The following is a 144179-nucleotide window of genomic DNA, read 5'->3' on the forward strand; positions in this document are numbered from 1 at the left end:
TACGGACCCCTTTGTTCTACTCATTCCATCAGTCTGCATCTCACAACACCTGCGACTGTCGCGGGTTCGATTCGGTCGCCCAACCGGCGCTTAGGAGTTATCATCACCGATCCCCTTCTCCCGACCGGCGACATAAGCATCATTGGCCTGATCGATGAGAAGAAGCAAGGTGATCACCAAGGTGGCCTCATCGGAGAAGCGCGGAGCCGACAAGAGCCGGGCACGAGCGAAGCAGGCCGTTCGCTCGGGAGGAGGAAAACCGGAGCAATGCTGCTCGAGGCAAGATCAACATCATAGCTGGCGGACTGACCAGTGGAGATTCCAACCGGACCCGGAAGTCACACGCTCGGCAGTTAGAAATCCATGCGGTGGGTTGTAGTCGGGAGCAGGCCAGTGGACCTGAGATCAGTTTCGGTCCCCATGATCTCGAAGGAGTCGAAGTGCCGCATGACGACACACTCATTATTCGAGCGATAATCACCAATTACACTATTTATTGTATATTCATTGACTCAGGCAGCTCGGTCAACATCATTTTCAAGAAGGCGTTCGACCAGCTCCAAATTGACAGAGGCGAACTGTTGCCAATGACGACCCCTCTATACGGGTTCACCGGCAATGAAGTCTTGTCGATCGGCTAGATCAAGATGGCCATCTCGCTCGGGGAGGAACCATTCCGGAGGACAAGGGCCACCAACTTCATCGTAGTAGATGCCCCCTCAGCCTACAATGTCATTTTGGGTCGTTCGACCCTCAATGAATTCTGAGTAGTCATTTCAACCTTCTACCAGAAGATTAAGTTCCCGGTAGAAGTCGAGTTGGAGAAGTAAAGGGGATCAGCTAGCTGCTCAGAGATGCTATGTCGAGATGGTCAAGATCGAGGCCAATACCGCTCAGAAGACACCTCGGATGGAGGTAAACATCATAACCAAGAAGCTCGCTACTTTAATTTATGAAGAAAAGGAGGAAGTAAATATACATTCGAGCCGAGTAGAGGCGACGACTTTCATAGCGTCTGACTTGGAGGCCGAACAGAAGGTCGAGTTGATCAGATGCCTTCAGCAAAATCATGACGTGTTCGCCTGGTCTACCCATGGCTGCCTGGCATTTCCCCGAACGTCGCATAGCATGAGCTCCACGTCCGACCGGACACTCGACTGGTGAAGTAAAGGAAGAGGGACTTCAGCGCCGAGCAAAACTTAATCATCCGGTCGGAGATTAAGAAACTGTTGGAGGCCGGCTATATACACGAGGTCCAATTTCCGAGTTGGCTCGTCAATGTGGTGCTGGTCTCCAAGTCGAGAAACAAGTGGAGGGTCTGCATCGACTTTCGGGATCTTAACAAGGCATGCCCGAAGGACGTCTATCCCTTGCATAGGATCGATCAGATGGTAGAATCCACGGGTGAGTACATGCTGATATATATGTTGGACGCCTATCAGGGGTATCATCAAGTGTCGCTCGCCCGTGAAGACCAAGAGAAAGTCAACTTTATCATCGTCGACGGCACGTACTGCTACAACGTAATGTTGTTCGGCTTGAAGAATGCGTAAGCCACCTACCAGTGGCTGATCTGTCACAACATGGAGGTATATGTCGATGACATATTAATTAAATCCTTCCGAACTGTCGATCTCTGTGCAGATATCAAGGAGACCTGCCAGACCTTTCGGACGTACGAAATAAAGTTAAATCCTTAGAAGTGTCTATTCGGCGCTAAAAGCGGGCGCTTCTTGGGGTATATCATCACCGAACGGGGCATTGAGGCAAACCCCAGCAAAGTAAAAACACTCCAAGATATGCCACCACCAAGAAACTTGAAGGAAGCGCAAAGCCTTACCGGGCGGATAATAGCATTGTCACGATTCATCTCCAAGTCGTCCGACCGGAGCCTTCCCTTCTTCAAAATTCTACGCCGAGCTACCAAGTTTTAGTGGGACAAGGAGTGTGATCGGGCTTTTGAGGAACTTAAAGTATATCTGAACTCACTACCTATACTAGTTAAGCCTACTACCGGTGAACCGCTTCGGATTTATTTGTCTTCAACCGAACACGCTGTCAGCTCGGCGTTGGATCAACAGAACGGCGAAGAATAGTCAGTGTACTTCTTGAGTCATATATTAAAGGATGTTGAATCTCGCTACACCGGTCTTGAGAAGCTAGCATTTGCATTGGTACTCACCGCTCGGAGGCTTCGTCCTTATTTCCTGACTCCCACTATCGTGGTGATGACCAACAACCCTTTGAGAAGAGTCATGCTTAACCCAGAGACATCCGACCAACTGATCAAATGGATAATGAAACTCAGTGAGTTTGATATCCAATATCATCTCCGAACGACCATCAAAGCGCAGGCCTTAGCCGACTTTGTCACGGAGGTGCAAAACCCTGAGCCCAACTCAGTATAGAAAATATATGTGGATAGGTCGTCCACACGGTAAGGTAGTGGGATCGGCATACTCCTTATCTCCCCACAAGAAGAGCGGGTGCATTTGTCCGTTCGGCTAGAGTACCGAGCAACTAACAATAAAGCCGAGTACGAGACTCTTATAGTCGGCTTACAAGCCGCTCGGCCCGTTGGCGCGGACAGAGTTCTTATCCACTCTGATTCTCAATTAGCCACTCAGTAGCTAGTCAGAGCATTCGAGATCAGTAACACGTGGCTCAAGTTGTGTGTTGAAGCCTTCGAAAAGCTGAAGGCAAGCTTTCAGGAGGTAATCATCCAGAAGATCCCCCGAGCGGAGAACCAAGAAGCGGACGAGCTGGCCAAATTAGCGAGCTCACTCTCGCCGATCGTCATTACTCAACCAATCGAGCAAGTATCCTTGGTGTTGCACGTCGATCAGATGGAGGGGCTCACTTTCCCCGACGATTGGAGAACGGCCATAATACAGTTTCTACGATCGGGAGCTACGCCTTCCGATCGGGAGAAAGCTCGCTTACTGAGAAGAAGGGTCGGCCGCTTCACCTTAGTCGGGGACCAGCTCTATAAGAAGGCCTTCTTCAGGCCATTGCTTAAATGTGTCGGATCCGAGGATGTCGACTATATACTACAAGAAGTACACCAAGACTCCTGTAGAGGGCATCCGAGTGGTCGGTCGCTAGCAAGGAAGATCCTACTAGCCGAGTACTTTTGGTCGACTCTACAGGAAGATGTCGCTCGGACAGTAGTGAACTGTCTATCCTGCCAGAAGTATCACCTCCTTTTCCACCGGCCGACCGAAGAGATGAAGGCCTCCACTGTGTCATGCCCGTTCGACCAATAGGGCATGGATATTATGGGACTCTTCCCCGTGGCGACTGGGCAGCGAAAGTTCTTACTCGTCGCGGTGGACTATTTTTCCAAGTGGATCGAAGCCGAGACGCTGGCCAAAATAACCGAGCAGATGGTCCAAAAGTTCATCTGGCAGCATATCATCTGTCGATTCAACATTCCGCGTCGACTCGTTTCAAATAATGGTAGACAGTTTGCCGGACGGAAAGTCAGAGAGTGGTGTGAGGAGTATGGCATCCAGCAGGCCTTCACCTCCGTAGCATACCCTCAGAGCAATGGGGAAGCTGAAGTCGCCAATCGGGAGATCTTGCAAATTTTATGAGTTTGGCTCGACCACATCGGAGGGAGCTGGGTGGACGATCTCCCCGGTGTGTTATGGGCAATCCGAATGAATCCTAAGGAAGGCACAGGTGAAACCCCATTCCACCTCGTATACGGCGGTGAGGCGGTCGCCCCGATCGAGGTGGGAGTCGAGTCTAATCGAATACAACACTATAACAAAGACAACGCCGAGCGGAGGCTTCTGGAGCTGGACTTGGTGGATGAGACGTGTGACAAAGCAGTCGTTCGGCTTATAACTTATAGGCAGAGGATGAGGCAGAACTATAATCGACGAGTCATCCCAAGGTCATTCCAGGTCGGCGACCTCGTGTGGAAGAAGGTGAAGCCGGTCGACGATGTCACTAAATTAGAAGCTCCATGGGTCGAACCATTCAAAGTCATGGAGAAGCTTCGCTCAGGCGCCTACTACCTAGAAGATGAAGACGGACGACAACTAGAACGTCCTTGGAGCGTGAACCACCTCCAGCCTTACCAAGCTGGATGAAAGGTACGCCAATGCAATCGAGATGTACTTTCCGTTCTTCCTGTGCCCTTTGATTGCAAGATTGAAATGAAAAATGAAAGGTACCCAAATAATCGTCGAGTGGCGACGTTAAACCCATGTCTCCATCGACGGTCGAGCGGCGACCTTAAACCCCGGTCTTCACCAAATCGTCGAGCGGCGATATTAAACTCATGTCTCCATCGACGGTTGAGCGGCGACCTTAATACTCGGTCTTTACCAAATCATCAAGCGACGACATTAAACCCATGTCTCCATCGACGGTCGAGCGGCGACCTTAAACCCTGGTCTTCACCAAATCGTCGAGTGGTGACGTTAAACCCATGTCTCTATCTACGGTCGAGCGGCGACCTTAAACTCCTACCTTAGAAGATCGTCTAGCGGTGACATTAAAACCCAGAGTCGAGCGGCGACAATAAACCCCGGAGATACAAGCCTAGCGAATATTTCAATAATAAAAGTACGATCATAACAGCTGATCGGATTGGTCAAAAGGATTTCATTGATAATTGGTCACTACTAAACGACAGGAGTACATTCAAAACTTTACAAAAAATATTCTCTACCGACCCCTCGCTCACTCGATATATTCGAAGGCCTCATCGGGAATAGACTCCAGGAGCTAGACGCGGTTCACGTCTTTATCAAATAGGGCCTCGGAGACATGGTCGTTCGCCTTCAATTGGTTGAGCGTCGTATCGATCGCCAACTCAAACTATCGGACGATCCGATCGGTCGCCTTCTCCAGAAATTGATTCGAGCGACGGTATTGTTGCTTCAGGACCGCGAAGCGACCCGGCTCGGCCTCCTGATAGGATGTCAATGCCGTCCAGGAGGCCCCCGGATCTTCTTCAAGGCACTTCACTCGATCCTGAAGCTCCGCCTCCTTGGCCGAGCGGCTCTCCCACTCGGCAACCAGGAAGTCCTCTGCCTTTTTCAGCTTCTCAGCCAACTGTCGAGCATCCTGATTTTTCTGCTCTAGGTCGGTGATGGCTCGTTGTTTCCTTTTGGTAGCCAGCTCGAGTTTGTGATCATAGGTCTTCAATTGTGCCTCAATCTGGCCCAACCTACTGGCCTGCTTGGCCGATTTTTGCTGCTCCACTGCAAGAAGTTGTTGGGCCTTTGCCAGCTCGGCCTACAAACGGGCGACCGGTGGCCCCTGGGAGGAGGCTTCTCCAAAAAGTTTGAACTTCTTCAACTCATCCTCCACTTGTGCCAGCCACTGTCACATGGCAATATTCTCTACCCAGTACTGCAAGCAAATATTAGTGTCGAGCGGAGGTAACTTATGAATTGATTGTTGAAAATACTAAACCCAGTGGACATCTCCATATGGCTATCAGCAAGCGCGCCCGGGGGTTTCATAGTCGTTTGGGTCCTCGCTTCTTCCCAGATGCGAGCGAGCCGACCACGAAAATAGACTTGGTGCTGGGGAGAGTTGGGTTGGTTGCCTGGTGCAAGAAAGTCCTCCGTCAGCAGGCGAAGAGTGGCAGTGACGGATCGTCGCCCGCTTGGTGCCAAGTGAGAAGAAGCGCTCGGTCCCGAAGTGTGGGCAGGTGGAACTAGATGGACAGCGGAGCGGGTTATCTTTTGCCTAGATGGTGGCAAGGAAGCGATCGGTTGCACGGTGAGTGGCTCTGGTAACTCAGCCACAAACGGAGTCTGATCGGAAGAGGTAGCCTCCACTGTTGCAGGAGCTTGGGATGGAGTGTCGCCCCCTGCAAAGGCTTGGACAGCCGAGGTAGCGGAACGGGAAGGTGCGTCTGTTCGGCGTCTCTTGCGGGAAAGCGGCACTTCATCGCCCGAGGACCCCAAACCCTCAGCAGGGATGACGGGTGGTGATGCTCGAACCGATCCTGGGTTGGTCGTCCCTCCCGCGCTGGGCGTCCGCTCGGCGGTCCCGTCTCCTGCAGTTGCTGTTTTCCTAGTTGTGCCCTCCTGTGAGTCGACAGGAGGCAGGCCGAGCCGTTCCATCTCCTTGGCCGCGGCTACTCCAATCTCGGCCTGCTTGGCCTTCATAATGACGGCTGCTTGGGCGCGTATCATGATGTCGACTGCAAAAGAAAAACAGAATCAGTTAGACTCAAAGGAAGAAGGTTGAGAAATTCCATACCTAGGCTGCTCGGGGAGCTTCGTTCGGATCGGACTTAGCCCGAACGCGTACATCACACCCTCTGGCAACAGCTTGTGAATGTCGAACTTCAGGCCGACCAGCATATTAGCAGCGTGGAGGTAATCCGGTCGGTCTTGTATCTCTTCAGATCAGGTTGAGTAGGGAGCCTGACTTGCCACTTGGTCCGGAAGCAGGGCCACTCGAGAAGTCTCGGGAAGAAGAAGTACTCCTTCCAGTACTCATTGGAGGTAGGCATTTTGTCGAAGAAGACTAGATCAATCTGAGATTGGAAAAGGTATGTGCCCAGCTCAGACTGCTTGGGATAGTAGAAGTAGTGGAAGACCTGAGGGGTCAGTGGAATGTTATGCACTCGGAACAACACTACCACGCCGCACAGCAGGCGGAAAGAGTTGGGGACGAGCTGGGCATGCGGGACGCGGAAGTAGTTGTAGACCTCGGTTATGAAGGGGTGGATGGGAAACCGAAGACCGGCTACGAACTGATCCTGAAAGAAACAAATTATGCCGATCGACGGGTCATTGGGCCGATCAGACGAGGAGGCTAAAATTATTTCATGGTCAGAGGGGATGTCGTAGATGTTTATGAGACTCGCGGCATCGCTCGCGTCGAACCGAGTCTCCATGGTAGTGTACCAGAGACCTGGAGCGGGGTCGGACGGCTGCGAGGAGCTCGCCATTGCCGGGGAATGAAAAGACAGAAGGTTCGATGGAGAAGATGATCGAGAAAAACCAAGTGGAAACGGGAAACAGGAAAGCTTTGGAAACTACGCACAAACGAAGATTGGGAAAGGTCGAAAGGCTTACAAAGAGAAAGGCCGCTAGAGGAAGCCGAGAGTCACCGGAATGCTGGAAGCAAGCAAAATTGTCGGAGCAAACTGTAGAAGAGTAGAAAGAGAACGCAGAGGAAGAAATTACGACGCTAAGGCTTTATAAAGATGGGCGTGGCCGACCGGAGTCGTCCGATCTAGGGCACGGGACTTAGAGCACACATCTGGCCGTTGAATTCGAACAGCCAAACGTCACATCAGCAGCTGTCACCTCGGACGTGCGGCGCCTGCGCTAGCGACACGTGGCGTCCTCCCACAGGGAAGTATTTAATGGGCGTGGGCGTGTGCTCGGCTTTAATAGAGGTGATTTGTGCGTATTCCGAGGAGATTTGGGCAGCGCTAGCATTGACCGACCGGCTCACGCCCCTCCGGGGGCGATGAGGAAAAGTCCAAGTGCAAAGGTTCGAAGCGTCGATCGGTCGAGAAAGACCAGTCCTACACGGGTCGATCGGGATCCAACCGGCTCAATGGCTGATCAACCAATTGGTCACCAGACTACTTGTCCAGTCAGTCGGACTTGCAGCCTCTTTCGACTAGACTTGAGGGGGAGGCACGTGATCCGACGGTAAGATAGGGCCCACCCGGCAGGAGGTCAAAGTGGTTAACATCTTGGGCAGGGGTCCGACCGGGCGAGATATCTTTCCGATCGGTAGGAGGAGTAGCGGGTCCGACACTTCGACAGCTCGATCGGACACCGAGCTTCCGACGCTCATGAAACTGAAGCAAGGAAAGACAAGGGTCGAACGTCCATCCCGCTCACCCGAGCAGTGGGCGCGGCCTCGGCCCGGCAGGCGAAGGAGCCTCAGCCTGACAAGGCGGAGTCGGACATCAAATCACTGGTCGAGCGGGCGTTCGGCCCGACCGTTGCATCGCCCGGACGGTCGACTGGCCGAGCAGCCCTCCCGCTCGACCCAATAACAACAAAGGGAGCAGTTGGTGATATCTTCCTGGGGATCAGTGTCATTGACAGGAGGCGTAGTCGGCGGTAGGGTCAGACAGAGAATCGTACGGTGGAAGTTTCCACTGTCACGTCAGGGATATACCCGGATTGTTAAGGTATGACGTCAGACATGCTTTTCTGACACATCCTTTCCAGGTATGCTTTGAGAAGCGTGCACACCTTGGGAAGCGTGTGTTAGATCGAAAAGAATTTAGATATCTCCATAATGGTATGATATTGTCCACTTTGGGCCTAAGCTTTCATGATTTTGCTCTTGGGCTCTACCCAAAATGTCTCATGCCAATGGAGATATCTTTTCTCTTATAAACTCATGATCTTTCTCATGTGTTTTCAATGTGGGACTATGTTTGCAACCTTGCAACCCCAACAATCCCCCCCTCAAACAAAGGACCACAAGCTTCCCACATCCGATCTTCGATCTTTTCTCTTATAAACCCATGATCTTTCTCATGTGTTTTCAATGTGGGACTATGTTTGCAACCTTGCAACCCCAACAATCCCCCCCCCCCCTCAAACAAAGGACCACAAGCTTCCCACATCCGATCTTCGACCCACCAGGTCTTCCTACCCCTCTGTCCACCCGACCTACTAGGACTTCCTGCCTGGTGTCTGGTTCTCTTGATCTAAACATAGGAGCCCCAACTTTCTTTGTTTGAGGTCAATATTGTCCCACATGGCTCAATCAGACTATAGCTCTTGTGCACAGTCGGCGGTTAAACCTTCTGGCAGTCCGGGCTCTGATACCAATTGTTGGATCGAAATGAATTTAGATATCTCCACAATGACATGATATTATCCACTTTGGGCCTAAGCCCTCATGGTTTTTCTCTTGGGCTCTACCCAAAATGTCTCATGTCAATGGAGATATCTTTTCTCTTATAAACTCATGATCTTTCCCATGTGTTTTCAATGTGGGACTATATTTGCAACCTTGCAACCCCAACAGCGTGCACGAACCTCTCGGAGAGCCCTATATAGGAAGCCCCAAAGCTTCATCGAGGGTATGCTTTTGATCACTGTAGCTACAGTTACGCTGTTCCTTTCTACTTCATTCTTCATTCGCTTGTCGGTGATTGACTTGAGCGTCGGAGGGCCATCGCCCGGGAACCCCTCCCTGGCTCGGCACTAACGACTTGTGGTTGCAGGCTTAGTTCGTCGGAGGTTCATGTCATCTTCGGTCGACATCTAGTCAATATGAGCGTCATCTACCCAGCGTCCGTCTACTCGCTCTCGAACAGGATAAAAGTCTATCAATAAATTTTGATTGAAATCCATTGATGGACTTGAAAAAGCTTTAAAAGATATTTTTTGAGCTTAAACTGAGCTGAGTTTCGATTTAGAACGTATAACATCCCATTCAACCATTTTGATACCTGCTCAAGTCAAAAGTTATTACTTCTAAAAGCAGACATTTGGCGTGTGTATATATTATATATAAAACTTATCGTAGGAATGTTGAACCAGACATGAACACCATAAATACCTTCACTGCACTACCCTCTTCCATTATATACTATTTTTTAAAAAATTTAAATCCCCTAGGTCCATCAATGGGTTCTGGTTAAAACTCATTGATGGATTTAAAGAGTTTCAATTGAAGCTATTATAACTCCTATAGATTTATGCAGTGCTCTGGAGTCCTCTATATATATATATATATAACTTATCGTAGGGATGTTGAACTAGACATGGACACCATAAATACCTTTACTACACTACCCTCTTCCATTATTATATACTATTTTTTAAAAATTTAAATCTCTTAGGTCCATCAATGAGTTCTAGTCAAAACTCATTGATGGATTTCAAGAGTTCCTATTGAAGCTATTATAACTCCTATAGATTTATGCAGTGCTTTGGAGTCTAAATATATCATTCTTTACTATTTTAAAAATAAACATCATAGTAATGCTAATATTTAAGTTGTGATGTTGATTTTTAAACACAAGTATCACTGTGATATTAATTTTTAACACTAATACCACGACGATGCTAGTGTGTTAAATTGTGGTATATTGATTTTTAAAAATTAGTATTATAATGATTATTGTATGTAAAAAAAGGTGAGAGAATAGAGGAAAATTTAATTTAAGAGGAAAGGAAATAGAGGAAAGTTGTTGTATGTATGGTGACAAAAGGTGAATATGCTCGTCTCCAGCGCTCCCGCCAACCCGTCCTAAGACTAACACAGAAGAAGTAAATCACGGACGGCTACTAGCCTTTGGAATAGCGACTCACACATAAGGGAAGTATTTATCTCGACTTTTGTCGAGATTTGAATCGCATACCTCATGGCGGTAATACTCATGTACTAGTCACTAGACTATCCCAAGAGGACAAAGTTGTTGTATGTATAACATAGATGAAAGAGGAAAGAGAAAGAAAATGTCAATAGCTAAAAATTATATTCTTAGAAGATATTTGATAAATCAAATAGGTAGGAATTTATTCGGATTCCTAAATAATATTTAGTCTAAATTCAATTAATTTTTATGCATGCTTCAAATGTAAATTTAATTTAATTTTAATATTATTTGTAAAAATTAATTATTTCGTACACTCATTATTCATGTTTTGAGTTAATTTTTTTATTATATTAAATGATGATTTTACCTACTCATAGAAATATTTTTAAAATTTTCTAAATATTATATTATTTTTTAAATCTTCTTTCAAAAAAATAAATTTTAATGATTAAAAATATTTTCAAAATCAATTTTTCAAAAACTTATTTTTTTTGATAATTAATTAGATTTTGGTTAGAATTAAAAATTTTGAGATTTTTTTTTACAATTATATGATTTTTTATGTTTTTTTATTTAAACAAGGGAATTTTAAAATTTAAAATTTTTTAAGATAAATTTTATAAAACCTTATTTGTCGATGAAGACCATTATATATTGAATACCTAAAAAAGTAAGTCAGATTTTTAGAACTCTAAATCTATTTTTAATCATTTAAATTCAAAAATAATTATTTTTGTTAAAAATATTATTTTCGGTTAAAATAAAAATTTGTTTGTCATAAAATTTTTTCTCCTAATTTAATTTTGTCTGACCACAAAAACAATTTTTAGCTTTTAACAAAACTTAAAAATTATTTTTGTTAAAATAGAAAATTAATTGTTAAAAATCATTGTTTTTGAAAAATACTTTTAATAACAATACAAATAATTGAAAATTCTATCTTAAACCTCTAGAAAAAGTCGTCACTATTTTTTTAATTGGTTTTTCAATTTTCCCTAACATGTTTTTTTATGTAATTAAATGGGGAGAATATCTGGGATTAAGTTAAGGGAGATGTATATTATATTATTTTTCCTAACATGTTCATGAATTGATTGCAATTTTTTTAATAATTACAAATTTATTCTATTTTATTGTTTTGTTATAATACTAACTTAACTTGAGTTGATGCACATTAAAAAGGGAGAGATTGTAAGTATCCCAGGTTGGTCTTGATATAATCAACCGAGTTAAGTCAGGCTCTATGGATTTGATATCTTGTGTCTAAGTGTGCAGAGATTTAGGAACACAAGAAGTTGAGCGGAAGACGCAGTTAGTGAGAAGGATGGCAAGGAATTGAGTCAACAGGCTTGGTGTATCAGAGGGATGGGGTGTTGCAGAAGAGTACATCGGTAGATGAGAAGGATACGTGCGACGTTTTCGAGGGATGAGAAGACGGGAAGGAAGACTGCTCGAGGAGAAGGTCGGAATTGGGTTTAGATGAGCTAAACTTTGGATGGTCGGAGAATCACTAAAGCAACCAAAGAAGTAGCCGGGCATGTGAACATGAAGTTGACTTTGTCCAGACACCCTGAGTCTAGGCGCTCGAATGAGGTCCAGGCGTCTGCATCAGCTCGGGCCAAGTTAGGCTCCTTTTCGAGCCATTACAGCGGGATCAACTTCAAAGTCCACATCAGCAGCCTCTAGGCACCTGACTGGCTCCAGATGCCTTGGTAACGATAAGAATCTTTTCAGAAAGTCGTTGTGAAGTATACCAAGGCGACCAGTTCAAGTGCTTGAACCGGGTCCAGGTGTCCAAAATTTGACACGTCAGCAAACGACTATTTTCGATCAGTGGGCTATAAATACTGCCCCGGTTCACATAGTTTTTACATAACACTCGTTAACAACGCTGTACTTTCATTTTTTTACTCTGCTTTATAAATCTACATTGTCAAACGTCTGTAAGAGACTACTCCGCCTTCACCGAAAGAGAAGTTTAGTAAGCTCTTATTTACCTTAGATTAACAATCTTCTCGATTGTAATCATGTAAAGTTCTTACCTCTTCTTTATTTAGTTTATGTTTTTATTTGTTCAACTAACGTGTATTCGTCTTTCTGAGTTCAAATAGAAAGATTTAGTTTTAAATTTAATTTGCAGGCTATTCACCCCCTCTAACCGGTCTACACGAGATTAACACTGACGACCTAGGGTTTACCCCACCATACGCCTAACACCTATATACCTGCATTTACATGTAACGACCACCCTTCTTACTACTACTACTACTCTCTAAAGGTGACTGTTACTTAACTACTAACTCTACTACAGGTGAGTAGCAACTTACCCTTCGTGTTCTTGGACTTACAATCGAAGAGGAAGGCTCTAGGGTTTCGGAGGAGGTGAAGATCTCGGCAACTTCTTTGCGTTTCCGAGCTCCCCTCGTCGAGGTGGTCACGCACGGGTGAAGACCGACCGGAAAAAGTCTTCGCCGGCCGTCGAAGGGAGGAAACCCTAGCTCGGCTTCGTCTTCGCCCGAGAGAGGAGAACGCCGACGCCGCGTGAGGGAAAGAAGAAAAGGGTTTTCGGGTTCGGTAAAACGAAAACCTAAGTTCTCTTTTAAAACTAGGGTTTCATTATCAACTATAACTTATATATATTTTGTTCCCTACTTGATTAACAAACGCTTGCAGAGCAGTTGGTTAGCTGCGTTTTGATCGGAACCCCTGGTCGCGGGTTCGAATCCTCAACCGAGCTTTTTATTCCCCTTTTATTTTAAATGTTCCTAACTACTGCTTAAATGTATTTCATTCCATATTCATTCACAAAATGTTTGCAGAATAGTTGGCTAGCTTGATTCGATCATGGTTGGGTTCAGCCGGAGGTCTCGGGTTCGAATCTCGGCTTGGATATTTTTTTTGTCAAAACTTCTTTCGTTTAGTAAAAATACCAAACGACCTCTAAAAATTTCTAAAAATCTCTAGAATATTTCTATAGCATTTTAAAACATTTTTAAATTATTTTTGGGACTCAAAATGAGAAAATTTGAGTTGTTACAATTCCCCATACTTTATAAAAAGTTCGTCCTCGAACTTAGAATAACTCTGGATATTTCTGTCTCATACTGTCCTCACGCTCCCAAGTGACTTCCTCATGCTTCTGGTTCTATCAGATGACCTTCACTAGTGGCACCTCTTTGTTTCTTAGTCTCTTGACTGCTCTGTCAACTATCTGTGTAGGTCTGCTCTCATAACTAAGATCCTCCTGGATCTGTACTGACTGAGGCTGAATCACTTGGCTAGGGTCATGGATGCACTTCTTTAGCATAGAGACATGAAATACATTGTGTATTACCGACATGTCCTGTGGTAAATCCAGCTTGTAAGCTACTTTCCCAATCCTTTCTGTGATCAAGTAGGGTCCTATATAGCGAGGACTTAATTTTCCCTTCTTGCCAAATCTCATCACTCCCTTCATAGGAGAAACCTTGAGAAAGACTGAATCCCCTACTTGGAATTCAAGTGGCCTACGGCGTGTGTCAGCATAACTCTTCTGTCTACTATGGGCAGTCTCAATTCTCTGTCTGATCTTCTAAATAGCCTGAGTAGTCTCATCTATCAGCTCTGTCTGAATGTCCAGTTCCAGTTCCATTTCTTTTCTTTCACCTGCTTCTTGCCAGCAAATGGGTGATATGCACTTCCTACCATACAACGCCTCATAAGGTGTCATCTTGATGGTGGCCTGATAGCTATTGTTGTAGGCAAACTCAGCTAAGCATATATACTTGCACCAACTTCCCTTGAAATCTAGTGCACAAGCTCTGAGCATATCTTCTAGAATCTGATTTACTCGCTCTGTCTTTCCATCAGTCTGAGGATGGAAGGTTGTGCTGAACTTGAGTTTGGTGCCTAGTGCATTCTGAACACACTCCCAAAAGTGAGAGGTGAAGCTCCCATCTCTATCAGACACAATAGATTTAGGAACTCCGTGAAGTCTGATCACCTCCTTAACGTACAGTTGTGCCAACTTCTCTATAGAGTGGGACACCTTGATGGCTAGAAAATGAGCAGACTTGGTCAATCTGTCCACTATCACCCATATCGCATCATATCCATTTGTGGTTCTTGGAAGACCTGTTATAAAGTCCATGGATATGTCTTCCCACTTCCACCCTGGTATTGGGAGAGGCTGTAGAACTCCTCCTGGTCTCTGGTGTTCTGCTTTGACCCTCTGACATGTCAGGCAGGTACTGACATATTTAGCTACATCTCTTTTGAGTCCAGGCCACCAGAACCTCTGTTTCACGTCTTGGTACATCTTGGTAGAACCAGGATGCATGGAGTAAGGTGTACTATGAGCTTCCTCTAAAATTTTCTTTCTCAGCTCTTTATCATTGGGGACACAAAGGTGGCTCCCCTGATAAAGAATTCCACAGTCTGATACTCGAAACTCCGAATTTTCTTCGTTCTATATCCCTTGCTTGATCTTATGGATATCTGGATCTTCACTTTGCTTTCTCTGTATATCCTCAAGTAAGGTAGACTCTAAGGTCAATGCAGAGAGTTGCCCATAAATAATTTCCATTCCAAAGTCTGACAACTCCTTCTGCAGTGGTAGGGCTAATGATGACAAAGACATCAGGGATGCACTGGATTTTCTGCTTAGTGCATCTTCCACTTTATTAGCTTTGCCTGGGTGGTAAAGGATTTCACGGTCATAGTCTTTGACCAACTCTAGCCACCTACGCTGTCTCATGTTTAAGTCTTTCTGAGTAAAGAAATACTTCAAACTCTGATGGTTTGTGAAGATTCTGCACTGAACTCCATACAAGTGGTGTCGCTAGAGTTTTAGTGCAAAGACCACAGCTACCAGCTCAAGATCATGAGTGGGGTAGTTCTTCTCGTAGTCTTTGAGTTGCCTGGAAGCATAAGCTATAACTTTTCCTTCTTGCATGAGTACAGCTCCTAGGCCCATCTTGGAAGCATCACTGTAGATGTCAAAACTCTTGTCACTTTCTGGGACTGTCAGAATGGGAGCACTGGTCAGTCTCTTCTTTAGCTCTTGGAAACTCTGCTCACATTTGTCTGACCATTCAAACTTCTTGTTCTTCCTAGTGAGGGCTGTCAGTTGAGAGGCTATCCTGGAAAAGTCCTCCATAAATTTTCTGTAGTATCCGGCTAAACCAAGGAAGCTTCTGATCTCCCTGGCGTTTTTGGGTCTACTCCAGTTGTTGACCGCTTCTATTTTGGCAGGGTCCACTTGAATGCATTCTTTAGAAATGATGTAGCCTAGAAACGCCACCTGCTCTAACCAGAACTCTCACTTTGAGAACTTAGCGTAAAGCTGCTTTTACTGAAGAGTCTGCAGTACTATCCTCAAGTGCGTGTCATGCTCCTCTGAGGTTCTGGAATAGACTAGAATGTCGTCGATGAACACAATGACAAACTTGTCGAGGTATTCTCTGAACACTTTGTTCATCAGGTCCATGAAGACTGCAGGTGCATTAGTCACACCAAAAGGCATGACTACAAACTCATAGTGTCTGTATCTGGTCCTGAAAGCTGTTTTGGGTATATCACTTTCCTTCACTTTCAACTGATGGTACCCAGAGCGCAGGTCTATCTTGGAGAACACTGTTGCCCCTCTCAATTGATCAAATAAGTCGTCGATTCTGGGCAGTGGGTACTTGTTCTTGATTGTCACCTGATTCAGAGCCCTATAATCTATGCACATCCGCATAGATCCGTCCTTCTTCTTGACGAACAACACTGGAGCTCCCCATGGTGAATGACTAGGGCGGATGAAGCCTTTGTCAAGCAACTCCTGAAGTTGTTCTTGTAACTCTTTCAGCTCTACTGGAGACATGCGGTATGGAGCTTTTGAAATTGGACCGGTACCAGGAACCAGTTCAATCTCAAACTCCACTTCTCTATTGGGAGGTAGTCCAGGTAGCTCTTCTGGGAATACCTCTAGATACTCACAGACTACCCGAACTTCCTCCTGCTTGGGTCCTTCTTGTTCTTCTGTACTCACAATGTGCGCAAGAAAACTAGCACACCCTTTAGCTAACATCTGGTGAGCTGTGAGAGAAGAGAGGAATTTCTGGGTCTTCCTCTTTGGTACTCCCGTGAACTCAAAGGATGGTTCACCTTATGGACTAAAGATCACTTTCCTTCTGCGGCAGCCCACTGAAGCACTGTAGGCGAGGACTACCAGATCTACACATAGCTCACTGTCTGAAATTCTGACTGGTACAGCCCGAAGCTACTGGTTGGATTCCATGACTTTCCCAGAAGGTAGGGTCGTCAGGAACTTGGAGTTCATACTTTCTGTAGGTACCTGTAATTCTTTGGCAAAGGGTACTGATACAAAAGAATGGATCGCCCCAGTATCAAATAGTGCAGTAGCTATATGCTGAAAAATAACTACTTGACCTGTTACGACCGTGGAGGCACTAGCAGCTTCTTCTTTAGTGAGGGAGAATACTCTGGCACTGGCTGGAACTGGTGGGGCTTCCAACCTTCCTTGACTGAGCTGAGGTCCTTCCAGAGTTGCAGGCATATAATGTAGCTGAGGTTTGCCTCCATATTGTATTGGCTGTGGCTGAGGAGCTTTAAACTTGTTAGGGCATTCTTTCGCCATGTGTCCTTCCTGACCACAGGAATAACATCCAGTCTTACCCAAAAGACAGGCTCCTGGATGTGTTCTCCCACATTTAGGACAGGGAGGGAACTTGGTCTGCTTATTTGTTGATCCTCCTTTCTGGTTACCTCCTGAGTTTCACTGCTTTCTCTTATTATCTTTGCCCTTCCAGTGCTGCTTATTTGCCTGAGGTTTCTGACTTCCAGCTGTCTTGTCTTCGATCTTGACTGGCTTATGCTGCGCTCGTTGTGCCCTGATGCTGTCCAGATAGTGCTCAGCAACTAATGCTCTGCTGACCAACTCTTCGCTAGTCTGGGGCTGGTGAGTTCCACTACTCACATTAAGTGCTATCAATGGCCTCAGCATCCTGAACATCAGTCTGACTCATTCCTTCTCCGTGCTTACTAGCTCTGGGCAAAGACGAGCTAGCCTATTAAATTTCTTTACTGCTTCTTCCACTGACAGGTCACCTTGTCTGAATTCTATGAACTCCTCATAATGCTTATTGGTGATCCGCTGGCGGAAGAATTCTTCATAAAACTCTGCTTCAAAGTCAGCCTGACCCATTTGATTGACTGCTCTCTTGCTTTTAACTCTCTCCCACCACATACGAGCATCTCTAGATAGACAGAATGAGGCACACTTGACCTTCTCGACTTCTGGCCAGTCAAGAAGCTCCATGGTGCTCTCCAATGTCTTGAACAAAGCCTGAGCATCCCAGGGCTCAGTCGTGCCTGAGAAACTTTCTGGCTTCAGCTTCAGCCACTGTATCAGGTATGTTTCTTGTCTTCTAGGTGCTGTGGGGACTTCCAGGGTGGCTGGTGGAACCTCAGTCACCACTGGAGTCTCCACCGTGATTGTTGGAGGAGTGGGAGGGACTGGCTGCTGATTCGCCATCAGATTAACGATCACTTGCTGCTGCTCTGCTACTTGTCTCTGGAGTTGAGCAACAACTTCAGAGAGATTTGGTTCAGCTGTTCTGAGCTCTTCGTTCTCCTGAGCTCGGTCCTCAGTACGAGCGGTACAGGGGCGTCCTCTTCTTGACATCTAATTATGCAAAGAAAAAGACTTGATATATTCTCTATCCTTTCTAAACAAACTTAGGTATATAGATAAAAGAGAAACAAAACTTCTATCTTACTAAAGCGCATATAAGCAAATACTCTATACTGCAAATAATAAAGAAAGCATAAAAGGAAAACTTAAATACTTTCTTACTTGAAGACGACAAGGCTGGTGCTGATGTATGATGCTGGAGAATGGGAACTTGGCTCTAATACCAACTGTAACGACCACCCTTCTTACTACTACTACTACTCTCTAAAGGTGACCGTTACTTAACTACTAACTCTACTGCAGGTGAGTAGCAACTTACCCTTCATGTTCTTGGACTTACAACCGAAGAGGAAGGCTCTAGGGCTTCGGAGGAGGTGAAGATCTCGGCGGCTTCTTTGCGTTTCCAAGCTCCCCTCGTCGAGGTGGTCACGCACGAGTGAAGACCAGCTGGAAAAAGCCTTCGCCGGCCGCCGAAGGGAGGAAACCCTAGCTCAGCTTCATCTTCGCCCGAGAGAGGAGAACGCCGACGCCGCGTGAGGGAAAGAAGAAAAGGGTTTTCGGGTTCGATAAAACGAAAACCTAAGTTCTCTTTTAAAACTAGGGTTTCATTATCAACTATAGCTTATATATATTTTGTTCCCTACTTGATTAACAAATGCTTGTAGAACAGTTGGTTAGCTACGTTTTGACTGGAACCCCTGGTCGCGGGTTCGAATTCTCAGCCGAGCCTTTTATTCCCCTTTTATTTTAAATGTTCCTAACTACTGCTTAAATATATTTCGTTCCATATTCATTCATAAAACGTTTGCAGAATAGTTGGCTAGCTGGATTCGATCATGGTTGGGTTCGGCTGGAGGTCTTGGGCTTGAATATCGGCTTAGACATTTTTTTGTCAAAACTTTTTTCGTTTAGTAAAAATACCAAACGACCTCCAAAAATTGCATAAAAATACTCTAAAAATTTCTAAAAATTTCTAAAAATCTCTAGAATATTTCTATAGCATTTTTAAATATTTTTAAATTATTTTTGAGACTCAAAATGAGGAAATTTAGGTTATTACATTACATCCCTCTATATACATGGAGTTGACACTAAGGGGATCGTTAAGGTGATAGATCTATCATTTTTTCATGCACACATTTCAATAAAAAAGATAAGATGTGAAAAGAGGAGAGAGCTAGAGTAATTAAGATTTGTGATTTCAAAATTTCCAATTATTTAATGGATATTTTAAATGTTGATTTGAATATATTATATTGAATATATCATAACAATATAGTCAGATGAATTTATTAGGTTAATCTTTTTGAAATTATTTTCATTACTTACTATATTATTTGATTTCTAATGAATTATTTGATAGAGTCATAGAGATTCTCTCTCTCTCTCTTTTAATAAATTTCAATTTATTCAATGTTAGTATGAATACTCATAATTTAGATCCTATATAGTCTCATGATTCTATATATCTAATCAAGATTATATGTGTTTTTGTTATATTGTTATTGTAAATTTATTTTAATTTTTCTGATCATAACAATACAGGAGAGATATGATGAGCTAGCACAGAGAAGTTAGAGTACTAGTGATGATGTTGGCAGATCTAAGCCATCTGTTAGTAATATGAGTTTATGGATCGAGACGACTAATGGACCGAAAGGGGGAAGAATATTTAGATTAGATTCTTTGAGCATAAGTTGTAGAGTCATTAGTACATCTTCTTCCACCCCACCAATAGTAAGGGTAGAAATAAATTAATTGAATGAAGAGGTTAGTCATTTGAAGGAGTAGTGCAAAGGGGCAATAAAGTGCAAGAGGTCCACGCACTACAAAGACAAAGGGATAAGAAATTCAATGAAGTTCATACAAAACACATATTAGAAATGAATGAGTTTCGCCAATAATGGATGTTAATCATTCCCCCTTCTCTATCTCCTCCCGATGATGCTTGTGATGGTGTTGATTTTTTCAATGATGATGATGGTGATGATTGTACTTGAAATTGTGTATGAATGTTATTTGACTATTACATTTGATACTCTTTACATTGATTTTCTTGGTTCTATATGGTTGCTTGATGATGCTTTGCTTTTGTTTATTACTACTATGTTTATTTGTTATTTAAGTTTTAGCTTATTGATCTTATTGAATAGTTAGTTCTATGATTAGTATAGATAACATAAATTTAATATTGATGATTGTAATAAAAGGTGGGATTTGCCATCTTAGCGGATCCACACGGTTGATCCTGTGGCCATCTGTGAGGAGGTAAATCAGAAAACTATAGTTGGCTACTACAAGGGAGGGTATTTTTCTCAGCTTTGCCGAGATTTGATTCCTTACCCATTATAGCAATATTTACCCTGCAGTAGTCAACTCAACTATACTTCGGGGGCAAATTTAATATTGATGATGATTGGATGGTTAGTTGTTGATGAAGTTAGATGTGTAAGTATAAAAACATGTTATCTAAGGAAAATGGTCTAAATATGCCAATGAAATATATATTTGGCCAAAATTTACAAATTCATCACTGATGCTCATCGTAAATTTTGTTGCAAAAAAAAAATAAAGTTTGTGATAAAGTTTGCAATGAAAATAAATTTAGCGCAACTTTTGTGACAATTTTATAACAAATTTTTTAGTTGAAAAATTTGCCATGAAATATGATTTTGTGACAAATTTAAGACGAAAATAAATTCCGTTACACATTTGTAATGAGTGAATTTTTGTCACAAATTTACAACGAATGACATTTTCATGGCAAAATTTGCCACGAATTATTTTTGTGGCTAAATTTATGATGATTGTTTTTCGGAAAAATTTGTGATAAAAAAGTGTCTTATTGCAAAATTTGTCACAAAATTGTATTCATCGCATTTTTGTGACAAAATTACTTTTGTCGCAAATTTTGTGACGGAATTGATTTTTGTTCTAAATTAGTCACTAATTTTGCAACAAATTTTGTGACAAATTTCTATTTTTTAGTCATAAAAATTTGTTACAAAATTCATCATAAAGTTTTTTTGCAGTGATTTTTTATAAAATATTTATCACAAATTTAATCGCAAATAAAGGTTTTTTATAATGGTTATCTCTGGTACATATAGACTCCGAAGCATTTCAATCACTTGTATCACTTAGAATAAGTCTGATTAAAGCTCTCTTGGTCTATCAATGGATTTTGACCAAAATCTATTGATAGACCTAGAGAATTTAGATTTTGAAAAGTTGGCATGTAATGGAAGAGAATAATAGAGTGAAGGTATTATGGTGTCCATGTCTATCTCCTTATGATAAATTATGTGTATGTGTCAAATGCCTATTTTTGGAGGATATAACTTTTGACTTAGCTATTAGAATAAGACGATCTACGCGCCAAATTGAAGCTCATTCAAATATCTGCATTTGTTATTGGGTAAAACCCATAATGGCCCATATTTCAAGCCTAAAAATATTATTTAAAATATTAACACCGTTGTGGTGCTAATTTTTAAAAATCAACACCATGGCTTAATACACTAGCACCGCTATGATGCTTGATTTCAAAAATCAACATTGATGTGGTCTTGTATTTAAAAAGCAGCACTATAACTTAAACATTAACATCGTTGTGGTGTTACTTTTTTTTTAAATAATAAAGAATGACATATTTGGACTTCGGAGCATTGCTGAAATCAATAGGAGTTAGAATGGATCTAATTGGATCTTTCTAGATCTATCAATAGATTTTGATTGAAACTCATTGATTAACCTAGGAAATTTAGATTTTTGAAAAGTTAACATGTAATGGAAGAAGACAGTGCAATGAAGGTGTTTGTCATGTCTGTATGGTTCTGACATCCTTACGATAAGTTATGTGTATATGTTAATTGTCTAACTTTCAAACCTTCTGATTATTGATGTTAATGACTTAAAGTTAATATCTCTGGAAATTAAACTTCAAAAACTTATAGCACTTGGAATGAGTTCAATCAGAGCTCTCTAAGTCTATCAATAAATTTTGATTGAAATCCATTGATGGACCTGAAAAAGCTTTAAACGATATTTTTTGAGCTTAAACTGAGCTGAGTTTCGATTTGGCACGTATAACGTCCCATTCAACCATTCTGATACCTACTCAAGTCAAAAGTTATTACTTCTAGAAGCAGACATTTGACGTGTGTGTATATTATATATAAAATTTATTGTAGGGATGTTGAACCAGACATGGACATCATAAATACATCATAAATACCTTCATTGCACTACCATCTTCCATTATATACTATTTTTTAAAAAATTTAAATTATATATATATATATAGGGCATCATAAATATCTTCACTGCATTACCCTCTTCCATTATATACTATTTTTAAAAAAAATTAAATCCCCTAGGTCCATCAATGAGTTCCAGTCAAAACTTATTGATGGATTTAGAGAGTTCCGATTGAAACTATTATAACTCCTATAGATTTATGCAGTGCTCTGGAGTCTTATATATATATATATAAACTTATCGTAGGGATGTTGAACCAGACATGGACATCATAAATACCTTCACTGCACTACCCTCTTCTATTATATATTATTTTTTAAAAAATTTAAATCCCCTAGGTCCATCAATGGGTTCCAGTCAAAACTCATTGATGGATTTAAAGAATTTTGATTGAAGCTATTATCACTCCTATAGATTCATGCAGTGCTCTGCAGTTATATATATATAATTTATCGTAGGGATGTTGAACTAGACATGAACACCATAAATACCTTCACTGCACTACCCTCTTCCATTATACTATTTTTTTAAAAAATTTAAATCCCCTAGGTCCATCATGAATTTAGAGAGTTCCAATTGAAGCTATTATAACTCCTATAGATTTATGTAGTGCTCTGGAGTCCAAATATATCATTCTTTACTATTTTAAAAATAAACATCATAGCAATACTAATGTTTAAGTTGTGATGTTGATTTTTAAACACAAATATCACTGTGATATTAATTTTTAACACTAACACCATGACAATGTTAGTGTATTAAATTGTGGTATTGATTTTTAAAAATTAATACTATAATGATTATTGTATGTAAAAAAAAGGTGAGAGAATAGAGAAAAATTTAATTTAAGAGAAAAGGAAATAGAGCAAAATTATTGCATGTATAACATAGATGAAAGAGGAAAGAGAAAGAACTGTCAACTTTCGCATAGGGGTAAAACGAAAAAAAAATAAACCTTTTAAATATTTTCAATTCTCGATGTGATTTCTGTGTATCTCAAATTTTGAGCAGGCCTTTAAGAAAATTGCCGTGTATTTAACATTATGATGAAAAAGAAAAGGCACTATTTTTGAAAAAAAGTACCATAAAAAGTGTTATTTGTCAAACATACCCATCTAAATTTACTAAACTTTTGCATTCTGACTTGGCTAAAAGGAATAGATTGATCCTTTTTTTTTAATCAATGTACTACCTAAATAAGCAAAAATTCGTCCCAATATTACTAGCTTTTAATTTCGGCAAACTAGTACATTTATCTCATCGTCATTGATGAATTTGTCTACTTTCTTTCTTTCTCCAATTTATACTATTATTCTCTTTCAGTATTTTTATTTTTATTTCTACTTCTACTTCATTTTCATGTATTCAAAATTATTAGGTTTCATTTATGAAAAAGTATTTTTTTTCTACCCCTTAAACCTTAAAAAGTGCTTAAAATATAGTTTTTAACCCTCCTAAGCTCACTCATTGTTTTCCTTTTTTAAACTTCTTTACTAACACGTAGCAATTTTAGCAAAATTATTACACGTACTGATATTGATCAAAAACTACTATATAAATTTAGACTAATCAAATTTCATAAGTAATTCATAAGCACTGCTCTGTGTTCTCTACACCCTTGTAAAATGCTTGTGTTTGAACCCTTTGTCCTTTGCACATTATAGGAGATAGATTGACTTCAAATCTGTCATTCACATATAATAGATACTAAGTCATAAAGACATCAGATACCAAGACATCAGAGTCTCCTTTCAACAGATTTTTATCGCCTACGGGAACATCATAACTGAAATAGAGACATATAGCAAGCCCCTAATTACATCACTTAAGCTGAAAACAAACCTTTCTAGCATCAAATTTGCTAACCCTGGAACAAAGGCATGTTAAGTCATGACTAAAGCTAAGCCCTGCAGTTCTGTCTTGCAAGGTTGCATTTAATCGATCAACATCAAATCATGCCTGGTAACCAATATGAACGACACTTCGGTGCGCTGATTCAATAATCACCCTCGTGTCAAGTCGATATCAATGTGAGCATTCCTCATAGTCAAGTGCCTCGGTCCAGGCCAACCCCCTAACATTGGAGAAGGTGAAAGGTTTGGACTGGGAAGAGCTGCGAATGGTGCAGTTTGCTCATCCCCAACCTGGAGCTCACCTTCAGGATTTGTTTCATTGCTAATTTTTGCTTTGTTCTTTGCTTTAGATCCTGTGTAAATAAAGCTCCCAATGATTACCTGTGAGAAATTGTACACCATAGGTGAGAACAGGAACAAGTGAGTGAAAATGAGAAGCTAGAAACTGATATACAAGGAACCAACTACGGAAGACAAACTGCTTGGCATCCAGGTTGATAAACAGTACCAAGTAGTATTCAGGAACTAAAGGGAAGAACAACCTGTACGGGCGTAGCAGCTATAAGAACTCCTGCAACACCACCACCAATTATCCGACCGTCAGGACTAGAAAGGCAGACACTCAGTCCTCCACTTCTGCTCCGTGATCCACCATTGTCAGTCTTCATATAAGAACCGGATAAACAAAGTATTTCAAAACGGCCCTGACCAAGTTCAAACAAATAAGTTTTTTCTTTGACTGAAAAAATCACACTAGAATACCATGATCAATGACATAGTCGGAAAGATCTCGTTCGAGTGATCAGAGACATGCTAGAAGTTGTATAATTCAATTGTATAACAATTTAACAAATGTAGGCAAATAGAATTCTGAACCTCATAAGTCACTGTGCCACCAGAAGTTGCAGATTGTCTAAGGGTCACAGTGGATACAACTCCATTTGCCGAGAGGATGCAGACAACCCTTGGTCCTTGTTGTGAAAATGACATTATCTTTGTGGCAATGTCCTGGAAAGTGTATTATATATTAGTATATATATATATGTTATTGGCATGCAGCAATTCCAGTGCAAACAATATTGGTCAAGTTGGTTAAAACAGGATATACATGCTAAAACATTCCCCTAAGTAAGATTCAACATAGTTCAGTTTATCCATTTGTGAGAAAAAATCAAAACAGACTTAAATATTTAACTTTGAAATAGCTGAGATGAGACTTGACCGAAACCATCTTAGTTCAATTTCAAACTAAACAAAATTTTCAATTTAGTTGCGGTTTGGTTTGATTTGAAACTTTATATTGAAAAATAAATATTATATTAAAACTATAGTAATTAACATACTAATTTTATTTTTATCCATACATATATATTTTTAAAAAATTAAGCACTCAATTTGATTTCAATGGTTTGTTCAAACCCAAACCTAAACTGATAATGTTACTTTTTGAAGACAAAAAACAAAACTTTTGCTCGAGCCAAGAAGTTTTCAAAGTGCCTTAACATTTAACATAAGTTGGCACTAAGCAGACTAGCAATGCCACAGTAGCGTGTGCTTAAGTTGACAGGGAAAAGTTTCAATCTAACATCAAGTAATTAGATTTATATATTGAAAACAATATGTTAACCATGCAATCTCCAATGCTTGATTTGATTTAAGTAAATTCAACAAATTATTTTCTTATTAGTTCCACAAGGGGAATTTCTTTAGTCATACAATTTGTAGATACAAAATTGTGATTCAGTGCTAGTCTTTAAACCTCAAGGTGTGTTATTGGGTTCAAGAACATACTGTGCCTAATGCCAACATGTATAGCTAAAAAAAAAAATGATAATCCCAGTTAGCCTCATTGACTATCTCTGGAGGTGACCGGCCCGGTCCCATGGAAGTTTCCCACCGGCCACCAGGGTAAATCGGGAAGCGCACGCGACGGACAATCCAGAAGCCCAACATCCTTTGATTACGCCTCCCAGTTGGAGAAAAAATTCCTACAAATACGCCATAGCTGGGGTTCGAACCGCGGGTACCTGGGTGACAACCTGGATATCCCCCCTGTATAGCTCAAGTGTCATATGGTGATGGTTAGAGCTGTGAATTTATCATTGATTGAGAGTTCTCTTGCGCAAGGTGTACACAATCGAACCAATTTTCTATTTTTATTGTACTTTAGCTCTCATACTATATGGACTTAAATTCTTCACCTAAATTTGGACTTGCGTCACCACTTTAATTCCTCTTATATTTCTTTATATGTTTGTGATATTCTACTAAGATAAATAAAGATTCCACTCAATAGCATTACAATGGATGTTATTTCACATTCTATAGGTACCTATTTTGGATCTACCCGTGTGTAGTTTAAGCCGGTGAATTATAGCAAGTGGAGCTAGAGTAGTGTCCCACCTCATCAAAGGGTATTAGAGACAATTAAAATCGCAACAAGAGGAATCAAAGTTGATGTTGTCAAATCTTGGAGTATCGCATCATGATGGTAGTAGAACAATTAACATGAGGGTTTACGAGGATAGCTGAACGCCGCCAATGACGAACCAATAATGGCTGGTCCCAAGCCCCAATAAAGGAGGAGAATTACATTAGGCTATCAACCAGCGTTAAAACTGACAAATATTCAATGAATGAATCCATTAAACTATTGTGCTAATACTAGGTTGTTCCCCGGAAGGAACGCGTTGCAGGGCCCGACTGTAACGTCTCGGCAAGGACTGCTATATCTCCAAAACTCAAGTGTAGTGCTAAATATACAAGAATTCGCGTTACAGAGTCCGACTATAATGTATCGACAAGAACCGATACATCTCCATGAGAACTTGGGTATAGTGTTAAATAGACAACCATAGGTTGAATAAGAACAAATATGATAGGAAAACTAATAATCTAAAATTTAGAACATGGAACATAGGAACTCTTACTGGTAAATCAATGAAAGTAGTAGATACGATGACTAGGAGAAGAATTAGTATTTTGTGTGTACAAGAGACAAAATGGGTTGTTAAGAAGGCAAAACTGATAGAGAACTCGGATTTTAAGTTATGGTATACAGAAAAGAGTAAGCAACAAAATGAAATGGGTATTGTTGTAGATAGTTCGTTAAAGGATGAAGTTATACGTGTAGTTAGAAAAGGAGATATAATTATAACCCTTAAGATAATAGTGGCGAAAGAAACTATGAATATAATTAACGTATATGCATCGCAAGTAGGATTAGATGAAGTTACCAAATCAAGATTTTGGGACGACTTGGATGAAATATTGCAAAACATTCCGCAAAATGAAATGATTTTAATAAGAGGTAGTCTACATGGGCATGTCAGAGTGAAAAATAAGGAATATGAGAGGGTACATAGGGGTTATGGGTTTTGGAACGAGAAATGAAGAAGGGAAAACTATATTAGATTTTGCGTATGCGCGATATCATACAACCTTATATTAGTTAAAACATTTTTTAAGAAAAGAAAAGAACACTTAGTCATATTTAAACATTGGAATAATAAATCGCAAATTAACTTTCTTATGGTTAGGAAGAAAGATAGAAAGATTTGTAAAAATTGCAAGGTCATCTCGGGAGAAAGTTTAACTACCCAACATAGGTTAATAGTGTTGGATATACGCCTCAAACATAGTATCAATGGAAAGAAAATATATACAACTTCTAGAATTAAGTGGTGGAAGTTAAAGGAGGGAAAAAAATATATTTAAGGAGAAGGTAGGAGTACAATATACGGTGCTTTTAATACGATATGGGATAAGATGGTATCAAAGTTGAAAATAGTAGTTAAGAGTGTACTCGATGACTTAAAGGGGCATGCATCACTAAGTAAGGCATCTTGGTGGTGGAATGAGAAAGTATAAGAGAAAGTGAAGGAAAAACGAATAACTTATAAGGAATTATATATTTGTAAGAACGAGGAAAACTTAAAAAAAATATACAATACCCAAGAAAGAAGCTAAGAGAATAATGAATGAAGTAAAAAATGAAACTTTTGAATGATTATATCAAAAATTGGATACAAAAGAAGGAGAAAGAGATATTTATAGAATAGTTAAGTGAGAGAAAAGAAGACAAAAGATCTTATCCAAATAAAATATATTAAAGATGAATGTAATAGGGTACTAGTAAATAATGGAGAAATAAAAGAGTGGTAGAAGAGGTATTTTCATCAACTTTTTAATGAAGATTTAGATGACCAATTTAACTTAGGTAATTTAAGTAGATCAAATGAGCATAGAAATTTAAATTTTTATCGTATAATTCAAACTTTAAAAGTAGAACAAGCTTTATATGGGATACACAATGAAAAAGCCGTTGGACCAGATAATATTTCGATAGAGGTATGGAAGTGTCTGGAAAAATAAGATATTGAATAACTTATAAAATTATTTAACATGATATTGAAAATGAAAAACATGTCTGATCAATTGAGGATAAGTGCTCTAGTTGTCTTATATAATAACAAGGGAGACATACAAAATTGTGCAAACTATAGGGGTATTAAACTAATGAGTCATACCATGAAACTTTGAAAAAAAATAATAAAAAAAATTAAGGTGACCATGGTGATCGAAAATCAATTTGGATTCATATCTGGAAGGTCGACAATAGAAATTATACATCTTCTTAGACAATTAATTAAAAAATATCGGGAGTAAAAACAAGATCTACACATGATATTCATTCACTTAGAAAAAGCTTATGATAGAGTTCAAGAGAAATTATATGGAGAATTCTAGAAAAGAGAGGTGTTAATGTAACATATATTGCAGTAATTAAGGATATTCGAGGATGTAATGAGTAGAATAAAGACTTCAGGCGGAGTAATTGAAGTATTTCTAATAAAAATAGGGTTACATCAAGGATCAACTCTAAGTTCCTATCTTTTTATACTAATTATGGACGAACTACACATTCAAGATACAGTATTGTGGCGCATGTTGTTTATGATATTGTTTTGATAGATAAAACAGTAAATGCTAAACTAAAATTTTGGGAGGAAACACTAGAAGGGAAAGAGTTTAGGCTTAGTAGAATAAAAATATAATATATGAAATTTAAGTTTACCAATATTAGACATAATGAGGCAATGTTAAGATAGGAGATGACAAGTTACCCAGAACCTAAACATTTAGACGTTTAGGATCATTTTTGCAAAATGATAGAGGGATTAAGAGAGATGTCTTACATAGAATATAAGCATAATGATTAAAATAGAGGAGAGTGTCGAGTGTTTTATGTGATCGTAAAGTACATCTAAAACTTAAATGAAAATTCTACAAAACTACAGTTAGACCTGCTATGTTATATGGAGCTGAATATTGGGAAGAGACATGTTTAAGATGATATGACCATGTACTTAGACGACCAATAAATACTCCAGTTAGACGACGTGAAACTAAGACAAACACGCATATCAAACGAGGAAGACAAAAAAAAGACTTGGTTAGAAATAATAAAACAAGATAAAACATATTTAAATATAGATGATATAATAGGAGATAAAGCTCAACGGCGTAAAAGGATCCATATAGCCAACCCCACCTAGTGGGATAATGCTTGGTTGTTGTTGTTATGTTTACGAGGATAACGGAAACTTTAATGAGCATCAGAGAGTTTGATATTCAGAAGTTAACCATGTGATTTAGTTTCTCTTTTTGGTCATTTACAATATAAAATTTGTTAATACAACAAACTCAGCAAGGCACTACCATCATCAAAGAGAGTGATTGAGCAAACACAGTTAGTACCATTTTTTACTTTGTGGATAGTAAGCCTCTTACAACACAAGGCATTATGTCAAGATTAGAAGCATGCTACATTGCAAGCAATTTCATTAAATGATTATATTTCAAAATATTGAAAAAAACTAGGTGGTGAAGTAGGCCAAGAGGTGCAAAACTATTTGAAAGTATCACCTAGTTCACCAAGAAATAAGATACCAAACGGAGTCATATTGCTATAAAGGAACCAAGGAGTCCACATCTACTTCGAAAAAGTCTAAATGAGCTTCAACCAGCAAGGAGTTACAACTTCTCAATTCTTATTTTTAAAAAAAAAAAAATGTGCTTCACAATGACTAGCAGAATTCTTTCTACAAGAGAAGACTGTGTTTTCAGATACCTCAGTAGCATTTCGATCCGAAAAAGACGGGGGGAAATCAGATTACATTAAATTGTGAGGATAACACTGACATGTGGAGAGAGATACTATATATAGGTAGTTTTTTGAATAAACAAGACCAGGAAACTACGTACCTCTCCGACTGCAATAGTTATGACATGTGGAGTGAAGCCCATGCCTGCTGAAGCAACAACCCATTCACCTGTTGCAGGCCAGTTTCAGAATTTAATTTCCCAGTTTGCGAGCAACACGACGACAGTTCTTATACAATCAGGAAAAAAAAAAGCAGTGTGTTGTTGTTGTTGTTTCTCCTCAAACAAAACCTATTTTGTATTAAAAAAATCACAGCCGCCTGTAGAATGTCTCTTATAACTTGCATTTCTGCAATTGCGATTCTCACAGCTTTCAATGCAATTCATTGTCGTAGAAGTTGCAAATTTCAGAGATCAAGTCAAGAAACACACTGATTTTCAGAAAGTTATAAGACACTCACCAAGAGATGCTAACATTTGCTTCCTCCCTGAGCCAGGCGGCCGTCCTCTCCCGCGCTTCTGGGAAGGAGCGCCGGAACCCGAAGCTGACCCGGACCCGATCACGGAGCCGGAGGGAGCAGAGGTGGAAATAGGCGAAAGCGCCAAAGCTACACTCCCTTCCGGGCCATACTTTCTAGGCCGTCCTCTCTTCCTCTTCACCGGCTCCACCTGGCTCACACCTTCGCCAAGTCCACCGCCACCATGAGACGAGGCACCGGGCGGAGACTCCACCTGAAATGCCATCGAACCAACGCCAGAAAGAGGAACGGTAAGACTGGTGCCGAAGTTCGGTATGGACCGGACCCCGGGCTGTGCCGTCAAGTGCAATTCAGGCTGCGAGCTACCGATGGAGCCAGGAATTCCTCGATGAGATATGAAGTATGAGGCCGCGCCGGGAAACGCCATGGCATCTCTCCCATCCATACATGAACAACAAGAAGAGCGCGTCTCGACAGAGAAAGGGTCTCACCGAGCACAACAGATGTCGAAGTCTTCTGGTTTGATCGACCTAGCAATGAAGGCGAGCCCTGAAGTCGAAGCCCAGTTCAACTAACTAAGAGAATGGAGAAAGATGGGGGCAAAGTAAGAAAAACCTCACCTTTATCAAAACTTGTCCTCTATCGGCGGTCCTTTATACTGGTTTAGCGCAGGAAAGGCAAGAGGGGAGAATAGAGAGTGCCGACCAAGGTATACTCTCCGCAAGGGGTTTGATAGGCACGTCAGAGGAGAAAATGGCGTATCAAGATCCCAACGCTAGCTTCAAAATCCTGCCTTCGCCTTCGCCTTCGCCTTCTCCAGTCTCTCTCTCAAACGCCTCTCTGTCTGCAAACGTCCAACGGTGACAAAGTTGAATTTGGTAAAGCTCGGCTCTGCTCAGACGCAGAGCAAATAAACAACAAATCCGATAAAGATCCCAACCCCAGCTTCAAAATCCTGCCTTCGCCTCCTCCAGTCTCTCTCTTAAACTGCTCTCTGTCTGCAAACGTCCAACGGTGACAAAATTGAATTTGGCAAAGCTCGGCTAAGCTCAGCCGCATAGGAAGTAAACAACAAATCCGATAAAGTCCGGTAAAGCACGGAGGAGTAGGAGGAGGAAGCAGCACCCGCGGCAGCCAATGTTGTTCTATTTCTTGATTAAGATTCAAGAGCAGAGCATTGAGACCGCTGAGAGCGGAGACACAGTCCTACTGTGGATACCGTGATGATTGGATAATTACAAAATCTTTTTCCTCACATAATAAATAAATGAAAAGGAAAAAAAAAACAACAACATTATATGCGATATTATCCGAAGAAAAGAGTGATTGGTGTTCGTCATCTTTGTTGTCCTCTCCAAGACAGCTGACTCCCACCACGCGGGACCCGCAAACTCATCATTCCTAGGTGGACAACTGTAGACCCGCGTCGTGGGCCCCGCGCATAGTGCTACTCTCTCTGACCTCATTTCTATGCGAACCAGTGCTGGGAAACCGATATGCGAGACGACCTTGACGCTCCGATACCCATTCCCGTGAGAATGGAAGACTACGATCGCGTGCTCAGGGAGACGCATGCGGCCGCGAGTCAGGGACCACGCGAGACAGCGCGTGAGCCCCCCACCCGTGACCGTGAGACCCTCGCCCAAGTCAGACGGTGCGGCTGCAAGAGCAATCCTTTTTCGAAACCACTACCTGACTTACTCCGCACCGCCACCCACGGGTCAAACGGTCGGGCCCACAAGGACCCGCAAATATTCGCCACTCCACTACGGGTTGAAAACGAGAGTAGCGTGCGGGTGCGTACCGAAGGAAAAAAATTAAAAAAATAAAAATCCTACCCTGGCTCGACAGACCAGCTGACAGAACAGCTAGAATGCGACGGGGAGCTCCCGAACCGTCCGATCAGAAACGAACGGACCATGAAAACGAATGGGACTGGGCAGGCAAGTGGGCGTGTCCCAGGCTTTTGCAGCGTCCGGTGACGAGCAATCAATCCTTCACTCACTCCTGGCTTCGGTCCCACCACCCTCGTGTGGGTCCTCATTAGCTTCACCATTCATAGTAAACAACAGTAATCACAGAGAAGACACTAAGCTTGATTGCGAAGTCATCTTTCAACAGAGTTTATAAAGCCTAAGAAACGAACGAACACAACAACACATTTAAACAGAAATACACGACCACTACAGCCTGCAGGTCTCTTTGCCAGTTTACAACTAGTTAATTTGGTAACTGATATGAACAAGGTTTAGGCGCGACAGTTACCATAATCTACCCTCGTGTCAAGTCGATATCAATGTGAGCATTCCTTAGATCGAATTGCCTCGATCCAGGCCACCCACCTATGATTGGAGACGTAAGGTTTGGATTGGGAAGAGCAGCCAACGGTGTAGCTTGCTCGTCCTCGGGCTGAAGCTCAGCTTCAGGATTTGTTTCATTGCTAGCTTTTGCTTTGTTCTTCGCTTTAGATCCTGTGTAAATGAAGCTTCCTACAATTACCTGTGGAGTGGAAAAGTATACATCAACAGAAATGATTTTTCTCTGTGCAATTTAATTGTTTGATACACTTGAAGCAGATCTAACAATGTCATGGACCAACTGGACAGAAACGTGAACAAACCAGTACGAAAAAAATGCACATGAACAAACCACTTATATTTATGGATTATACTATTCAAGAACTCAAGAAAAACCTGTACGGGGGTGGCAGCTTTGAGCACTCCTGCTACCCCACCACCAATTACCCGACCGTCGGGGCTAGAAAGCGAGATGCTCAATCCTCCAGTTCTGCTCCGCGAATCACCGTTGTTGGTTATCATGTATGAACCAGATAAACCAAGAATTTCAAATTGGCCCTGTCCGAGTTTAAACACACAAGATATTTCTTATGAAGAAAAAAATCTCAGTAAAATGCAAATATCAAATCGTCTGATTGGGGTAGTGGAAACTCATGAATATGCAGAATAGAAAGACAATTTTAAAAAAAAAAATAACAAAAGCAATTTCGTAAGATATCAACAGATTGGCAATCAATCATGGTTGTTAACTAAAGTAAAAATGAGAACTAAATGATATATCCTCAGGTTTGAAATGATAATTTGTGATGACAAATCATTATGAAATTTGGTATGATAGATTTTATCCAGTTCTTTAGTACTAAACTTCAACACATGGTAAATTCAAAGAAAAAGTGATCCTCTTTCTTTAGCATGTTAATAGATTTGTACCAACTTCCATAACTTCCTATGGCCGGCATTAGTTTGTTAACAGAATTAATTAATTAATATAATTGATGAATGAGACCGGTTCAAGAGAAAGCTTCTCAAATGGAGAAACAAAAATCTTCTATTACAAAGTGGATATTACATCAACTCTACCATCCTTTAGTAGCACAAAGCGATTGTGCTGTTCCGACAAGAAGTCATTCGAGCATTGCCAATTGTAGCAAAAGATAATTACGCTCACCCCAGATCTGTCCCTAGGTTATGTGAAGGGAGGAAAATATCAGCTTATAGCCGAGCATTGTGTCAAGTACCATATGAAGGTGGTGTTAATAATATAGGTGATATGTCAGATGTCTTGAAATCAAATTATCAAAACACACCTTCATTGTGCTGGTAGGATTTTCCCTAGAAATTTGACCATTTCTACTTTCAACCAAAAATAAATATTAGAATACTTCTTATCAACAAAAAAAAAAGGAAAAAGATATGTCAAATATGGTAACCAAAAATCCTGTAAGAAGAATAGGGTAGGTTCTGAACCTCATAAGTGACTGTGCCACCCGAATTTGCAGATTGCCGAAGGGTCACAGTAGAGACAACACCATTTGCTGAAAGGATGCAAACAGCCCTTGGTCCCTGCTGTGAGAATGACATTATCTTTGTGGCAACATCCTGCATAGTGGATATCATGTATGTATTAGATACTATCGGCCCAAGAAGGAAAAAGAAGCACAGAAGAATCTACTAGGCGCACAAATATGATATGCCACAAGACTTGTTGGTTAAACAAAGAACCCATCATGTTTGATATGATTCGAATAAATTCAACGAATAAGAATAACCTGTGAACAAAGGACTGTAATTCAATGCTAGTTTTTGAATCTCAAAAGGATGAGCTCTCCAAAAGAACGACTCAGCTATTAGTATGATAACTTTACAGCATCAGAATAGGCCTAATTACTTATCCTCAATCTTTTGAATAAAGAGAAAAAAAATGGCATACCTCACCAACTGCGATCGTTATGATATGTGGAGTAAAACCCATTCCAGCTGAACCAGTAACCCATTCTCCTGTTGCAATCAAATTTAAGAATTTAACTACTACATTGTAGATAAGAAAAAGATGTCCCACAAGAATGAACTCAGCAAAGAATACATCGACATATATGTGACAAATGCATAGAGGTGACAAACGTGACTTTCATATTTTAGACCATTAAGATATTAGTGTTGACAGTTCTTATACCAATTAAATAAACACACTCGTGTTCTCAATTTGCAACCTGTATTTTATATACTATTCCATAAAAAAAACTATTTAGTGGTACAACAAGTTTAGATCTTAATACATATAATTCATTGTTGTATAGGCTTCAGACTTCAAAGAGGAAGGCCAAGTTTAGATCTTTAACCCACCAAGTGATGCTAGCAGTTGCTTCCTCCCGGTGCCCGGCGGCCGCCCCCTCCCCCGCTTCTGCGTAGGAGCGCCAGAATCTGAAGCCGACCCGATCACGGAGCCAGCGGGGGCAGAGGAGGAAATAGGGGAGAGCGCTAAAGCTACACTTCCATTTGGCCCATACTTTCTAGGACGTCCTCTCTTTCTCTTCACGGGCTCCGTCTGGTTCACACCTTCACCAAGTACATCGCCTCCGTGGGACGAGAGCGCATGTGGGGACTCCACCTGAAACGCCAATGAACCAATGCCGGAAGGAGGGACGGCCAGACCGGTGCCAAGGTTCGGTATGGAACGGACCCCGGGCTGTGCTGTCAGGTGCAATCCAGACTGCGAGCCGGCGATAAAGCCAGGGATTCCTCTGTGAGCTACGTAGTATGAGCCCGCGCCGGACATCGCCATGGCATCTCTCCCATCCATATATGAACTGGGAAAAGGAGATGGAAAGGGGGAAAAAAGAAATCTAACAAGAACACCACCAAAGTCGAAATCTTCACGTTTTAATGGATCGAATCTAGCTCGACAAACTGAGAGGGATGGAGAAAAGCCGGGTTTAAACTCATTTCGTCCTCGTCCAGGATCCCAAAAGAACAATAAAAATCTCACCTTTATCAAAACCTACCCTTCTATCTGCCCTCTTTAAAACAAGAGAGCAGGCAAGAAGGGTACAAACAGAACCGAGGAGAAAAGAGATGGCGATTTAAAGATTCCAAAATTTGCTTCTTTAGGGCGAGTGGCGATAGCCGACCTAGGTATCCTCTTCTTTCTGAGAGGCGTAATTAAGATCGCAACGGAGCCCTCACAAATCCCTACCTTTCCCTCTCCGTGTCCCTCACTCTTTCTTTCCAACTGTTCGCCGTCTGCAAACGTCCAAGGGTGGATGAAAGAATTGAAATTGTGACGCGCAGTAGGAAACGACGGCAGAGGCCAGCTAAGCCATAAAGGTCAGGCAAAGAAAAGCAGAAAACCGATTAACTCCGACAAGGCAAGAAGAAGAAAAGCCACTGTTTTTACTTCTTCTTCTACGAAGGCGCGATCCGGAAAGACCGGTACAGGGAAGCGGCGGTGCGGCCACCACACCACAACGTGAGACCGGATCCGATGCAGAGAGGAGGTGTGGCAGCAGTGCAATGGGCTGGCAATCGTGCGTGGCTCAGCTTTTGCAGGGCAAACGCGGTGGGGAAGAAACGCTTCGGAATTCGTGCCCCGTTGCCAGCCAGCTTCCCTAGCGGTCACGGACGACGACGAAGTCCACATCGTTCACCCGCTTTTGTATACGTCCCCACCACCATTTGTCGTACTCCATATGGCATCAGTGTGATTTCAGTCATTCATGGACGTCTCATTTTAATTTTTAATTTCACACGAACGAAAAATCGTATATTATTGCTCGAGGAAGCATCGGGATGAATTAACTAACGGAGGAATATTTTTTTCATTGGAATTATCTAAGAATATCACTGCCAATAAAAAAAAACTTCAGTAGAATTAGCTCAGTCATAATTAATTGGCATAGTTATATCTTAATACCAACTGTTAAAAAAATCAAATAAAATTATTCAATTATTCTGTACCGTATGATTCTCATTATTATTTTTCATCTAAATTTTAAATTAATCAGATTAGATGACAAGATAATTATATTGTAAAAGATATTTAAGTAATTACTTCCTCTCCGAGAGAAGAAGTTCACATTCATGTGACATTACTTTGTCAGACTTTCACCTATTGTAGAAAATTTTCCAGTCCTATTTTTCGTAGGAGTCTGGGTCATGTCTCAATCTCAATATGGTTGATCATCTTCTCGGATCAACTACTGATTATCACCTTGGTAAGCTATTACCTCACTAATTAGTTAATCAGACATGAGTCCCTCCCTTGCTGGATTCCTCCTTTTGCTCCTCAACTTACGGGGTGTTAGCAACCATTTTCAGTTATTGTTCCCCTCCGAGGATAGGTTTTTACTGTTGTTGCTAGGAGAGTACTAAACAGTAGTAAATTGCACCAAAATAGCAAGCATGCAATAAACAGGTAAATAAAAGAGTAGGATTCAGAGAATTGATATCTTCCGGTTGAAGCGTCGGCGTGCCGACTGTCTTTAGAGAATTTATTGCCGCTCACGGTGCAAAGGCTCTCCGACAAAATTCTCCCAAGATCCGACAACCACTCGCGTCGTCCGTAGGTGCACTCCAAGACAAACGTCGCACTCGGACTCAACCTCAGATCGCGGAAACCAAGCCTCAGGACAAGGAAAAACTCTCAGAAAAGAAGAAGACAGTGCACGCATACACAGAGAGGGAAGGAGAGAAAGCAGGCTGCTTGAGAGTGTTTAGTGAAAATACCTTCCGGTTGCAATGAAAGCAGACCACTAATTCAAATTATTTTGGTCGAAAAACAGAGACTTGTCCTGAGACTTGGTTGCAATGAGTTTTTAGTGAAAATACCTTCCGGTTTGAATTTTCATCTAAGTACACCAATCTTATTCACATAGGTTTGAAGCGAACTCAGTCTTGAATTTAAACCTTTTATATGTGAAAATCAATTGGTAACAACTTATCACGAGCGACGATTGAATCCTTCTGGGTTAGTGCATTACGGTCATGCCACCGAATCTTATTTCATAAGTGCTAAGGAGAGTTGCCTAGACCCCCCCCCCCCCACACACACACACTGCGGCCACATAGTTACAATTACATAGGTGAGTTCTCCAAGGATGTACTGCGAGCATCCTGTCATTAAGACCTTGAACTCATTAAGAGCTCCTAAGCTCATCCTTACTAGCAGTCAAGCATTTATCCAAGGAAGAGACTATGAGATTACATCTCAATCAATTTGATGTGTACGGTTCACCCTTATAACTTGTTTATACCACATTGAACCTACTTCTTGGGATCTCCAATCAGATAGGTTGGGTTGCCGCTATAGGTGAAACCAGGATAGGCCTCAGTCCCATTCCCTTACTGGATCTCTTGATTTTCTCAGAATCAAGTCCTTTAGTGAGTGGATCAGCAATATTGTCTTTTGAACTTACAAAGTCCAATGACACCACTCCAAGAGACACTAGCTCACGAATAGACTTAATCTTATTCGTACATGTCTCTTCTGTTTCTTGTTATACTTTGAGCTTCTAATCTGAGCTATTGTTGTTTGATTATCACAGTGTACTGAAATAGAAGGTATTGGCTTCATCATCAAGGGAATTTAAGAAAGAAGACCCTTAAGCCAATCAGCTTCAGTTACTGTGGTATCTAAAGCACACAATTCTGCCTCAGATGTAGAACGGGTTATAATCGTCTGTTTAACAGACCTCCAAGCAACTGCACCGCCTCCAAGTGTAAAGACATAACCAGTAACGTCTTTACACTCAGCAATGTCAGCTATCCAACTAGCATCATTATATTCCTCCAGGACTACAGGGAATCTCTCATACCACAAGCCCAAGGATATAGTATCTTTTAGGTATCTGAGTACTCTGTCTAATGCATCCCAATGCGTTCTATCTGGACAGCTGGTAAACCTGCTCAATTTCGTTATAGCAAAAGAAATATCAGGTCTAGAATAATTTGCTAAATACATTAGACTACCTATGATTTGTGAGTATCTTAATTAAGACACTGTCACACCACTCTTATTCTTGTGGAGAGTTTTTGAAGGATCATAGGGTGTGACGACAGATTTAACTTGGTTTTAGCCATATTTCTCTAATACTCTCTCAACATAGAGTGACTGAGAAATTGCTATTCCATCAGTTGAACGAGTCAACTTCAGCCCTAAAATCATGTCAGCACAACTCATATCCTTCATATCAAACTTACCACTTAAGAGGGTCTTAGTCTCATTAATAATAGAAAGGTTATAACCAAAAAGTAGATTATCATCTACATATAAACATAAGATAATACAATTATCACCTTTCATTTTAGCATACACACATTTATCAGAGTCATTCATTTCAAAGCCAAACGATAGCATAGCTCTATCAAATTTTTCGTGCCACTGTTTTGGGGCTTGCTTCAAACCATAAAGAGATTTGACTAACCTACAGACTTTATTCTCATTTCCAGATACTACATGTCCCTCAGGCTAATCCATATATATATCTTCTTCAAGATCTCTATTAAGGAATGTCGTTTTGACATCTATTTGATGGACCTTAAGATGATATATGGATGTCAATGCTATTAACACTCGGATTGTAGTAATTCTGGTAACAGGAAAATAAGTGTCAAAATAGTCAATCCCTTCTTTCTGTTTGAATCCCTTAGCAACTAGGCGGGCTTTGAATTTATCTACTGACCCATCAGGTTTTAGTTTTCTCTTAAACACTCATTTACATCCTATAGTGGTACACCCAGGAGGTAAATCTACCAACTCCCAAGTGACATTAGAGATAATAGAGTCCATTTCACTTTTAATGGCCTCTTTCCAGTGTTTAGCTTCAGGAGAAGCCATAGCATCTTTATATGTCACAGGGTCACCTTCTATATTATAGGTGATAAAATCCTGGCCTAAATCCGTAGACACATGTTGCCTCTTGCTCCTTCTCGGTTCTGTATACTCACTAGATTCATCTAGTCTAGAGTGATTTGAGGAAGGTGTACCTACTACGAATAATGGAACCTCTACGACAGCAGGATTATCTCTAGTAGGAATACCAGATATAGACTGAGGTGTTCTCGTCTTCATAGGAAATATATCCTCAAAAAATATAGCATCGCGAAGTTCTACAATAGTATTTGCATCTATTCCAAAATTTTCAGATTTAATAATCAGAAACCTATATGCAATACTATTTTCAGCATAACCCAAGAAGATACCATCTACAGTCTTTGGACCAAGTTTTTTCCTTCTGTGTTCAGGTACAGTACCTTTGCAAGGCACCCCCCACACTTTAAGGTATTTCAAACTTGTCCTCCGACCTTTCCAAAGCTCATATGAGTTTTTATCCCTAGACCTCATAGGAACTCTATTTAACACATGACATGCAGTATATAGAGCCTCCCCCCACATGAAGTTGGGTAACCCAGAACTGCCTAACATGGAATTAATCATATCTTCAAGGGTTCGATTTTTTCATTCTGCTATACCGTTGGATTGAGGACTATATGGAGCAGTTACCTCGTGAATTATACCTGCATCTTGACAAAATTTTTGAAACAGGTTCGAGGTAAACTCTCCACCCCTATCAGACCTTAACCTCTTAATAGATTTATTTGTTTGATTCTCAGCTTTAGATTTAAAAATCATAAATTTATCTAAATCTCCATCCTTAGTTTTTAGCAAATAAACATAACAATAACGAGAGTGATCATTAATGAAGACAATGAAATACCGTTTATGATCTCACGTTATTACACCGTTAAACTCACAACAGTCAGTATGAATCAATTCTAAAATATCAGAATTTCTATCAACTGATTTGAAAGGTTTACGGGGTTGTTTATATTGCACACAAACTTCACATTTTTTCTTATCATTTATAGCATGCTTAGGAATCATGTCTAGATTCATCATCCTTTTTACGGTATTAAAATTGACATATCCTAATCTGTCATGTCATATATCATAAGACTCAATGTTATATGAACAACCAATATCAGTAGATTTATTTAAAGTAGTATTTTCTATATTGTGTTTAAATAAACCTTCATTAATGTAACCTTTTCCAATAAATGTTCCTAAATGTAATATTACAACTTTATTACATTTAAAGTTCAACTCATAACTAGCGTGGACTAACTTTGACCCGCTAATCAAATTCCGATGGACCGCTAAAACATGATGCACCTCATGCAGTGACAGGACTTTTCCAGAGGTGAACCTCAGGTCAACTTGTCCTATCCCAAACACCCTAGCTGCAGAATGGTTCCCCATAGTCACGGAAGTGCCTTCAATTACCTGATAAGTAAGGAAGGCAGAGCGATCAGCACAACAGTACACATTAGCACCTGTATCAACTAACCATTCATTAGGTTGATAGATCAAGTTTAGTTCGGGTTTGAAGGTAACAAACCTATCGCTGGTGCCGTCACTAGCAGTCACAACATTTGCTTGTGCCTTGGTGTTGGACATATTGCTCTGGTTTTTCTTCTTGTCCTCTTGCTTAGGGCAGAATTTGGCATAATGTCCAACTTGTTCACATGCCCAGCACGGCTTGGTTCCATTTTTCTTTTGAACCTTTGGTTTGGGTTTCATCTTGTTCTTCATTTTCTGATTTTTGAATTTTTTTTCTTATCAGATGAGACTACTACGTTTGCCTTTGGAATAAAATCCATAGGCATTCTTTTATCATCATCTGGATGTTGCTTCCGATGTTCTTCTTCGATATTTAAGGCAATCATTAAATCTTCTAGAGAGATTTTACCTCTCCTATATTTAAGAGTCATGCCAAAATCTTCCCAACTCGGAGGTAATTTTTCGATGATAGACAAGACCTGAAATTTTTTGGATAATGGCATATCTCCTTCAGCAAGACCATGAATTTGAACTTGGAATTCATGTGTCTGCTCAACCACAGATTTGCCTTCAACCATTTTGAAGTTCAGGAATTTTGCCACAGTATACTTTTCTAAACCAGAATCTTCGGAGTTGTATTTTTTATCCAAAGATTTCCACAGTTCTTTAGCCGAAGCCGTTGAATAGTATACATCAAATAGTGCGTCTGAGAGGGCGGACAAGATCCTCTCATGGCAGAGATAATCTCTTTGCTTAAACCTCTGTAAAGCAGCACTATAGGCAGGTTCCTCTTCATCAGGTGAAGGACGAGGATCTGTTTCTATAACAGAGAATAGCCCTAGCGTAGTAAGCCAAAATTTCATCCGTTATTGCCAACGTCTGAAGTTTTGCCTGAAAAATTTCTCAGGTCTAGCGCTAGCCTCATCAGACCCCGTTACCCTATCATTCATCATGTCTATTGATGCTTACAATAAATTCTCTAAAATTGTTGTTGCTAGGAGAGTACTAAACAGTAGTAAATTGCACCAAAATAGCAAGCATGCAATAAACAGGTAAATAAAAGAGTAAGATTCAGAAATTGGTATCTTCCTATTGAAGCGTCGGCGTGCCGACTGTCTTTAGAGAATTTATTGCTGTCCACGGTGCAGAGGCTCTCCGGCAAAATTCTCCCAAGATCCGACAACCACTGGCGTCATTCGTAGGTGCACTTCAAGACGAACGTCGCACTCGGACTCAACCTCAGATCGCGGAAACCAAGCCTCAGGACAAGGAAAAACTCTCGGAAAAGAAGAAGATAGTGCACACATACACAGAGAGGGAAGGAGAGAAAGCAGACTGCTTGAGAGTGTTTGAACTACGAATAGAGGTAGTGTATTTATTCACCCTGAAGCACTGCTTCGCCAGGGAACCAAAGTGTGCGCCGATTCGAAGTGCGTCGCTTCCTCACGCGCGGGATATACTGCTTCGCCAGCGAACCAAAGCGCTGGTTCGAAGTGCATCACTTCCTCACCCGCCTCGCCAAGTGCGTAGGTGGTTCACGCGGGACAGAACCAAACCAAACTAAGGACTGGCAAAAACAAACTAGGCCGCCTGCAAGCGTAAGGCCCACGAGCTGGGGATTTGCACCCCCCCTGCGCGCGTTGCGCCCGGTTTATGGATTTCCGGCTCGAACCCCCCGAAACCACCTGATTTGGGCTCGGCCCGCGCATGCGTGTAGGTCCCTTTAACTTTGCTAAGCAAGGATGGAAGGGATCCATATATAAGGTCTTCCAACCTTCTTAGTTTACCAATGTGGGACTAAATGCATTCACATATGCATTACCATAACAACTAAAATCAAGAAAAATACTTTAAATTAAACACAAAACTCAACATTTACGCGGTCCATGAATAAACAGTAAGGTGAGTGTTTTTTTTTATAAAATCTTAAAATAAAATAAAATATCGTTTTTGATCTTAAAAATCATCGCTCTTAATTCTGGCAGGATCTTCTGGTCCCGCCTACCTTGGTCCGCTCCTGGACGAAGGATAGTGATAGACGGGATTTAATAGTCCCCACCTATTTAGTAGGTGGAGGCCATTTAAATAGATGGGGGCCATTGAATACACCTATCAATATATTGAATCAGGACCTTGATCCGTATTTTACGGACTAGAGGATCTTTACTCCTCTTAATTTGTAAATAGAAATTATATATAATAATTTTTCTTGAGCTATCGAATTAATTATAGGGATGTAAATGAACCAAACGATTCGCGAACTATTCGGAACTCGATTCGGTAAAAAGATCGTTCGTTTATCTTATCGAGCCGAGCTTGAACTCAAGGATATTCAGCTCGTGGGCTCCCGAACATGTTATTTTATAGGCTCGAGATTGAGCTCGTTTAAAGGGCTCGAGCTCGGCTCGTTTAAAGGGCTCGAGAACATGTTTGTTTATAGGCTCATGAACTTGGGCTCGAGCTCGACTCGATTAAAAGGCTCGCAAATATGTTCAATGATATGTTGAGTTTGGAAGTTTAATGTAGTAGTTTGGGATGTTGAATGATGTATTGAGTTTATATTATTTTAGTTGTTTGGGTTGTTGAATATTTATTCAAATGAGTTTTTGAGTTCGCTTAACAAGCCTGCAAAACAAACTCTAAAACGAGCCAAAAAACGAGTTCTAAAAAGAGTCCGAAAATAAACTCAAGCTTGCTTAACGAGTTAGACTTGTTAATTATAATAATCGATCTAATAACGAGCCGAGTTCGAGCTGTTCGTGAACTTGGTAATTCTAAAACAAGACGAGCTCGAGCCTTATGATAAAAGTTCGATTCGAGTCTGAGCCAAGCTCAAGCCTAAATATAACTTAAACGAGCTGAGCTTGAGCTTAATACTATTCGACTCGATTCGGCTCGTTTACATCCCTATCTATGCCCTACAGCCCTTTTTTTTTAAATTATATTTTCCCATTTCAAAATCTCCCTAACCAAATCAATCATAAGCCAAATTCAAATGGATTCTGATACCAATTTGCTTTTGCAAAAGTAAATTCTTTAGGCATCTCTGAAGATGTGATCCTAATGTGAATTTTTGTCCCGGGGAGAGTTTAAACCTCTATGTCGCACTGATTTGGTAAGAGAGAAGAAATGTTTTTCAAAAGTGATATAGCAAAAGTTGATATTATTATCATCATCACCTTGTAAGATAGATAAGTAAATTATGAATAATATTTTATCCTAATATAATCATCCTTTATATAAGAAAAGTCAGACACTCTACTAAATATTTTATACTCTGTATCAACTCGAGAAGTTCGGATTCTCTGTTCCTAAATATTTTTATCACCGTGTCCTCTTATCGATCGGATGAATTAGATTACATGTCAAGAATGTCTTGCATATCACGAGGATACTACACACATCTTAAAGATACCATGATACCTTGAGATGTAATCTGATCTGTCCGATCGATAAGGGACACGAGAACAGAAAAATTTAAGGACAGAATATCCAAACTGGAACTCGAGAGGGCATCCATCATGCTCTTGGAGGTTCTACCAATTGGATTCCATTTAACTCATGCTACTCAATTATAATTTTTAACCAAGTTAACTGAAATGTTTGATAGTTTTATGTTAATATATAATGATTGTATGTCTTATAAAACTATATAAAAAGATATTTATATGAGATCGTGTGAGAAGGAGAGCCTTCTCGTAACAATAAAATTATTACCGCACTATTTGATGGTTACGAATTCGAATAGTAAAAACAGGCCCTTTCCTAAAACCCTGCATTAACAAAAGTTCATGTACTAAAATACCGTTTATATGAGACGGCATGAGGCACTAAGAAACATAGGTGAATAACACAATAAAAAAAAAAGAAATAAAGCAAAATAGAATAATAAATACAATAAAAAAAATGAGGCAGAAACAAAAGAAATTTAATTTTTTTTATGCTTTAAAATTTCTACCTATAAACCTATAAGATTAGTCAACCCATAATAACTCTCTTCTCAAAAACTTTTCACAAAACTGGTCAAATATAGAGCTTGAAGACTTTAACCTAAAAAAAGAAGTAAAAAAAATAAAAATTAGCAATAAAGATCACATAATTAATAAAATGATTATTAAAGTTAACTAATAAAATGTCAAACCACAGTGTCAACAAGTTTATCTAGTGGATCTAAACATTAAAGTTCATCAAGAAGGATGATTGAAAGTTCTTCAAGGGATTTTAGAAAGTGTATAGGTGAATCCACTTGGATAGGATAGCCAAGAAATCTACTGATAAATTTATCATCTACTAATACATAACATGAGATAAGAAATGAGTCAGAGAAGCATGTGTGAGCACTCTCAAGGGGAAGCAGCTTTTCAAATGCTTGACCAATTTGTAGGGCAGTTTGTGGGAAAGGGATGCGTTGGTGGAACCACCACAAAACCCCTCTCCTTGAATTGGATAAGCATGAGCCAAAAGCATTCATGGTGAAAAATTGACCAGAGAGGGGGGACAAACTTGCTGTGAGATTCTAGTGCTTCCATGTGATGCTTCATCCTTCTTGGAAATTGGCTTGGGCCATTCAAAGTCAGCTTGCTGATCCTGCTAATGGCAAACAATTTTACTTGTTTGAACATTAAATGACCTTCAAATCACATGATTATATTCAAACCTTGGAATAACGTAAATTCTATTGTAAATCTTTCCCTTATAATGAGATTATATAAATATATAAAAAAAGATAAGAACAATTTATTGTGTTTCAATTTAAATCTTCAGTGAAGGAAAGAAACTAAGCTTATATTTACTATTCACACTTTATACAAAAGATATCTTTATGTTTGTATCTCCATAAAAGTATAAATAAAAAGAACCCTTTCCAATAAGAAAATACTCCTCTTTGTAAGTATCTTGGTCTCTTGCAACCTCCAAACACACTCCATTTTTGAGAAAGTGTCTTAGTTTTCACAACCTTTAAGCACATCCATAGACATCTTTTAAGCTTTGGGATACTCCATCAGTGAAAATTCCTAGTTATGAAATTTCAACTATCACTATAGTGAAATTATGAGAGATCATCTTTTAAATTTAAAAATTAGAGTTTATTTGACACTGGGTCATACTTAAACCTGTTGTACTTATTATGTTGAAGAACTCAATAAATCTATGTTGGAATTTCAATGTATAATTTGCATAATACTCGTTTAGGTCAAAGCACTTAATGCAATTAGGTCTTGCTCAGATTGTGACTTTTTAAAGAGATAGAAAATATAAAAGCAAAAAAGATAGAAACAAGTGGAGAGAAGAGAATACAAAATTTCTCTGACTGTAAGCAAGACATAGAATTCAATGATTACACGTGCACTTTCAAATACTGATCATGCTTAATAGGGAAGCCTAGACATGAGTATAAGCAAGTGATGCACACTCACAATACTTATCTTCCTCAACTGCTCTATCATGGCCAACAATTAATGGCCAAGTTGCTATGAAGCCTAGACATGAGTGTCTGGGAAGTGATATGTGGCCATTAAGGTTTAATTATCAAGTTGATTTTGAATGAGCATGCAGCATATTTGTTGCTCATTTTACCAGATAGTTATGATTAGACAATTGCAAACTAATACCAACGCTATTGTCTAATTATTCATGTTAATTTATGATATTGAGATCGAGATCAACGTACCAACACTTTGCTCCTTGATAATAATAGCTTTCAAACTTTAGTACATGGCTTCTGGCTGCAAGTGTATGGCTTGTACAATGAGCTGATACAAGAGACTTTAACATTCTGAAGGCAAATAAACTTTGTTATAGTAAGGTTGAACTCCTTTCTATTATTTCTTCAAGCATGAAAACAAACATATATGAATGAACTCCTTTGCTTTTGTACTGCAGACACCGCAGCATTAAAATAGTGGTATCAACAGATTGTAAATGAATATCCGCATAACTGTTTACTAGCATCTTTTATAGCCCTTGAATCGGTTTGTTAAATGAAGATAGTGACCACTTTCTATCATATATTTGATTACATCATTTGCTTGAGAAACCTTCCCAGAGTTTCTTAATCTTCCAACTAAACTGCTATACACTGAGAAGTTCGGAGTGCAACCGCTTCTATTCATATCCTTCACCATTGTGCAAGCTTCATCAAACTTGCCTGTGATGCAAAGCCCACGGATAATGGCATTGTACGTATAAACATTTGGTAGTTGCCCTCTGGCTAACATATCTTGGAATATTTCATATCCCTTATCAAACTCTCCTGCTATTACATAGCTCGTTATCATGACGGTATAACAAACTACATCTGGATCACACCCCTTCTTAACCATCTCATCATAAAAGTACCTGCAGGCTTCAATGTTCCCAGCACGACTAAGCCCATCGATCAGAGTGGTAAAATGAAGGACACTAGGATTGCAACCAATTTCATCCATATAGTTCAAAAGTTCGAGTGCAGAAAGTGGTTTGTTACTTCTCCCGAGCACATGGAGCATGAGATTATATGTGTGGAGGTCAGGAGCAAACCCATTTTTCCCCATATCATCAAGCAATCTGTGGAATTGATCCAACTTACCTAACATGTATTTAGCTCGCAAAACGACATTAAAGGTTAAAACATCAGGAGAGTACCCGTCCAGCAGCATCTTTTGATGAACCCACTCCACCAACCTATACTGATTCATGGTAAGAAGAGAATAAAGAATTGCATTGAAGGAATGTTTGAAAGGTCGGTAGTTGAAATTTTTGGATTTTATGAACCTTTCAACCACAGTCCTGGCCATCCCAGCCTCTCCACAAGAGCAAATTAATATGTTAAACGTGCATGCAGTGATTGGCAAGCCCTTATCTGTCATCTCATCTGCTAGTCTGCACATTGCTTTCAACTCCTTAGCCTCTGAAAATACTTTCATTATAAGATTATAGCTATTGGAATTGTGCTTATGGCCTGCCTGCTGACCTGACCAAACAAAGAACTTATAAGCCAACTTTGCACACCGCAAACTGTTGGCATTGTTAAGCATCACGAGAATACGGAGAAGGACTTCTCTGATCAAAGAATTGGATACTTTCAGTTGCAGCTGATCTAGGGCTGATGAGACACTGAAGCCCGGTCCATCCTGTTGTAGTATTTCAAATACTCTATCAGCTTCATGTTTTATCTCCTCCACGGATTTCTTCCGGCGATTGGAATGAGCATACTGCTGACTCTGACCATCATCATTGTCATCATCTTCCTTGAGTGTGCCACCAGGTGAGAAATCAATAAAGGTCTCTTCAGGAAGGCGCACAAAATCCTGTATATCTTCATTGTCTACCCCCAAACCCACTTTTTCAAACTTATTTTCCTCGGAATACATTTTTGCTTCGGCATCCCCAGAGGAGGAACCTTGTTCATCTCCACAAACCCCATCACGATGCCGAAGATGGAATTTTTCATCGCCGATGTTTAAAAGTTCTTCCTTTTTTCTCTGTCCACGGTAACAATACCCCCTTGAATGCCACGCACAAGGATAGGAACCCGGAAAGATCGTTCCTGATCTCCAAGCAAAATAAAGCATGGATCTCATGGCAAAACCTGGTGAAACTCATGTTTCCGCGGATTTGTAATCACCAGAAGTTTGATACAAGAATAGTGAATCCGATAACACAAACTCAGAACGCTTAGCGAGCCAGCCCAACAAGATGCAGATATCCATAAACCAAGCAAACAGAGAAAAGGAACTTTTTGACTTACTACTTGAGGTCAGACGAGAACGATCCTAGGGTTTCCGAAGGGTGGGGGAGATCAGATTGAAGAGCGCAGCTACAGTCAATGTTTCTTGAGCGGAAGGGACATCGTATATATACTTTGGGAGTTAGGGTTTCAAGAACAACAAGTTAATGGTCTCTTCCAATCGAGCTAAACCCAATCCGACTCAAACACTAATGCTCCAAAGCACGGATAAGGAAGGGGAAGAAAAGAGAAGAGAAAGGAGAAGAAATTCCTTCTTTTAAGTGTTTGTTTATTTTGATAGAGGAAGATGAATATATATAATGTAATTTTATAAATAAAAATAATATATATATCATTTTTTTATTTATATAGTATAATTTTATGAATTAAAAAGGGTACTTGTGTCATTTTTTTAAGTATATAATGATCTAATTTTATAAATGAAAAGAGATACATATGTTATTTTTTTCATCCGATTTTGAGGTGATCAATTTTGACTTCAAAATCATCCGTTGATAGATTGCGTTTCTTTTCCATTTAAAAATTTTAATGAAGTAAAACGACAGAAACTTTTCCACTACGGAAACTTTTCTTTAGTTTTAGTTTCCGCTCTCCCAAGTAAACTGACGATAAGATTATTTTTTATTATTTATATTTGCTCCATATCCCATTCAACGATAATAATCCAATCGTATCTTACTAAACAAGATCAGCTATAGCTCGACTGACGAAGTTAATTTATACTATACTGTTGTTGTCAATAACCCTAGGTCAATTTTTAACATATATGAAATATTCTGTTAATTATCTCAATCCTTTTTTGTATGTATTCTTTTAAACCGTGAGTCACCCCGAAGGACCTCTCCTACTATAAAATTATTTTATATTTAAATAAATTTCATTATTAGTGTTAACTATTTTTTTTCTTCCTTCTTCTCCTTTATATGCATTGGTCATCTAAGTATAATCGATATTTCCCCTCAATAGATACCACCATAATTTTCTTTTTAATATTTTCATATATTATCATGTGAATCTAGATATATTTATACATCCATCTTAATATTCTTATATATCTCTATAATTCTCATTTTTTATTCATATGTTAAGTCATAATTCAACATTCCACTTTACATAACATAATTAATTCAATTATTATTTTATAAAATTTTCCTATAAATTTTAAAAATATTTTATGATTAATTTCAATCATATCTCCTAATTTCTCTATTCTTTTAAAAAATAATCCTAAATATTTAAAATTCTCATCTTAATAATTAAATTCATACTTGATATCTAAAAAATAATATACTAAATTAAATTTGATCTTATCTGAATGAGGGGAGCTGGAAAGCCAGGGATAGGGTGACTACTGACAGGATGAAGACCTCAATCTTGTAAAACAAAACCAAACTAGGGAAAGGATCCCTAACATTGACCCTTCGATGCTCAAGTTAGAATTAGGAAGAGAGAATGAGTAATCCATAAATTGCTAAATATTGTCTTTCCTCATACCTAGCGTACCCTTTTATATCGTTCTTTATGATCGTTCATTTACCCTTATTTAATGATATTAATTCCCAGAGGAAGGTTTTTTCGTCTTAACTTCCGTGCATTAATGATAGATGGAGTGTTTTTTTTTTTGTTTTAGTTTCTTTATATTTAATGATAGATGGAGTGTTCTCTTTTGTTTTCTAGTCCCCTTTTGTGTAATGTCATTCCTTGCGCCGGACGGGCTATCTGAGCGGCTCGTCTTCCTGTCGACAGTGTTATTCCTTGTATCGGACGGGCGGTTCGAGCGGCTCATTTTCCTGCCGACCGAAACAACCGGCTACGGGTTTGTCCTTTCATCTGACCAGAACATGTCATTTGTCTGACCGGCGGGGTGATCCGCTTGGGATAACCAGACAACTACCTTTGGCCGAGGCTCTTTCCATAAGCCCCGGTGTTGATCGCCTTGACTTTGATCGACACCGTATCAACTGACCCGTGACAGGTGGGCTCTCCCTTATCGCCGCATCACAAGTCTCCCCCTCAAGTCTAGTCGAAGAAGGCTACAGGTCCGACTATCTGGACAACTGGCTTCCTCGGCGATTTCTACGTCCGATCGGAGTGTTCGGTCCCTAGTATCTGATCGGCGCATCAACCAACTCCGCTCGATCGTTGTCTAACCATGACAAATGGGCGATCGGTTCGGTAACCCATTCTCTATGCAGAGCTGGACGATGAGCGGTAATACTTTGAGAATTCTCCAAATGTGCTTCTTTGAGCGAGCACGATCGTCGCCGATGTCATCCATATTTCTCAAAGCTCGTGCAAATCCTTGCCAATTATGACCGAGCACACGACCATCATTTTTAGTTAAGTTCATTAAATGTTGTCTGATAACTGCATGCCGCGTGTCCCTCTTTCTGTCGCCGCACGCTTGACAAGACAGACAGATATCCTCTGCTAACGTGACTAGCGCCTTTTTGAATTCCACGGTCAGATCTTCTTTTAGGTTTTTAAAACCTTGGATCGGACGGTTGAGAGTGACCGGCCATGAGGTTTATAAGCCTCGCGTGTGCCGTCATCTTCTCCACTTCGTGCTTTCGTCTTCAAGCTTTGCCGCTGTAGCATTCCGCTTCTTCGCCGATGGTCTCCCAGTAAGCTTCGTTGATCGATTTTGTGTGATCTTCCTTGTAAGGTTCTTCGATCAATTTGGTTTAGTGTTCGTTTATTGTTCATCTTCGATCTTGTTCTTTCGTTCTCTCGATGGCAAACTCATCTCAACCTCTCGTCGTCGCGGACGGACTCTGGTACATCTCCATTGAGTCTAGGTTCGACGCCGGCGATGCGGAGAGTTTGAGGGCTACATATGAAATTCCGCCTAACTATCAAATTGGTTTTCCCTCTGCCTTTAACCGCCCGAGCGAACCGTCGCTCGATTTCGTAACATTTTTTAGGGACCAATTTACCTCCAGTCTGTGGTTTTCGATCCATCCTTTGTTTTATGCTATTTGTAAATATTTCCGTATTTCTCTCCACCAACTAATGTTGAACTCCTTTCGGCTGCTGGGTGGGGTCATCGTTCTGTTCTGCTTGCACGACATTCCCCTCACTCCTCGGCTCTTTCACTCCTCGGCCGTTAGAGATTAATGTTGGAGGCGTGGTTGAGTTGGAGAGCCACGGTTTGCAATCGATTGGCTCACAAGAAGACCCGCTCGGAGAGAGCGAGGGAGCGCCAACCCTAGTGAGCAAAGGAATAGCCAGCTGAGGCCCAGCGATGGAGCGGTTGGTGCATCGAATCCTCCCTCCGCATGGTTGTCTATGATTCCGGTTGAGGGGCGTCGAACTCGGCCTCTTCTAGGGAACCACTAATAAGTCGCAAGAGGTGCCAGGCGGAGACTACATCGCAATCCGCTTCCTCCATAGTCCATGGTACAAACCCCCACTAGAACTAGCCTGCGTCTTCCTTCCGTCGAGCGGATTGAAATCTCGACGCCAGCTCCCACCACGACGACCATTCCCCCTACATTATCTGATCGGACACCATCCTTATCTGATCTACCACAGGGAACTATTTGCGCGCGGCCAGTTGCTTTCATGCTGCCAAAGATTCAAAAGTTTGGCATCCGGTAGGCGTCAACGTCTCAGCCGTCTGGTAGAGGGACCTTAGCCCAATCAACCCCGAGCGGCCGACGCCATATAACGGCGGTTATCTATATTCCGACTAAGGAATGGCGTGAGTCAGAAGGTGCTGACTCCCGAGCCCTCAAGCACTAGATAATCATTCAGGGGCTGCTTGCACAGATATGGGCTGACACCTGAGCTCGTGCAACGGTCATACCTCCGGGGGCGCTTGCCGGCAGTCATACCTAGATGTCCACTGGGGTAAGTTTTTGTATGTTCTTAATTTATCTCCGATCGACTCTTATAATTTCCTGGTTCCTTGCAGTATTGGGTAAAGAGCTTAGTCATGTGTCAAAGGCTTGCTTTTTTGGAGCAGGAAGTTAAGCAGCTGAGAGCGCCGAGTGACCAATCATCTGCTTCTTAGGCACATCTGGAGCAGATGAATGCTAAGATGGCTCAACTAAGAGCCGATCTGGCTAAGAGTGCCAACCAACTGGAGGCAGAGAAGGGAAAAAATGCCGAGCAGGACACCCAATTAGCTTAACTTAATAAACAGGCCAGCACCTTTGAATCCAAAATCTGTTCGGCCAACACTAGGAAACTCCGGGCTATTGAAGATCTGGAGATCAAAAATAAAGAGTTTCGGGTGTTGGCCCAGAACTTCAAGGAAGCTGAGGCTACCCTGAAGGCAAAGCGAGATGGACGGTCAGCCGAGCAGACTATTGCAAAAGTTGAGCTTGCTGCAAAAGATGAGGAGCTGGCAGCACTAAGGGCAGAGTTGGATGTTTCTCGAACGATGTTAGAGACTTATCAGGAGGCCAAGTCAAGTAGGTTTGAGCTTATAAAGTGATCCTACATCCGCTCGGATGCTTTCAATGACAAGGTCGCTGATCGGACACTTTGTCTGTTCGACCTTGCGATCGACGGGACGCTTAGCCAACTCAAGGAAGACGGTATCTCCCCACCGCTCTGACAAGCAAGGTTATTAGTCGGGACAAACTAACTGAGTCACTGTCTGACGATGCTTTGGATTATCTTGAGTAATCTTGCTTGAGCGAATGATTTTTGTATTGCCCTTCATGCATGTTTGTAATTCTTATGCAAGTGTTAATGAATGATCGCTCGTCCGATGATCTTTGTCTGTTCTCCCCCTCATTGCCATTTGACATCTTTTCGGTTTAACTTGCATTTTAGTTGTTCATGTGTTGTTGCGCAAACCTGAGCGAAGCTGCGAGTTGTTTACACTTTAAGTGTGACTTTATGACCCTCCGATCGAACACCGTATTTTGAAAACTTGGAGATTTTGAGTAGTGTGGGTTCCCAGTCGGTCGTTTTTAGTCTATATTGTTCTTCGTCTGGCTTGAGTTTAAAATCAACGCTCAATCGCTTATCGAGACAAGGGTTTAAAGTCGTCGCTCGACCGTTGATGAAGACAAGGGTTTAAGGTCGCCGCTCGATCATTGATGGAGACAAGGGTTTAAGGTCATCGCTCGACCGCTGATGGAGACAGGGGTTTTAGGTCACCGCTCGGCCGCTGATGGAGATAGGGGTTTAAGGTCGCCGCTCAACCGTTGATGGTGATAGGGGTTTAAGATCGTCGCTCGACTGTTGATGGAGACAGGGGTTTAAGGTCGTCGCTCGATCGCTGATGGAGACAGGGGTTTAAGGTCGCCATTCGACTGTTGATGGAGACGAGGGTTTAAGGTTGTCGTTCGACCGTTGATGGAGATGGGGGTTTAAGGTTGCCGCTCGACCATTGATGGAGACAGGGGTTTAAGGTCGCCACTCGACCACTTGATGGAGACGGGGGTTTAAGGTCGCCGCTCGACCGTTGATGGAGACAATGGTCTAAGGTCGCCGCTCGACCGTTGATGGAGACAATGGTCTAAGGTCGCCGCTCGACCGCTGATGGAGATATGGACTTATAGTCGCCGCTCGACTTTTAACTTGGCCTGGTCGGCCCAAGAGTCTGGAAAAGTTTTGGTTTTTATTCATGTCGACCCTGCATCCAGAAGGCATATACACATACATTTATATTTGCGCATGCATCTCTCACCCGGGCGTATAGGATTGGAGATGATTTGCGCTCCACGGCCGCTCGAGTCATCTCCCGTTTTTGTCTTCCAAGTAATAGGCCCTCGAGCGAAGTTTCTGTACAACCTTGTAAGGTCCCACCCATGGTGCCTCAAGTTTGGTGATGTTGTCGACTGACTTGATTTTCTTCCACACCAGATGACCGACCTGGAAGGACTTCGAGATCACCCTCCTGTTGTAGTTCTACCGCATCCACTGTCGATAAGTCATTAGCCGAAGGGCCGCTTTATCTTGCGCTTCATCCACCAAGTCGAGCTCCATTAACTTTCGCTCGCCATTTCCCTCGTCGTAAAGTCGCACCCGGTCGGATTCTACTCCAACCTCTACAGGAACCACCGCTTATCTTTCGTACACTAGCTGGAATGGTGTTACGCAGTCGCCTCCTCTGGAGTCGTGCGAAGCGCCCACAAGACACTTAAGAGCTCGTCGACCCAGTTACCTCTTGCGCGGTCGAGCCGAGATCGTAAGCCTTTGAGGATCTCTCAGTTTGTGACCTCCGCTTGGCCGTTGCTCTGGAGGTAGGCGATTGAGGTGAAGACCTGCTGGATGCCATAGCCTTTGCACCACTTCCTGAGCTTCTGACCCGCGAACTGCCTCCCCTTATCTGAGACGAGCCAACAGGGGATGCCGAACTGACAGAGGATTTTCTGCCATATGAACTTGATGATCATCTGCTCACTTATCTTTGCCAGGGGTTCAACCTCCACCCATTTTAAAAAGTAGTTCACAGCAACGAGCAGGAACCTTCACCGACCCGTCGTCATGGGAAATGATCCCACTATGTCCATGCCTCATTGGTCGAATGGGCAAGATATAGTGGATGACTTCATCTCTTCGGTCGGTCGGTGCGAAAGATTGTGATACTTTTGGCAGGACAGACATGTGGTTGTCATCCGAGTGACATCCTCTTGGAGAGTTGGCTAGAAGTATCCGACCAGGAGAATCTTTCGAGCTAGCGAACGACCACCTGGATGGTTTCCACAGGAGCTTTGGTGTACTTCTTGCAAGATGTACGCTGCATCCTCTGGTCCAACGCACTTGAGCAAGGGCCTAGAGAAGACTCTTTTATACAACTGATCTCCGACCAAGGTGAACCGTCCGATCCTCTTCTTTAATAGACGCACCGTCTCCTAGTTGGCCAACGTACTACTCGATCGGAAAATTTCGATTAACGGTGTTCTCCAATCGCTCGGAAAGACAACTCCCTCCATCCGGTCAATATGTGCCACCAAAAAACCTATTCGATCGACTGCTGATCACGATCGGTGATAATGAACTAGCTAACTTAGCCAGTTCATTTGCTGCTTGATTGTCCGATCGAGGAATCTTATGTACAATGACTTTTTGAACATTTATCTTTAGCTTCTCGAAGGCTTCTGCATATAACTTGAGTCGGGGGCTGCTAATCTCGAACGTCCTCGCCAGTTGCTGGGTGACCAACTGTGAATGAGGACTTTTGTGGCTCTGACATGCCAAGCTGCTTGCAAGCCGACTATCACAACTTCATACTCAGCCTCATTGTTGGTGACGCGATAATCCAACTGAACATAAAGTTACATTCGGTCTTCCCTTGGGGAAATGAGCAGGATACCAATCCCGCTGCCTTGTCGAGTGGAAAAGCCATCGACATATATTCTCCAAGTTGCTTCTAGCTCTTCGTTCTGGATTTTTGTGATAAAATCAGCCAAGGCCTGAGCTTTTATCGTCATTCGGGGCTGATATTGGATATCAAACTCACTTAGTTCAGTTGTTCACTTGATCAGCCGGCCGGATGCTTCTAGGTTGAGGAGGACTCTTTCCAAGGTAGTGTTGGTCATCATGATGATTGGATGAGAGAGGAAGTACGGGCAGAGTCTCCGAGCGATTAGTACCAAATTGTAACCTAACTTTTCTAGACCAATGTAGCAGGATTCGACGTCTTTCAATATATAACTTAAAAAATACACGGGTTGTTGCTCTTGTCAATTTTTCTTAACTAATGTCGAGTTGGCCGTATTCTCAGTGGACGACAGATAGATCCAGAGCGGCTTTCCTGTGCTCGGCTTAGCTAATATAGGCAAGGAGTTGAGATAATCTTTAAGCTCTTCGAATACCCGGTCGCACTTCACATCCCACTGGAATTTTATCATCCGATGCAACACCTCGAAAATGGTAGGCTCCGGTCAGATGATTTGAATATGAATCTGGATAGAGCGGTAATATGCCCGATTAGCCGTTGGGCTTCCTTCAAGTTGCGTGGTGGTGATATATCTCATAGAGCCTTGACCTTGCTCGGATTCGCCTTGATCCCCCACTCGGTGACGATGTATCCCAAGAATCAGTCGCTCTTGGCACCGAACAGACACTTGTTCGGGTTCAGCTTTATTCCATAAGCTCTCAGAATTTGGCAGGTCTCCTTGATGTCTATGCAAAAATCAATAGCTCTTGGAGATTTTATTAATATGTTGTCGACATATACCTCTATGTTATGGTCGATCTGTTGCCGAAACACCTTGTTCATGAGCTTCTGATAGGTTTCACCGACGTTCTTTAGTCCGAACGACATGACAATATAGTAGAATGTTCCGTCAGTCGTGATAAAGCTGACTTTTTTTTTTATCTTCTCGGGCAAGCGGCACTTGGTGATAACCTTGATATGCGTTGAGCATGCAGATCAGCTAGCAGCCTGCTGTAGAATCCACCTTCTGGTCTATCCGAGACCGTGGATAGAAATCTTTCGGGCATGCTTTATTCAAGTCGCGAAAGTCTATGCAAACTCTCCATTTGTTGCTCGGCTTGAGGACCAATACGATGTTAGCAAATCAGCTAGGAAATTGTACCTCCCGTATTGGTCGGCCTTCAGCAATTTCTCTATCTCTGCTCGGATGATGAAGTTTTGTTCCATGCTGAAGTCCCTTTTCTTTTGTTTTATTGGACGAGCGTCCGGTCGGACATGTAGCTCGTGCTGAGCCACACTTGACGAAATGTTGGAAAGCTCATATGTCGCCCAAGCGAACACATCATGATTTTGTCTGAGGTAGGCTACCAACTCCGCCTTTTTCTCGCTCTCTAGATCACCAACTATGAAGGTAGTTGCTTTCGGGCAATTAGGGTGGATATGAACTTCTTCCTTTTCTTTGTAAACCAGCGCGCGCGCGGGGGGGGGGGGGTTTCAATGATGGTGTTTACCTCCCAACGCAGGTTTTTCCGAGCGGCTCTCGCTTCAGACTTGACCATCTCGACGTAGCATCGCCGAGAGGCTAACTGGTCTCCTTTGACTTCTCATATCTTACTGTCCACTGGAAATTTGATCTTCCGATAATAGGTGGACACCACCGCTTGTAACTCATTGAGTACCGATATACCCAAAATGACGTTGTAGGCCGAGGGTGCATCTACCACTATAAAATTTATGGTCCTTGTCCACTTCAGGGGTTCTTCTCCCAGTGAGATGGCCAACTTGATCTGGTCGATCGACAACACTTTGTTGCCCGTGAAGCCATAGAGTGGAGTCGTCATTGGCAGCAGTTCACTACGGTCAATTTGCAATTAATCAAATGTCTTCCTGTATATGATATTTACCGAGCTCCCTATATCAATAAAAGTTCGATAGACTATGTAATTGGCAATTACCGCTTGGATGATTAATGCATCATTGTAGGGGACCTCCACTAGGGATATAAACGAGCCGAACCGAGCCGAACAGTATTAGGCTCGAGCTCGGCTCGTTTAAGTTATATTCGAGCTCGGCTCGAGCTCGAATCGAGCTTTTATCACAAGGCTCGAGCTCGGCTCGTTTTAGAATTATCAAGCTTGCGAACAGTTCGAGCTCGGCTTGTTATTAGCTAGATTATCAAAGTTAACGAGACTAACTCATTAAGCGAGCTCGGGCTCGTTTTCGGGCTCGTTTAGAGCTTGTTTTTTGGCTCATTTTAAAGCTCATTTTAAGACTCGTTTTAGAGCTCGTTTTTTGGCTCAATTTAAGGCTCATTTTTTTTTGCTCGCGGGCCTATAAATGAACATGTTCACGAGCTCACGAGATAAATATCTTTAAGCTCGAGCTCGGCTCGATAAAACTCTCGAGCTCAGAATCGAGCTCGAGCTCGGCTCGATAAGATAAACGAACGAACTCGAACGAGCTTTTTACCGAATCGAGCTCCGAATAGCTCGCGAACCGTTTGGTTCATTTACATTCCTAACCTCCACTCCCTCCAAATCCTTAGGACCGAAGCTAATCTCAGGTCCCTCAGCTTTCTCCTTGTTGCAGCCAACAACGTGGATCTCGAGCCGCCGCACATGCAACTTGCTCGGTTTGAATCTCTACTGGTCGGCCCGGCAACGATCATTCCTATCTCCCCTCGAGTGGCATTACTCCGGTTCTCTTCTTTCTTTGTTGACAATATAGTCCGTTCTGAAGATACTCAAGCAGGGATTCAACCCCTTTATAATTGGTGGTGACGTGGCTCAGTCGTCCTTTCCTCCCTCCTTCGTTCTACAGATCAACTTCGGTGATGCCGGTCTGGAAGTGGTAATCAACAACGATATCCACACGGAACCGACCTACTAGCTGCCAACTTGTAGCAGTCCTTGGTGTTGTGCGTTGTTGGCTGGTGGAAGGTGCAAAACATCGGTGCCCACCTCTTGCGTTTTGGACGAGCAACCGCCACCTACTGTATGACATGAGGCCTAGTTTCCTGGCGTGAAGGGGCTCCTGACCGAGGTCCTTTAGGTGGTTGATGACTACTCAGTTGACGTCGCTCGGATGTGTTAGATCGTAAGCGTTCGATAGAAGGGGGGGTGAATATTGATTAAAAAATTATCGAGAATACGCAGCGAAAAGAGTAAAGTAAAAAAAGATGACACAAGTAATTTTTTACTTGGTTCAGAGCTTGTGTCGACTCCTACTCCAAGGCCCGCACATAAGGGTGCTTTCGATGGGCAATCACTAGCAATTTGAAATTATTTACAACTTAAAGTACACGAAAGCTAATAAAAAAATAATATTGACAATAAAAAGGAAGAATGAAAAAAGCAGAGCGTTGTCAGACTGTTTTCGCAGCGTCGCAGGAGCACCAGAGAGCGAATCGTGAGTTGTTGTTGGAGCTTCAGCCTTGACCCTCCTTATATAGGAGGTTCATGTTGGTGCAAGCTGCACTAGAATCAAACCTGAGTTTTGATGTTGTCAAAGGTTCAAGTTAAGTCTTGTTATTATCTAACAAGTTGACTGAGTGTGCAGGATGTTTACTCAACCGGGAAAGTCCTAGCTGGAGGCTAGGCGGAGAAATCTTACCAGGTTGTGGAACCCAGGTGCAAGTCCAAGTGGGTCGAGGCTTGGCAGAGTGATCGAGAGGTCTGGAGGACCGAAGATTGAAGGAAAAGTCCTGGGGAGCCGATCAAGGCTGAGTGAAAAGTCCAAACTAGATCTGGAGGATCAAAGTTTGGCAGATAGGTTGAGGTAAACAAACTGGAGGAGCGACAGTGAGGTCGGGTTCCCGAAGGGAACAACCTTAGGTTGCTGATCCAACTGAAGAAACCGGGAAGGTTTCCAAGTTGAGATCAAGAACAGTTCTACTGTTCTTTTATTTCTCATTATTATATTATTGTGCTAATATCTATGTTGCAGGTTGTTTTGGTCTAACACTGTCTTGCAGGTTAAGTTGGATCGGTCGACCGAAAAAGAGGATCGGTCGACTGAACCAAGTAAGATCAGCACATAAGTCAGTCTAGATCAGAACTGAGCCAGAATCGGATCATAGCTTGATCGGTTCGACCGAACCGTAAGATCGGTCGACTGAACCTGATGACTCAGCAAAGCCAGCTCGTCAGCACCGATCAGCAAGGAAAGGAAAGAAGGGCTGATCGGTCGACCAAACCCATGGATCGGTCGACCGATCCAATCAACTTTAATGGTCCAATAAATGAAGATCACGACAGATTCTGACGAACAAGGAAAAGGCTTGTTCGGTCGACCGAAAAAAGGGTTCGGTCGACCGAACCAGTAAATGCAAAAGATCGAGCCAGCTTCGGACTTCAGCCAGAAGAAAGGGAGCGGGTTCGGTCGATCGAACAGAGAGATTGGTCGACCGAACGTTCAGTATAGCTATAAAAGGTGCTCAAAGTCAGAAGCTTGGGAACAACTTTTTTGATCAAAATTCCTGCTCTGCAATCGTCTCGTCTTCATCTGTGCAGCAAGCTACATCATCCGGAAGTGCCGACCTAAGCTACATCTTCATTTTATTTGTCGGTAAATTTTATTTTAAGCTTGTATTTGTAATTCATTTAAGAAAGATAGTAGGGTATTACTATCTTGCTCCATTGTATGATCTGCTTCTTTCCGAAGAATTTCGGAAAGAAGAGTTATAGTGGTTTGCTCACTGGTGCGGTCAAGGACCGCGAGCCTTCTAGTAGGAGTCGAGCTAGGCTCCGAACAAAGTAAACAATCTGTCTCTTTTTACTTTCTGCTGTGCATGACTTTGATATAAAAGAAAAGAATAGTTTTAAAAAGCGCGATATTCACCCCCTCTCTCTATCGCTCCAAACGATCTATCAATTGGTATCAGAGCGGGTTAGCTCTGAAATTTCTTAACCGATTTTCAAAGTATTTTTTAAAACTCTTTCTTTTCTGTTATAAATATTTTTTTATTCTATTTTCTTTTCAACCACTACTAATCCCAAGACGAGAGTCTTGGAAATATTTTTCTTAATTTTTTCCTTGCAAGGATGTTGAACTCATATCAAGAAGGCTATAGTACGGTCCGACCTCCACTATTCAAAGGAGAGAATTTCAATTACTGGAAGAATAGGATGGAGTGCTACTTAAAGTCCGACATTGAGCTCTGGTTCACAGTTTTGAAAGGCTATACTCCCCCAATGAAGGACGGAACAACCCTAGAACCAGAAGAATGGACTCCTCAGATGATCAAGAAGGCACAACTGAACTACAAAGCAATCAATACCATTCAGTGCGGGCTCACGATGGAGGAGTTGAATAGAGTTGGTCCCTATGACAACGCCAAAGAATTATGGGGCTCGCTAGTCAAACTACACGAAGGAACGGACGACTCAAAGGTAAACAAACAAGATCTACTTTTAAACAATTTGTTAAATATAAAAATGTTTCCTGGAGAGACGACCTCGCAACTACACGCTCGACTGAAGGATATCCTCAATGGTCTTCACCTGATAGGACACAATCTCGAAAATCGCGACACAATAAGATACGCTCTGAACGCCTTTCTGAGGAATGCTTTGTGGGCATCAATTGTAGATGCTTACAAAGTTTCTAAGGATCTTTCAATTCTTAAGTTAGACGAGTTATTCTGTGAATTAAAACTATACGAGCAATCTAACATGAGCCATGGCGAGAAAGGTGTTGCTTTGTATGCAGGGCCAAGCAAGGAGACAAAATCAAAAACGAAGATCGAGTTAGAAAGTGAGTCAGACTCTGAGTCAACTAATGAAGAAGAATTAGTCAACATGGTTCGAAGACTGTTGACTAAGAAGAAGTTTAGAAGAAGCACTAAAAAGACTCCACCGAACCAGATCCAAAACAAATCAGAAATGATTTGTTATGGATGCAACAAGAAGGGGCATTTTAAAAATGAATGCCCAAATCGGAAAGAAGAAAGACCCAAATCGACAAGACGGAAGAAGGCTCTTCAAGCGACATGGGACGAAACCTCTTCCGACGAATCCGATGCGGAACAAACTCCAAGTCACTCGAGCCATCTTGCATTTATGGCAAGAAATGAAGATTCCAACTCCAAGTCCGAAGAAGAATACGAGTCCGAGATCGACCTCGATTCCGAGAGAAGCCCCGGATCGGAAGATCCAAATATGGTAACGATCTATTCCAAGTCTAATTTGCTTAAAGTAGTTAAATATTTGTTTAAAAAATTAGCAAAATCGGAAAAACAAAATGACTTGTTACTTAAGGAAATAGACCACCTTAAGCAACAAGTTAACTTGAGTGACTCGACTAACCAAGTTCAAGTCGGAACTTCGACTCAAGTTGAAAAACTTGAGGAAGAAAATTCTGATTTGAAAGGTCAAGTCGAGCGACTCAAGAAAACTTTTGAAAGGTTCGAAATGAGATCCAAGTGTCTAAATATGGTACTTGGATCGCAACGAGCCGTGTACAACAAATCGGGGCTTGGCTATAAACCGAACAAAACAAACAAATCATACATGTCTCTAATCAGTCAAAATGTTAGAAGTCAAGTCCAAGCATGGGTTCAAACAAAACACTTAACTAAACCAATTAAACCAAACCACTACTTGGTCCCTAAGAGTCAAATCCATTACTTAGATAGACCTTATCTAAGCTATGACTCAAGGGGAGCAATTAGAAAAACAATCCAACCAACTTGATTAAACCAAACTCAATACTTAGGCTTAGGATTATTTTTCTTCTTAGAATGATTAGATGAAAAAGGTTTACCAAACCCTACAACATAGCACCGGAATGGATTGGGATGATAGTACGTCAAGGAAACTTTGTCGAAGACATGTCTAGGCTGAATATGGAATTCTACCTGGTGCACTAGACTTAGTGGATCTGACCGAAGCTACCCCAGTCAAACATGGGCTAGTTAGATCAAAATTTAGTATTAAGTTTTTTGAGTGGGAACAATTTGGAAAGCCTTCAGCAAGTGGTCTAATGATATTCAAGTAGGTCGTACGCCTCGCCACTGAACTGAAAGCTTATCCTTAGGACGAATGCTTGATTAACCCAAAGCTAAGTTTGAATCTAACATGAGTTCAATAATCTCTTTCAATAAATTTAAAATTAATTAAAATCTAATTCAAATCTAATTCGAACTTAAAAATTATTTTAAAAAAATTATTTTAAATACTTAATTAAAAACTTAAAAATTATTTCAAAAACTTAATTAAAATTATTTTAAAAACTTAATTAAAATTATTTTAAATACTTAATTAAAATTTAAAAACTTAAAAATTATTTTAAAAACTTAATTAAAAATTATTTTAAAAACTTAATTAAAATTATTTTAAATACTTAATTAAAAAAATTTTTAAAAACTTAAAAATTATTTTTAAAACTTAATTAAAATTATTTAAAAAAACTTAATTATTTTAAAAACTAAATTAAAATTATTTTAAAAACTTAAAAATTATTTTAAAAACTTAATTAAAATTATTTTTAAAGCTTAAAAGTTATTTTAAAAACTTAATTAAAATTAATTAAAAACCTAAAAATTATTTTAAAAACTTAATTAAAATTATTTTAAAAACTTAAAAGTTATTTTAAAAACATAATTAAAATTATTTTAAAAACTTAAAAATTATTTTAAAAACTTAATTAAAAATTATTTTAAAAACTTAATTAAAATTATTTTAAATACTTAATTAAAAATTTTGTAAAAAACTTAAAAATTATTTTTAAAACTTAATTAAAATTATTTTAAAAATTATTTCAAAAAACTTAATTATTTTAAAAACTTAATTAAAATTATTTTAAAAACTTAAAAATTATTTTAAAAACTTAATTAAATTATTTTTAAAACTTAAAAGTTATTTTAAAAACTTAATTAAAATTAATTAAAAACTTAAAAATTATTTTAAAAACTTAAAATTTATTTTTAAAACTTAATTAAAATTATTAAAAAAACTTAAAAGTTATTTTAAAAACTTAATTAAAATTATTTTAGAAACTTAACAATTATTTTAAAAACTTAATTAAAATTATTTTTAAAACTTAATTAAAATTATTTTAAATACTTAATTTATTTTTTTAAAAAAACTTAAAAATTATTTTAAAAACTTAATTAAAATTATTTTAAAAACTTAAAAATTATTTTAAAAAACTTAATTAAAATTATTTTTAAAAACTTAAAAATTATTTTAAATACTTACAAATTATTTTAAAAAACTTAAAAATTATTTTAAAAACTTAATTAAAATTATTTTAAAAACTTAAAAATTATTTTAAAAAACTTAATTAAAATTATTTTTAAAACTTAATTAAAATTATTTTAAATACTTAATTAAAATTATTTTAAAAACTTAAAAGTTATTTTAAAAACTTAATTAAAATCACTTTAAAAAACTTAAAAATTATTTTAAAAAACTTAAAGTTATTTTAAAAACTTAAAAATTATTTTAAAACTTAATTAAAATTATTTTAAAACTTAATTAAAATTATTTTAAAACTTAATTAAAATTATTTAAAAAATAATAATTTTAAAATCATTAAACAAAAAATCTTAATTAAATTTATTTTAAAAACTTAATTAAAACTTAATTAAAATTATTTTAAAATTTAATTAAAATTATTTAAAACTTAATTTAAATTATTTTAAAACTTAATTAAAATTATCTTAAAACTTAATTATTTTAACACTTATTAAAAATTTATTCTAAATTATTCAACTTTATTAAAAATAAAATAAAAAAATAAAAAAAATTAAAAGTTTCATCGACCGAACAAATGGTTCGGTCGACCGAACGCTTTCAATCTCACTTTAAGACTAATTCAATTATTTGGTCAACCGAATAGGTTTATCGGTCGACCAAACACATTAAGTCTCATCCGTTCAACTACTCTCCACCTACCCTATATCTGTGTCAAAATAAAAATATCGGTCGACCGAACAGTTTTATCGATCGATCGAACGTCTGCTCACCGGTAGAAATTTAAGGGATCGATCGACCGAACCCCTTATCGGTCAACCGATCAACCTCTATAAATACAGGTTTCGACTGACCGAAAACCTCATCCCCCAAACTTCTCTTCTTTCTTTCTTTCCTATATATGGAGCTTTTTTCGCCGATTTCAGTTCATCTAGCAGTCCAATAATGCCTCGGTAACGATTTCTTTATTTTAAATCTTTTATAATATTTATGCACAATTATTTATTACTATTCTTTTATAGTGAAAAAAGTAGAGCTATTGCACAACGAGAGGCTAGCTCTCTTAATCCCAGCCAAGATCCTAGGTTCTCTTCCGAAGAATTGCGTCAATCTTTTCCTAATAAAAAATTTAAGGTTATAGGTACTCGTTGTTGTTTGGATCTCCAATTCTACCAAACCTTTTGTCCTGAGGCCATAGAGATCAATCAACACTATCAACTTGATAGCATCATCTTTTGTAGACATGCATACAATCCCATTCTTTGTTTGGAATTTTACCACAACTTGTGCGAGCTTGACCCCATCACTATAGGACTAGGGTCGCCACTAGAGAAATGCTCTTTGATCTGGATATGTTTCTTAGGTTTTTACGAATACGACCCTCAGTTAATCGTATCTTTTTCAGTGCTTCTATTCCAAATCCATTACCTGCTCCATTTACTCATCTTACTCTTGATATTATGTATGTTGACTTCTTTGAGGGACCACGTCCTAAAAAGATGTCTACTGTACCACTTAGTCCAAGAGACAATGCTTTTTATAAGATGATTGTCTCCTGCATTCATCCCTTGTCATCTAGAGATCAGGGTGTTTTACGACCGATCCATCTTTTTCTGATGTATGCCTTACGACATAGACTAGAGTTTGACTTAGGATACTGGGTGTTTCGATCCATTATCTATTATTCGGGGTATAGCACCTCGAATAAAGTTCATATGATCCAGTGTCATATTCTTACTGCCTATATTGCTTCTCTAGGTGTGGGTGTTCATCGGGGTGAGTTGATTGAGTTGTCAGATTTTGATCTTGTCGAGGTTAGGCAATTGTCCTTGGCTGGGATTAAGACGAGCGCCGAAGGGCTTGTGTACAAACGAACTCATCCACACTACATCCCACCGGCTGTCGATGACCCTATTGATGAGGATGATCCGATTCCGGTTACTGCGCCTCCTCCTGTGGTTATTGATCTTGGATTTGCCATGACACCCTTCTTTGATTTTCCTCAAAGCAGTTCACATGCTCCTCCTCCTCCAACTAGTGACTTCTTTACCCGTCTGCGAGATGATATTTTTAGTCGCTTTGACTCCTTGGAAACAAAAATGGATGATCAGTACAGCTCTCTTCAGGGACAAATTGTCGATTTTCGTCAAGAAATGATAGAGCGTATTGATGCTTTAGAGAAGGAGCAGCGGAGGATGTTTGATTATTATCGAGATGATGAGGATGAGTGATTCTGGGGATCTGTTGTTTGTAACTTATTAACTTGAATTATGACTATGTTTAATCTTGAGGAATTTCTAGTTAATCATGTTTTTTTTTCTAAATTTTGTAGAATAGGCTTCTTTGATTTTGAAAATTACTACTTAGTTTATTTTTCAAATTTATTTTTGTAAAAATTCCTATTTCAAATTTTTGTTTCAAAATTCTTTGAAATTATTTTTCATTTTCTGGAATAGCCTAGATCTTACCGTAGAATTGCATGATCCTATAGTTCTAGAAGCCAGCATCTCACAAGCACAGTAGGATCCCTTATTTGTAAACTTAGAATGGGTGAGATGCTTAGGACCTAGCCCTAGATTTCAGATGCTACTGTCAGTGCATCGCTATAAATCTGGGCTTTAAACAACATATATTGATCAATTTGAGTTAACTAGCTAGTAAAAACCTAGTTAGTACTAAATACTCAAATTGACCAACCTGAGTCAAATTGCTATTATCTTGTGATAGATAGCGTTGGACAAGGGTTGGACATTTCATCATAAGGACAATTTTTCCTTAGTTTTTCTATATCCATGCTTGGACTTTAGGAATTTATCAATTTTAGGAGGAGTTTCAAAACAAGATTTTTGTAACCTTATATTATTTTTACTTAGTCATCACATTATTTTCAAAATATTATTTTTCAAATATTCATTCTTTTCTAAATATTTTTTTCAAAATATATTTTAAAATTCATTCTTTTCAAAATATTTTTTTAAAAAATCATTATTTTCAAAATATATTTTTTTAAATTCATTCTTTTAACCTCATGTTTTTCAAAATTCAAAAGCTTTTTATGTTTTTCAATATTCATTCTTTTTCAAAATGTTTTTCGAATTTCAAAGTATATTTTTCATAATGTTTATTCTTTTCAAAATATAAAATTTCAAATGTTTTAATTTTCAAAGAATCTTTCAAATTTTATTCTTTTCAACAAATACTTTTTAGAATTTCCAAAATATTTCTTGACTTAGTATATTTTTAGTAATGTTTTTCCAAATATTAGTAAATTCTTTGGTAAGTCTATTCAAAATTTACTAGATTTTTTGTTCTGCCCCTATTTTTGATGTGTGTCAAAGGGGGAGAGATAGTGAATTCAGGGGGAGTTAGTTAATTCAAGGGAAAATTAAAAGTTAAAACTGCTTGTGTATTTACTTGTTGCATATTTTTAACTTAACTTTGAACCTTGGTTGCCAAACATCAAAAAGGGGGAGATTGTTGGTGCAAGCTGCACCATAATCAAACCTGAGTTTTGATGTTGTCAAAGGTTCAAGTTAAGTCTTGTTATGATCTAGCAAGTTGACTGAGTGTGCAGGATGTTTACTCAACCGGGAAAGTCCTAGCTGGAGGCTAGGCGGAGAAATCTTAGCAGGTCGTGGAACCCAGGTGCAAGTCCAAGTGGGTCGAGGCTTGGCAGAGTGATCGAGAGGTCTGGAGGACCGAAGATCGAAGGAAAAGTCCTGGGGAGCCGATCAAGGCTGAGTGAAAAGTCCAAACTAGATCTGGAGGATCAAAATTTGGCAGGTAGGTTGAGGTAAACAAACTGGAGGAGCGACAGTGAGGTCGGGTACCCGAAGGGCACAACCTTAGGTCGTTGATCCAATTAAAGAAACCGGAAAGGTTTCCAAGTTGAGATCAAGAATAGTTCTACTGTTCTTTTATTTCTCATTATTATACTATTGTGCTAATATCTGTGTTGCAGGTTGTTTTGGTCTAACATCCGTGTTGCAGGTTATTTTAGTCTAACACTATCTTGCAGGTTAAGTTGGATCGGTCGACCAAAAAAGAGGATCGGTCGACCGAACCAAGTAAGATCAACACATAAGTCAGTCCAGATCAGAACTGAGCCAGAATCAGATCATAGCCTGATCGGTCCACCGAACCGTAAGATCGGTCGACCGAATCGGATGACTCAGCAAAGCCAGCTCGTCAGCACCGATCAGCAAGGAAAGGAAAGAAGGGCTGATCGGTCGACCAAACCCATGGATCGGTCAACCGATCCAATCAACTTTAATGGTCCAATAAATGAAGATCACGGCAGATTCTGACGAACAAGGAAAAAGCTTGTTCAGTCGACCGAAAAAGGGTTCGGTCGACCGAACCAATAAATGCAAAAGATCGAGCCAGCTTCGGACTTCAGCCAAGAAGGAAGGGAGCAGGTTCGGTCGACCGAACAGAGAGATCGGTCGACCGAACGTTCAGTATAACAATAAAAGGTGCTCAAAGTTAGAAGCTCGGGAACAACTTTTCTGATCAAAATTCCTGCTCTGCAATCGTCTCGTCTTCATCTGTGCAACAAGTTACATCATCCGGAAGTGCCGACCTAAGTTATATCTTCATTTTATTTGTCAGTAAATTTTATTTTAAGCTTGTATTTGTAATTCATTTAAGCAAGATAGTAGGATATTACTATCTTGCTCCATTGTACGATCTGATTCTTTTCGAAGAATTTCGGAAAGAAGAGTTATAGTGGTTTGCTCACCGGTGCGGTCAAGGACCGCGAGCCTTCGAGTAGGAGTCGAGCTAGGCTCCGAACGAAGTAAACAATCTGTCTCTTTTTACTTTCCGCTGTGCACAACTTTGATATAAAAGAAAAGAATAGTTTTAAAAAGTGCGATATTCACCCCCCTCTATCGCTCCAAACGATCTATCAGTTCGGGGCGCCTAGAACCTCTAGGGCGCCCTGAATATGACGTAGCCGAGTCAACCAGGGCGCTCCGCGTGGCGAGATGACGTTGTGGATAAAAGTTCACCTCCGGGCGCCCGGACTTCCGAGTGCTTGGAACCATCCCGGGCGCCCGGACCATCATTTTCCAGCAGATTCCTTCCTGCAAGAAAATATTAGTCCGGAGGTAAATATAAGATATATCCTGCAACACAGAGTATTAGCACATTTTAAAATTAAACAAAATATTATTTAGATTCCGTTTCTCCGAGACCAGAATCTAGTCAGGATTTCGACTTAGAGTTCCGAAATAGTTCTAAGTCGGATCAGCGCCTAACTTCCCTTCCCGGGAACGCGTTCTCACAGTCACTCCCCTCCAGTAACTTACCTTCACTTACCTGCCAGACGTCCGGTCAGCCCTTCGACCCGTCTGGGCTTCGTACCAGCTATCCAGTCAGCTCGTCGATCTAGTTGGACTTTGTGTCAAATGTCCGGTCAGCCCGTCGACCCGTTTGGACTTCGTGACAACTATCCGGTCGACCCGTCGACCTAGCTGGGCTTCGTGCCAGACATCAGGTTAGCCCGTTGACCTGTCTAGGCTTCTCTTGCACATTCGATCAGAGTGTTAAATAACAATGAAACTAACTTAACCTATTTTATCATTCATCAAAACTTGAGTTAGACCGTTAGTGCTAACCGCACAAACAGGATGCTCCTAAGTTCCCTTCCCGGGAACGCGTCCTCACAGTCACTCCCCTCCAGTAACTTACCTTCACTTACCTGCCAGACGTCCGGTCAGCCCTTCGACCAGTCTGGGCTTCGTGCCAGCTATCCGGTCAGCCCGTCAATCTAGCTGGACTTCGTGCCAAATGTCCGGTCTAGCTGGGCTTCGTGCCAGACATCAGGTCAACCCGTTGACCTGTCTAGGCTTCTCCTGCAAATTCGATCAGAGTGTTAGATAACAAAGAAACTAACTTAACCTATTTTATCATTTATCAAAATTTGAGTTAGACCGTTAGTGCTAACCGCACCAACAGGATGCTCCAGCGGGCTCGACGGTTGTCTCCTTCTTCTTTGCCGCCTGAGCTTCTTCCACATTAATGTATTTGTTGGCCTTCTTTTGGAGATGACCAAAATCCTTCGGCGGTCGTCGAATGAGCGATCAAAAGAACTCTCCCTCGATGAGTCCTTTGGTGAAAGCATTCACCAACACATTTGAGGAGACTACTGGAATGTCCATCGCCACCTAATTGAAGCGCTGGATATAAGCCCTTAGGGTCTCTCGGGGCTCTTGCTTCAGCGAGAATAGATTCATGCTCGTCTTCTGGTGGCGGCGACTACTAGCAAAGTGATGTAGGAATGCCGCTTAGAAGTACTTGAAGCTATGGATCGAGTTGTTCGGCAACCGTTTGAACCATCGTTACGCCGATCTAAATAGAGTGGTAAGGAAGACTCGGCATTTCACCCCGTTCGTGTACTGGTGAAGGGTGACCGCGTTGTCAAACTTGGCCAAATGGTCGTTAGGATCGGTTGCTCCATTGTATTCCCCGATCGTCAACGGGGTGTAATGCTTTGGTAGAGGGTCATTTAGGATCCCCTCCTAAAATTGTTCATTGACCCATTCAGGTGATTTATCTTCCCTTTGCGCTTTTCCTTTTCGTGCGTCCTGCACTGATGCCTCATCCTAAGAAGATCCTCGGTCTTTATCCGCTCGACCCCTTTCTTCTGGGAGAGGCCACGATGACGCTTGGTTGAAGGGGACTGGTGTATTATGGGCATCCCCATAAGAGTTGATCGGTCTCCTATTTGGTTCCCGAGCGAAAAGTTGATTCGCTCGATCTCCTCTTTCAACCTGTCGACCTGTTGCAGAGGCAGTAGGCTCATGCGTTGGTTGATCAGCCAATGCCTATTGCTGTTGCTCCAATATCTTTGTCACTCGAGCTTGTATTAGTGCATCGAGATTCTTTTGTGTAAGCGTCACTGTTGTGAGTCGTCCAACGTCTTCCATCTTCTTATCCGGATGCAGGCTATTTTTCCACAGACTGCGCCAAAATGATCCTGTCTGAATGAGGGAAGTTGGAAAGTCGGGGATGGGGTGACTACTGACGGGATGAAGACCTCAATCTTGCAAAACAAAACCAAACTAGGGAAGGAGTCTCTGACGTTGGCCCTTCGACGCTAAAGTTAGAATCAGGAAGAGAGAATGAGTAATCCAGAAACAGCTAAATCTTGTCTTTCCTCATACCTGGCGTACCCTTTTATACATTTCTTTGTGATCATTCATTTACCCTTATTTAATGATATTAATTGCCAGATGAAGGCTTCTTCGTCTTGACTTTCGTGCATTAATGATAGATGAGTGTTCTTCTTGGTCTTAGTTTCTTCATATTTAATAATAGACAGAGTGTTCTTTTTTATTTTCTCATCCTCTCCTGTATAATGTCATTCCTTGGGTCGGACGGACGGTCCGAGCGGCTCGTTTTCCTGTCGACTGAAACAACCAACTACGGATTTGTCCTTTCGTCCGAGTGACCCATGCCATTCGTCTGACCGACCAAGTGATCAGCTCGGGATAATCAGACAACCATCTTTGGCCGAGACTCTTTCCGTAAGACTCGACGTTGATCACCTTGACTTTGACTGACACCGTATCAACTGACCCGTAACAGATGGACTCTTCCTTATTGCCGCATCAAAATTCATATTAAATATTGAGTTATTTCAAAATAAAATTTAATCACAAATATAATTTGTTAACTATATATATATATATATATATATATACTTCAAACAAATTTATAATTAACCAAATTAAAATCTGACTTTGTGAAATACACAAGATTAAAATTAATCTGAAACATGTTTGATAACATAATCTTATGAAACCTTCTCATATCCTTCATGCAAATGTCTAACAAATCTACGCTCTTTGCACTACAAAGCTTTATAAATCTTCTTCTCGCCTAGTTCTCCAAAAAGTAGAGATGAATGGATCAAATTTGAATCGAATTCTATATCCTTTATTCTCATGTCCATCGAGTATAAAATCTCTGATGGATATACCCATACCCATTAAATGATCAAATATCTTCTATAGTTATAATTTTTCTTTTTTTCTATTTAACTATTATTATTCAAAAAAATATATTAAAATTAACAATCTATTAAAATATATATATATATATAATTTAAAAAATAGATTAAACATCTATATAATCTCCTCCTAATATAAAAAAATAATAAATTAATTTTAAAATTTTTTTTAATATATATATATATATATATATATATATATATATATTATTTAATCAGATATTCTGATCGAGTATCAGGTATTGATAGTCCCTCCATACCCTCCTCCATTCGGGTCGGATATCGAATCCTCCAACGGATTATCCCTATCCAAAAGTTCATTTTCTCATCTCGCAACAATTTTTAGTGCAACAACAAAAGTTAAGAGTAAACAAACAATTTTCTCATCTCGCAAATCATGACTCTGCAAACTACTAAAGGCGATCAGTATTAACACAGTTCTGGTGAGGACGATTAGAACCAAGAATTATGCTCCATCAAAATCTATGAACTAATTTAATGACTCGCCCAGAAGATGAGCATCAGAACAGAGGATGATTCACCGTCTTCTGGGTATCTTTGGCGTGTGGATCCTTGAGACGTTCCGTCGTGCACAGCAACCGATGAAGTACACAAATGACTAAGCCACACAAAGGGTAAACAAAGCGTAGTATCAGTTTGATATCAATGCAATAGGCATCAGATGTAACATAAAGACATCAGCCTAGAGAAGGGCAAAATCAAAAGGCCAGAAATATCAAATGGACCTTTTTTTAAAAAAAAATAAATTAATTAAATTCACACCCCTTAATGATTATACCGAAAATATCTCTTTGATACAGTGCTATTGTAACAGCTACGAATAACTGTTACAACATTAAGAAACTAAGAAATAGCTGCTATAAAGTGTTTAGAATGAATTTATGATTTATGATTATAAGGTTGTAGCAACTCATAATTATTTTGACAACCGTTTTAAAGTAATTTTAATAAAATTTAAATAATTTTAATCAAATTGATAGATAATATTTTGATATAATAGTGTTTAGAGACCCTAAACTCTAAACCTTAAATTTACCCTTCTACACATTCTAATAGCTATTAGGTAACTTTTACATAATGTAAATCCTAAATCATAAATCCTAAATTCACGCTAAACATGTTGTAGCAGTTATTGGGTAATTTCTACCTAATGTAAACCAAAAATCTTAAGCAGTTACCTAGTAGCTTCTATACGCTATAGTAACTACTCAGTAACTTGTACAACAACGCTAAGTCCAGAGATATTTTTAGGATAACATTGAAGAGACACTTTTTTTTTTTAAGAAACGCCCTTTTGATGATTTATAAAATTTGGGACGCCCTTTTGATTTTTGCCCCAAGGCGAAAGCACTGAAACCAATTTAAAATTTTAGAATGGAACTTCACAAACTTACCAGCACAACAAACAGAATCACATTAAAAATTGCAACAATTCTCCACTCCATCTTCATGTATTGTGCAACTCCAGCCCTACATTGAAGCACAAGAAATTATGCTATCGTACTGGAAACTAAACAAAAGGAAAAAAAAATCTCTGGGGAATGTTTAGAGAACTAGCTTGCAAGAGTCGCAGTCATAACACTTGATACTTCGTGCATTTTTATACAGTTTGCAGTCCTTGTTCTTGCTCACAGGATGATAGCTAAGGTCGTAGTAGGAAGCATTTACTGCAGGATATCCACACCTGAAAATAAGAGGAAGCATCTGTGGTTGCGCAAAGAAAATAAAATAGGTGCTACGCTAGAGGGAGGTAAAAACAGCTGCAAATTCAGGGTAAAATCTGAAGATTGTTATAAAATAAATTTCAACTTTTCCTTTTAAAAAGGAGCCAAATTTGTAGCCTAATTCACATATAGAAAAGAAAATGCCACTGCAATAGAAGTGACAACATAAACTAGCCGTGTTATAGTTATAATTTTAGTTTGCAATTAAAGAAAATGTCCATGTGTATCTTCATCATCATCATTCCGAAGATGCGTTTGCCCCAATTATTTGGGGTCAGTTTTTTCTATTACATTGACCATGTTTTCTTTAATTTTATGCTTACCAAAAATAAATTTCCTATCGACTGGTAAAAATATTTTTAAACTTCCACAAGGGAGTAAAAGGAAGTATAATGTTAAGAATATTTAATCAGAGTTTTACAATTTCTAATACGCCTGCCTTTGACCACTTGAAATCTTCCCCTCAGTGTTCCAAAACGGTCTGTTGAGTGTCTTATAGACAGAAGAGTTGGAATATGCATTGAAAATATGTATGATCGTTTAAGGATTATCATATCAATAAGCATCAAGAATTTGTTTAAGAACCAGAATGCAGTAAAAAAACAAATAAAAGTGGATAATCTTACTCTGATGGTGGCCTACAGCACCCGGCCTCTATAGGGGTTAATTCTGCTAGTTTATATTCCTTGAGAGTCTGGCAAATGTTAAGATGGGTGAGAAAACCTCCTGGAGTTAAACTTTTCTAAGACCAGAATGAGACGAACCTTGAATCTTTTTGGCAAACTGTTGCACTCCTCAGATTTGACCAGGCAACTTCTTAAATGCCTCCAGTGTTTGCTATCATTGAGCTTTAAATACCATTTTTATTCAACAGATAGTGGACAGCCAAACGACATACATGCCAATTCATGAAAAGTAAGAGTTACCTGCTTTAAGAACCAAGGACTGTAATCTTGAAGATGGTACTCCTTGTACCTACACAGTCATTTAATATGAAATGACTAGTGCAATATGTGATCCATTTAACTGAGATGGAAATTAGAAAGCTCCCTGAGTTTATAATCTCTATAAATTGGAGAAAAAAAACCTATTTCGCGTTATATGTAGGATTCATGATAAAATTCTAAATGTAGAATACCAATTTGTATAAACCCACCAAACATACACTAATAACTCTAACACCTCTTACAATAACAAAGATACTAGTTGAACCAAAAATGAATCTTTCTAAATTCAATATTAGAAACTACTGCAAAATACTTAGATGTCATTCATAGTCAGTGGATGTCATTATTTCTCCCTTCTCTTTTATTTCTTTTTTTTGACATTGCATTCTTTGTTCATTTTGACTTAAGCAGAAAAGATTAAGCTAATATTAACAGAGAACAAGTTTTCTTACCTCAGTCCATTTACAGCATGACCTGAACCGCTATTTGTTATGATAAACCTAAACATTTTATTAAATTAAACATCAGGATCCAGTTTTAAATGGAAAAAGAATGACTAAACCAAAGAAGTAAAGAAGATGAATAACAACAACCGAGTTTAATGTTTCTTTTTGCCAAGTTCCATATTCCACTATCTAATCGAGTAAGAATCTGTTGAAGCCACTAGACTTCCTATTATGCAATGAAAACTCATACTAACATGGTTCTTGAATGCTACAAGCAATAATCAAATTGAAGTGTCGTGCATACCAAAACATCAATGTTTTTACACTGAAAGTTCTGTGGTTAGCATTAACTGAAAGTGCTATAGCAGTATTGTACACTGGGATTTACAAGGTTTTGTTAAAAATTCGGAATTTGTATAAACCAGAAGATCTTCTCAAAATTTCAAGTGAAGCCCCATAAGGAACTAAAAGCTTTAGATCCTTTTTGCTAAATTATTTAGGTGTAAATAATAGTAAATACATTACAACTTGTAAAAAAAATATGCTTAGACAAGTTTAAAGCTTTCACTGAGTGATGCCTATGCCTTTTTGTGATGTGCATTGAGTTTGAAAGAGAGAAAATTGAAACTTTGGCCTTTAAACCAAATTGCTCAATCCATTTGACAGGCATGCAGATGATAACAATGCAAATGAAGTGGGCATATCACAGAATGTACAAACATATAACTAGAAAAGCATAGACGGAACATGCCTAACAGAAATAGAATACCATTGTACATTAGATATAAGGAGCTTCAACGAGTAACCTAAGCCACTTATTTTAGAAAAGAAAACTTTTTTCATATTTATACCAGTGTAAAAGATGTTACTATCACAAAAACATTGCAGCACATAGCTCTCATTTTTATTTATCAGTTTCTGGATTGGACAGACTTCATAACTTAATTAATCCATGTTACTGATACCAATACCACATATAATCCTCAAAACAATGAAAGAAATTTCTTGGACTATGTTATAAAATGGCAATTACTCCGAAGGCATGCTACCAACAAAAGGACTATTATATAAAATTGATTTTAGCTTCCAGATGTGAATAGAGAGGGAAAAACATTAGTTCAATTTTCATTAACAATTTCTTTTGATTTACAAAATCAATGACTACTTCCCAAAGTAGAAATTCAGTGACTGAAAGGGTAAGAATAATACCTTCCTTTACAATAAATCATGGAAATCCTTTGATTCATCAAGAAGTAGGAATAGTTGCTTATCGTAACTGAGATAATAAATTGAATAGTTAATATAATACTTACGCAAGAACAGTGGAAACCATGATCGCAATCAAAATCAAGCACAACATGACAAGATACTAAAATTTCAATGTCAAGGTCCAACATAGAGCATAATGGGAAGAGAGATAAACAATTGATCAATTGGACAACTTGTAGCCAACCCAAAGGATACCACCCAGAGAAACACCACAACATTCTTCCAAGCTCCCAGGAAACCAATAAATGATCTACAAAATGCATAAGATCAACATTAATATTGAAAGTATGATACGATATCACATCTTAAAAATGGGACAACCAGACCAGTTCAAAAATGGAAGGTGACTCACATTAAAAGAATCGATGCACCAAGACCCATGACAGGAAGGGTCAACGACCTTCGGCATTGATCATGATGGACGCCCATCCATATTCCAAAGAAAATTACTCCTATTCCTAATATCTGAAACACAGGAATAATCGAAAACCATCTCATTCCTCATTATTGACATCTAGAGGGAAGAAGATCCCTCTGCTAACCTATTTAATTTTCCAATATGTTTGTATTTAAACAAATTATGATTTTGAGTAGACGAGGAACAAGCAAGAGATTCTAGAAGGAAAATACAGTTTTTTTTTAACCAAACCCTAGAGTTCATAACTAAAACGAGAAAAAGAAGAGGAGCGATTTTGTTGAAACAAGAAGCACAATCTTTCAACCAGCAGAAGAAACCTAATCTTCCTTCCTAGATCATTGGGCATTCAAAAAACTAAGTAGATATGCGAAAGTAAAGCTAATTTTCAACCATGGTGAGGCAGAACAATCGCGCATAATGCGAAGCTATACTCGTGACTGGGGAGACAAAGGGGCGTAGAACATGCAGCTGAGGTGCTTACCATCGTGAAAAAGTTGATCCACCTGATGACAAAGGTGCTGGTGCTTGTGCTCATGTTTCCCAACCGCACCTGGCCCTTCTCCCGTTGGTGAAGGTGCTCTTGACTTAGTATCCTGGAGACGAAGCAGGGACGAAGAAGAGAGAAGGGGCACAGGATTGCAGACACAGACGGTCGGAGAGAAGAAGCCTAGAGGTCTCCAGTGAGGGGACAATGAGGGCGGCGGTGGATTTAAGGCTGGGCAAAGCTAATACTAACAGTGAGATGCTGCAGTGAGGCCTGACAAAAGTTCGAGGCTGTGTTCCGTTTAAAATCAACCTTTACAATAAATAAAACTAAATTCAGAGGTTATGGAGTTATTTTATTTAGAGTTTTTAATTTTTATTAAAAAGAAAAAAAGAAGAAGTTTGTATTCGTTTATTAACATATTTAAAAATTTATTAGATATATAAATATTATATTTTTATATCAAAAGATTATGAGAACCCTCATAAGAGTATCGTTTTGTTTTATTTCTCCTTCTCGGTTCCGTAGAAAGTCCGGTTTGCGTCTACTTAATTGATAGTCGCCAGTGGGGTCCATTTAAGTGGACGATGCTCGTGAGGTGGATGGGTTGGCAGACAAAGTTCTGGGGGACGACGTCGGGGACACGAAGCATCGTTGAGACTTGATAGAAGAAATAGTGACAGCGGAGTGTACGAATCCATGGGAGTGTGACGAATCTGGACGCAGAAAGCCAGGGGCGAACAAAGAAAGGTAACGAGGAGTCTTCTCCCCGTTGCCCTAATCCTTTCCCCCCTCTTCTCTTGTTCTCATCCTTTGCCTGCCGCCGGCCATCCCTTCAGCTCCGTCGAGGGTAACGCATCCTTGTTTCCAGCTCCTTTTCCGTCCTCCCTCTCTCTCAACGCCTTCTTTTCTGATTTCTATCCTCGCTCACCGCCCGCTGCGGAGCCCCTGTCTCTCATTCTATGCTTGTGCGCTGGTAACGATTCTGATGTTTTATGATTGTGAAATTGCATATGTATTTTTGGTGATAAATAAGCTGCTTAATAACCGTGGGAAGATTATAGGGTTCGGAATTATAGGTGCAATGTTGGACTAAAAGGTAAGGAATTCGATGAGACTTATTACGGACGCATTTAGGTGTCTTAGGTTGTTTAATCTTGCAATGGACGTATTTGCGAAGGAGGTTTTTTTTCCTGATCTGATTGACTTTTGACACTGCATGCGGAAATTTTATATCTGCAACTCCAAACTGATGATAATTAGTTGATTATTAACTCAATATTTTTGTAACATGATGTCGATTTGGTACCAGATATTTCCTTTGCAAAGAAAATATCCATTCTTTGAATTGTATCTTCCTCTAAGTGCATACATGGTTTAGAATTTTTAGGTCAATCCAATTTAAAGATTCTTTTTGTATAACTATTATTCTCTGGAAAAAAAATGCATATGCCTTTTCTACTCATTGCAAATTTGCATTTTGAATCATGTTCCTGTGGTACTTCTTTCCTATGTTACTTGAACTCGTGTGAGTATCCCCCATGGGTGTGGATTTAGGTGTATGACATGATTGTTTAGATTTTTATTGTACACATGATCCATAGAGTTGGCAAAAGGAATTGCGCTGGCCCTTAGTGCCCCTGCCAACCCATCCCATGGCCAACACGGAGGAGATAAATCAAGGGTGACTACTAGCCCTTGAAATAGTAACTGACGCATGAGGGAGATATTTACCTCAATTATGTCGATATTCGAATCCCAGACCTCAAGTTGGTAGCACTTCATGTGCTAGCCACTAGACCGTTCCGAGAACCACATAGTATCCATCGAGGGAGTACATGAAAAGTGCAAGTCAGATACATGCTCTTTATTATCATTAAGTTAGGAAGAGTATTTCAGAATATCAGAATCACTAACAATAGATGATGTGGTGGATATGGAAACTCACACGTGACGTGGCTCGGTCAAAGGTCTTGGTCAAAAGTCAAGCATAGGTGGAGGTCAAAGCAGATCCCTCCCGACTTGGTTCACCAGTCTCCTTTGTTTCGACCAACCCGAATCCTCTAGTTCAGGCAATTCGATTACTCCTATTCGATCTATAAACCTCTTCGACTTGACCCCTCCGAGGTGATCCACTAGACTCCTCTGTTTCGGTCAACCCAACTACTCCTACTCAGCCTACAAACCTCTCGGACCTGAATCCTCCGAGGCAGTCCACCAGACTCCTCTGATTCAGTTAACCTGACTCCTTCGACTCGGTCTAACATCTCCGACTCGACTCCTCCGAGGTGGTTCACCAGACTCCTCTAATTCGGTTAACTTGACTCGTTCGACTTGGTCTACTAACCTCTCCAACTCAACTCCTTTGAGGTGGTACACCAGACTCCTCTAATTCGGTTAACCCGACTCTTTCGACTTGTTCAACATGACTACTTCGACTTAATTTATAAAATTGCATTAGCTCGGTGAGCAGAGTCCTTCAGCTCAATCACCCTTGATTGGGACACATACCCTATGTGGCTGACCAGACTGTTTTTTTCGAAGAACGTGGGTAATGTGGCTGTTACTCCCGGAGGACATGGGCAACATAGCCGTTTCTTTCGGAAAATGTGGGTAACGTATGGGCACAACCACAATGCTATATAAAGTCGCCCGCAGGTGTGCGCAGATAATCAGCAAAACGTTTTCCACCTCTACTTTTCTCCTGCTTGAGCCTTGTGCTAACTTGAGTGTAGTAGTCACACCGAGTCCAACTTCGACACCCATTCCAATCTCTTGCTGAGTGTTTGTAGAAATTTCGTGAGACCTCCTCGCCATCGCGTCACTCACAACCCTCTCCACGACAGTTGCTCTTCGTTGACTGATCAGATCGTGATCTCAGATAAGAATAATAGACATTGAACCATTGCTGGAATTTGGTTTGAGTTTGTTTTAGGGAAGAAGAGTCCACAAATCTGGATTTGATGAATTAATCACAGAATAAGAAAAACAAGTAACTGCACTAATTGAATGCTTTTCCAAAAGGAAAAAGTATAAATCAATAACAATAATCTTGAAATTGATATAAATGATCAACATCAGTCTCAACCCATCAATCCAGAATTTCTATCATACAATATACTTGACTTCATATTGATTAAAATGTAAGCCACAAAGGTAAACCACAGTAAATATAAATTTCCAATAGTCATTTCAAGAGATACAATGTTAAAAACGCCTATTAGTTACAGAATGAATAATCAGAGAATAAGTACATTGTCAGTCATTTTAAAATATAAGATGAATAACAACCCATCAACACAGAACTTGTAGCATACAATATACTTCAATCCATATTGGTTGGAACCTAAAACAATAGGTAAACCACGCCACAAGAAATATAGAAAACCAACAAGTCGGTATGCATTAATGCAAAGAAAATAATAGCACAGACCATCAAATAGTAAAATTTGGCATAAAGAGTACCTCAAAGCACATTTCCCTTTCTACCCCTTGGCCCAATTCGATGTAGTTTCTAAGTACCACTCACCTGCAAATATATGGCAAAAGATAATGGAAGTAGCGATAGGTGCTGAAAAGGATTATAGCTATATGATATATGCATGAGTGATAAGATGATAAGAAAAACAGCAAGCACAACATTCTTAGTATGCCATTAGTTGGTCATCAGGTCATGAGCATAATGAAACTAACTTTAAGGGTGACACCAAAGGTCCAATTGTGCATGGGTACAACTACCTACTGACTGGGCCACTCTTAGGGGGTGTTTGGTTAGAGGTTATAGTTGATAACCTTGGTAGGTTATCTACAAAAATTTTGTTTGGTTTAGATAATGAGCGATTTCCGCCATGTTAACAATTTGGGAATACAATTCGGAATCAGAAAACTTCGGAAGCCTATGGTTTTTCACGATTCCGAAGTTATCAATTTTTTTTTCCCAAAATTAACCTTCGCAATCACAAACATAACATTTTCCCCCGCAACCACATCACCGACGTTTTGGCAACCTTCCTGCGAGACATGGCCTCCCGGAGTTCATCTTCTAGACCACTGACACCTATGGACTCATGGCTTCTCTCCACATTGCAACATCACGACTTTGACGAGGGATAAATTGGCAGGGTTCGCATTGGGCCTAGCAGAGGGCAACCGTCTCTTCTTGTGAGTGGTCCGGCCGGGCCTGGTGGAAGGGGGCATCGAGGCACTGCTTGAGGGTTGGTCGAGGAAACTAAAGGGCAGAGCTTGTTGATGAGGTGGTGCCATCAAGGGAAGGTTCTGTGCCACTGGGCCACCGGCGTGTTCCTGACGCACTGTGGCTGGAACTCGGTGACGGAGAGCGTGGCTCGTGGCATTCTGGTGATCTGCTCGTTGTGTTCGTAGACCAATACACCAACTGCTAGTATGCTTGCCAACATTGGGGATTCGGCATGGAGATCGAGGAGGAAGTAAGGAGGCAACAAGTGAGGAAGGTTGTCTGGGAAGCACTGAAAGGTAGGGGTGATCGCGGATCGGGTTGGTTCGATTATTAGGATAAAAAATTATCCGGCCCTACTAGATTAGATAATACAATATCAGGACCTACGTCCGGTCTATATCCGGTGGTTATTATGTATCAAATATCTAACGGGTTGTAAGTTATTTGGATATCCGATCCTATATCCAATAAAATATAAATTATAAATATAAAACAACAAAAAATAAAATATTTTTAAAATGATAATAGACATTATTCATTACACATTGTAGCAGCTGCTCGCTAGTAGCTACTGCAACGTGTAGCAACTTATCGGCAGTAACTACTACAACGTGTAACAACTTATCGACAGTAGTTGCTACAAGTAGGGGTGATCGCGGATCGGATTGGTTCGGTTATTGGGATAAAAAACTATCCGATCCTATTAGATCGAATAATGCAATATCAGGACCCTACATCCGGCCTGATATCCGGCGGATTTTTTTTCGGTTCGGTTCAGATCGGTATAAGCGGGTTGGTCGATTTGGCGAGGGGGGATGAGGAAGAAGGCGATGGATCAGAATGGAAGGAGAAGGCACGACGAGCCACGACAAAAGATTGAATTTCAGTTAAAGGGTAAATTCGTAAATGTCAAGCTAGGTTCTTGCATAACCTAAGTTGAACCAAACAATATTAAGATTATGTTTTATTCCCCGTAACCTTAGTTATGTGATTACCCGATAATCACATAACCAAGGTCATGCCCAATAACTTGAACCAAACACACTCTTAAGATACTTTATATATATATATATATATATATATAGAGAGAGAGAGAGAGAGAGAGAGAGAGATGATAGCCTGCACATTATTGTTTTGCACACTCATGAGCAATCCTCACGGCGCTCGGATGCACTCGCGGGTGCCCTGATTCACTTTTGAGAATCGGGACTGTGAATCAGGGCGCTCGGACTTGTGAAGGTCGCCAATGAGTGTGTAGGGTAAGGGTGTGCATGCTATATATATAATATTTTAAATTAATTTAATCTAAAATATTAAAATAACTAATAATAAATATAGAAATAAACATAAAATATTATATATAATTATATAGGTTTTTTTTTTTGGAATTTTTCAAAATTTAAAATGAATGTTTAGATATTTTATGAGGATAAATAGGTTAGGCTTTAGAAAAGTCTGGATGGGAGTTGATTAAATATAAAACCTAAGTTTTGATTTCTCTTGTTTCTCTTAAACCTTTGTACTTGGTGCATGATTTATGTTATAATTGTGGTCGTATATATTGCTTATCTTGACTCTACTATTGATTGATTCCTGAGATTGATACTTATTTTGTTTGCTCTTATGTTTTGTCCATTGGATATCCATGCAATCTCATTATTCTTCATGTTTGATTGTTATATACATATGATACTAACATACCATAGTGTAAGATGTTGAGTATCCTACTAGATCCTTTGTTGGTGCTTTGAGCTTGTGCTTATGGTTAGAACAATCATATCATAGTATAGGATGATGGGTAGTTCTTCCTTGACTTCTATAGATCTTTGATCTTAATGCATGATTTTCTTTTATTTATGTTGCTTAGGTAGCAATTATTGCTTATCTTGACTTCATTCTTATTTGTCCTTGAGTTTGATATTTACATGCTTAAACTTAAATGTGTTCTACTTGATATCTGTTGGTGTAGATTGTACTAATAATCAAACTCAGATTTTTGATGTATGGCAAAGGTTAAAGTTAGCTTATGTTGTAATCTAATTCTTTTACCAAGTGTGCAAGATATGAACTTGATGGGTCATAGGATTGAAACACCAAGCTGAAGTCTAGCTAGGTTGATAGCTGGCATGAACTCTAGATTGGTTAAGATTTGGCAAGAGGAAGGCCAATTGGGTTTACAACTCACTAAAGTCCAGATTGGTTGAGATCTGGCAAGAAGTCTTGGTAGGTCAAGAGACCTGGTCTGTGATTGGTAAGTGGAGGTAAGCAGCTGGAGGAGAGATCCGGTAAGGGCGCGTTTTTGGTTGAGGGAATAGTAGACGTCAATACGACCTAAGATTTTAGTAAAACTCAAAGTTAGAATCGGACAGTTACTCATTTTCATATTATTGCTTGTTATGTTAACTTTATGATATAGGAAAGCAAAAGGCTGAAAAAAGGGTTCCAAGTGCCCGGACTTGGTCCAAGCACCCGAAGGTCCGGGCGTCCAGCGGTGGTACAAGTGCTCGGGTAAGGAGGCGAAGCTGAGGTGGTGCACATTGGTTGGTCGACACATGACGGGTCCATGCGCTCGAACTTGTCAGGGTGCCCAAAGATGGATGAAACTCTCAAAGATAAGAGTTTCGCTGAGGAATTGCCACGTCAGCAATCCAAGCGCCCGGGGGTGATTCAGGCGCCCGAAGTTGGCTATAAAAGAAGCTTTGAACAACAACCTCGGAACATCATTCACTCCGACTTTCATACTCGTGTGCTGCTTCGAGAAGATTCAGACGACACCGAAAGGCTACTCCGACAATCGACACTCAATTGTTCCTCTACTTCCTTTTTGTTGTAGTAACATTTACTTTATAGTTCTTGTCCTCAAATTCTATAAATCTTTGCGAACTGATAGTGATTGTCCCACAAAAATACTCATCAAATGCGGACTTTAGAGTAGGAATCATCGAAGACTCCAAACCGAGTAAAAATTATTTATGTTTTTTTGTTCTTTTTCCCTTCTCTTTTTCGCAGCGTTTGTTTTAATTCATAATTGAAAAAGCGACGAATGCTACCCCAATCCCTCCCCCCTCCTCCTCTAGCGTCTTTTTAATCCTAGTCTCGTTGTTATCCATGTTACTTAGTATCATGTGTACCTGTTATTTTTATATACATTATATATATCCTGTCGATTATATCTCCCACATGTGGTAGGGTGAGTACCCCCATTTGTGGTAGAGCGAGTCATTAGCGATTATTGGTATATTCTATCGGTCATTATCTTCCATTCATGGTTGAGAGAGAGTTGTCAGCGACCATTGTTATATCCGGTTGACTATTGTCTCCCCTTCGTTGTTGAGAGAGTCGTCACCGACACCATTGTTATATCCCGTCGATCATTACCTCCCATTCGTGATTGAGAAGTTATGGTATATTCTGTCGATCATTGTCTCTCATTCGTTGTTGAGAGAGTCGTTAGCGATCATGATACATTTGATTGCCCACAAGATTGTACGTGGTAGCGAGTTCACTTGCAGTCCATAGCTAGATAGATGCGTATATACATTGTCCGTCTACGAGATTGTACGTGGTAGCGAGTTCGCCAGCAAACAGTGGTCACCTATATGTCCTGTCTGCCCACGAGATTGTACGAGGTAGCGAGTTCGCCCATAGAAGTGACTATTATATGCCGATTTTGTATTTGTTCATGCAAGTTTTAGATGTATTATATGTACTCCCGATTTATTATTATATCTAGTTGACCAGGTTAATAGAGAGTTAAATTATTGTTTATGTTTTTGTTAGCAGATGATCATATTGGTGCTCTTACTTTTGTAGTAAATATTATTACCTGAGAATATTTCTTTTATCTCCTTATACGTAGTATCATGCACTATCCGTTTTATACTCATTAAGTATTTTATACTCACTACCCCATACTTTTCTTTGACTTCTTGGTTAATAGATAGAGGATAGGTTATTTCAACTATCCTAGTGTCGCTTAGAGAAGTACTTGTCTGTCGCACTCGACTTTGAGTTATCGAGTTTCATTTTTATGTTGTTGTGATTCAATTGCTTTTCATTGTGTATCGACTCTTTGTGTTTTGGTGGAATTGTAATAATCTTTATCTTGTTTAGTTTTATTATGTTCACATGTTCATGCATGCATACACGTACTATCATTTAAAAAAAAAACTTAGTGATTTTTATATCGCATTAGTGTTTGTGTTGACTTTAAATGATTTAGTATCAGTTATTTTTTATATTATTACTAGGGGTACCGTCCGGTTTGACGGATAAATATACCCTCGGAGTGTGATAGCCTTACCTCCCATAGCATAACCATTAGATTTTAATTTGCTCGTTCCCGTGTCTGACAGACTATAACAGCATGGGACCATATATATATAGCTGAAGCTTCAAATAATCATTTGTAACACCATGCCAATAAGTATATTATTGTGACTATAACGAACTTGCTCAAAATTGGCCATTCAATATCATAGCAGAAAAGTTAATTTGAGTAAACTTGAAGGTGTAAGGGGTAGAGGGAGCAGAAAGTAAAGTTTAGTTAATGAAATAAGAAGTGTTTTGATTGCTCTACATATTATTGGTGATATATTTGGTTTGGCATGATGATTGTTGGTAGACTAAATTGACTATGGGGTGGTTTTGTTAAGGACTTTGTTTAGCCACAACTTCTAGGAAACTTTTTGTTTGTTATGATGGAGAAAGCAATTAACAGGATATCCATATGTTGCAATATATGTTCAAGAAAAATGGAGCTGGATGGAAGAAAGAAATAACTGGATAGGGCTATAACTGGAACACAAGAAATCATTGAAGACAAATGGGAGGAGAGATTAGTTACACAGCCATCAACCTAGGGTTTTACTCTAAATGAGTTGAACAAGATCAGTTTAAACATTGTGTTTAGTTATTGAAGGATATAATAGTCTGCTTGGCATCAGATATTACTTGCTGTGATCTAAATATCTAATTGCAATGGTCTTCTAAGTACACATGTTGAATTGTTCAATGTATTATTGTTTTTATCTTGAATAATTGTTAATCGTGAATTTGTTTGTTATTATGCATGTCACAATTATTATCTCTGTTTGCAAATTAAATTATCTTTACTTTGTCAACTTAAACACTTTATTTAGAGTTTTATATCTGCATTCATGTAAACCCATGAATATTCCTCTGTAAGCTGCACCGTCCTGTCTGCTGGATATTTTATATTTATACTGTAATTGTGATTCTGCTCATGAAACTTAGTCCAACATCCATTTTGTTTCTAGTTTCTAGAGCTACTGAGGATGGAAGACACCAAATCTGTTGGTAAAAGACGGGAGGAAATGGAAACTGACGTCTTGGTGAAGAAATTTAAGGAGTTAAATATGATCCAACTTCAGTTTCTTTGGTCTGTCGATCCTGGCGTTTGGCTTATTCAGATGCATTCATATGGAACACCCTTGATCTAGGGTTTTTGAAATCCAACTTTATCCAGATGAGTGCATTGCCTTTATTTGGGTGGATGCGAGGTCTGATCGGAGGTTGAATGGCGCATTTAAAATTGTAAAATTCTGGAAAAAATGCATCTAATTTTCAAATTTCTCAAAGAATTTATTTATTTTTCATTTTACCACTAGTGTTATATTTAAATTGTAGTAAAAAGATGATTATAATCATCCTAAGTGTCCTAAGTGTCTTTCACAGCCCATCTTTAAATTGTGTGGGCAGGTTCCTCTCTTCTGATGTCAATTCTTGAGATTGCTCTATGTTTTTGGTTGGAAGCTTTTCAAAATATCTACGTTGCTAGCTACTTGCTGTTGTAATAAAACAATATTACCAACCGTGTGCTTTTATCTCGTATGGGTCACACGAAGTCCTCCATTCAACAACAGAACACAATTCTTCTCGCGTCGTTATTTGAACTCTTTAGATTTTATTTTTCCATGTTTTGTGGTTCGAATAAATTTTTAGCAAAAAAGTAGCTGCGATCACTGGCAGTTTATAATCAATCCTTCCTGAGAAAAATTAAGATCAAATGAGAAAGGAACTCGTAGATATCTTCGCTGGCAGATCTAGGTCGAGTTTTTTTAGGGAAAACTCAGCCACACACACACACAAAGAACATTGGAAAATCAGAATTCTGAAACGAACAGCAGAAAGTTGCAAATTCAAAAAGAGGAGAAATCAGAGGAGGGCGACTCACAGATCAATCGCTTCCAAGAATCGACTTTGGTAAATGAGTTGATCAGACAGGAGGGAAGGGGGGCTTGAGATGGGGTTCCTCCACGTCGTATTGATTGGGGGCGCTGGTGAGCATGAGAGGGCGGTCCTTGGACTCCTCGGGCTCGTCGGGCTCGTCGCCGTCGTCGTCCTCGAAGGTGCTAAGGGTGATGCAAGAGCAGCTCTCGAGGGAGGCGAAGAAGGCGGACACCACGCTCGCTCCCACCCAGCCAGCCACCCCTTCCACGCCCCCGTACGACGTCATCGCCTGCTCCGAGTTGCCGTCCGTCGCCATCTGATCGCGGATATCGAGGCGTCTCCGCTTCGATTTGGCGACGGGAAGTGAAGAAAAGGAAGAGAAGGCCGAGAATAGCAGCAAAAACGTTGAAAAGGGAGAAAACTGAAAAGTGGCAGCGAATACCGCAAAAGTAGCCTCTTGCAAATGAGGACGATATCTAAATCAGGTATTGCGATCCCTCAGGAAATTTTTTTTATAAGTTTGACATTAGATATTTAGTTTATTAATTTCGGATCATTAATTCGATTTTACAAAACAATTTCACCTGCCATTAATATAAATACGGAAGTAGATAATCTATTAATCTAATATTCTTAAATCCACTATCTGTGTATAAAAAAAATTATCTATTAATTTGTCAAATTTAAAACTAGGTCATTAAAAAAATTATTCATTAATTCATCAAAATTGAGATTCGATTATGCTTGAGAAATTGAGAAGGTGTCTTATTGCTAAATCATTGTGTGACAAAAATTTCATTTTAATTTTTAATTTTCGATCCTCTGGAATTTGAAGAATGTAATACTAATCATCTTTGTTATTTTTTTCCATCATTGAAAATGTCTTATTATATTTGAGAACAGATAATTAGATAGATAAATAAAAACTACAGACTATTTCTTATAAACTCAAAATTACAAGTAAATATATCCCAAACTGAACGGTCGCAATTAGTTGAAGCCTAATGAATAAGAAATCACAAATGAGGTTTGACTTGTATTTTGATGTATGTATCAAATGAGAAGGGCCTTGAGAGTGCACAGCTCCCAAATTTGGTTGATACGGCAAAAATAAATAAATAAAGAAATCAGATCAGATGGCTAACTCAAAGAAAACTGAGATGATTTATTAAAGAAAATCAACATTCATAAAATTGAAATTTGCAAGCTAAGGAATCCAGATATTTGAAGCCTAATTTATACGCAGATGTACCTTGATTTCATCACTATTTGTAGGTAAAGGTAGAAAGATTGTATCAAAGGGTAGCCAAAATTTAAAATTATCTAAGGCTCATCGAAGAATATAATTAATATAATTAATTAATTAATTAAAAATATAAAATAAATTAAAAAATATATATGAATAATAATTTTCTAAAAAAAAGGAAGAAATCATTTAATATTAATACATCCAAAAGTATGAAAAAAATATTCTTAAAGTTATACTTTTTATTTTTTAAAATCAAATTTATTAATCAGTATATCGTTATCAATTTTTCAATCAACTATAGTTTAATATAGATATTTATTAAAATCTCATTGAATTGTTTTAACAAGTTTTATAACTAAAAATGTTTACGGAAAGAGTTAAAACTAGATGAATCAACTTGCCAATTAAATAAATATATTAAATTCATATATAAATAAATGATATTGTTATATGTATATACTATAACAAATGAGAAAAAAAAATCACTTGTCAATTAAATTATAAATTCTTGACTATTAACCTATCGACTTGACTCTTGATCCGACCTTACCATGTGTAAGATTCAATATTTGCATATCAGCTACCATATTCGCAATTTCAAATTTTTTTTTTTTGAATGGAATTCAGCGTGATATTTAAGAGATGCATTAATGAGATTTCAAATGTAAATCAATTTTGAAAATAATAACTAAATGGATGCCTTGTTTTAATTGCTTAATTAATGATAGTTGAAGTCAATGAGAGAAATATTATATATAATATGCATATGAATAATTTTTCAAGAAAGTAATTTGTAATTCATTTCAAGAGTCACACATATTACTAATATCATCATATTCTTTTATAGTACAATGTGATAAACCTCACCTCTAGGTCCCTCCAGAACTGACACATGAGATTTGGAAGGAAAATAAATCACAGGAAACTTTATTCAATATAATGATCCTTTACATGAGGAGATCAAATGACAGTGCATTTCACACACGAGAATCCACATTCTATCCATTCTATTTATTTGTTAATTGCCCCTAATCAAATTAATTAAATTCTGTATGAGGTTGAAAATTAAATTATTAAAAGAAATTTAATCTTGATGCGTGAATAAAATTAAATCATGCTAGACAAAAAATTTTGATTAAGTAGAATGATTTTTAAACGCTAATTAATTAGTGGATCAAAAATTTATTTAAATCTAATGATGGACGTACGAGGGAATGAAATACAATGAGGACAAGGATTTGCTACGCAATAGCCTCAGCCATGGGGCTGGAGCCCACCCTAATCTAAGGGTGGCTCTGCCCCTGATTATATTCTCATATCTTAGTTATCTATACTAATGGTTAATAGTTATCCATAACTTAACTCCTCCGTGATGACGAATTGTCGAGGGAATGATTTGGGCGTTTCAAAATGCTCTAATACCAAAATTTAATTGCTTCTTGTTGAAGTTGGATGTTGCTTGGTCGAAGTTGGATGTTGAGTTTTAAGCGATTCCAATAAAGCTTCTTCGGTGTTTTTAATTATGAATAATAATTATGAACCGGGACTAATGAACAGTTCCCAATGTAAGTTTATTTGGATGAATCTAGGCACTCTAGAATATTTTTTTCTCAGTTTTTTTGTCTCACCAGGGACCTCACTTATTAAGAAGCCTCAGGAATCTTAAGCCTTATGTTTTCACCCTTACCCAGCAAAGTTAAACTTATTCAGCAAAGTTAGAACTTACAGTGAGCTTCCAGCTCTTGCTGCCCAACTTAGAGCTAGCATAGGTTTTACAAGTGTGAAAAACCACAGCAATTCTGTTTTCTTTAAATAGTTATCGTTCTATAAAAATGTATACTTGATAAGGATTGAGGATTTTTGACATAAGTTGAGAAAAACAGAACTGTTCCGTTGGCTTAGAAAATTCTTAAGCTTCCATTCTTACAAATTAGAAAATTATAGATTAATTATTGCAAACTGAAAGCTAGGAAATTGCAGTAAAATGTGAGAAATTAAAGACTTAAAAAAGCGTACAGACTGCTTATGTTACAAGTACTTAAAAATTCCCTCCCCCATCTCATGCGTGTGTAGAGTGATAACCTGCACACCTCCTGTGGGCACCCCGCGTGGTCGACTGAGGCCAGGAGCATATTCATGAATTAAAGGTGGACTAGATTCATCCTGAGTTGGTTGAGTAAGCCAAGGACGCTATAGAAGATGTCTGGAAGGCCTTGTTGCTAACACTAACGTTAAAGAACGTGCTGCTAATGATGAGGTAGAAGTAGTTGGTCCACAAGTGTGACACGAGGCCGTGCTCGAGCATCTCACATAGGACCTCAATCCACAGTTGCTCATCTCCGACGTTGATGTAAGGGTACGTGCACATGGAGGACACGTCCATCCGGTTGTGATAACTGAGAGCAGTCATATCGACAACTACGTCTCCAGAGACGAGGGCCTGGCCACAAGAGAGTGGTTGTAGTTATGAGCGGCAATAGGGAAAGGACATATAGACGAATAAGCGAGGCAGCGGAGGAAGACTATATCAAGAGGACGGACAGAGAAAGACGGACATAATTAATTAATTATGGATGTCGATCCACGGAATAAATTCATGCATTCAATATGTATTTTTTTATTTATGTAATAAAATTAGTATATGATTCAGATTTTAGACCGTCCATAGATATTTTTTTCAAGAGTGATTTGAAAGGAGATTAAGTGTTGTAAAAAAAAATAGAATATCATTTTTAATGGATTTGGTGAAGAAAAAATAAAATGATTTTATGAATTTTGTTAGCATAATTTATTTTGTGACTTGGCTTGATTTGATGATATTTAATGAGGAACTCTTGCAAATGGAAATGAATCATAGGTCAGGCTGGCCTACAGTAAATTCCAACCCTTACTCTTGGGCCTCTAGACTTCTTAATCTCCCAACTCCTGACTCCCAGACCCCCGACTTCTTAATCTCCCAACTCCTGACTCTCTGGCCCCCCACTTCTTAATCTCCCAGCTCCCGACTTTTAGGCCTCCCGATCTCTCGGCTCCTTAGCCTTCCGGCCTCGGACTCTTGGCTCTCCCAGCTCCTCAGCCTCCCGACTCTCGGCTTTTGGGTCACTGCCCTCTTGACTTCTCGCCCTCTTAGCGACACGACACAAAACTATTTCAGGAAAAGAATAAATTATCACACAAATCTTCGATTATTTCAAGAAAAGGATAATTGTCACACAAATCTAGGATTATTTCAAGGAAAAAGTAACGACTTGAACAAGTCTTGCATTATTTAAGGAATTAAATAATGATAGTATAGACAAAGAAATAGTAGAAAAGAATCGGTTGTCTCCTTATAAAAGGTAATCCTCTATGGTATCTAGATGCATACGTACATCAAAACCCTAATAATCATCTTTATCCATTAACTTGAGTGTCGGAGTAATTGTGCCCGGAAACCCCTTGGTCGTTATTTTAATCCTCTTCTTTTTATTATTTTCGTCTAGGCTCCTAACCACATCTTTATCCTCATTGTTACCTACGATTGGCAATTAAATTTGTAAGAAAGTCAACTCACTAGTGATTCACTTGTTGACCTTCACCGGTAGGATAAAATTGGTATTATCTTTGGGAAAACTAAGTTAAGATATGAATCAGAACGTGAAGATGGTGTTGGACCCCATGGTTGTTTTGATGTGATCAATTAAGTTAGGTTAGGTCTTGTTTGTTATTGATCCATATGTCTAAGTGTGCAGGAGTTTAGGAGCGCAGGAAGTCGAGCGGAAGACGCAGCTAGCGAGAAGGATGACACGGGAAGAGAGCCGACGGGCTCGATACGTCCGAAGGACGAAAGAGCTGCGGAAGAGTACACCGGTGGACGAGAAGAACGTGCGCGACGTTCGAGGCACGAGAAGCCAGGGCGGAAGCCTGCTCGAGGAGAAGACTAGAAATTGAGTTCGGATGAGCCCTATTTCGGTTGGCCGCAATCACCCAAGTAATCGGGACTTCGGAAGCTAAAGTGAAAATGCAGAAATAATGCTGGAAAAGCAGCTGGAGACACCCTCAACAATCATTCGAGGTGTCTCTGCCCTCATCAGATTGAGGGCGCTCTCAACAACATTAAAGGCACCCTCAACAACATTGAGGGCGCCCTCAATGCCCTTGAGAGCGCCCTCGACTTGGCCAAATTGGTCGTTAGCAAGCGAATAAAATTTTATCCGCTTATCTCTTTGGAGGCGCCCTCAACCCCTTTGAAGGCGCCCTCAACACTCGAGATAGAATTTCTCGGAGCTATATAATGGCTCCTGGAGCTAGGAAATAATCAATCAGCTCTTGTATTCAATTCCTAGTAACATTTTAGCTTTCTTAGTGTGTAAAAGCCTAAAAGGCTTCTCCGCCTTCAGAGAAGGAGATTGTTTCTGAGCTTTTCAACCACCTTAGATTAACAACCACCTAAATTGTAACTGATCCGGCGGTGAGAATGGGGGACCCACTTCCTGAAGGGTCCCAGCCTGAGAACAGATGGAGGGCTGACTAAGCGGGTAAGGACCGCGTCGAGCAGTTGAGCAGGTCCAAGCGGAGCCAGATATAACCCAGTCATAGGCTTGGGTTTCCGACGCCAAGGCGGGTGTCTGCCCGGCTGGAACCGAAGGGCCGAGCGGGTGTCTGCCCGGCTGGAACCAAAGGGCCGAGCGGGTGGTCCGTTCGGCCAGGATAAGGGCGAGGATACAAAGGTTAGCCGAACGGCCTATTCGTTCGGCTCGGGATATGGGATGTCAGCAAAGGCATGCCTAATGATTATGCCGTACACAAGATTTCACGATAGATGATCTAGCCGTCACATCATGGAGAGGTTGATACAGTAGCGGTATGGCCTTATGGATGCCCTTCTGACAGACCCATACCTGGGCATGGTCGAAAGCAGGTGATTGCTTTGATTGGCGTGCCCAGGCTCCTTCGAGAGGTCTATATAAGGCCTCCACTTCTTCAACCGGAGGTACACGAGTCTTCTGTTTCTAAGCCACCTCTTTGTTATTCCTCGCCTGACTTGAGCGTCGGAGGGCCGTCGCCGGGACACCCTCCCCCCGGCTCGGTTTTGTTGCAGGTTCTCCGGAGCACCCGAGGATCCAGCAGGGAGCGCCACGTCCCCAACGTTCGTTGACCACTGATTCGGACAGGATCAATTTGGCGCCGTCTGTGGGAACGCACCTGCATCTGAGCAGAGGCAATGGACGAGGCTGGAAGAATACATACCGTGGCACTCTCACAAGAAGAGTTGGACGCTCTGGTCGAGATAAGGGCCGCCAAACTTGTGGAGCAAAAACAGAAAGAGGCAGCCGAGCGGCTGGAGCAACAAGCAACATCTGCGTCGGGTGGCCGAGCGGAAGCACCTCAAGCCACCGTTGCGTTCCATCGGGCCTTATTCCGCACCCCTGAAGCCGTACCAGCTCGGAAAGATAGAGGATCTTCTTCCGACGAAATGCCTAGGCGAGACGCCAGAAAGGGGAAAGCTCCCCGAGCGGACTCATCTCCCGAGCGGATCAATCGCCAATTTTCGGAGGTTATTCTACGAGACCCTCTGCCCAAGCACTACGTGCCTCCGACGATCGGCGAGTACAATGGAACAACTGACCCGGATGATCATCTGGGTAAGTTTGATAACACAGCCACGCTCCATCAATACACCGATGGAGTAAAGTGCCGAGTCTTTCTTACCACTCTCTCGGGATCGGCTCAACGGTGGTTTCGGAGGCTGCCGGACGGATCCATCACAAGCTTCAAGGACTTCCGAACGGCCTTCCTCCACCACTTCGCCAGCAGTCGGCGTTATCAAAAAACAAGCGTAAGTCTGTTCGCCATCAAGCAAGAGGCCCGGGAATCGCTTCGAGCTTACATCCAGCGATTCAACCAAGTGGCGATGGACATTCCAACGGCCACTTCGGAAACCATGATGAATGCCTTCACACAAGGCCTAGTGGATGGAGATTTCTTCCGATCGCTCATCCGAAAGCCGCCCCGAGATTATGATCACATGCTACATCGGGCCAACGAGTACATTAACGTGGAAGAAGCGCAAGCCGCCCGGAAAAAGGAAACTCCAACCGAGCGGGCACCTATTCAGGCCGAACGGAAACAGCACGCCGCTCATCAACCGCCGAGGGGACCAAGGGCCGAAGCAATTCGCTCCCCTCGTGTAAGGTCCCAAGTACAAGAAGTAGCTGCCGCTCGAAGCAAGCCAAAGAAGAAATGGACCCCTATGTTCTGCTCCTTCCACTGGACTGATACGCACAACACAAGGGATTGTCGAAGTCTTCCCTTCGTGGCTAATCCCGTTCCCAGAAAGGCCGAGCGACGGTCTCCTTCCATCGACAGGAGGCAAAGGACCCATGAAGCCGACCGGACCCGCACCGAGAGGCGACATCAACAGACGCCCGATCGGCATCGATCTCCAAGGTAGGAGAATCGCCGAGCGTCAAGAGAACGATCCCGGCCGTCCGCTCGGGAAGAGGAAAATAGAAGCAATACTTCCCGAGGCGAGATCAACGTTATTGCTGGTGGGTCGACTGGAGGAGACTCCAACCGAGCCAGAAAGGCAGGCGTCCGACAGCTACAGATCCACGCAGTCGGTTGTAGCCAAGAGCGGGCAAGTGGACCGGAAATCACTTTCGGGCCCGGAGACTTAGAAGGAGTATAAGTGCCCCACGACGACGCTCTGCTCATTAAAGCGGTAATAGCAAATTACACTATTCACCGCATATTTGTTGACACAGGGAGCTCGGTCAACATTATATTCAAGAAGGCGTTCGATCAGCTGCAAATTGATCGAGCCGAGCTGCTACCCATGACAACGCCGCTCTACGGGTTCACGGGTAATGAAGTACAGCCGGTCGGACAGATCCGGTTGGCTACCTCACTGGGAGAAGAGCCGCTCAGAAGGACCAGGACAATAAACTTCGTGGTGGTCGACTCTCCTTCGTCCTACAACGTCATTTTGGGACGACCGGCGCTCATTCCGCTCGACGAGCCCCGTCGTTAAAAATCGAGAGCCGCGCCGACCGGCTATAAATAACCGCGCCGTCGAGCACCGACGTTAAAGATCGAGAGACGAGCCGGCGTCTATAAACGTCCGAGCAGAAGACCGACGAGCCCCGTCGTTAAAAATCGAGAGCCGCGCCGACCGGCTATAAATAACCGCGCCGTCGAGCACCGACGTTAAAGATCGAGAGACGAGCCGGCGTCTATAAACGTCCCGAGGTAAGACCGACGAGCCCCGCTTAAAATCGAGAGCCGCACCGACCGCTATAATAACCGCCGCCGAGCACCGACGTTAAAGATCGAGAGACGAGCCGCCTATAAAAGTCCGAGCGTAAGACCGACGAGCCCCGCCGTTAAAATCGAGAGCCGCCCGACCGGCTATAAATAACCGACGAGCACCGACGTTAAACATCGAGAGACGACCCGGCGTCTATAAACCCGAGCGGAAGACCGACGAGCCCCGCCGTTAAAAATCGAGAGCCGCCCGACCGCTATAAATAACCGCGCCGTTGAGCACCGACGTTAAAGATCGAGAGACGAGCCGCGTCTATAAACGTCCGAGCGTAAGACCGACGAGCCCCCCTTAAAAATCGAGAGCCGCGCCGACCGCTATAAATAACCGCGCCGAGCACCGACGTTAAAGATCGAGACGAGCCGGCGTCTATACGCCCGAGCGGAAGACCGGCGAGCCCCGCCGTTAAAATCGAGAGCCGCGCCGACCGCTATAAATAACCGCGCCGAGCACCGACGTTAAAGATCGAGACGAGCCGCGCCTATAAACGCCCGAGCGGAAGACCGACGAGCCCCGTAGTTTAAAAATCGAGAGCCGCGCCGACCGCTATAAATATATACCCGAGCACCGACGTTAAAGATCGAGACGAGCCGGCGCATGCTATAAGCGTCCGCGCCGACAAGCCCCGCCGTTAAAATCGAGAGCCGCGCCGACCGGCTATAATAACCGCGCCGACGAGCTCCGACGTTAAAGATCGAGACGAGCCGGCCAATAAACGCCCGAAAGGTAAGACCGACGATCCTCGCTGTTAAAATCGAGAGCCGCTACCGACCGGCTATAATACCGCGCCGTCGAGCACCGACGCGTTAAAGATCGAGACGAGCCGCCTATAAACGCCCGAAAGCGTAAGACCGACGAGCCCGCTTAAAATCGAGAGCCGCGCCGACCGGCTATAAATAACCGCGCCGTCGAGCACCGACGTTAAAGATCGAGAGACGAGCCGGCGTCTATAAACGTCCGAGCAGAAGACCGACGAGCCCCGTCGTTAAAAATCGAGAGCCGCGCCGACCGGCTATAAATAACCGCGCCGTCGAGATCCGACGTTAAAGATCAAGAGTCTAACCCGCGACTGTGAGCTTACTGGACGAAACTAAGGACGCCAAATAACGAGCGTTCGCAAGTACTAAATTGGTTAAGACCGATCGACCATCAGTTTGCCAATACTTCGCATTCACTGAATGCAAACAGCATAGCCAAGCGCTAAACGATTTCGAGGAAAACAAGTCAACTGATTAACTCGATCGGTCGTCTAGTGTGGAACACGTGGAGCTTAACTGATTCTACGAATAAGCACCAAACAGACAAAAAACGACAATGAAGGGCAAGCAAAAATAGAGACAAAAGAAGACAATTATGCCGATCGGCACATGCAAAAATTTTACATCAGCAGATGAAATACAGAAAATACTGGGAAGAACTCGCTTCACTCCGGGTCCTCAAAATTAAAAAAGGCGTCCGGGATATCGTCAATCATAGCCGCCAGATCTGAAGAGGGAATGCTCAGGTCAGCAGGAAGGTGCCCACCCTTCTTCAGGTACGCCATGGTGACCTTGACCGCCTCGGCGAAAGTTGAGGAGACGTTGCCACCAAATTTTGCGCCGAACCGCTCCGAGCGGAGGTATTCTTGGCGCGTTGCTGCTAGGCAACTCGGCTCCCCTTCCTTGTACTTTCTGAAAGCCGCTCGGGAGGCAATTAGCGAGTCCTGGAGAACTTTCTGGTCCACCTCCGCTTTAGTGTGTTCAGCGGAGCGCCCATCCCGTTCGGCAGCTAGTTGGGCTTCCAGATTCTTAGATTGCTGATCTAGGGCTCGGACTTCAACTTTCATCTTGTCCAGATCAGCAATCGCCCGCTTCTTCCGGCTACTGGCGCGCTTCACGTCTGCGTCGCGTTTCTTCACCAGGCCTTCAAGTCGAGCCACCTCTGTAGCCAGGTCGGCGGCCTTCTTCTGTTCGGCCTCACGGGCTTGTTTCTCCCGCTCGGCTGATGGACCCCCCGAGACTTGGAGTTTTTCCATGAGATCCTCCAGCTCGGCCAGCCGATGGCTAGTGGCGATTTGCTCGGCCCAATGCTGTAAGGGAAACAATAAAATCAGAAACCAAACAGTAGCAGGACACAAGAAGAAAAATGAACCTACCTGAGTGGCCTGCTGCATGTGGTTATCACCAAGCTGCTTGGGCGTCATGAGGGCCACCCTAATCTGAGCGTCCTCAAAAAGCTTGGCGAGCGGACCCCTCAAGGTTATCTCATGAATGGGGCTTGAAGGCCGATCGGCAGACAATAAATATTCCTCCGATGGGAATCAAAGGGTAGTCTTGATGGTCGGGTGGCCGGCCGGCACTTTCTCAGCCGCAGTCGCCTGGCCCGAGGACTCCCCTATGGTTGAAGTCTCGCCCAACCGTCGTAAGCGATGACGAGTCAGTGGAGGAGAGCCAGAGGGCTGTGCGGTGGGCGAGGCCACTGAGGTCCCGATCTGCGATGGCGTGCGATCTGGCGAAGCGACCTCGATCGGCGCCTGTGGTTCGCCTTGGGTCGGCGGAAGGCTGGGGTCTCTTCGACGTTTCCGCCGAACTTCCCGTGGTGAATCCCCGGCCTGGGGGACTCCCAGCTCGGCTGGGGCAGAGGAAACAGGATCCGCCTCAACCTCCGTTGAAGCGGATGGAGTAACTTCTGTTTCAGGGGCGGACTGCGTCCCCCCCTCTCCTGGGATTAGACCCCGCTCGGAGAGTTCTTTTTTGGTAGCCGCCTCAATTTCCACGGCTTTCAATTTCAGATGATCAGTAGCCTTGGAGCGCCACATGACTTCAGCTGCAGTAGAAAAAATTAAAATCAGTTAGACAAAAAAAGGCGAAGTGAGTAAAGAGTCCTTACTCATGCGGTAGGGAAGATTGGCCCGAACGGGAGATAATCCAAAATGTACAACACCCTTGAGAAGCAATCGTCGATTTTGTACACCGACCGACAACCGCTTGCATGAAGGTAGGTCGATTGCTTCGAATTTGCCGAGCTCCTACTGGCTCAGACAATGTCCGCCATTTAGTTCGAATGTCGCCGCCGAAGTCGATATAGAAGAAAACTCCTTCCAGTGTTTGGAGGTCGGCATATTATCAAAAAATTTGAAGCCTATTCTACTTTGGAAAATAAAGGTGCCCAACTCGGATTGTTTGGGGTAGAAGAAGAAGTGGAATATTTTGGGGTCAAGTGGAATACTATGCAGCCTAAAGAGGACGACCACCCCACTCAGCAGCCTAAAGGAATTCGGCACAAGTTGGCCGAGCGGGATGCGGAAATAATTACAAACTTCCAAAATAAATGGATGGGTAGGAAATCTAAGGCCGCCCTGGAATTGGTCTAGAAAAAAGCAAATGGTACCGATCGGCGGGTTATGGGGCCGATCGGTCGGGTCGGCTATAACTATTTCATGGTCGTCCGGGATCCCGTACGTCCGAACAAGACGCCGAGCGCCCTCCTCGTCAAATTTACTTTCCATACTCATATACCATGGACCGTGAACATGGGTAGCGGGTTCGGAAGAGCTCGCCATCTCGAAGAGACAAAAGGATAGCAACGAAAGAGAGGTGAAACGATTAGGAAAGACCTGGTAAGCGAGGAAAGAAGGCTCACTAAGAAGGAGATGGGCGGAGAAGATCGTCGGTGAGATGATAGCCGTCGAAAAACGGGAACTGGATCGCCGGAGGCCGCAGCAACAGAGGAGTCAGAAGGACAAAGCACGAGCAAAGATGCGGCAGAGGAGGAGGACTAAGGCTTTATACGGCCGAAGTCGATTGGCCTCCATCGTCCGATCCAGGTCACGAGAAACAAGGACATCATCGGGCCGTCCATTTCAAAACAATCGGCGTCCCATCGTACGGATCATCACCGCCACGCGAGAAGAGCCACGTGGCGCTCTGTCACCATGCGCAATTAATGCGCCCATACCGCGCATGCTTCGACTTAATGAAAAGGATTTGCATGATTTTCGAGAAGATTTAGACAAGCAAACATCTACGTGGAGCGCCAAGACATTCAAAACGAAGAGCCGAGCGGCTGAATTTGGCATAAGGGCCGAACGGCTCAAGGGATATTATAAGCGACGGTAAGGCGACGACCGCCCGCTCGGACACATAGTCCAGTCAGTCGGACTCACTGCCTCCTTCGACTAGACTTGAAGGGGAGGCAAGTGATCCGGCGGTAAGAATAGAGGACCCACTTCCTGAAGGGTCCCAGCCTGAGGACAGATGGAGGGCTGACTAAGCGGGTAATGGCCACGTCAAGCAGTTGAGCAGGTCCGAGCGGAGCCAGAGATAACCCAGCCATAGGCTTGGGTTTCCGACGCCAAGGCGGGAGGACTGAATGGCCGAGCGGGTGTCTGCCCGGCTGGAACCGAAGGGCCGAGCGGGTGGTCCGTTCGGCCAGGATAAGGGCGAGGATACAAAGGTTAGCCGAACGGCCTATTCGTTCGGCTCGGGATATGGGATGTCAGCAAGGCATGCCTAATGATTATGTCATACACAAGATTTCACGATAGAGGATCTAGCCGTCACATCATGGAGAGGTTGATACAGTAGCGGTATGGCCTTATGGATGCCCTTCTGACAGACCCATACCTGGGCATGGTCGAAAGCAGGTGATTGCTTTGATTGGCGTGCCCAGGCTCCTTCGAGAGGTCTATATAAGGTCTCCATTTCTTCACCGGAGGTACACGAGTCTTCTGTTTCTAAGCCACCTCTTTGTTATTCCTCGCCTGACTTGAGCGTCGGAGGGCCGTCGCCGGGACACCCCTCCCGGCTCGGTTTTGTTGCAGGTTCGCCGGAGCACTCGAGGATCTAGCAGGGAGCGCCACATCCCCAGCGTTCGTTGACCCCTGGTTCGGACAGGATCAGTAACCAAGTCAATCTCGTGAGTCTTTTCTCTATTTTCTATCATTTTATCATTTTACAGTTGTATTTTTAGATTTGAAAGAATGAGGAGAGTATTTCTTATTTTTCAAGCAATTCACCCCTCCCTTCTTACCGGTCCGCGGCGCTAATAGATGGATGATGCCGGAAGACCTAATGTCATTGTCATAAGTGTTGGTGCGGGTAGCACTAACGGTCTAACCTAGGTTTTGATGAATGACAAATAGGTTAAGTTAGTTTTGTTGTTATCTGACACTTTGATCGAGTGTGCAGGAGAAGTCCAGACAGGTCGACGGGCTGACCGGATGTCTGGCACGAAGTCCAGCTAGGTCGACGGGCTGACCGGATATCTGGCGAGAAGTCCAAGCGGGTCGACGGGCTGACCGGATGCTTGGCGAGAAGTCCAGCTAGGTCGACGGGCTGACCGGATAGCTGGCGAGAAGTCCAGATGGGTCGACGGGCTGACCAGATGTCTGGCAGGTAAGTAAGGTAAGTCACTGGAGGGGAGTGACTGCGAGGACGCGTTTCCGGGAAGGGAATATTAGGCGTCGATCCGACTTAGATCCATTTCAGATATCTAAGTCGAGATCGTGACTAGATTCCGGTCTCGGAAAGACGGAATCTAAGTCATACTATTTGTGCTAATTCATACTATTATAAAATGTGCTAACAATCTATGTTGCAGGTTATATATTGCTTCGGACTAACTTTGTTTTGCAGGAAAAGGGAGTTTTCTGGAACAAAGTGGTCCGGGCGCCCGGAAGACAAATTATATCCAGCCAAGTCGTCGCCACGTGGAGCATCACGGTTTGAGCAGCTACGTCACATTCCAGGCACCTGGAAGGAATCCAGGCGCCCGGAACAACATATGAAAGAAGCCCCAGGCAGGAGCTTCAATGCATCAATCATCAATCTGAGAACTCTTCTACTGCTGGTCCTGCTGCTCTGCTGCGACGCCAACAAAGCTCCGACAAAGTGCTCCTTCGGTTTTAGTTAAATTCCTTGTCGGTATTACTTTGTTTCATTAGCATTTCCTGTATTCATCTTGTAATTATATTCGAATTGCTAGTGATTACCCAACGAAAGTGGTCAAGGACCACGGGCCTTCGAGTAGGAGTCGTCACAGGCTCCGAACGAAGTAAAAACAACTGTGTTCATTTACTTTTCCGCTGCGCTTATACTTTGTATTTTCGAATCGATATTCACCCCCCCTTTATCGAATCTAACGGTCCTACAAGTGGTATCAGAGCAGGTACCGCTCTGATTTGGTGCAACCACCAATCAGACTGGTGGTGAAATTTTTTGTTTCCTTTTTTTTTCTCAGTCTTCAGTTTTACACTTAAACTCAAAACTGGTTTATCATTTTTTTTAATATTTTTTATTAAATCTAAATTGGTGCAACACCAATCTAGATTTTTCTTCTATTCTCTCTTCCCGCACTACTAATCCAAGACCAAGTCTTGGGATTTTTTTTCGATTATTTATCTGTGTACAGGATGTCCCAACAAGAAGGCTTCAGCACAGTACGACCTCCATGTTGGTGCAACCTTAGGTCAAGGTTGACCTGGTTGACCCGACTCGAGGTGACTTGACTCGAGTTGTATTTTGATGTTTGACTTGGGAAGATTGTTGGTGCAACCTTAGGTCAAGGTTGACCTAGTTGAGTTGCATGTTGATGTTTGACACTCGTGAGAGAGTTCTATTCTTGATATGGGACAAGAATAGATGTTTGGGAGATTATTGGTGCAACCGTAAGTCAAGGTTGACTTGGTTGACCTGATTCGGGAAAAGTCCAAGCAGGGAGCTTGGCACGCGAAAAGTCCAAGTATAGAGACTTGGCACTGGAAAAGTCCAAGTACGGAGACTTGGCACGGGAAAAGTCCAAGCGAGCTTGGCACGCTGAAAGTCCAAGTATGGAGGCTTGGCACGGGAAAGTCCAAACAGGAGTTTGCACGGGAAAAGTCCAGTGAGTGAAGCGATGGAAATCTGGTGAGTGAATGCGGTGAAAATCCTAGTGAGTGAAGCTAGGTGAAGGTGAAAGTCCCGGTGAGTGAAGCCAGCATGGGAATCCTGGTGAGTGAAGCCGGTGAAAATCCTAGTGAGTGAAGCTAGGTGAATGAGAAAGTCCTAACTGGATGTTAGGCGGTTGGAATGTCCGTGAAGCTAGGTTGTGGAAATCTCGGTGAGTGAAGCTAGGTGAAAGTCCCGTGAGTGAAGCCGGCAAGGAAAATCCAGATGGATCAAGGGTGATCGGACATCCGGTGATGGGAAGTCCAAGTAGGTCATAGGAGTGACCGGATACTTGGCACGGAGAGAAAAGTCTAAGTGGGTCAAAGGAATTGACCGGACACTTAGCGGGGAGTCCTAGCGGTCAAGGGAGTGACCGGATGCTAGGCGCAATGTACCAACAGTCAAGATTGACCGGATGTTGGTTTGGACGTGGTTTGGGCGAAAACTCGGATCGATCCGTGATCGATCCGGTGATACCGAAATATTCTCGACGGTCGGTGATCATCGCAACACATCGCAGTATATCGTGTTAATCGATCGGTCCGGTGACCGATCGGGCGTGCGAAATCGGTCCGAAAGAGCGAGGGCTGATCGGTCCGGGACCGATCAGGAAGCCTGATCGGTCCCCGGACCGATCAGAGGTTCCCTGATCGGTCCATGGACCGATCCGGGAACCTGCTGAAGGAGGGGAATGGATCGGTCGTGGACCGATCCACATGGAGCCTGATCGGTCCATAGACCGATCCAGGCACTAGCCGTTGCGACGCAACGGCTAGATTTCTTCTGTGTTTCTTCGTTTTCTTCGCAGGTTATAAAAGGAGGGCTGCTGCTGCGAGCCTCTAACTTCTTCCTCCTTCTTCCTGTCCCTAAGTGCTGCTGTGCTTGAGCTTTGTTGAGCTCCTCCAAAGCTTCGCGTGAGCTTCCGGCTGGATCATCTGCTGTTGTCTTCATCCAGCCGACAAGAAGGCAAGCTAGGGTTATTACATTCTTGTATTGTACTTAGTTTCTTGCTGTATTCTGGTACTCCTGTTTATCTTGCTATTGCAAGACATTGTGGCGAGGTTTCTCCACCCAGAAGGAGTTTGATTTAGCCGGTTTTCCCGGGGACTCATCCACCGACGGATTGATAGGCTTCGTCCACCTTACGGACACGCCGAGGAGTAGGAGTATCATCTCCGAACCTCGTTACATCCTTGCGTTGAGGTTTGATTTCTTCTCCTATTTTCTTTCTGCATTTAGTTTCCGCTGCGCTAACCCTAGTTTGTAGAAAGAAACGCGAGCAATTGGGGTCGGCTATTCACACCCCTTCTCTAGCCGTACGAAGAGATCCTAACACTCCACTCTTCAACGGGGACGATTTTTCGTACTGGAAGAAGCGCATGGAGGTCTACCTCAAAACAGACTTCGACCAGTGGATGAGCGTTACGAGACCCTACAAAATTCCAGCAGACACTTCCGGGAATATACTGGATCCTGAAGATTGGACAGTTGATTTGAAAAAGAAAGCGTCAACAGAAAATAAAGCAATCAACACTCTACAGTGCGGATTAACAAGAGAAGAACTAAACAGAGTCGGCCCACACAAAAACGCTAAAGAGCTGTGGGACAAATTGATCGAGCTGCACGAGGGAACGAGCGACGCCAAGGTAACCAAACGAGACTTGCTCTTAAATAAAATTTTTAATATAAAAATGCAGGAAGGTGAAACGGCGAATCAGCTCCACGCGAGGATCAAGGATATCCTCAACGAGCTTCATGCGATAGGCCACCAGATGGAAAATAGAGACTTAATAAGGTACGCATTAAATGCTTTTCCACGTAATAGTTTGTGGGCATCAATAGTAGATGTCTACAAAATTTCTAAAAATCTTTCCAAGTTAAAGTTAGATGAGCTTTTCTGTGAATTAGAATTACATGAACAAACTAATGCTGGAGCCGAGAAAGGTATTGTTGGAGTGTATACTGAAAGCCTAAGCTTTGTAAACATTCATTATGAATAAAGAATCACATTTGGTCAAATTGTCTACATTTAGTTGTAGTTGTTCAATTAATTTATACTGTAGATAACATAGTATGTGGTGTCACATGCAGAAGATGATGTTATCAGTACCTTATAAATTATAAACAGTAGCTCACGACCAAAATGGAAAGGAACAAACCATTAGAAGGTCGTAGTGTAATTAGGTATCAGTTTATCTTGACTGTATAATTACACTAGTACACTTAGAGTGTATTGAGTAGGACCATTTGAGGTCGTTTCTTTTATACTGACTTTATAAAGAAACAAAGACCTCGGTTATTATGGAAGTGTGTGCTCTTAATCCTGATATAATAACAAGCACATATATTTGATATTTATTTCTTTAATTTATCAATGGGTGAGATTTAGTTCGATGAATCAATAAGCCCGATAAGTTGGGAAATGGTATCACTTATAGTGTGTGTTGTTGATTATAGAAGGAAACTGTGTCCTAGAGATACTAGGTTGATAATGTCCCCAAGAGGAGCTCATAAGGATTGTCATGTTAAACCCTGCAGGTAGACTTAGTCCGACATGACGATAAGGTTGAGTGGTACTACTCTTGGACTAAGATATTAATTAAATGAGTTGTCAGTAACTCACTTAATTAGTGGACATTCGATATCTTAAACACAGGGAGACTAACACACTCATAATAAGAAGGAGCCCAAAAATATAATTTGGGATTGGTGCGGTAGTTCAATAATAGTTCTCTAGTGGAATGAATTATTATTGATAAAATTAAGTTGTGTGTTCGGGGCGAACACGGGATGCTTAATTTTATCGGGAGACCAAAACAAATTCCTCCTCTCGGTCCCTATCGTAGCCTCTTATTTATAGAGCACTATACCCACCTATACCCACCTTCTATACCCACCAATAAGGGTCCGGCCAAGCTAGGGCCGGCCTAGGTATAAGATTGGGTGGCCGACCCTAACTTGAACCCAAGCTAGTGGGGGCCGGCCAAATTAAATTAAAAAAGAAATTTAATTTTAATTTTTATTATGTGGAAGATATAATTTATTAAAGAGAATTAAAATTAAAATATCTCTCTTGTAAAAGATCTACAAAAGATTAAAGAAAGAGATTAGATCTCTTTCCTTATTTGTAGATTGGTGAGATATTTTATTTTCTCTTTAAAAATTATTCACATGTTGTAAAATTAAAATTATAGAAATTTCCTTTTTATCAACCATGAAGAGATTTGAAGAAAAATTTTATTTTTTTTTAAATTTTCGGAAACAAATTAGGAAGTTTTAATTGTTGATTGAAACTTGTCCAATTTTGTTTTCATTGATGTGGCCGGCCACTTGATTTTAATTGGGGAAATTTTATTTTATTTTTCTCAATTAAATCATGTCAAGGAAATTAAGGAAATTTTATTGTAATTAAATTTCCTAATTTACCTCGGCCAAGGAATATAAAAGAAGAGGTGAGGGTGCCTTCAAGAGACACAATATCTATTATTTCTCTCCCTCTTTTGTTCCTTGGTGTGGCCGGCCATCCTCTCCCTCTCTTCCTCTTGTGGTGGCCGAACCTCTCTCTCTCCCTTGGAGCTCTTGTGGTGGCCGGATACTACTTGGAGAAGAAGAAGAAGAAGGAGAGAAAGCTAGCATCTCTTGGAGCTTGGTTAGTGTTTTGATTTTCTTCCTTGGTGAAGCTTCTTCTTTTGTGGCCGAACCTAGCTAGGAGGAGAAGAAGGTGGTTGGTGGTTTCTCATCTCGGAAGATCGTTGCCCACACAGCGTCGGAGGTTAGAAGAGGAATACGGTAGAAGATCAAGAGGTTATTTTTCTACAAGGTATAACTAGTAATTTTTCTTTCCGCATCATACTAGTTATTTATGGAAATAATACCAAATACAAGAGGCTTACGTTCTATTATTTCGAATATGTTTTTCGAAGTTGTGTTCTTTTGTTTTATTTTTTCCTTGTGATTTGATTGTTCTTTTCGGTTAACCTAAAGTTATTTTAGGAAATTAAATATTAGCTTTCTATAAAAGGTTTTGTCTAGTTGGTGGTGGTTGCTCCCATATCCAAGAAGGCCATGTGCCTCGCCACGTCAGTACTGGGAACCGATTATGGAAATTAATATTTAATGGAATTAATAACTTAAGGTGATTTGGGTCGAACGTGTTAAGTTCCGCAGGAGACCCAAGTCAAAACCTAAAAGAACGAATAGATTAAGTTTTGGATCAAACGTGTTAAGTTCCGCAGGCGATCCAAAATTTAATTTAAAAGAACACATGGTAGCTAGGAAAAGGTTCAGACCTTTGTACAAATTTTTGTACAGTGGAACCTCTAGGTTTTCCGAGTAGCAACCAACAATAGCCTTATTTGCAGGTTCCACCAAAGAAAAGAAAAGCAAGCCTGAATTTGAAGAAGATTCCGACCAAAATTCTGAAGACGAAGAACACCTGGTGAACTTGGTAAGAAAAATGTTCACCAGGAGAAAAAGGAGCTTCAGCAAAAAGGATCTTCAAAAGATCAGTTCTCCCTCAGAACAAAAGAACGTGACTTGCTACGGCTGCAATAAAAAGGGACACTACAAGAACGAATGCCCAAAACTGAAGTTCGACAAATCAAAGCCAACCAAAAAGAAGGCACTCAAAGCAACGTGGGACGACTCCTCGGACGAATCGGAGGAAGAAGAGCAGAAACATCAGAGCCACCTCGCACTGATGGCCCGCGAAGACGAAACAGAAGACGAGTCGGAAGATGAAGACGGGTCTGAACCCGAAACAAGCCACGAGTCCGTACTCATTTCCGAAGGCCCGAATGAGGTAAATTTTAATTTAAACAAAAAATTTTTTAGAATTATTTCCTGTTTAAATAGTAAATTAACTAAAATAGAAAATGAAAACAAATCACTTCTTGAGGAAAATCAAAACCTCAAGGAACAAATCAAAAATTCAAATCTAACTCAAGATCTAACACTTGAGGAGGAGAATTTATCACTAAAAAATGAGATTAACAATTTAAAAGAAATGTTAGAAAAATTCACAACAAGATCAAAAAATCTTGACTTAATCCTGAACAATCAAAAAGCATGTTATAATAAAACCGGACTCAGATACAAGTCAAACTCAAATAAAACTTTTAAGTTATTAATAACTCAATACAAATCAACTAATCAAGCTTGGGTTCCAAAAGCGTGTCTAACCACGCAAGTAGGACTTAATCAATATTATATACCTAAAGAAAAAATACATTATATAAAATCGAATAAACCAAGCCAAAATCCAAAATACAAACCTAAATCAAATTCAAAATCTAAACACTTTAAAAATCAACAAAATTATCACCAAGTTAACCATAACTATAAAAAGAATCGACACAAACCTAAAACTAAAATTTAAATTAATGGCCAATAATTCAGGGGGAGGCTCCACCTCCAAAACTAACTTACCCGACAGGGTAACCCAAAACAAACTAACCTGGCAGGGTAATTAGGATTAGAGACCAAGTTTAACTTGAATCATGGTACTGGTGAAATTTTTGGATGATAGTACGTTAGGGAAGCTTGGGCATCACATATCTAGAAACATATGGCTTCGATCTGGTGCATTTGGCCAAGTGGAACTGACCGAAGCTACCCTCAAATGGATCCTAATCAGTTAGACCAAGATTTAGTACTAAGCTCCGTGGATAGGACTATTCGGAAAATCTCGAAAGGTTGGTTACTTCTAATGACGTCCATGTGACTCACCAAGCTTAGAAATTTATCCGAAGAATGCCTATTTGTGGAGACCAAAGCTAAATCTGAATCTAACACAAGTTAAACCAAAACTCCATAAGTAAAAAATCTAATTTCATCTCACAAAATCATAGGATTCCCTGATTGATAATATAGATTGGGTGAGATGAATAAGGTTCAAAATTTTAATTTTAAACTTAAAAATTAATTTCAAAATTTTAGTTTTAAACTTAAAAATTAATTTCAAAATTTTAATTTTAAACTTAAAAAATTAATTTTAAAATTTTAATTTTAAACTTAAAAATTAATTTCAAAATTTTAATTTTAAACTTAAAAATTAATTTCAAAATTTAATTTTAAAACTTAAAAATTAATTTCAAAATTTTAATTTTAAAAAAAAAAACTTAAAAATTAATTTCAAAATTTAATTTTAAACTTAAAAATTAATTTCAAAATTTTAATTTTAAAACTTAAAAATTAATTTCAAAATTTAATTTTAAACTTAAAAATTAATTTCAAAATTTTAATTTTAAACAAAAAAAATTAATTTCAAAATTTTAATTTTAAAACTTAAAAATTAATTTCAAAATTTAATTTTAAACTTAAAAATTAATTTCAAAATTTTAAAACTTAAAAATTAATTTCAAAATTTTAATTTTTTTTAAACTTAAAAATTAATTTCAAAATTTTAATTTTAAACTTAAAAAAATTAATTTCAAATTAAAAAAAAATTAATTTCAAAATTTTAATTTTAAAACTTAAAAATTAATTTCAAAATTTAATTTTAAACTTAAAAATTAATTTCAAAATTTTAATTTTAAACAAAAAAAATTAATTTCAAAATTTTAATTTTAAACTTAAAAATTAATTTCAAAATTTTAAAACTTAAAAATTAATTTCAAAATTTAATTTTAAACTTAAAAATTAATTTCAAAATTTTAAAACTTAAAAATTAATTTCAAAATTTTAATTTTTTTTAAACTTAAAAATTAATTTCAAAATTTTAATTTTAAACTTAAAAAAAATTAATTTCAAATTTTAATTTTAAACTTAAAAATTAATTTCAAAATTTTAATTTTAAACTTAAAAAATTTAATTTCAAAATTTAATTTTAAACTTAAAAATTAATTTCAAAATTTTAATTTTAAACTTAAAAATTAATTTCAAAATTTTAAATTTTAAACTTAAAAATTAATTTCAAAATGTTAAATTTTAAACTTAAAAATTAATTTCAAATCTTTAAAACTTAACTTAAATAATGTCTGCTCAAAAAGACTAACTTTAAATCCTACTTACTGTAGGAAACCAAGTGGATTTTGGACAGTGGTTGCTCCAAACATATGACTGGAGATCACACCAAGTTCACTCAACTCACTTACAAAAGCTTAGGAACAGTTGCCTTTGGAAACAACGACAAACTCAAGGTAATTGGTATAGGTAATATTGAATTAAAATTAGACTTTATAATTACAAATGTTTTACTTGTTGAAAATTTTAAATATAATCTTCTGAGTATAAGTCAATTGTGTGATACTAGGTATAAGGTTAAATTTCTATCCACAGAGTGTTCAATCAAACATCTAGATAATCCTACCATAAGCCTAAAAGGTTTTAGAAAAGACAACATCTATGCCATCAACTTAACCATTTCGTCCATTAAATGTTATTTAACACAAAAAGAAGAAACTTGGCTATGGCATAGGCGGATGTCTCACACCAACTTCAGAAATATAAGTAAACTAAATGGACTTGTGAGAGGCTTACCAAAATTACCTAACTTAGATTCAACCATATGTAATGCTTGTCAACAAGGCAAACAAACTAAATCCACTCACAAACAAACAAATCAGCCACAAGCTAACTCAATATTAGAACTTCTACATTTAGACCTTTTTGACTCCCATGCAGTCAAATCTATAAATGGAAACTTATATTGTTTAGTAATTATAGATGATTATTCTAGGTTTACTTGGGTAAAATTCTTAAAACATAAAGATGAAACTTTTGAAATTTTTACAAATTTTTGCAAACAAATTGAAAACGAAAAAGATATTAAAATTAAAAGAATTAGGAGTGACAACGGGGGAGAATTTAAAAATCACAACTTTAACAGTTTTTGTCTTGAAAACGGTTACCATCATGAGTTCTCATGCCCTAAAACCCCCCAACAAAATTAGAAAGAAAAAATAGAACCTTACTTGAAGCTTCTAAAACAATGTTAAATGAGTATAACCTACCTAAATACTTTTGGGCAGAAGCCGTTAGTACAGCCTGTTATGTACAGAACAGAACAACAATAAATAAAACCCATAACAAAACATTTTTCGAAATGTTTTATAATAAACAACCAAATATAAAATATTTTAAAGTATTTGGGTGCCCAGTTTTTATCTTAAATACAAGAGAACACTTAGGAAAATTCTCCTCTAAAATTGAAAATGGATTTTTTGTAGGATATTCCCTAAATAGTAGAGGCTATAGAATTTACAATAAGGTTACCTTAAAAATTGAAGAAACAACTAATGTAAAATTTGAAGAAACTAAACAAGACTTAGAACTTACACAACCACCTGAATTTGTTCCAGAAACCAACCAGACTCTAAGTCATGAAGAAGAGGAATAACATCAAGAAAATGAACCCCCTAGAACTATAAGAGTGAATCCCAACCATCCAACTGATCAAATAATTGGTGACCCAGACCTAAGGGTTCAAACCAGATCATCTTTTAGGAACTTGAGTCAAATCTCCCTAATTTCAAAAATAAAACCCAAAACTGTGGATGAATCCCTACTAGACCTAGACTGGATTATAGTCATGCAAGAAGAACTAGCCCAATTTGAGCGTAATGAAGTTTGGGACCTAGTACCACCACCTAAGAATAAGAAAATAATAGAAACAAAATGAGTATTTAGAAACAAATTAAGTGAAACTGGGGAAATTACTAGAAATAAAGCTAGACTAGTTGCCAAAGGGTTTAGTCAGGTTGAAGGACTTGACTATGATGAGACCTATGCCCCAGTAGCCAGATTAGAATCCGGCCCATTAGAATGTTACTAAGTTATGCAGCCCATAAGGGATTCAAACTATACCAAATGGATGTTAAGTCTGCCTTTCTTAATGGACTAATTAAAGAAGAAGTTTATGTAGGTCAACCTCCTGGGTTTGAAAGTCTAGAACACCCTGATTATGTATTTAAGTTAAAGAAAGCGTTATATGGACTTAAACAAGCACCCAGGGCATGGTATGAAAGGCTAACATCCTACTTAACATCTAAAGGATTCAACCAAGGTCAAATTGACCCAACCTTGTTTGTTAAATCATTAAATACAGACATATTTATTTCATAAATATATGTAGATGATATAATATTTGGTTCAACGAATTCAAATTTTTTAGAGAAATTTATTAATCTAATGGAAAAAGAATTTGAAATGAGCCTAGTAGGAAAATTAACTTATTTCTTAGGATTACAAATCAAACAAACAAATGAAGGAAATTATATTTATCAACACAAATACACTAAAGAATTACTTAAAAAATTCGGAATGGAAAATACAAAAGAAATAAAACCACCTATGGCAGTAAAAACAATCTTAGATAATGACCCAAATGGAAAATCAGTTGACTTAAAATATTATAGGAGTGCAATAGGTAGCCTACTATACTTAACTGCAAGCCGACCTGATATTTTATTTGCAGTTAGTATGTGTGCTAGATACCAAACTTGTGCTAAGGAATCCCATTTGACACAAGTTAAAAGAATTTTTAGATATCTTAAAGGAACAACAAATGTAGGAATTTGGTATCCTAGGACCAATAATTTTGAACTAGTAGGGTATTCTGACTCAGATTATGCTGAATGTAAATTAGACCGCAAAAGCACAAGTGGTGAATGCCAATTATTAGGTTCATCACTTGTTAGCTAGTTTAGTAGAAAGCAACATTGTGTTGCTCTATCTACAACTGAGTCAGAATACATAGCTATAGGTGAATGTGTTGCACAATTATTATGGATGATGCATACTCTAAAAGATTTCAACTTAAATATCACAAATGTAAAAGTATTAATTGACAATATAAGTTCAATTAACTTAACCAAGAACCCTGTGCATCATTCAAGAACCAAACATATTGAAATTAGGCACCACTTTATCAGGGATCATGTTACTGAAGGTGATATTGAACTCAAATACATTGAGTCCAAATCAAATTTAGCAGACATTTTCACAAAACCACTCCCTGAAAGTGAGTTTAGCAACTTACGTCGAAAATTAGGGATGTGCTCAATAGACTAGGAATTTTAAATTTCAAAATTGTTTTCAAAAATAATTCTTTCAAATTATAAGTTAAACTTGTTTGTTTTCAAAACCTTCCATTTTAGATTTTCAAAAACAGTTTTGACCTTAGACTAGTTTTGAATCCTTAGAAAACATGTACCCATAGGACTAGTTTTTGAGCATCTCACCAACACCTTAGGTTTACCTTGCTTGTGTTTGACAAACATAGAAAGGGGTGAGATGCATAGGCCAATTGTCTGGACTTAAGATGCTTATTTCAGTGCATCAGCATAAGTCTGGACGTTAAAGACAACTCAGATATTAATCAGATAAAGTTCATCAGTCAAGTCAAACACTGACTGATTATAATCAACTTAATCTGACTAACCAAGTGAAAGCTACTATCTTCTGATAGTTAGTTAGTACCTAATTGGTTAGACAACTGGTTAAATTTTAAGTATCAAGTTCAGGGGGAGAAATTAATTAAAATTTTGTGTGTTTAAAAAATACTTTTTAAAATTAATCTATGTTTGAACATTAGTTTACAAAAAGTTAAATTTAACTAAGTGTTTGAAAAACGTGGAAGTTTAATTCCACCTAATTTTCAAACCTGATTTAAAAAGTTGACTATTGAAAATTAAACTTTCCAAATTTAGCTTTTATCAAATTAGCCTTAAAAATTTATTTTGGCAAAATTAATCTTACTTAATTTTTGCTTTGTTTTGAAAAATTGAAGTTGAAAATTTACCTTTTGAAAAGTAAATGTTACTTAAACCGAAAAAAAAAAAATTTGAAAAGTTGAAAAACCTGATTTAAAATTTTACACGCTTGAAAAGTTAAAACTTGATCAACTTTAAATTTATACTTTTCAAAATTCAACTTGTCTTCCCCAAGTCAACTGGATTTTTTTTACTTTGATTTTTTACTTTGAATGTTGAACCAAACTCAGATATTTTTCAAGATCAGCTGTTTTATAGTAACTCTACACTATGTTTACCCTTGTTTTTTTTTATGAATGCCAAAGGGGGAGGGTTAGGCGGTTAAGTTAGATAAACCAAATTGAAAACACTAAAACTAACTTTAAAACCGATGTACCTGTTTTTTGCGTTCTTTCACTAACTTAACCAGGTTGTCATTCCATCAAAAAGGGGGAGATTATTGGTGCGGGTAGCACTAACGATCTAACATAGGTTTTGATGAATGACAAATAGGTTAAGTTAGTTTTGTTGTTATTTGACACTTTGATCGAGTGTGCAGGAGAAGTCCAGACAGGTCGACGGGCTGACCGGATATCTGGCACGAAGTCCAGCTAGGTTGACGGGCTGACCGGATAGCTGGCGAGAAGTCCAAGCGGGTCGACGGGCTGACCGGATGCTTGGCGAGAAGTCCAGCTAGGTCGACGGGCTGACCGGATAGCTGGCGAGAAGTCCAGACGGGTCGACGGGCTGACCAGACGTCTGGCAGGTAAGTAAGGTAAGTCACTGGAGGGGAGTGACTGCGAGGACGCGTTCCCGGGAAGGGAATATTAGGCGTCGATCCGACTTAGATCCATTTCGGATATCTAAGTCGAGATCGTGACTAGATTCCGATCTCGGAAAGACGGAATCTAAATCATACTATTTGTGCTAATTCATACTATTATAAAATGTGCTAACAATCTATGTTGCAGGTTATATATTGCTTCGGACTAACTTTGTTTTGCAGGAAAAGGGAGTTTTCTGGAACAAAGTGGTCCGGGCGCCCGGATGGGATCCGGGCGCCCGGAAGGGATCCGAGCTCCCGGAAGGCAAATTATATCCAGCCAAGTCGTCGCCACGTGGAGCATCACGGTTTGAGCAGCTACGTCACATTCCAGGCGCCCGGAAGGAATCCAGGCGCCCGGAACAACATATAAAAGAAGCCCCAGGCAGGAGCTTCAATACATCAATCATCAATCTGAGAACTCTTCTACTGCTGGTCCTGCTGCTCTGCTGCGATGCCAACAAAGCTCTGACAAAGTGCTCCTTCGGTTTTTAGTTAAATTCCTTGTCGGTATTACTTTGTTTCATTAGCATTTCCTGTATTCATCTTGTAATTATATTCGAATTGCTAGTGATTGCCCAACGAAAGTGGTCAAGGACCACGGGCCTTCGAGTAGGAGTCGTCACAGGCTCCGAACGAAGTAAAAACAACTGTGTTCATTTACTTTTCCGCTGCGCTTATACTTTGTATTTTTGAATCGATATTCACCCCCCCCCCCCCTCTATCGAATCTAACGGTCCTACAATAAGAATAGAAGATTTTTAGAAATTGGTAGCGGCAACGAAGCAAGCGATATAAAAGGGGTAGCCCTCACATCCTCTAATGATCAATCCTTCAACTGAACCGCTGCTCCAGTCGGTTGAAGCGACACTAACGGATTAGAAGATACCTTAGCCTATGGGAATACCGCAAACTGTTTCTCCCATATCAATCGTAAGTCCGTCGCTAGAGAATTTTCTGTAGAATCTTCTAGTAAAACCCCTCATTGAGATTTTCCAAGAGGAAAAGCCCTGAATTGGGTGGATCGAAAGCTCATGAGGTCCTCCATTCTCGAAAGACATCCTCCAGGATGAATTGCCAAGGTATTTTTGAGTATTATAGATCGAGGAATATAATGGCACTACAGATCCAAAAGATCGCATCTACAAATTTGAAGTGTCAAGTTTGGTTAACCATGCTCTTAGGTTCGGCGTAGAGATTTATTTAGACCTTTGAGGAATTTAAAGCTGTCTTCATGTAACACTTTGCAACCAGTCAAAGATATTATAAAACACAACCCGAATTGTTTGCTCTCAGACAGAAATTTAAAGAACCCTTAAAAGAATACTTGCAACGGTTTAATCAAGTAGTTATAGTTGTTCCTTCAATTATCCCAAAGGTGCAAGTTAATACTTTCTCTTAGGGCTCGGTTGATGGAGATTTTTCAGATCTTTAGTAAAATACCCTCCAACCAATGGAAAAAGCAACGGTGTGAACAAGTCTCGCATTATTTATGAAATTAAATAATGATAACATAGTAAAATAAATACAAGGAAAAAGTCTATGGTTTCCTTATAAAATGTAATCCTCTCTAGTATCCAGGTATATACACATACATATGTACATCAAAACTCTAATACTCATCTTTTGCCCCCTAGGGCGTAGCGCAGACGGTGAGCGCATGATATTTCTGGCGTAATGGCTAGGGGTTGATTCTCAAGAATTGATGACCTATGGTTACCTCACCATGCGGCTAATGCCTGTATACCTACATTTACTTTCCTCCATATTTATGAGACTAGAAAGCCATTAAGGTAACGGATATACCTTTTTTAATACTCATCTTCTTCATCCTTTAACTTAAACGTCATAGTGGTTGCGTCAAGGAACTCATTGATCATCATTTTAATCCTTTTCTTTTTCTTTATCTTTGTCTAGGCTCTCGGACACATCATCATCCTCGTTGTTTACTTGATAATTGATAATTAAGTCGGCAACTGAATTAACTTATTGATAATTCACTCGTTAAAGTTATTAATCATTTTAGTTAAATTATATATGTATTGTTAAATTCATGTGACATAGTATACTAATTACTAACATTGTTCTTGAACCAATATTCTGAATTATTATTTTTTTTCAATTTAAAATTGAAAAATGAAAATGTTGGCTTTCTTCTTTTGTTTTTTTCCGCGTTTCAAACCGAGAAGGCAGGAATCATTTGGCGTGGACAGCCAGCCACTGGATAAGGTTTGCTCCTTTCCGCGTTTCAAAAACTATATAAAGCCTTGCCTTCCCCGTCTAGGTTTCTCGTCTTTCTCCTCCCTCCCTCGTCGCCGTTGAGTCTATTCTCGACCAACTTAGAGCTATTTGGGGCATGGCGGTCCTCCGCAGAACCCTAGCTCGGCTGCTCTCCCAGATCGGGAAGAGCAACGTCGTTCCATTGCTCTCCTCCTTTCCACAAATTACGCCCCCTGTTCCAACCGGCGATACCACTTGATCGCCTACCGCTGCGCGTTGACGGGAGGTTCGGCGGACTCAGATCCGGTCGCATCTGTTTTGATCTGCTCCTTCTGACTCCAGAAGCCGGATCGACTCCCGCGATGGCCGAGGAGGCGACCATGGAAATGGATTTGAAAAAGGGAGTCAGGGCGTCGCAGGTCTACGCGGCGCGGGAGAGGCTTGAGGGCGGTCGACGCGAGCTGCATCTCCCGGTCGGAGTTCGTAAGAATCTGCTGTGAGTCAGCCGGAGAAGAGAAGGGCGCGGAGTTGGCGCAGTTACTGGATGAGTCTGGCGTTGTGATCGTCTGGGACGACATTGTGTTTCCACGGCCGGAAGAAGTAGTTTGATTTAGTTATTATTTTCTTGCATATAAACTGTTCGATAAAATGCCTGCATGAATTTTTGAACTGGTTGGTTTCGATCTGGAACTCGATCGCTTTGAGTTTAGATCTTGTCTGCTCTCTGCGCAGTTGTCCAAAGCCATCGAGAGCGCCATCCCGCCGCATTTGCTCCATTCTCGACGACTTTGCCACGGAGAAGCCGAGGCGAGAGAAGAGTTGGCGAGGATGGAGAAGGCGATGGCGGAGATCGACCGGAGCGCGGCGACGCAGGTGAGGAGGGAGCTGTGGTGCGGGCTGGCGTTTCTGGTGGCGCAGACGGGGGCGTTCGCGCGGCTGACCTTTTGGGAACTGTCGTGGGACGTGATGGAGCCGATCTGCTTCTACGTCACCTCCATCTACTTCATGGCCGGCTACACTTTCTTCCTTCGGACGTCCAAGGAGCCACCCTTCGAGGGGTTCCTCGAGGGCCGCCTCGTCTCCCGACAGAAGCGGCTGATGGTCGCCGGGAGTTCAACGTCCAACCCTTCGACGAGCTCAGGAAAGCTCTTGGCCGGCGTCGTGATCTCTCTCCTCCGGTGGCTGGCAGTTGCCAAGGACACGCTTCGTCTCACTGTCATTGCATATCGGAGAGTTGCATGCCCTGTCTTCGAGGGAGGAACATGTAAGCACTCATGGACTGTTACTGAGCGCAACCTGTGAAGAAATAGAAACAAACAAAGAAGTTTGTTGCAGCGCCTGTCCATTTTCCTTCCCCCGGGGGAAGAAGACAAGGAGCAATCAAACAAACAAAAGAAAAAGCAAAAACAATTCGAAACTAAAATCATTAAAATTAACTTTTTGATAAAATTTTCATTTGAATTTCTGAGAACATTTTCATAGAATGATAAGTTCAAACTAACTTGTTCCAGACGGATTGATTTGATTTGTATAGGGTAGTTAACAAGTTGAAAATCAACTCATAATAACATTTTGATTTAAAATTTTACATATGAATTTATTTCTTTTAATTTTACAAGTATTTGCTTAGAACATGTCACAGTTAGTTTGTAAGCATATTATCAAAACACAGGCTGTTCTGTCGGCACGACGCGCATGACGGCTGAGGGATCGGCCCATTTTAAAGATACTTATAAATACCATTTGGCCCAACAGTTAATTTCACAATAATATCCCTCTTCTGTTTTTTTTTAATTAGTTGAAAAAAAACATCATAAATATTTTATATGGTGTAAATTTTAAAATTTAAAATCTAAATTTATCCTAAATACATAGTAACAACTACATGTTGTAAAAGGTATTTTTGAGATAAAAATATTAAAAGGGGGTCCTTTTATTTATTTATTTATTTTAAAAAAAAGTCTTTGATGATTTATAAAATTTAAGTTGCCCATTTGATTTTTACTCAAAATTATTTTGAAGTTTAGATGGTTGTAACGGGGGCTAATTAAGATTTAGCTATCTTTGAATTTGGCTATCTAGGTTCTGATATATCGGTGGATTTTGAATCCAGTTTAGGATTAGTTAGAAATTTTATAGCTGAACAGGACTTAGACTAGGTTGAACCGACCCCGATTGGTTCAATTGACGCGGTCCAGTTGAATCAGGATTCGATTGGGTTTTAAACCGCACGTTGCTCCTATCCTCCTCCCGACCGCACATTCTTCTCTCTCTCTCTCTCTCCCCGTTCTCGTCGATCGTCGCCGTAACCTCCGTTCCGGTCGACTGTGCCGACACATACTACTTGCTTTGAATCCACTTCCTCCAAGTGCTTGTGTTGCCGTCCTATCGACCCCGTGGGTCATCCGAGCCGATATGGGACGGGAGTTGCTGCAATGAGGCCACCGGGTCGAAACTCAGTGACAGCGGGGGAATAAATCTCCTATCCCTGTATCCCACCCGGTCCGTCCCATACTAGCTCGGGTGCTACGATTTACCTCCCTCACGATGGCCGTGGGTCCGGTCGGTGGGGGCCCTGGGGGCGAGGGCTTCGCCTTTTGCTGCAATTGTGTTGCCGTCCTATCAAAACACGGGGAGCCTTGCCCTCCTCCCGCGATCTCGTTGCAATCCACGTACTCGCCGCCGGCCACGACCTTCGTCTCCATAAGCAGAGATCTCTGAGTCTTCTCTGACTATCAGGTATTGAGGAAATTATCGAATGACTGCCATTAACCTCGATTTTACCGAGGTAAATGTTACTGTTAGTTTGGTCTTGGACGAATTGGAGTCATAATAATAGATTAGTTAAAATAAATAAATATAAATATATACAAATTATTTATAAATTTTATAGAGTATTTTTTTTTAAAAAAAATAATTTCATTAAATTTTGATTAAACTGGGAGTTGATTTAATTTATTAACATAAAATTTTAATTAAACATAAGGCTTCGCGTCTCTTCGCGCACCAATGCTGTTCCGCCGCCGCCGTTCGTGCCGGCGTCGCTTTGCTCACGAGTAGCCGACATCAATCATCACCGGCCGTCGCAAACAGTTTCCTTTCTGCTGCAGTTTATCGTCCTCCTTCCCGACGCACCGCAAGTTTCACTGCCGGCGGACAATCCTCGTTCTTTCCCATCGCGAGCATCCGGGGAATAACCTCAGCCAGAAGCCTGCCGCAGGGAGCCGCCGCCGGAGAAGAGGTCGCGAGCGGCTAAGAATCGGGTAAGGAATTTAATTAAGAGGGATTATCTCGGATTAACCCTAAACCGTTCCGGCCGTTATAACGCCGAAGAACGGCGTCCCAAAGCAATCCACGATATTAGCCAGAACTTTGGAACGGAGGGCGGCCTTCCCGTGCTGGAACGTCCGTTCCGACGAACCATGCCTTGAGCCATCTTTAGAATAACAGCCAGCTCATAGTACAAGATCTAACCTTGTTTTCTGTACTGTACAATCAAATGCACTTATGACTCTACCATTTTGAACCCGTGGTATTCCTCTACCTTCATCAAAGTGACATCTCAAGTATTCTCGAGTAATTCATCCTCTAGATAGCAAGCTTGAAATAGATAAGCCCATTATAGATGATTTCTTATTTAATCACAATCAATTTATGACTTGATACATGATTAGAGTACTCTATGAACTATAGTGAAAGATGCTTAAATGCTTTTGATAAATTCTTGTTGATCACAATGAAGAATGCTAACTACTCTATGGTCTGGGTCTTTGTAAGGTAGGGGCAACTTGGTGTTTAGTTCCAGTAATCAAGTTAGGTTCTTTGTTGGTTATTCATAGATCTAGATTTAGATTCTGTTAGTATTTAGTTGCCTTTTGTCAAACCTTAGTAGTGAGTATCTTAGGAGGGGAGCAAGCAGTGAGTTTCCGGGTAAAAAAAAGGGAAAACAAATTCATTTTAATGAAACTAACCTTAATTTATTATTTTACCACTAAATTTATTGGAGATAAATGGTGAGACTTGCAATTAGTGCTCTTATATATGTAGTATGTAAAATGTTTCTTTCTCAAATGCACAATGCATCTTTTTCTTACCCATAAGTCTACTGATTATGCTATTCCATTAGTATTTGTTTAGTTGGAAATATCAAAGCCTCCAGATTAAAAAGAAATTTTCATTTTTTGCTTGTATGTCAGATCACCCATTTGTCTTTTACTGAGATTACAAGAATGGATAGCAATCTGACAAAAGCTAACCAAGTTGAGGATGAAGAAGAGTATATTTTGCTTGACTTGGATGATGTGTGTGTTGATGCAGATATTCCAGCCAATACTCCCTTTGTCCTCTCTGTAAGAAACTACCTCTCTATTTGGTTAGAATTTCTGTGATGATAACCTGAGATTCTCATCTGTTTATTGAATAGTTTCTATGCATTTTAGTTTTTTTACTTTTTTGTACTTGCCACATCTTTTTATTCTTTCTCACAAATATAAAGCGGAGTTTGATGTTTACAACAAATGATCCGAAAAGTATTTTTTTGCTTGAAAGTCAACTTAGATTCGGAGAAAGAATGCCCAAATAGGCGACTGCTTCACAATACTTCCTTTTTGCATAGCTGTATGTTTTCTCTTTAAATCCTTAGGTCTGTTTGGTTATTATTAGTCCATTGATGTATAGGACCAGTGTTCTAAATGACAATTGAGGCGGCCTCCTAGGCGGGAGGCAGACCTCAACCGCATCGTCTTGAACTGCATTGCCTTGGGAAAGGTGGTGGTTTAGGCGTCGGTTCAGTGTTTTCGCTTGAGACTTGACACGTGTCGTTGGCGATGCACTCGGACACATCGTTGGACCCGCATGAGTCATTCGGGCCCATAGCCATACTCAGATGACGCTTCCCTGGCCGTTGCCAAGCTCGGGCGATGCGTCCGGGTATGCGTGATGGGTTTGGACTCGTCACCTGGCCCGACAACGGGTCCATACGCAACGCATCCAATGATGTGTCCGATGTTGAAACGCCGAAGCCGATCGCCGAATAGAATAGGATTTTTTTAACTTAGGATTTAATCGAATAATTTTAATCATACTTGGGATAATTTAAATAGACTTAATTAAAACTCAATAAAATTATTCTATTAATTTAATATATATATATATATATATAATTATTATTATTTATTTTTTAAAAATATTTAGATTAACTTTTTTATTTTTAGTTAATACATTTTATAGTATTTTTTTTTTAAAATTGTTCCTTTATTTAATTTTTTATCCTTTAGTAAATATATTATTTAATTATGTATAAAAATAGTAAAAAAAAAATCAACCGCCTAGGCAGTCGAGGCGAGATCACTGACCGCACCGCCACCGTTTACTGCTATTTACAACACTATATACCATTTTTAAGTGACAGTTAAAATAGCTTTAAGAAAATGAAAAAAAAAATATATCTATTTAAGCTGGATTTCCTAACTTGATTCTGTGAATCTAGTTTGTTGGTTTTTGCCACAGCAGATGCTAGTGGAGTTGTTTTCAGGGTTCTATAGATATTTGATTGCGTCAGGTCAAAGATCTCTCTCTTGTCAAAGTTATTTATGATAGGAGCACATATAGAGCTTGTTGGTAGATAGAAGGACTCAAGGAGCAATGTCGGTCAATAATGTTATTCTCTGTTGTTCACCCTTTGATCTTTTAAGTTGCTAGTTCAGAGAAACATCAACTGTTTCTAAAGTTGAGAAAATATAAAAAAGACTAATCTAGTTTGTTTCCATAATTTGACAATTGATTTTCTTTTTTTGAACATGACATCTGGGAACAAAGTTGTTCATTGTAGAATTGTTTCTGCTCTCTATTTGTGTAAATCTGCCTTCTGTTACTTTAACTAAGACCTGAGTATGATTGTGATATTTATCTATTAACTGCTTATCTAGTTTATTTCAAATGGACCTTGAATTTGGCACTTGAATTTTGTAGGGTTTGGACACGATGAATCCTGTCTTGGCCATTGGTGATCATCTAAAACTAGTGAGTAAACTGACCTTAACATATACGTCAATCTTGGGTGCTGCTATCACAATGCTAAGGTTGCATTTTGGTATGTTAGGAATGTCCTGATCCTCCTATCAGTTTAGTCATGCAAAACATCGTGCATGATAGCATGTGTTTGCTTTACATGTGAGTGTGCTGTTATTTGGAATTGCTCCATGGTGGTTGAAAGAACTAACGTATGCATTAGGAACTCAAAAGGCAAATAAGCAATAGAAAGAGAAGCTAGCATGTCTCTTATCTGAAGTTTCTTCTGTAGGTCCCTGTATGCTTACCTTAATATAGTGTGTATCCAGTTTATCATGAAAATCCACTTGTTTGCATAACAGACAGCTGTAAGCAAGACTATCTGGATTCACTACATCAACATGGCTGACTCCCGATCCATGTTGATATTTTTTTCATATTTGGACTTATATAAACAAAATATTGGACCAAGGATTTATGTTGATGTAAATGACAAAAGATTTATGTTGATCATATAGAATCAGATCATTTACCATTCATCAACATGTTTGTTTTATTTAATATGAAATAAATGATTATTGATCTGATTTATATTTGCTGCCTTCAGTTTATATAAGAAAAATAAGCAGACTCCCAATCCAAGACACACATGAGTTTGTTACTTAAAATGCCTTAGAGTATCTTGGCAGCTATGGTTGATTTCAGTGATAGGAATAGTGGACTAGTTTTATATAATCACAATTATTAAAGGTTCTAACTAGCTTAGTTGGTAAGGTTTTGGAAGTTTCTTTCGAGTCTTGGATTTTAGACCTTGCTGCCTTCACTCTTCTGGCTTTCATTCCTTCTCCGATAGGTTAATTGCTACTTTTGTTGTGATGGGAATCAAGGTGATTTTCAAGTCTACACTATAAAGCAGTGTATAATGCAAGTTCCTTTAGGCTGGCGAATGATTTTAGGATGACTAACAAAATCATTTTACACTAGGTTTATGCAAGTCACATGGCGAATCTCTTATTCTTATATTACTCACCTAGATTCTTTAAAAAGAAGAATAATGGATATTACCAATAAAGTTCAAATAATCTTGAAGTGATCCTAGACTATTGATGAAGGTCATGTCTATGATTGTGCAGACAAATCATATATCAAGATCCATTAATTTTGGAAATAGTAAGTCTTACAAATCTCTTAAAGATTAAACTACTCTTGTTACAAGTAAATGATTTATTAGCATTGACTACTTTTTCCAATAAACAGTGAGGTTCCTTTGAAAGTGAGTTTGTTAAACTTGGAACCTAATCAACCTATAGTAGATTCTAAAGTTTCTCTTCTATTCCTTGCCTTTCTCAAATCTAACTTCTTCATCCACAAAACTCAAGTTCCTTTCATTTTGACTTCCAAGCCTAATTATCAACCTGCAGCTGACCTGCCAACCTTACCTTCAGATCACTGGATTGTGGGTTGAATTGGTGGGTCAGGTCAAGCCATATGTCTATTTATAAAATATATAAGGTGTATAATATATATATAAGGGAAGAAAAATAATCATGCATTTAATATTTTTATAAATAAAATAGTGGGTAACTCTGTCCATGACGAACCAGTCATGGCCGGTTCTAAACCCGAATAAAGGAGGAGGGTTGTATTAGGTTGTCAGCCAGCGTTAAAACTATGACAAATGTTCAAAATAAATAAAATAGTGGGTCAGTTGCTTTTAGTTTGGGTAACTCAGATTTCCCTTGCATCAGATCTCATTTTATTGTCCTATGCTTTAGTCCATAATCTGGTTTGGTTTCAATAGCAATGCCCGTACCTTGCAATATTGTTTCAGCTGCAACCAGTCAACGTCCTTGAACGGTATATTGTACCAAGTGGAAATACAATTACATTCAATTGGAACATCTAAGTAGTACTTTATCTATTCCTGATAAATATGCTATGCTGCTGAGGTTGCATTTCTTGTATTTCTGTTGATTAATTTCTTGCAAGTCAGGTTTTTCTCTACTTTGATTTTCTACTTTCTTTTTCATCCATTCATTCCTCCAAAAGAAAATGCAACCTTAAAGCCCTACAGAGTATCCTAGATAAAACAAAATTACATTTTTTATATTTAAAAAAAGCCCGGTGATGAGCGTGAACCATTTTAGGATTTACATAAAATATGGTAAATGTACAATGCCATCAACTTATCCAGTCCAGTCATTCTATGCATCTCATGTTCGCAACCGTCTTTCTAATTTACCACCGATTGAAAACATCAAGGCTACATTTTTACACGGCAACTCCAAGAATAAAACTTGATTTTACTCTTTGGTATATGAAATTCTAAAGCTTTATCAACATTTAGGCGTTTCCAGACATCATGATCAACTAATTAACAGCGAAGGAAATTAAGATATTGGTTATTTCTTTCTTCCTTCTACTAATTATTGTTTGCATTCGCTAAATGTACCAATATAGATGTTCTTAATATTTCTACTTGTTTGCAGATTGTTTTATTTCATTAGCATGTAAAAATATCTAATATCATTCCCTATCCTTGCTCATTCCCTATTTATCCTGTATAATTGAGATTATGTTTCGACCTTGTAACAGATTGGAGAATACCAAGAGACGATGGGAACATGTTATATCTTCACTGAAAGTGGTAATTCCTGTGCTCGACGTGGTTCTTTATATGCACAACTTGATTACCTCAGTCTAGGAACTTAGTCCTGATTATTCATTAGTTTTCTCACATCGAAGCTGATGTTCAGCCATCCCTCCTGGAAGCTCATCCTTAAAGCTAATAGCATTGTCTTTTACTTCCTATAAGACACTAACACAAATCAATTTCTCTTTCTTCTTAGATGAAGCACCTACTACGACTTGCCCTGACACTACAACTTCTGAAACAAACTCTTCGAAGGATAAAAAAATCATTGATGCGAAACAAGCCCTGGCGCATCAGGTTAAGCCCATAGCTAGTCTTCAAAAAATTCTCAAATTCAAGCTGGTGACGGAGGATCCAAATGGGATGGTAGAAGGGATGATCACTAGCATGTCATGATTCTTTTTCTTGATTCCTATGTTATTTTTTATTTTCTTTCCTGAAAATATATCTCTAGGGTGCCAGTTGGTTGCACCCAGACGATCTAGACATGTAGTGGACTAAATTAAAGCAAAGTGTATCCAACAAGGAAGAGAGAGACCATGAGTTGGAATTTTGATTTGGAAGTAGAGCACTGCATAAAGTAGCCACAAGTTTGATATCTAAATGAACATGTTGAGCTGCTGAGGTCAGTAATTCTCTTCATCCAATCAACTTCTTGAATATGTCTAGAAGACAACCATGTGGATCCAAATGGGTGCATTTATTTATTGAAGAATTTGATGGATTCAACTCTATTTAAATAATCTAATGCAGATCATGAGCTTTTCTTGTCACCTCATACAACTTTGAAGTATGCTATTTATTTGCTATTGTAGAATTTCAATTCTCTCAAACATGTTAAAGGGGTTGAATCATGAAGGAAGTCCGCTAGTAAGCTTAAAACTCATGCAACCACCTTGTCAATCATAACTTGGCTAGGGGTTGAAGTTGTGTTCATTTGCTAATCGAAAGAATGTGATCTTAGATGAATTTCATCTCGATATTCTATACTCAAGTGTTATACTCTAGAAGTGAAAGTCAATGCCTGGCAAAAATATCCTTACTTCTCTTAATCTTCGTGTCAACCAAAGCCTACTCATTAGCTGTCATTAGATAGGGTAATTCCTTCACTTGAAGTGCTTCCAAATCTTCCGGACATAGTACAACCATTAGTTGCCTTGGATCACGTTCTTCTTCCCTTTCCTAGAAATCCTCTTCTTCCTTTGACTAAAAAATAAATTAAAAAAATACTATCAACTTATAAAAAAGAACTCATTTGCCATTAATCAATTGAATATATATGAAGATATCCATTTCTCTTAATCTCCACATCAACCTAAGCCTACTCTTTAAATATCCAAAGTCCACTTTCTTCAACAATACTTTCATGACATGAAGTAATTCCTTCACTTAAGTGCTTCCAAATCTTACTCCTACAAGTCTACTTCTTCCTCTTATTTGTAAAAAATAAACCATTTGACATTAATCATTAATCAGTTGTATAGTGAGAAAAACAAATGTTGTGATTGGAATCACCATTTGGCAATCGAATTCTTCAAATCAAAATTCTCTAAACAGGCGAAGAATATCGCATAAGAAGTTGAGATCACAACACGCAAATGTTTTTATTACTGCAAACATACAAAACCAAGTCTTTCTTAATCGACAAAATCGACAGAAGTAGGGGACGAAATAGGGAACAAGATAGACAGAGCTGCGATGGTTATCTCCTTCATTTGATTGATTCGAGCAGTCCGATCTCATGGAGATGGCAGCAGCTGCTCCCTAAACACCCTCAGCATGTCGGCGAAGGTCACGATCCCCATGAGGCTGTAATCGTCCTCGTCGACCACCCACAGGTAGCTCACGCGGTGCGCCAGAGCCTGCACCATCGCCGCCACCAGGGAGCTCCCCGGGTGGCAGACCTCCGGATCCTCGGCCCGCCTACCCATGGAGAAGCACCTCGACCTCAGCCGCCTCAGCTGCTTCCCCCCCAGCTCATCTTCGGAGGAGGACGACGAGGTTGAGGAGTTGGATAGCGAGCATAACTCGTCTTCCATCAGCTCCAGCATCTGCTTCAAGCCTTTCTCTTTTAGCCTGGACTTGATGAGGCGGACAAGGGAGTCAGACGGGGAGCCAAAGTAGTCGATGAACGACATGAGGTCGCCCACGGTGAGGGTGGCGATGCCGGCAGCCACCGAGATCGTCTCGTCGCAGGCGCAAAGAGAGGCCGGGGAGATCTCGCCAAGCAGTCGGCCATCTTCGGTGACGACGGCGACTGCGGTATGGCCGGAGAGAGCTCGGCGGACGAGAGGAAGGAGGGCGAGGCCGGGCTCGTCATGGCAGACTGTGAAGGCGTCGGCGGAGCGGACGAGGCCAAGGGCGTCGATGGACAGGGTAGGAATGGGGGAGAAGTGGGCGATGGAGTTGAGGAAGAAGCGGACGAAGTCCTCATGTGTAAGCCAGCAGAAATCAGCGACCGCACCGCCGGCGCCGCCGTGGATGTTCTTCTTCCGCCCGACCGGGCGGATGGGAACCACCAAGCTCTGCGCTCCGTCCAGGATCAGATCTAGGGCTTCCAATATGCTGCGATTCGAATCGAATTAGAAAGCTGAAACCCCCAATCTCGACTAATCAAATCGAAAAAACAAACGAAAATCGTTTTTGTTTCAGATCCCTAATTTATTTTTTACGAAAAACACCGAATCTAAACTTTTACCCCTTTCGACCAAAAAAAATTAAAACAAGGTAAAGGTAGGAAGGATAAATGCCGGCAAGCAGTGACCTTCTATTAAATGACAAAAGAGTACCTAAACTGCGGCTCGACACGGCGGACAAGACCACCGCCCTTGGGAAGGAGGGCGGACATGGGCCGCTCGAGCGCGACGGCTGGCGACGCAAGGTTCCCGTCGGAGCAGAGGAAGCATATGACGTCGGCGACGCAAAGCTTGCCGGAGACAGCCCTCTTCTCCGGCGCGGCCCGATCGACGACGAGGACAGCAAGGTGGGGCGCGTCACCTCTCCTGAGGGCGGCGAGGACGTCACCTACGGTGGCCGCGGAGGGCGGCAACGATCTCACCGCCGGCTTCCCGATGCAGAGGTCCGACACCTCATTCGACACCAATCTCACTGCCATGCACTGGAGAACTGAACCCTGATGATCTAACCTCAAAACAACCTTAATCTCCACCACCACCACGTAGTTAGTGGGAGAGAAAATAGAGGGGAGGAGGGAGAAACGGGGAAGAAGAGTTACTATAAATAGGGCGGTGTGACCGGCTGTAGCCAGGAGCTTTGTCGGGGTTCCTGGCTGTAGCCCATTAACGTACGGGACGGAACGCGAAAACCGATACGTTTCAACTTCCTAACGATGTATCGGCTTGTGCCGTTATAATAAACCGACAGATATGATTTAAGAAACAGACGAGCTGGTAAATTTTGACCAAATAATTTCGGATTTCTTTTTAAAAAAAGAATTAAAATGAAATAGGGCCGCTACTCAAATGTGTAATTTCCATATGTTTATTTATGAGAAAAATAAGAGAGGCTTTCTATTTTATAGGAATTATTAAAGGGGCATCCCTCTTAATGTTGAGGTGCCCATCGCATGAGTCCATTATAAAATAATATAATTATCTTTTAGTATATTATTTAATATTATTATCTCATATCATATTTATTAAATTATGAATCAGTTCCATTAGCTAATTGTGTGAATATGATAAATTTGTATTATAATAGTTATTATAATATTTTAATAATTATGATTTTATATTTATTATTATAGTTGTAGAAGTTATAATTTATAATTACTATAATGTGAATATTATTGAATAAGATAATTTTGTGTTGTAATAGTTATAAAATAGTAGTCATTATAAAATTATAATAGCTACGATTTCATAGTTGTTATAATGTGAATATTATTCAACAAGATAATTATGTGTTGTAGCAGTTATAAAATCATAACTATTATAATATTATTATGACTATGATTTTATAGCTATTTCAACCTAAATATTATTAAATAAAATAATTATATAATGAAGCAGTTATAAAAACATAACTATTATAATATTGTTGCAGTTCAATGTCATTGAGCCGATACTTAATCAATACTTGAGGATATTTCTACACTTTTATCTATGGGTTGACAGGATGGCCATTATATAAAAAAAAAATCAATCTAGATGATTAAAAATAAGGATAAATTATCCTAAATTCCCTAACGTCAAATTCAACTTCCTCTTCAGTCCCTGTGTTAGAAAAAAATTATCTTTACATGCAAATTTTTATTTGTTTCAACTCCTTTCAACTTTCAAATGTATACCGATTTACCTAATCGTCTCATTTTTTATAAGTACAAAATGTCCAAAATGAATTATAATTCTTTTTAAACTTAGCATATTTAAACTAGAAGCTACTATATTTTTTTTCTATTTGTTATGAGAGAACAAAAGTTCTCATTATTTTTTATAGGTATAAAAAAGTTTAAAAGGAGGTATAATTTCTCTTAAATTTAACATCATTTAATTAGAATAGAGTATATTTTCTATTTAATTGAGCATGATCTTTTTCCTGATTAATTAATTCGGAGTTCATACCAATCGATTGGGTTAGGCGGAATTGATTTGATGATTTTAGTTAAATGATGTTGAATTTAGGATAAATTATATATCATTTTAGATCTTTGTACCAAAAAAATTAAGGATAATTAGAGAAATCAAAATATATTATGGAGTTGAAGTAAAGAAAAATTTATATACAGAGAGTGAGAATAAATTTTATGTGATGTGGGGGGCATTTGGTTTGTGTTATTCACGTTGTTTTCTGTTTTCATTTTGTGAGAAAATGGAAAACGTGTTTGGTTTGCGTTTTCCACGTTCATTTTTAAGAAAATGAGAGAGTGTTTTCTAAGAAAATAAAAAACGTGGAAAAGTCATTTTCTAAAAAATAAAAAACATACTTTTTTCAGAAAATGAAAATAAAAATGGGACAAATCAAACGCATCCTCGTTAGAGATTTTAGAAAAATTTACACTATAAACAAACACAAAAAAACAACAAGGTGCTTTTTTATTTTTGTCTTTATTTAATGCAACAATAGTACCGTTTTTAAAATGACAAAAAAAAAAACAACTAAGAAAAAAAATATAAAAAAAGGGGATGATGTGTTAAGAACTAAGGTATTATTACATCTCCTTTGACATGACAAATAAAAAGTGTGCATCGTACGAAGATGGCCAGAACGGTATGGAATTATGCTTAAAACGATTTTTATTAATTAATCCTTAAATGCTATGTAACGTGATAGTGGAATAGAGCCATATCAACATTTTTTTTTTGTATCAACTGGTATTTAAATATTATGGTAATGAAGGGTCATAATTAAAAAAGTACTTAGAAAATAAGAGCAGAATTAAATACAAATGTTTCATCTCGATTTGATCATAGTTTAGAATTGAAGTTCAACTGTTTAGAATCGTCGATTCGACGGTTCTTAATAAATCGATTCTTAATTTTAACTGTCCAAAATGATTATGATTTACAGTTCAAAACCATCAGTTCACGGTTCGCCATAGTTCGTCACGGTTCAAGATTATTATATTAAAAAAAGTAAAAAATAAAAATTATTTTAAAAAAAGACTTGCACTTATTTAAGTTACTTACGTATTCCCTTAGGATATAGGGGAATCAAAGCTCACGTAGTTCTTTTACATTTTTACCCTTTTACATTATCATTTACTTCCATTTCTCGTTCCTGTCGTATTCGTACTTTCAGTATCAAAATTTTCAAATTCGTCATTTGAAAGTTGCATTCCTTGGAATTTTTTTCTCGGCTCTAGTCCAATCGTCCAGTAATCTTTGGGCTTCTAATGAGTTGGGAGATAAAGTTGATCGTCGTTCATCTAATATGTTGCCGCCGACACTGAACTTCTGCTCCACAGTAATAGTTGACACTAGACAAGCTAAAAATTTTTTAGCAATCACGGAAAGGACGAGAAAGCTTTGAGCCTTTTGTGACCACCATTTTAAGATATCAAAATTTTCACTATCTGCTTCATTAAAATCAAAAAAAGTCGTAAAATAATTCTCAAGTTCCTGTGTGGAACTTGAGGATCCTTGTGGACGTTTCGTCCATTCTTTTAATAAAAGTTGTGCTTTTATAAGTTTTAAATTACTATTAGTAGTTTATTGTATTTCAGAAATATTAATTCATGTTCCATATTTTACATAATATTGATTATAAATATCATATAAATAAATTTTGACATTATATATAATATTAAATTAGGAGAAGAAGAATTTTTAATTGAAATTAAAACTTTATAATATAAAATTAACATTGGTAAAACTTCTAATTCAAATTTAAGATTTAAAGTAAATATAATTAAATAAATTTTACAAACAAAATATGTAAAATACCGAAAATAGGCGAATAATCGTAAGGAAATTTTTAGAAATTTTTCGAAAAATTTTCGGAACTCGTACGGACAAGTTAATGGGGATAAAACGGGACCCGGGGAAAGCCTGTTTAGGCTACCCATTTAAATGAGGAGAAGTTTGAATTTTCTTTTATTCTTTCCTTTTCTTTTATTTATTTTTCTTTTCTCCTCCGTTTTTCCTTCCCTTGCGCACCCGAGCCGCACCCCTTTCCTTGCCTGACGCCATCTCCTCCGATCCCTAATCGCCGGCCACGGTGGTTTTTCTTCCTCCCCTTCCACTTCTTCTTCTTCTCCTCTGCCCGAGCCGAACCCTCCTTCCCTCATCTCTCGCGACGCCGATTTTCTCCACACCGACGCCTCTGCCCTAATCTATTTGCGTCGATCGCCTCTTCCCCTGCCGGAGTAGTGCCGATCCGGCGACGCCGTCTCTGTGCCCTAGCCGCCGTTGCTGACACCCGAGCAGGAGCCGAGCGATTCCTTGCCCTAAGTGCCGACGCCGCACCTCTCTGCCCTAGTGCCGGTTCACCAGCCATCTAGTGGCGAGTTCTTCTCCCTCTCGTGAGTTTTCTTTCTCACTGAGTCGTGCCCTAGCAAGTCCTGATGCCACTGCCACTCTTCCTGTTTTTCCCCTGCGCCACGACCGAACGACCGATCACTGGATCGAGCGACTCTTGCCTCTGTTGATCTCACGCCTGAGCGCTGCTGCCCTCTCCCGTGCCTAGTTTGGATCCACCGGGTCGCCGGTGCCGATCACCAGCAGTGCCGGCACAAGGAATTGGGTAAGACATTTTGATTTTTGGTTGTAAGTTTGTTGAGGTTTGGATGCAAAGTGTGTTCATTAAGTGAGGATTTACTCATTTACAGGATTGATGCTGTTAATCTGTGCAGCTTGAGTAGTGAGTGATTAGTTGTTTGTTTCAGGTGATGGATCATGATTTGAGTTTTATGCTCAAGGGTTAATGTGTTGATTTTGATCCAGAGTGCATATTTGGGAAATCAACAACTTCACCTTGCCAGTTTGCAACGACCGACATTACACTCTTCGGCTGTGAGTCATTAGAAGTGGCTGTGAATTGAGGTAAGAAGTAGAGGGTTGTATTCGTGTTGTAGATTGAGTTGGAATTAAGAATAGATTGTTATGTCTTGATTAGGGTTCATTAATTGTGTTGGAAGGATTAGTTGGATCCAATTTAGAATTTCTTTAATTGGATTAGAATGTAGTTTGGCTAATTGTGGTATTATAGAAATAGCTAAACTAGACATTATGTTTGATATACAGGACCTAGACGCGAGACGAGTATCTCGACGTCGGATTTGGATTGATTGGACTTTTCCTATTGGAGGCGGGTACTTTTAACTTTTTGTCTTTGATATGCTTAGTAATGAAATTAACATATTGCATCAATTGTGTTTCTTATCTGTTTCGGTTAATCACTACCCAAATCTTGGTATGTGCTTGATTGATTGATTGATTTGCATCTCATGTATATTTTACCTGTTTATACATGCTTATAGGGGGTAGTGATATACCATGCTTCACCATGTTCAGGACCTAGGTTTTTATACCTTCTGTGTACCTTTGATTCAATATGATTCGTTGACCTAGGGTGCACTTTTCTATATATATGGATTAGGTCAGGATGTTTATATGGTTATTGCCATGCATCATTTGCATGATTGCATGCTGTGCGATAGTCCGCTCCATTATTGTTGTGCACATCGCCAGTTACATGGATCTGCACACACCACCACTCATGGGTTAGTGGTCGATTCAGGCAGAGTGTGTTGCAGCAGGGACTCTGTTAGGCACCGTTGGTCCGCTCATGGGTAGTGTGACACAACGTGTTATCCGGCAGGGATTCCTCCCGGTCATCGTGTACCAGGAGTTGAGAGCATTGCGCTCCCCCATCTATGATTTGGGGTAGGAGGATAGGTGTACTCCGACAGCATCCCGTCCACTCGGTCACTCATCAGGAGTAGTGACGACAGAGTGCACGGTTGTCACAGCCCTACCCACTCGGCCTCACCATTGTGTGTGAGATGATCGACTGGCGTCAGGGGTGACCAGGACGCATCATTGGCATCATATGCATGATGCATTTATTGCTTGTGTTTGTGGTTGCTGCATTTATATGCTGCATATTGTTTGGATACCTATGTTTGACATGCATACATGATTCCTATACCACTCGGACTGTTTGTCCTTATACTCAGGTCCTGGTTAGTACTGTTCCTCTCTTGTTTACTTCAGATGCATATTTTTATCTTTCTTTTATCAGGAGACTGTACGCATGATTAGTGCTAGGTGTTATTTCTTTACTTTGCATATCAATTGTACCTGCTGAGTGTTGGACTCACCCCGCCTCCATTGTTGATATTTTCAGGTTGATGCTGTCAGGAGAGAGTTCCAGTTGCTGGTCCCTGCAGACCTCGAGGATGTGATTGGTTTTCGTTTGGTTTCCTTTTCTGTTCTAGACTGTTTGAACTTGTTATGTTCTGGATTTATTTACTTATGGACATGGTATAGATTTTATTATATCGATGGATTTGGATTTGGTTTTTATTCTACTACATGTCTGCCTGGACGGCAGAAAAGGTGAGTTCGTCGGTTTTGAGTTTTACGTGTGTAGTGGAGTAGGGTGGATTTCGAGTCAGAGTATTAATGTTTTGTTTACTATTATATAACTGCGTGGTGATGTTTTATTTTGTTGTTATTATTCCAGCCGCCTGTGGCTGAGGTATTTGTGAGATGTAGAAAAGTTTCAGATTGTTCACCGTACAAGGGAGATGCTGCCGAAATTTTCTCGGACAGGGACTCCTCTGGGGCGTGACAATTTAGTGGTATCAGAGCACAGGTATACGATATTTTGTTTTCGTATTTTTGATGTTTGGGATAACCTGATACCAATTTATTTATTTGGTATCAGAGCGCCAAGTTTGGCGATACTTGTTGGATTTTTGTATTATGGATTTTCGAGATTTATCTGATACCAATTTATTGGTATCAGAGCGGGTTATGATACCTGCTTTTGGTATTCTGGAGATTTATCGGATACCTGTTGTTGATATTCTAGATATTTGGTTAGCCAGGTTTGCGAGTCAAACTGGGCATTTTCGGATTTTCGATATGGTTATGTTTCGGATTTCCATTTCGGATTTATATGGATTTCCGGCGATATTCTCGTTCGGAATTTTGAGGTCAGAAGTTGGGGACTGGACAGCGATGGAACATCTCCAGACGGCAAATAGGTATGATGTTTATTTTATGATAGTTATGACATCTATTAGCACTTTATCTTTATTACCTGTCTGGTTGCTGTAGCACATATTACTTGTGATGAGTTAGCCACTGAGGATGGTTGACCTTAATAGAGATAAAGGATTATGATCTCTGGTGATTTTTTTTTCTTATCATACCATCAGTAGTGTTAGCTTCTGTTACTACTCGTAGGAGATGGAGGCACATACCAGCCTCTGCTATTGTTAGCTGGGTAGTGGATGATACCTACATATTTCTGTTGACTTAGCCAGGAGAGTTTTATACTCATATCTTTTGGATATTAGGGTACCAGGTACGATGGAAATTGGTCATTGGGGGTTACCATGTTTGATCATTGTTGAGAATGGTTTGAGGTTGAGGGATATTGTGAGATAAGATATTATGATATGTTGATTTCTAATGATTGATGAGAGTAAATGTTATGTGGTTGTTTGATGATCAATTACTAGATATTTGTTTTGATGATCTATTAGTGGATAACTATTTTGATGATTTATATTTGAGTTGTCATTGATGGTGACATAGTGAGTGTCATTTATGATATTCACAGGTTTGATGATTATGGTTGGTGATCAGATTATAAATTGGGTGCTGGAGAGTTTTACGGTTGGATGTGCCTATGAGATTTTAATAAACCTGGTTGGTTATGGATAGTTAACAGGATGATATAAAAAAAAATGATATATGCTTCCTCTGATATGGGACTATGTGGATAAATAATGATTGATGTTTTGAATGCTAACTTGCCCTCATGGGGAATAGAGATTTATTCATCTGATATAGTGTGGGCTGATGTTTTTGAGGATGAAGATGAGAATGTCTTGATGTTCTTAAATTCTGACTTTTTCTTTTGGGTCGTACACATTTATACATATGATATTATGTGGTTGGATATACCTTAGTTGCTTATGGAGGATTAAGGTATTCTTGATTAGTTAGTAGATGAATGATTTAGTTTTGTTGGTTGATCAGTAGAGGATTACCATACTCTATTTTTAGAGGTTCGAACCTTTAGGTTATTTGTGCTTAGTTATGTATCTAGAGCACCTTTGAGTACATGTTTTGTACTGACGTGGGAAGGACTGATTTAGTCAGAAATCATTTTCAGCTTGGATAGTTTATAAAGGATCGATGTATCATATTCCATGAAGACTTTGACCGTGGACTGTATATATACCTGGTGGGATAACTTAGAGGGTGCGTTGGGATATGTGACCCCACTGGTGTAAGGAAGTGTAGAGCTAATTGCTTAACACTTATGGGATACAATCGTTACTAGTGTAAACTGGGAGAGTACATTTGGATTTATGATGATAAAATTTTTCCCATTGGATATAGTCTTGGTAGTGTATGACATTGACTGGCAATGTTATACCACGGTGTGTATATTTTTCTTGTCCGATACCAGTTCCTTTGAACCTAGAGCAGGGTTGTTACTGGATGATTAGGCTGCTTTATTTTGGGCTGCCTTTGATTGATGTATTCATGCTTGATACATATGCATGAATTTTGTTTAGATATACCGGTAACCCATGAGTGTTGGTAGTATAAGGTTGGTCTCTTTGATTGAGCTGGTATGCTGATTTTGCGTGTATATCATGATTGTTTTGGGTTGTAGGAGTCCTGTGGTAGACTGTCCATTTGCAAGTAGTATATGTATCCATGTTCTGATATGGTTTGAAGGTTCCTTGTGGATCATAGATATGTAGTTGGGTGTATGTATCTGGAGGTATTATTGAAGATATCTTGTTGATTAAATCCGAGATGTAGTATAAGTACGTCGGTGGTGTTTTGATGGAGGCATTTTGTCGATTTAATCTGAGTTGTGATATGTACATATGTGTTTGGTGTGGTATCTGAGGTATCTTTTTTATTATGTTTGATATGTGAGTGCACCTGGGTTTAGTATGCTTTATTGGAAGTATATGTTGGTTATACTCTTGGCATAGGTGTATATATGCCATGTGAGGTTGTTTGAGGTGTATTGTTGATTATACCTATGTTGATATATGCACACAGGTTCGGTATGCATTGTTGGAGGTAGCACGATGATTTATGCCTATGTTGTGAGTATGTTTGGTGTGTACTAATTGGAGAATTATGTCGATCATACATATGTTGTGTGTGCATGTGTGCCAGGTGTATGGTGGGTAGCATCATGATGATTCTACCCATGTTGAATGTAGAATGCTAAGTGTCTACATTATGTCATTTGTTGGATTACCCTGTCAACCCATATTCTTATCAGTGAGTGATTCACTACGATGTTGATAGATTTGAGGATGAGTTTGATTTGTTTACTAGGTTGTTTATACCTTTGGCTGCCCACAGTGATATGTGGTTGAGTGATCTCGTGCAGCCTCTAGTTGGATAGTTAGGTGCCTTGGACACTTATAGATCGTTTGTGGTGGAGCGGAGTTCCCACATATACATATTTCGGATTGCTTGTAGCGGAGCATTGCTCCCATATCTATTGCAGATACATGCTATAGATTATTTGTAGTGGAGTGTTACTCTTACATATTGAGGATTTCTTGTGGTAGAGCGTTGCTCCCACATATGTGGTATTTTCTGTGATGGAGCGTTGCTCTCACACTGGAGGATCTATGCTTAGATGATTTATATCGTTGGTGATCATATTTCAGACTTATTGTCAGGGATCTTATAGGTAGAAATGTCTGTGATATGGACATTATGTGTCATGATTTTACCATTAGGGTTTGGGAAGCCTTAGAGGTTTTCAGAGACTTGATGATTTTGGTATTCCCAGGATGTTTGGATCGGTTTCCATTGTCTTTGTTGACGGTGTTGTGATCTATTTCGGATCCACGGTGAGTTACGCACTTCATCTTTGCATAGTTCTAGAGATGTTTCGATGGAAACGTCTAGATGTGAAGATCAGTAGTGCGTATTTTGATTGTTTTCTGTGAGATGTTTGAGACACACGGTCACCAGTAGGAGAATACCGTGGTTCCACAGGAGGACGAGGTTGTTACCGTTGGGAATAGACGGGGTCTATAGAAGAGGCTCGCAACTTCCTTTGTTTGGCTCGATATTTCCGGAGATACGTTGAGGGTTTCTCTCGGATAGCTATGTCACTGACATGTCTGACCTGGAAAGGCGTGAAGTTCACTTGGACTAAGGATGACAAGATCAGCTTCTAGGAGTTGAAGCGGAGACTAGTGTCGGCTCCGATTTTGGTGTTACCTTCTGGAGAGGACGGATATGTCCTCTACACCGACGCATCTCTACAGGGTTTGTGCGCTGTTTTGATGCAGCACGGCAGGGTAGTCTCCTACTTCTCGGTAGTTGAAGGAGCATGAGGAGAACTACTCAGTACATGACTTGTGGCTGGCTGCCATTATTTTGCCTTGAAGATTTGGCAGCAGCATCTGTTCGGTATTACATTTGAGATTTTCACTGACCATCGGAGTCTCAAATATCTGTTCACTCAGAAGGAACTTAATCTTCGACCGAGGATATAGATGGAGTTCCTGAAGGATTATGATTGTACCATTAGCTATCACCGGGGAAAAGCTAATGTGGTTGCCGATGCACTTAGCTAGAGGTCCAAAGGGACTTTAGCTTGCCACCGAGTTGTGGTCACAGATTTGATTCAGGATTTCTCTGAGTTAGACATTGAGGAGCAGGGACAGACAGAGCAGGGTATTCTTGTAACGATGGTTGCTCAGTCGTCGATCAGGAAGAGAATCCGAGAGACCCTGTTGTTGAGACCTCATGGAACTCAACGTGAGGCAAAGTCCATATTATCAGCAGAGGATGTCAGAGGCATAAGACTGCCAGAAGTGTTATGCTGACCGGAGTCGGAGACCCTTAAAGTTCTCCATTTGCGACCAGGTTTTTCTACGAGTTTCACCCACGAAAGGGGTGAAGAGATTGGCCTCAGAGGTAAGCTAGCTCCGCGATAAATTGGACCTTTCTAAATCTCGGAAAGGATTGTAGCAGTAGCTTATTGGTTGGCACTATTGCCGTCCTTGGCAGGCGTTCACGCCGTATTCCACGTATCTACGCTGAGGAGATACGTACCCGATCTGATACATGTGTTGATAGATAATCTCAGTTCTCCTTTCAGCCTGACGTCACTTATGAGGAGGTTCTGGTATGGATTCTAGACCGGAAAGAACGTCAGTTGCGGAACAAGACTATTTGGCTGGTTAAAGTCGCATGACAGCATCATTCGGACGAGAAGGCTACTTGGGAGCTCGAGGATACGATCCGAGCTCGATGTCCCCATCTTTTCACAGGAGGTATGTGATTTAATTCACCGTTCAGCATTTATAATCGTTACCGGTTATTAGTACTTGCTGATGGTAGATACTGAAATTTGGGGACCAAATTTTTATTAGTGGGGGAGAATGTAAAATACCGAAAATAGGCGAATAATCGTAAGGAAATTTTCCGAAATTTTTAGAAATTTTTCGAAAAATTTTTGGAGCTCGTACGGACAAGTTAATGGGGATAAAACGGGACCCGGGGAAAGTCTGTTTAGGCTACCCATTTAAATGAGGAGAAGTTTGAATTTTCTTTTATTCTTTCCTTTTCTTTTATTTATTTTTCTTTTCTCCTCCGTTTTTCCTTCCCTTGCGCACCCGAGCCGCACCCCTTTCCTTGCCTGACGCCATCTCCTCCGATCCCTAACCGCCGGCCACGGTGGTTTTTCTTCCTCCCCTTCCACTTCTTCTTCTTCTCCTCTGCCCAAGCCGAACCCTCCTTCCCTCATCTCTCGCGACGCCGGTTTTCTCCACACCGACGCCTCTGCCCTAATCTATTTGCGCCGATCGCCTCTTCCCCTGCCGGAGTAGTGCCGATCCGGCGACGCTGTCTCTGTGCCCTAGCCGCCGTTGCTGACACCCGAGCAGGAGCCGAGCGATTCCTTGCCCTAGGTGCCGACGCCGCACCTCTCTGCCCTAGCGCCGGTTCACCAGCCATCTAGTGGCGAGTTCTTCTCCCTCTCGTGAGTTTTCTTTCTCACTGAGTCGTGCCCTAGCCAGTCCTGATGCCACTGCCACTCTTCCTGTTTTTCCCCTGCGCCACGACCAAACGATCGATCACTGGATCGAGCGACTCTTGCCTCTGTTGATCTCACGCCTGAGCGCTGCTGCCCTCTCCCGTGCCTAGTTTGGATCCACCGGGTCGCCGGTGCCGATCACCAGCAGTGCCGGCACAAGGAATTGGGTAAGACATTTTGATTTTTGGTTGTAAGTTTGTTGAGGTTTGGATGCAAAGTGTGTTCATTAAGTGAGGATTTACTCATTTACATGATTGATGCTGTTAATCTGTGCAGCTTGAGTAGTGAGTGATTAGTTGTTTGTTTCAGGTGATGGATCATGATTTGAGTTTTATGCTCAAGGGTTAATGTGTTGATTTTGATCCAGAGTGCAGATTTGGGAAATCAACAACTTCACCTTGCCAGTTTGCAACGACCGGCATTACACTCTTCGGCTGTGAGTCATTAGAAGTGGCTGTGAATTGAGGTAAGAAGTAGAGGGTTGTATTCGTGTTGTAGATTAAGTTGGAATTAAGAATAGATTGTTATGTGTTGATTAGGGTTCATTAATTGTGTTGGAAGGATTAGTTGGATCCAATTTAGAATTTCTTTAATTGGATTAGAATGTAGTTTGGCTAATTGTGGTATTATAGAAATAGCTAAACTAGACATTATGTTTGATATACAGGACCTAGACGCGAGACGAGTATCTCGACGTCGGATTTGGATTGATTGGACTTTTCCTATTGGAGGCGAGTACTTTTGACTTTTTATCTTTGATATGCTTAGTAATGAAATTAACATATTGCATCAATTGTGTTTCTTATCTGTTTCGGTTAATCACTACCCAAATCTTGGTACGTGCTTGATTGATTGATTGATTTGCATCTCATGTATATTTTACCTGTTTATACATGCTTATAGGGGGTAGTGATATACCATGCTTCACCATGTTCAGGACCTAGGTTTTTATACCTTCTGTGTACCTTTGATTCAATATGATTCGTTGACCTAGGGTGCACTTTTCTATATATATGGATTAGGTCAGGATGTTTATATAGTTATTGTCATGCATCATTTGCATGATTGCATGCTGTGCGATAGTCCGCTCCATTATTGTTGAGCACATCGCCAGTTACATGGATCTGCACACACCACCACTCATGGGTTAGTGGTCGATTCAGGCAGAGTGTGTTGCAGCAGGGACTCTGTTAGGTACCGTTGGTCCGCTCATGGGTAGTGTGACACAACGTGTTATCCGGCAGGGATTCCTCCCGGTCATCGTGTACCGGGAGTTGAGAGCATTGCGCTCCCCCATCTATGATTTGGGGTAGGAGGATAGGTGTACTCCGACAGCATCCCGTCCACTCGGTCACTCATCAGGAGTAGTGACGACAGAGTGCACGGTTGTCACAGCCCTACCCACTCGGCCTCGCTATTGTGTGTGAGATGATCGACTGGCGTCAGGGGTGACCAGGACGCATCATTGGCATCATATGCATGATGCATTTATTGCTTGTGTTTGTGGTTACTGCATTTATATGCTGCATATTGTTTGGATACCTATGTTTGACATGCATACAGGATTCCTATACCACTCGGACTGTTTGTCCTTATACTCAGGTCCTGGTTAGTACAGTTCCTCTCCTGTTTACTTCAGATGCATATTTTTATCTTTCTTTTATCAGGAGACTGTACGCATGATTAGTGCTAGGTGTTATTTCTTTACTTTGCATATCAATTGTACCTGCTGAGTGTTGGACTCACCCCGCCTCCATTGTTGATATTTTCAGGTTGATGCTGTCAGGAGAGAGTTCCAGTTGCTGGTCCCTGCAGACCTCGAGGATGTGATTGGTTTTCGTTTGGTTTCTTTTTCTGTTCTAGACTGTTTGAACTTGTTATGTTCTGAATTTATTTACTTATGGACATGGTATAGATTTTATTATATCGATGGATTTGGATTTGGTTTTTATTCTACTACATGTCTGCCTGGACGGCAGAAGAGGTGAGTTCGTCGGTTTTGAGTTTTACGTGTGTAGTGGAGTAGGGTGGATTTCGAGTCAGAGTATTAATGTTTTGTTTACTATTATATAACTGCGTGGTGATGTTTTATTTTGTTGTTATTATTCCAGCCGCCTGTGGCTGAGGTATTTGTGAGATGTAGAAAAGTTTCAGATTGTCCACCGTACAGGGGAGATGCTGCCGAAATTTTCTCGGACAGGGACTCCTCTGGGGCGTGACAAAATAAAAATATTTTTCCATTTAATTTTCACAGCTAAGATGTAAAGATTCATACATGTTTGTTTAAAACTAATATTATGTTAGAATTTTTTTTAAAATTAATTGAGCAGTAGAATAATAAACACCGGAAAATTATTTGATTGCATCATTAAATACTTTTAAAATTTTACAAATACTATTACAAATATTCCATTGTTGTAAAAATAAATATATATTAATATTGGTATTTTATGCAAAAAATGATTATAATTCTTTATATTGAAACGAATCGTATCTTGAATTCCATTAGTAGATCATGTGGAATTTTTTTAGATCTCATTCCATTAGTTTTACAAAATTTACCCCATTATTTCATTATAAATGGATGAGACCATAAATAAAAAAATTACAATTCTAGCTGGTTTAATATAATTTTTTTAAAATTTTTAATCTAAAATAAGAAATTACAAAACCTACCCCATCGATAATAGGTTGACATTTAGATCATCTATACAAGCGGTATTAAAACTATCATTATCTAATGATATCAAAAATATTTTATAAGTTAATTCATATTCTTCTAAAATTAAATATAATAATTGTGTGATGTTATGAACATTATATGATTCATCAAAAACTCTATAAGTTAACATTTTTTTTAGGTTCCAAAAGTTATCGATCCAATGACAAATCATACTCATATGCGAATGTGTTTGCCAATGATCACTCTAAATATTAGAAAATAAAGAAACTTTATTATCTAATTTATTAAATTCATCAATTAAATTCTTTTTTCCTTATTTTACTATTTTTTTAATTGTACGAGTAAGTATAGTCTTAGGAACACGTTTATCACATGGATTAAGAGATTTTTTACAAAAGACTCTTTAAATGTATATTTAGATCCAAAATTAAAAGAAAGATGTTCTATAGAAACAAATTTATAGCTAATGATTCTTTTAATTTATTATCTGAGTATAAAAATAAATCGGAACAGTACTACCGCTAGTTGAAGAAAATATTGATAATTGTGTTTGAGAATGATCGAGTTCATATTCCGTCG

The 144179-nt window shown here is 40.0% G+C and overlaps 6 protein-coding genes, 1 long non-coding RNA gene and 1 pseudogene across 14 annotated transcripts; 3 read left to right on the forward strand and 5 right to left on the reverse strand.

The window, feature by feature from the left end:
* Positions 1-23895: 23895 nt before the first annotated feature.
* Positions 23896-31957, reverse strand: LOC122007996 (AT-hook motif nuclear-localized protein 9-like). 3 transcript variants are annotated; one of them, XM_042563553.1, is made up of 7 exons: positions 31661-31956; positions 31341-31564; positions 30703-31269; positions 30344-30411; positions 24953-25084; positions 24619-24780; positions 23896-24457 (listed from the first exon to the last, which is right to left on the reverse strand). In XM_042563553.1, the coding sequence occupies exons 3-7, from the start codon at positions 31163-31165 to the stop codon at positions 24227-24229; spliced, it is 1056 nt and encodes a 351-aa protein (XP_042419487.1). In that variant the 5' UTR covers positions 31166-31269; positions 31341-31564; positions 31661-31956; the 3' UTR covers positions 23896-24226. The 3 variants fall into 3 exon arrangements, with proteins under 3 accessions (XP_042419487.1, XP_042419488.1, XP_042419486.1); XM_042563554.1 differs by having other exon boundaries at positions 24619-24738; positions 31341-31957; XM_042563552.1 differs by having other exon boundaries at positions 30703-31250; positions 31341-31956.
* An 858-nt stretch (positions 31958-32815) lies between these two features.
* Positions 32816-36653, reverse strand: LOC122007997 (AT-hook motif nuclear-localized protein 9-like). Of its 2 annotated transcripts, XM_042563556.1 has the most exons (6): positions 36004-36653; positions 35361-35924; positions 34948-35015; positions 34485-34616; positions 33414-33575; positions 32816-33219 (listed from the first exon to the last, which is right to left on the reverse strand). In XM_042563556.1, exons 2-6 carry the CDS (start codon positions 35815-35817, stop codon positions 32992-32994), a joined length of 1047 nt encoding a protein of 348 aa, XP_042419490.1. In that variant the 5' UTR covers positions 35818-35924; positions 36004-36653; the 3' UTR covers positions 32816-32991. The 2 variants fall into 2 exon arrangements, with proteins under 2 accessions (XP_042419490.1, XP_042419489.1); XM_042563555.1 differs by having other exon boundaries at positions 35361-36653.
* Positions 36654-45448: 8795 nt separating this feature from the next.
* On the reverse strand, positions 45449-49331 carry LOC122007998 (pentatricopeptide repeat-containing protein At1g55630-like). 3 transcript variants are annotated; one of them, XM_042563559.1, is made up of 3 exons: positions 47977-49331; positions 47024-47898; positions 45449-45939 (listed from the first exon to the last, which is right to left on the reverse strand). In XM_042563559.1, exons 1-2 carry the CDS (start codon positions 48912-48914, stop codon positions 47298-47300), a joined length of 1539 nt encoding a protein of 512 aa, XP_042419493.1. In that variant the 5' UTR covers positions 48915-49331; the 3' UTR covers positions 45449-45939; positions 47024-47297. The 3 variants fall into 3 exon arrangements, with proteins under 3 accessions (XP_042419493.1, XP_042419491.1, XP_042419492.1); XM_042563557.1 differs by having other exon boundaries at positions 47024-49330; XM_042563558.1 differs by having other exon boundaries at positions 45449-45942; positions 47024-49330.
* Positions 49332-72955: 23624 nt separating this feature from the next.
* LOC122008000 (tetraspanin-10-like) lies at positions 72956-78239 on the reverse strand. 3 transcript variants are annotated; one of them, XM_042563560.1, is made up of 11 exons: positions 77942-78239; positions 77395-77507; positions 77238-77292; positions 77087-77142; positions 75780-75827; positions 75307-75355; positions 75145-75228; positions 75007-75074; positions 74215-74340; positions 74051-74126; positions 72956-73254 (listed from the first exon to the last, which is right to left on the reverse strand). In XM_042563560.1, exons 1-11 carry the CDS (start codon positions 77993-77995, stop codon positions 73174-73176), a joined length of 810 nt encoding a protein of 269 aa, XP_042419494.1. In that variant the 5' UTR covers positions 77996-78239; the 3' UTR covers positions 72956-73173. The 3 variants fall into 3 exon arrangements, with proteins under 3 accessions (XP_042419494.1, XP_042419495.1, XP_042419497.1); XM_042563561.1 differs by having other exon boundaries at positions 76983-77142; XM_042563563.1 differs by lacking the exon at positions 77942-78239 and adding an exon at positions 77851-77869 and having other exon boundaries at positions 76983-77142.
* A 244-nt stretch (positions 78240-78483) lies between these two features.
* On the forward strand, positions 78484-86881 carry LOC122008001. Its single transcript, XR_006119163.1, has 2 exons — positions 78484-78920; positions 84556-86881. It is a non-coding gene; the product is annotated as an uncharacterized LOC122008001 (long non-coding RNA).
* Positions 86882-117613: 30732 nt separating this feature from the next.
* Positions 117614-118932, forward strand: LOC122011681 (annotated as a pseudogene).
* A 1309-nt stretch (positions 118933-120241) lies between these two features.
* Positions 120242-126918, forward strand: LOC122008002 (general transcription factor 3C polypeptide 6-like). Its single transcript, XM_042563564.1, has 6 exons — positions 120242-120261; positions 120509-120785; positions 121719-121871; positions 123493-123543; positions 126127-126178; positions 126381-126918. The coding sequence occupies exons 3-6, from the start codon at positions 121752-121754 to the stop codon at positions 126578-126580; spliced, it is 423 nt and encodes a 140-aa protein (XP_042419498.1). The 5' UTR covers positions 120242-120261; positions 120509-120785; positions 121719-121751; the 3' UTR covers positions 126581-126918.
* An 833-nt stretch (positions 126919-127751) lies between these two features.
* On the reverse strand, positions 127752-129402 carry LOC122008003 (CBS domain-containing protein CBSX5-like). The gene is made up of 2 exons (XM_042563565.1): positions 128974-129402; positions 127752-128749 (listed from the first exon to the last, which is right to left on the reverse strand). The coding sequence occupies exons 1-2, from the start codon at positions 129297-129299 to the stop codon at positions 127924-127926; spliced, it is 1152 nt and encodes a 383-aa protein (XP_042419499.1). The 5' UTR covers positions 129300-129402; the 3' UTR covers positions 127752-127923.
* Between the last annotated feature and the right edge of the window lie 14777 nt (positions 129403-144179).

This window comes from Zingiber officinale, chromosome 8A, assembly GCF_018446385.1.
Source record: "Zingiber officinale cultivar Zhangliang chromosome 8A, Zo_v1.1, whole genome shotgun sequence".
NCBI classification, from domain to species: domain Eukaryota; kingdom Viridiplantae; phylum Streptophyta; class Magnoliopsida; order Zingiberales; family Zingiberaceae; genus Zingiber; species Zingiber officinale.

Bases quoted from the DNA above. Each gene is read 5' to 3' on its own strand.
- LOC122007996 (XM_042563553.1), bottom strand. From the start codon at position 31,165: ATGGATGGGAGAGATGCCATGGCGTTTCCCGGCGCGGCCTCATACTTC. The intron at 24,781-24,952 runs GTTCAGAATTCT...GAACTTGGTCAG, and splicing joins GTGGCACAGTGACTTATGAG to GGCCGTTTTGAAATACTTTG. The intron at 24,458-24,618 runs GTTGTTCTTCCC...AATTTCTCACAG, and splicing joins TAGCTGCTACGCCCGTACAG to GTAATCATTGGGAGCTTTAT.
- LOC122007998 (XM_042563557.1), bottom strand. From the start codon at position 48,914: ATGAGATCCATGCTTTATTTTGCTTGGAGATCAGGAACGATCTTTCCG.
- LOC122008000 (XM_042563560.1), bottom strand. From the start codon at position 77,995: ATGAGCACAAGCACCAGCACCTTTGTCATCAGGTGGATCAACTTTTTC. The intron at 77,293-77,394 runs GTGAGTCACCTT...TGCATTTTGTAG, and splicing joins GGTGCATCGATTCTTTTAAT to ATCATTTATTGGTTTCCTGG. The intron at 75,828-77,086 runs GTAAGTATTATA...TAAAATGTTTAG, and splicing joins ATGGTTTCCACTGTTCTTGC to GTTTATCATAACAAATAGCG.
- LOC122007997 (XM_042563556.1), bottom strand. From the start codon at position 35,817: ATGGATGGGAGAGATGCCATGGCGATGTCCGGCGCGGGCTCATACTAC. The intron at 35,016-35,360 runs GTGGGTTAAAGA...TGATTGCAACAG, and splicing joins GCAACTGCTAGCATCACTTG to GAGAATGGGTTACTGGTTCA. The intron at 34,617-34,947 runs GTATGCCATTTT...TCCACTATGCAG, and splicing joins TAACGATCGCAGTTGGTGAG to GATGTTGCCACAAAGATAAT.
- LOC122008002 (XM_042563564.1), top strand. From the start codon at position 121,752: ATGGATAGCAATCTGACAAAAGCTAACCAAGTTGAGGATGAAGAAGAG. The intron at 121,872-123,492 runs GTAAGAAACTAC...TGAATTTTGTAG, and splicing joins ATACTCCCTTTGTCCTCTCT to GGTTTGGACACGATGAATCC. The intron at 126,179-126,380 runs GTAATTCCTGTG...CTTTCTTCTTAG, and splicing joins TTATATCTTCACTGAAAGTG to ATGAAGCACCTACTACGACT.
- LOC122008003 (XM_042563565.1), bottom strand. From the start codon at position 129,299: ATGGCAGTGAGATTGGTGTCGAATGAGGTGTCGGACCTCTGCATCGGG. The intron at 128,750-128,973 runs GTACTCTTTTGT...TTCGAATCGCAG, and splicing joins CGTGTCGAGCCGCAGTTTAG to CATATTGGAAGCCCTAGATC.